The sequence below is a fragment of the Thunnus thynnus genome, chromosome 5, assembly GCF_963924715.1.
Source record: "Thunnus thynnus chromosome 5, fThuThy2.1, whole genome shotgun sequence".
Lineage (NCBI taxonomy): Eukaryota > Metazoa > Chordata > Actinopteri > Scombriformes > Scombridae > Thunnus > Thunnus thynnus.
Genome location: NC_089521.1, coordinates 2933080 through 3064581, shown reverse-complemented (window position 1 = coordinate 3064581; position 131502 = coordinate 2933080). Strand labels below are relative to the sequence as shown.

The 131502-nt window shown below is 39.8% G+C and overlaps 9 protein-coding genes across 9 annotated transcripts; 3 read left to right on the top strand and 6 right to left on the bottom strand.

The window, feature by feature from the left end:
- The first annotated feature begins 16101 nt into the window (after positions 1–16101).
- On the top strand, positions 16102–19670 carry il17c (interleukin 17c). The gene is made up of 3 exons (XM_067591090.1): positions 16102–16888; positions 16975–17207; positions 18735–19670. Exons 1-3 carry the CDS (start codon positions 16871–16873, stop codon positions 18991–18993), a joined length of 510 nt encoding a protein of 169 aa, XP_067447191.1. The 5' UTR covers positions 16102–16870; the 3' UTR covers positions 18994–19670.
- Positions 19671–22984: 3314 nt separating this feature from the next.
- On the bottom strand, positions 22985–31887 carry utp4 (UTP4 small subunit processome component). The gene is made up of 17 exons (XM_067588724.1): positions 31793–31887; positions 31446–31609; positions 30411–30599; positions 30186–30270; positions 29814–29903; positions 29437–29648; positions 29171–29342; positions 26686–26777; positions 26417–26513; positions 26246–26310; positions 25589–25711; positions 25274–25430; positions 24667–24773; positions 24446–24541; positions 24071–24256; positions 23811–23921; positions 22985–23282 (listed from the first exon to the last, which is right to left on the bottom strand). Exons 2-17 carry the CDS (start codon positions 31602–31604, stop codon positions 23166–23168), a joined length of 2058 nt encoding a protein of 685 aa, XP_067444825.1. The 5' UTR covers positions 31605–31609; positions 31793–31887; the 3' UTR covers positions 22985–23165.
- Positions 31888–31950: 63 nt separating this feature from the next.
- On the top strand, positions 31951–34713 carry chtf8 (CTF8, chromosome transmission fidelity factor 8 homolog (S. cerevisiae)). The gene is made up of 3 exons (XM_067588725.1): positions 31951–32129; positions 32848–32971; positions 34036–34713. Exons 1-3 carry the CDS (start codon positions 32110–32112, stop codon positions 34303–34305), a joined length of 414 nt encoding a protein of 137 aa, XP_067444826.1. The 5' UTR covers positions 31951–32109; the 3' UTR covers positions 34306–34713.
- Positions 34714–40263: 5550 nt separating this feature from the next.
- has3 (hyaluronan synthase 3) lies at positions 40264–58506 on the bottom strand. The gene is made up of 5 exons (XM_067588722.1): positions 57680–58506; positions 48323–48416; positions 47629–48179; positions 44686–44787; positions 40264–44487 (listed from the first exon to the last, which is right to left on the bottom strand). The coding sequence occupies exons 2-5, from the start codon at positions 48414–48416 to the stop codon at positions 43558–43560; spliced, it is 1677 nt and encodes a 558-aa protein (XP_067444823.1). The 5' UTR covers positions 57680–58506; the 3' UTR covers positions 40264–43557.
- Positions 58507–63575: 5069 nt separating this feature from the next.
- tango6 (transport and golgi organization 6 homolog (Drosophila)) lies at positions 63576–90401 on the bottom strand. The gene is made up of 18 exons (XM_067588721.1): positions 90223–90401; positions 88720–89378; positions 88331–88453; positions 87486–87648; positions 87220–87326; positions 86232–86394; positions 85751–85818; positions 84505–84617; positions 83918–84094; positions 83581–83707; positions 82031–82234; positions 79275–79418; positions 77190–77729; positions 75433–75490; positions 75108–75266; positions 70297–70448; positions 69114–69227; positions 63576–63979 (listed from the first exon to the last, which is right to left on the bottom strand). The coding sequence occupies exons 1-18, from the start codon at positions 90272–90274 to the stop codon at positions 63803–63805; spliced, it is 3300 nt and encodes a 1099-aa protein (XP_067444822.1). The 5' UTR covers positions 90275–90401; the 3' UTR covers positions 63576–63802.
- A 2781-nt stretch (positions 90402–93182) lies between these two features.
- LOC137182484 (uncharacterized) lies at positions 93183–94438 on the bottom strand. Its single transcript, XM_067588719.1, has 5 exons — positions 94401–94438; positions 94245–94316; positions 94103–94161; positions 93351–93994; positions 93183–93270 (listed from the first exon to the last, which is right to left on the bottom strand). The coding sequence occupies exons 2-4, from the start codon at positions 94247–94249 to the stop codon at positions 93363–93365; spliced, it is 696 nt and encodes a 231-aa protein (XP_067444820.1). The 5' UTR covers positions 94250–94316; positions 94401–94438; the 3' UTR covers positions 93183–93270; positions 93351–93362.
- A 4105-nt stretch (positions 94439–98543) lies between these two features.
- LOC137182486 (uncharacterized) lies at positions 98544–99830 on the bottom strand. The gene is made up of 5 exons (XM_067588720.1): positions 99730–99830; positions 99574–99645; positions 99432–99490; positions 98686–99323; positions 98544–98604 (listed from the first exon to the last, which is right to left on the bottom strand). The coding sequence occupies exons 2-4, from the start codon at positions 99576–99578 to the stop codon at positions 98698–98700; spliced, it is 690 nt and encodes a 229-aa protein (XP_067444821.1). The 5' UTR covers positions 99579–99645; positions 99730–99830; the 3' UTR covers positions 98544–98604; positions 98686–98697.
- Positions 99831–104254: 4424 nt separating this feature from the next.
- Positions 104255–105463, bottom strand: LOC137182483 (uncharacterized). The gene is made up of 5 exons (XM_067588718.1): positions 105411–105463; positions 105261–105317; positions 105130–105188; positions 104409–105052; positions 104255–104315 (listed from the first exon to the last, which is right to left on the bottom strand). Exons 2-4 carry the CDS (start codon positions 105263–105265, stop codon positions 104421–104423), a joined length of 696 nt encoding a protein of 231 aa, XP_067444819.1. The 5' UTR covers positions 105266–105317; positions 105411–105463; the 3' UTR covers positions 104255–104315; positions 104409–104420.
- Positions 105464–106558: 1095 nt separating this feature from the next.
- cry2 (cryptochrome circadian regulator 2) lies at positions 106559–128229 on the top strand. Its single transcript, XM_067588717.1, has 13 exons — positions 106559–106870; positions 112067–112175; positions 115025–115167; positions 117126–117310; positions 117767–117855; positions 118853–118993; positions 119099–119224; positions 120771–120956; positions 121097–121248; positions 121384–121586; positions 121898–121978; positions 122111–122691; positions 124620–128229. Exons 1-12 carry the CDS (start codon positions 106713–106715, stop codon positions 122683–122685), a joined length of 2148 nt encoding a protein of 715 aa, XP_067444818.1. The 5' UTR covers positions 106559–106712; the 3' UTR covers positions 122686–122691; positions 124620–128229.
- The last annotated feature ends 3273 nt before the right edge of the window (positions 128230–131502 follow it).

Here is a 131502-nt window from a genome sequence, read left to right as displayed (position 1 = left end):
ACATCAAGCCAATTCGTTTTTGGCGCCTTCACCATAGCAACGGTCGCTGAGGATCATGGGTAGGCTAATGTAGCCGTATCCGCTATCGTACAAAACTGACAAAAATACTTGATTTCTAAACCAAAATTGAACGATCTTTTGAATTTGGTTTTCTGGATTTTCGTTGGGAAACTAAAAAGGAATAGATCACGTGATTTCGTTTTTCTTTTTTGTTTTAAAATGAAAAAAGGAAAAACCCCTGTGACTTCCGTATTTGGTTTCAAACGCAAAAACGAATTGGCTTGATGTCCGCAGACCTGCTGGATATTTTATCCAAAAAGGAATAACGATAAAACGAATCGGCAAAAACCAAAAACGGGCCGGGTTTGATTGGTTTTTCGTTAGTTGATTCTGACACCAATCAACTAATCAACTTTGTTTTGAAACAAATAACAGATTCGCCGTTTTTTGGTTTTTAAATTACAAATGAGTTACGAATTATCTGATGATATCTGCACCTCAACGCTAACTCTAGCCGGGCTGGAATAAACTTGAAGTGTGCGGGTGCACGGAGCACATAAGCAGCCCAGAATAGTCGATTGTCGAAAAGATTATACTATGTCGCAAAAAGAAGAAAACTAGAGCGGGTTTCTTCTCAGCAGCAGAACAAACCTGCTGATGAAACTGCATGAAGAATATAAAGGAGCTTTCACCAAAAAGGGCAAAACGGCTGCAATTAACAAGGTGGAGGAGATGACTTGGAACAAAACTGATGACAGATCAGCAGTGATAACGTAAAGATTAGAGGAGCAAACTTATTACCAGAAGGATGATGGTTCAATCCACGCATCCGGCTGGATGAGTGAAAGTGAAGAGCAGCACTTGTTTCCGCTCATGGTTTTATCTTTTATTAATAAATGAGCATTCAGATCAGTGACTGTGGTTATATTATCACTTGGCTAGATAATATCACATGTATGTTTAAAATTATGGTGTAAGCAACTTAAGAGAACTTCCCGACATTATCATACTCTTTGACACATTTTCTCTTTCACAGGATGTCCATTGACAAGCATCACTGAAAGTTAAAAAATTAACTGGAAACTGGAGAAGGATATAAGTACAGTGGAAGCCACTTATAATGATCACATCTGTCCGGGTCAAATATCACTATATGCAGATGATTATCATAACCTTTTCTTTTTCTTTATCTGTCATGCAGAACACCATCTAATTAACATTTGTATATTTATTAGCCTACATGAATATAAAGTTACAGAATTTTACTGACTGTTTCAAAATGCAGTACAGTACAGTTTTGTCATAAGCTTCGAGGAGACTATGTTTGTCATTGAGAGAAAATGACTATCTATATTCTTTGACATGCAACTGAGTTTAGCTGGACAGTCAGCCTGCCATGGAGCAGGCTAGTTCTGCTGACTAAGTTACCATGGCTACTGAGTTGGGACTCATATAAGCCGCAGTGATGGAACAGAACTCTCACTTAAATTAGCGAGGCTTATCGAAATAAACCAGGCTATCCCGTTAGCCAGCTTGATGGACCACCCCCCTGGTGTAAAAATAGTAACCAAGAGTACATCACTCTGGTGTTTATATGGTGGAGGGCGGCATGCTCGTAACCCCTCCATGCCATCAAGTTAACATTTTAGGCCCATCCAAAAAATTCTGAAGACAGAAATGGTAAAAAACAACTTAATGCTCTAACTCCACAATTCAGTACTACATAGTTCACAGTCTTTTCACATGTTTTTTAGCAATTATTTTCTAACATGCATAATGTGTTTAAAAAGAAATCTGTGATTTTCCTTTACATGGATTTTAAGATAACGGGTTAGAAACCTTTGTAACCAAAAGGATAAGTGTCACGTACCTTAATAAACATTGTAGAAATTGAAAGCAATTACAACACTAGCAACTGCTTCACTTTTTGGGGGATTGTTATACACCAGTGCTCAAAAGCATGAAATCATAGAAACATAGAAATGTTCATGTTTGAGATAGAAATTGATACTTTCATTAACCATAGTAGCATTAAACTGATCAGAATTAAGTCAATACAATGACAAACTCAATATTCTATTTTATATAATTGTTCTATTAATCAAACTTGACATTCATTAATGATAAATGGTCAATTTGTTGCAACTACTGTTTTGTAGACTTTTGGCATTCTGCCTGTGAGTTATTGAAGATGGTTATTAGGGGAAATGTCAACCTAATTTCACCTCAAGCTAAGAAAAAAAAACACAGCTAAGCTTTAGTCTGTCATCTGGCATTGAGGAACAAATAAATATTTAAATGAGGTATTTTCTGGATCCATGAGGTTTTTTGCGTTATGGAATTCCTTTCAGAGTTCCCTGTCACTGTGTGACCTTTATCTGAACCAGGAATTTGCCTGGTTTTCCATAATTTTGATATGATAAACATGATGATAAACATTGTTGTAAAAGCCAGTACACTATTCCGAGTGTACAGATATTCTAATCTGTATGAACATTTATTGCATTTAAATATAAGAAGAGTGAACCATTCTGAGTTTTGAGACACAGTGTCTGGAAACATACCCCACCCACATATTGACACAAATGTGTATCAAATGTTGCTAAATGTTTTGCAGAATACAATAACAGGAGTTTCCAACTAAAGTCACTGTTTTTCTTATGACCAGTTCAACTTGTTTTCTCTCAACTTATCCTTAAAAGGCCTGAAACATGTAAGATGATCCAGTTATTCACAAAAAGAAAAAACAATGAGAGGTAAAATGAAAAGTTAAAATGAAAGGTAAATTGAACATAATTTTGCTGCTTTTCTTTCCTGTTAATAATCTCTTAACCCTGCGAGGATCCCGACCACAGAACAAATATTTGTTTTAGATGCATACTGTATCTTCTTTCTTTATTTCAAACACAAACTAAATTACTGTAAAGCATTTAAGTGGCATGTAAACAGGTAATAAATGTGTAATCTCATGGAATTCACAAATTTAAGGATAAAGTCAAGAATGAACTTCAACTCTAAGTTAACAAATTCTTTATAACACACCGTATGATCACTATAAGCTCATGACTTCATTTGGATTTGGAAGAAGGTGTTATGAGCTTATTGCTGGTACAGTAGCCTGGAAGTGCAAAACAAAACAGCCAAAAATATTACTTTGAGATAGGCAGTGACTGAAGTGTGGTATCACAACACTGTAGAACAGAATCAAAATAATTTATCTACTGAGAAAACAGTATGTGTGTTTGTTTGTGTGTGTCACATTTTACTATAAGTAATTGATTCTACAAGTCTCTGAACTCTTCTGGAGGGATGAACACCATTCTTCAAAAAGATATTCCCTCATTTGGTGTTTTGATGATAGTGGTGGAGAACACTGTCTAACACGTCAGTCCAAAATCTCCCGTAGGTGTTCAACTGGGTTGAGATCTGGTGACTGTGAAGGCCATAGGATATGATTCACATCAATTTCATAATCATCAAACCGTTCAGTGACCCCTCATGCCCTGTGAATTAGGACATTGTCATCCTGGAGGAGACCACTCCCATTAAGATAGAAACATTTCATCATAGTATAAAGGTGATGACTCAGAACAACTTTGGGTTTGGGTCCACGACAGGTGGACCCAAACCATGCCAGCAAAATGCCCCCCACAGCATAACAGAGCCACCGGAACCCCTCACTGGAACCCGGAATATATATATATATATACAGTGCTGCTTGAAAGTTTGTGAACCCTTTAGAATTTTCTGTATTTCTGCATAAATATGACCTAAAACATGATCAGATATTTAGACAAGTCCTAAAACTAGATAAAGGGAACCCAATTAAACAAATGAGACAAAAGAAAAATCTTTGTTTTTCTTTTTTTTCCCATTTCTTTACTGAGGAAAATGATCCAATCTTACATATTTGTGAGAGGCAAAAGTATGTGAACCCTTGCTTTCAGTAACTGGTGTGACCCCCTTTTGCAGCAATAACTTCAAACAAACATTTACAGTTACAGTTACAGTTGCTTTAACCATTCTTTGGTAGAATGACTTGTGTGTTTAGGGTTGTTGTCCTACTGCATGACACACTTTCTGTTGAGCTTCAGTTCACAGACAGATACCTTGACATTTTCCTGTAGAATGTGCTGGTACAACTCAGAACTCATAGCTCCATCAATGATTGCAAGCTGTCCTGGTTCAGAGGCAGCAAAGCAGCCCAAACCATGATACTACCACCACCATGTTTCACAGATGGGTTAAGGTTCTTATGCTGGAATGCAGTGTTAACTCATTGCCAAACATAACGCTTCTCATTCAAGCTGAAAAGTTCAATTTTGGTCTCATCCATCCACAGAACATTGTTCTAATCACCTTCTGACTTATCAACGTGGTCTTGAGAGAACCATAGATGGCATCAATGTTCCTTTTGGAGAGTAGTGGGTTTCTCCTTGCAACTAATGCAGCAGTAAGTACAAAGAACAACGGGACAAATCTGTGTTGGTTCTGTGGTGTTGGCAGTTCAATTCTGACTTCCAGTCAATTATATCAATTATCGCTTCCAGTGTGTTTGGGCCTTACGTTGTGGACATGTTTTGTGTAATGTACATAGGCTACATTTTGCACTTCCAAGCTTCCATAATAACCCAATCATAACTCATAAACATACCTGCTATCAGCATTTATTGCAGACATTCCATGCTTTAGGTGGTAAAACTGTCCCACACTAGCTGCCTGTCTGTCAGTAGGTTTTGAGGCCAACCAATGTCACATAAGCCAGTGCTATCATTCCAACATGTACCACAAAAATGAAGTTAAAGCCTAAAATATGCTTACACTGAGGCTGAAACGGCTTCTGTGACTCACACACCGTTCAGTTCTTACCTGCACCACAGACATATAGTATGTGGTTTTAAAGCCCACACTTGATACTTGATGACTTGTACTTGAACTTCAGAACTGAAATTTGTCGTCTAAACTTAGCTGCTTCTATCTCAGGTTGTGAAGACTGAAGAGTATCCTAGATAGCACTTCCTCTTTTCCTCACAGTACATGAAAGTACCAACTTCTCTCTCTCAAAAAATACTGTGATGTGTCACACAAGACATTAGAGGGAAAAAAGTAATCTTAAGGTTGTTTATCAGATTTATTGTTCTTTCAAAAATGTTTATTACTGCTTGCTTCCCAATGTCATCTGCACCCAGGCTTCCCCCCTCCACCTGAAATTGGACTTTCTGTGTGCAAGATGGCAGGAAGTGTATGCACACTTTACAGTGTCACCACAAACAATTTTGTACTTATGTCATTTCTCTTGTAATGTGAGTTCATAGTAGCTTTATACTTTGTCAAACTGACAAAATCATAAGATGTACAGCTGAATTTGTGCTGAAAAAAAGGATACCAAAATGAGCCTGGAAGAAACTAGTTAGAAGTCACTTCAAAACAAAACGTGTTTTCTTTACTCTGCACAAGTGTGTCTTTACAATATACTCTGAAAGACATGAGGAGTGCAGCGATGAAGAGATTTACCAAACCAAACAAAATAGAAACCTTTAGCCCAGACAGATAGATTGAGAGAGAAACATAATAGTAAATTTGGAAAGAGCTTTATCCATAAAAATGGATAAAAATAGATAATTTAGTAATTAGAATTAAACTATGTGGAAATTAAATAATAGGCCCGATTTCACACTTCAAAAATTGGGAGTTTGTGAAAATACTAATAAATAATAGAACTGAACTTGTTGTATTCCACCTATACAGCAGTTAATGTGGCTCCATCTAAACCAGGCATTGCATGCCAGTCAGCCTCACAGTCATACCAGTCATCCATCAAAACACCAAACCAAACAAATTACACAGAAAACTGAGCTGCAACTCACCCCTCAGAAAACTTCCACTGGCATCCAAAAATAAAAGATCTCAACTACACACAGAGTGAGTGAGCATGATGAACAGCTGATGAATGTATCGGTGTAACCACTGTTACCTAAATATTAAAACAGACATATATAAATATAAAACCATTCAAGATTTATAAAAAAATCAGTGATGGAAGAAGTATTCAGATCCTTTACGTAAGTAAAAGTAGAAATACCACAATATAAAAGTACTCCATTACAACTGAAAGTTCTGCATTTAAAATCCAATTTAAGTAAAAGTACAGAGGTATTATCAGCTAAATTTAAAAATCAAAAGTAAAAATACCTGTTTTTTAAAAAAACTCCACTGCAGTAACTGATATATTAAATATGTTTAATAAAGTACATTATTAATACTGATGAATTGATGTGTAAGTAACATTTTACTGGTTAGTTTGAACTACTTTATATACACTTAACTAGTTAAGTCCTGTGGTTCCCAACCTAGGGGTCGGGCCCCTCCAAAGGGACCGAAAATAAATCTGAGGGGTCGTGAGATGATCAATGAGAGAGGAAAGAAGAAATTCTGCTGTAAATTTGGATTCATTTTTCAGACTTTTCTCATATCCTACTTGTTTGGGAAATATTGGAGAATTTTACTCTTTGGGTTAGAACAGTTTATAAAATGAAACCATATGAGACATTTAGAGGGGAAATGTCTCTTTGGTGAAACTGCTAACCACTCCTAAACATCTGAAACATGACAGAGACACAACTACACACTGATTTTATAGAAGAGCTCATAAGACAAAAAGGTTCGGAACTAATGGTTTAATCTTTTACAGTGCAGTGTAATTTATAAACTCATCAAGTGTTATTTTATGTAAATTTTTAATCTGAAAAGTAACTAAAGCTGTCAAATTAATGTAGTGGAGTTGAAAGTACATATTTCCCTCTGAAATGTAGTGAAGTAGAAGTATAAAGTAGAACAAAATGGAAATACTCAAGTAAAGTACAAGTACCTTAAAATTGTACTGAAGTACAGTACTTATGTTATGGATGAAAAAGTATGTTATGGATATAACACATGAAGACAGCGTACATAAGATATATAGTATAATGATTTTCTTTAATGTTCACTGCCCATAATTCCTATATTAGCAGTTTGTATTACATCATTACATCATTATATTGTTCCTTCATCTTTCTTCACTCTTTCTTTTATATGCAAGATAGATAGAATCTATTTATTAATTAGCACTGCTGGACACACAGTGAGGGGATTGACCAGTGGAAAGTTAACTGTGAATGCCCCTAACACACTCATATTGATAAGAGGACATTCCCCTCTCTTGATAGGTGGACTGTTGAATTGACAAAATGTCCCACTGCATACACTGCGGAACTGTGGGGCCTTCTTTCTCTTTCATGGGTCCATCACTCAGTCCTCACCTGACCAAAAGATGTGTCATCAATTAAGATAGCCTCATACTCTAACAAGCAGCGAGAGGAAGAGGCCAATTGATCATGCAAGAGGAGAGTCCACCATATTGGGATCCTTGTTAAACCTCATTACTTTGGACTTTAAATATTGTTCTTATGTTCTTATGTTTAACAGTTAGAGTGTAGGTTCCATTTACAGTGGTGGAAAGTAACTAAGTACATTTACTCAAGTACTGTACTTATGTATAATTTTGAGGTACTTGTACTTTACTTGAGTATTTCCATTTGATGCTACTTTATACTTCCACTCCACTACATTTCAGAGGGAAATATTGTACTTTCTACTCCACTACATTTATTTGACAGCTTTTGTTACTTTTCAGATGAAGATTTGACACAATGGATAATATAAAAAGCTTTTAAAATACAACACATTGTTAAAGATGAATCCAGTGGTTTCCAACCTTTTTGGCTTTTGACGTCTTACAAAAAGCAGTGTGTAGTCAGGGTCACATTTCAGATGTCTATGAGTTGTTAATAGCTCCATCAAATAATGATTTTTCCCTCTAAACTTCTCACATGGTTTCATTTCAATAAATGTTCAAATGATCCAATATTTCACCAAAAATCAAAGATTAGAGGAAAAAGTCCAAAAACTGAAAAAAAAACTGTGTATCAGAACGTTTTTTCTTCTTTCCTCTCCCATTAATCATCTCACGACACCTCAGATTTATCTGGTGACCCTTTGGAGGGGCCCGACCCCTAGGTTGGAAACCACAGGACTAAACTTAACTGTTGAGTGTAAGTTAAGTGTTGAAACTAGCTCCACCTCCAGCAGCTACAACAGTAACATGCTGCTCTAACACTGATGCTTCAGTATTATAATCTAATGATATATGATATATAATGATAATATGTAATAATATATATAATAATATATCAGTCAGAAGGACCAAACTGCTACTTTTACTGCAATACTGTAATTACATCAAGCTCATAATACTTGTGTACTTTTACTGTTGTAGGATTTTTATGCAGGACTTTTACTTTTAGTGGAGTATTTTTACATTGCTGTATTTGTACTTTTAGTAAAGGATCTGAATACTTGTTCCACCACTTGGTCTAATTGCTCAATGTGGATTAAAGCTGCACTAATCAATATTTTTATATTAACAATAGAAAATATACAAGTAATATTGAAGGGGATTCACAGTAGTGACATGTCCACAGTAAATTATCACCAAACTGCAATTCTCCTCAGCTCAACAGAGCATTTTAGGGTCTTTTAACTAGCTGTTTTGGTCAAAGCTAAAAAAAAATAGATCTAAAAGGACACTGAATATTAGATGATTTGTAAGGTGCACAGAAACATGACCTCAAACTGTTAGTGTTAATATTACTCTTTGTCTGCTGGATATGTAAATCAGAAACTGTTTGCTAACATGTCCACCTTATCAACCCCAAGTGTCACTTGTTATTTGGCTATGTACATAATTGTGTCAAATTTTATCATAAAGCAGTGGGAGACACTGGAAATTCTAGCTTCTATAGCAAATATTTCTGACAACAGAGATCCCAGTCAAGAGTGGTATTTGGGTTTGACATTATTTTCTGACTTTCTTTCAACAATTTTAGTGGTGGACTAGGGTTACCCATATTCGCTAAAATATGGTTTCCTCCAAAGCCAAGGAGGAAAAAGGAGGTTTGAGAATGTCCTCCAGCATCGGTCGTTGTAGCAAATGCACAAAAGCAATATTTATATATGTTCAAATGGCAAAGCCCTCCAATGGCAGTAGGAATTATCACTATTGTCTACTGGGAGCAAATAAGGAAGTAGTGTGACGTTGTTATAAAGCAACAAAGCATGCAGGAAGGTCTGGGTGGTTGAATGAGTCAACAAAATGCCTCACATTGACAGGGACATGGCTTTTCGTTTCCTGTTTTCTGTTGACGTCAACCTTGGTTAATCGTTCACCAACCAAATTATTTTAAACATAATAATGAAGGTCCCCTAACCATAATGAAGTAGTTTTAACTCAAAACACAATGTTCTCCTAATCTTAAAAATCCTCTGTAGACACATTTGAAGACATAAAAATACTCTTATTTGAATAATAACATTTTAATACCTTGCTAGAAAATTCTTAAAATTACATCTCCTACTGCTTCATTAAAAAATACAGAATCTCTGAATATGTAATCATTATTCATTTTAAAAGTTGAACTGCTGGACACAAGATGGCTCCTACTTCACTGTCAAGTCCATTCTCAGTGTGTGTACACTGGAAGCTTCAAGACTGGCTCCAAACTAGCTGTGATGTCACAAATCATACTTGCCTTAAACTCAGATTTAAGGTGAGCACAGAGAAACTTCCCTCCTTCAGCAGATGAATGTAGAAACAAACTGCACAGTGAAAAGAACAACATCACAATGAAGGAACAAAGTGGAGGCCAGTTACACACAAATTATTTTGTTGTTTACGGTTGAGGAAAAGTTAAAAGATAAAATGGAAAATGTATTCGATGTTAAAATACTACTGAGTGGTTATATTCTACTTTTCTGAAGCCCAGAGAACAAAGGCCACAAAGGTCTGCTATCTGCCTGCTAGTCCCATTGAGTGATTTATACCTATCCAATTCCAATCCAATCAATTATCCAATCTTACATATTTGTGAGAGGCAAAAGTATGTGAACCCTTGCTTTCAGTAACTGGTGTGACCCCCTTTTGCAGCAATAACTTCAGCCAAACGTTTCCAATTACTGTTTATCAGCTTGGAGGAATTTTAGCCCATTCCTCCTTACAGAACAGTCTCAACTCAGGGATGTTGGTGGGCTTCTTTGCATGAACTACATGCTTCAGGTCCTTCCACAGCATTTCTTTAGGATTAAGGTCAGGACTTTGACTTTGCCGTTCCAAAACATCTTTCTTCTGCTCTAACCATTCTTTGGTGGAGCAAATTGTGTGTTTAGGGTTGTTGTCCTACTGCATGATCTTCTTTCTGTTGAGCTTCAGTTCACAGACAGATACCTTGACATTTTCCTGTAGAATGTGCTGGTACAACTCAGAACTCATAGCTCCATCAATGATTGCAAGCTGTCCTGGTTCAGAGGCAGCAAAGCAGCCCAAACCATGATACTACCACCACCATGTTTCACAGATGGGTTAAGGTTTTTATGCTGGAATGCAGCGTTTGCTCATTGCCAAACATAACGTTTCTCATTCAAGCTGAAAAGTTCAATTTGGTCTCATCCATCCACAGAACATTTTTCTTATCACCTTCTGGCTTATCCACGTGGTCTTGAGCAAACCGTGGACGGCAGCAATGTTCTTTTTGGAGAGAACAGGCTTTTTTCCAACTCAGCCATGTACACCATTGATGTTCAATGTTCTCCTGATGATGGACTCATGAACATTGACTGTAGCCACTGCATGAGAGGCATTTAGTTTCCTAGACATTACCCTGAGGTCCCTCTTGGCCTCCCGGAGTATTACGCGCCTTCTCTTGGTGTGATTTTTGTTGTTCGACCACTCCTGGGGAGAGTAACAATGGTGTTGGATGTCTTCCTTTTGTACATGATCTGCCTGACAGTCGACTGGCAAACTATTTAGAAATGGTTTTGTAACCCTTTCCAGCCTGGTGAGCATCAACAACTGTCCTTCTAAGGTCCTCAGAAATATCCTTTATTCGAGCCATGACACACCTCCACAAACCTGTGTTGTGAAGCTCAGACTTTGATGGCATAAACCCAGATTTCTCCTCTTTAAATAATGCAGGGCCTCCCAGACTCACACTTGATTGTCATCCCATTGACTGAAACACCTGACTCTAATTTCCCCTTCAAATAAATTAATAATCCTAGAGATTCACATACTTTTTGCCACACACAAATATGTAACATCGGATCATTTTCCTCAATGAATAAACTATAATAAACAAGTGTAAGGTTTTTGTCTCATTTGTTTAACTGATGTTGCTTTATCTAGTTTTAGGACTTGGAAATCTGATCATGTTTTAGGTCATATTTATGCAGAAATTATAAAGGGTTCACAAACTTTCAACTGAGAATACAGCTTAGAATGAGAATGGGGTGTAAGCACGGACTGTACAAAGATGGACGTATCAAGGTGTGACGTCACCTGTTGGTTTCATTGGAACCAGTTTAAAGCCCAGGGTTTCAGCTTACAGTCGGCGCCATCTTTTCCGTTTGGAGCCAGGACCTACCATATAAGGAGTGCGGGGTGTTGCCTTTCACACTCTGGAAACACGCTCCACTACCCCGGACCCAAGCTAATGCTAGCTTACTGGGAACACCAAATGTGCACACTGGGGCTAACATCAGCTACTTTAGCTAAACTGTGCTAACAGGCAGAGCAGCGGGTGAGACAACTGTCAATAAATGCCCGGACAGACATCAAAGCTACTATAAGTCTTCAAAACTTATTAACACAGCAATAATTTTCAAAATTACCACCCAGAAAAACTTATTAGAGGGCCTGAATTTAGAGTTTGAGACAGTAATGACTCATTGAAAATATGTATCAACTTAGTATTTCTATAGAGAAGTTGAGGCTTTTTGAATGGAAGTCTATTGGAGCATTTGGCTTCAATTTCAAGCTGTGGTTGTTACCGCTTGGGTTTAACAATTCACAATAACAATTAACAATTCCACATCTAAAGATATATGTCCACTGTCATCATTCAATGTCAATAAAGGAAGTAGTGTGCTCTTTATGTAGGAAGGTTACGAACTTAACTATGGCTGAAGTGGTGGGTCGGTATGCAGCACATCTGACAGTCAGGCAGGATAGACTAGGCATCCTATCATAGACCTGCAATTAATGTTTACTTTTTACTGCAACCATGATTTTTCCATAACTTTAACCGTACAGTAGTTTCATGCACAGGTATTGTAGAAAGAAAGGATTTGAAAAACACTGGAGGTAAAGTAAGAAAAAAAAAACAAAAAGGCTGAATGTACTCTGGACTTTGTGTTTGTGAATTCATCCAGCATTGATGTTTCTGTCTGGTTGACATGGTTGGTTGTAAAAGTGAGATGTCGTATGCAGATGGCTTGGGGAAAGAAAGGGAAACTGGAATCTACAAGTTTCAAGCTGGCCTGCACTCCCTCTTCGCTGTCTGTGGTCAGGGTCAGGGTTAGGGAATTTCTTGCATTTATTGCTGATGCCCTGTTGGCAGCTAAAAGAAAAGGATGTTTTGTTGAGGAGTTGCATTTAGTCCTACAGCAACTAAATAATTACTTCAAAAATGGACTGGAACTGCAAGGAAAATGCAGTGTACACATAGCAGTGAGAAAAATTTTGGAACTGTACATGCTTCAAAATGAACTGTGAGAGGCAGCAATGTGCTGTAAAGCATTCAGACTACCACTGATCCAAAACAAGAAGACATTTGTAAGGTCAGTTATGTTTCAATTTTCCTATTTAACATTTTGAATTATTTGCTTCTTTTTGTTAAAGCTGCATTCATTGTTTTAGGGCCACTTGGGGGCATTGAACAAGCTGTAAACACAAGACAAAACGAAGACAAAACATAATATCACCAGTTGTTGTGGCAAACACACACAGTGTTAAGCATTCATTGGTAGTCATGTTATGCCCACCTGATGAGTGGAGGTCCAATATTCACTCTCTTAGCTCTTAGCTCAGGCTTGGTCTCCATCAACTCCTGAGAAAAATATCTGGCTCTTTAGCTGCTAAATACTCCACTGTGTTCACCAGGTAGCTGCTAACTTTGTTTGTCTGCTGCAGAGTAGGGATTTCTGGCACAACTTCACCTACTTCCAAGGTGTGCGGAGAAGTAGGTGCTGGGCAGGTAGTGTACAGTGTGTTTATTAGAGCGTTTTTGCTTCAAACAGCCGCCTGCTGCTGCGGGAAATAGGTGTCATAAGAGCTGTAAGACTGAACCAAAACAATGTAGCTGGGCCTTAAAACCAAAAAAGTCAGCTGAGAGACATCAATAAAGCTCCATAGAGCTGAGTGGAATTAACATTACACATCATCATTTTTTTTCCATTGTTAATACAAAAATGAATTTAAGAGTATGGTCTAGACCTGCTCTATGTGAGAAGTGCCCTGAGATGACGTTTGTTGTGATTTGGTGCTATATAAATAAAGATTGATTGATTGATTGATTGATTGAAAAATATCGATCAGTGCAGCTTTTTAAAGAAATATATTTTCATTGGCTATTTAGAACATACAGAACAGCCCCATAACAATAGAAAAAAGAAAACAATGAAGAAAATGAAAAACATATGCAGGCATACTATAACAAACAGGCAGATGCACAAATGAAAAGCACAAAGCTTATCTTATTATGATGGGCGAGAGACAGAAATAGATACTAGATAATAAAGAAATGTGACTTATTCCATTTGGAGTTACAATCAGGAAGGTGGGGAGTTAGAGCTTAGCTCCAATATAATCCATAAATTGCTTCCAAATTCGCTCAAATTTATCAGAAGAGCCAAATACTTTGAATCCCAGTTTGAGATGCTGTATTACCTCCCTCAGCCACTGAGTCCAGCTCAGTGGATGAGGATTCTTCCAGAGGAGAGGGATCAATATCTGTTCTAATAAGGTGACAAATTTTTTTTTTTTTTAGTTTAGCTCCAGAAAGATTACTATAATTCTCTCCTACAGTGCCAAAAACGGCTATTATAGGATCTGGCTGAATAACCATTTTGAAAATATCTGACAGTGTTTTGAAGATTGAGCTCTAATAAGTGGACAGATTAGGACATTGCCAGAATGAATGTTCTAGAGAGACAGGTGAGAGTCTACATCTGGAAACATTTTAGAGAGTTGGACTTTTGAAGCCAATGCAGCACCCTGAATTGAATGAGGCCATGCCAGGCACAGATTGAGGCTGTATGCACCCCTTCCAGGGCTTTTCTCCACTGCTCTGCTGTCAAAGTCACCCCCAAATCCCCTTCCCATGCAGATTTTAGAATCTCCAGTGATGGGTTTTATAAATTAGATAAGTAATTATATATAAAAAGATATTTTACCCCTTTTTGAAGGCTGGAAGGAAAGCAGAGATTCCATAGGTATTCATCAGCCAAATCAGGAAAGAAAGGTGTATTAGCTTTAATATAGCCTAATTACGGACTTGAAGGAATCTGAAAGTGGGATTGTGGTAAATTAAATTCATTTTGCAGTCGTTCAAAGGTTGGAAATATTTTATCTATGAAGAGGGCCTTCGTGTTACACATGCCAATCCGTTTCCGAATACCAAAAGAGATGATCAGTGCAGCTTAAATTACAATTTGCAGGCACCTTGAAGTGCTGTGCTGAAGGGGACTGATAGAGATTGTTATCAGTTTTCCTCGTGTTTCACATATTTTAGATATGTCTAATGATAAAAAGATGTACTTGGCCCTTGTGGCTGTTACAAAAAAAGCACTTAACTTGGTTGTATATTAGCCAAATAAACTATTCCAAATGCAGTTGTATTTGTTTAATGTTATGTAAGGTGAATCTAAGCAACCAGATAGTGAGAGAGTGTGTGTGCGTTTTGTAATGTTGGAATTGTTGTCACATACTGTGGGTGACAATTAATAGAGCAGGAACAACCACTGAGACCGTAGAGCCATATTATTACACAACAGCAGAATTTATACAATGACCACAATGAAGTCTTTCTTAAGCTTCGTGCCATTCAGCTTCACCACAAAAGTATGTTAGTGATACTGTATTTGTCACCCTATTTCCTTAAGAGGAGGCTTGGCAGTGTTACTTTGCCAAACTAAACTCTGCTGGAAATTCTCCTGGCAGAAAGACAAAGGAAGTAAAAATCAAAACAAATCCAGCTGTTCTGGGATCACTGGGATCTACAACCTTGTATTCAAATATGTTGAATTACCTCATCGGAAATTAGCAAGGAGCGGGATTTACCAATAATAAAACTCTAATTTATCTCAAGTTTACACAACTCTCTGAAAACTAACATGAGCAGAGTTTTTCTGTATATGTTTATGTTTTTTATACATGTCTATTCATTTATCTATTTGTTTTAAAAAAAAAAAAAAAAGACACGTGTACCACGAGAAAGGAAGAAGCATACTATATGTAAAAAATGCTTTTACGTTCGTTTTTACAATTGAACCCTATAGACACGGAGAGCAGTGCGTTCTTTGTTTTTTACTCAGCTGTGTTTTCTTCCTCTTTTTTGTTTATGTTTTGTGTTTTTATGTCGCACTCAACAACTCATGTCCTCTTAAATTAAAGGTGTATTGCATTTCATTATGTGTACTTCTACGTGTTCTGAAATAAAATAGATGAGCAAATAAAGTCGAAACTGTTTTACCTCTGAGTGTTTTGAAATAAACAATTAAGGTTGAATCATTTTTATTAATTGCTGAGTGATGTGAAAGAGAATAAATGAATAAATAAAGTTTAAACTGTTTTAATTCAGAGTGCTTAAGTAAATAAATAAATCTGTGTTCCTAAACAAACAAATGAAGTTTAATTGTTTTTATGTTATTTACTTTAACTTCAGAGTGATAAAATGACAAATAAATACATTTTCAATAGTTATTATATGTTGTGTGTTATATATGTTGCTGTGCTGAAATAAGTTAAATAAATAAATAAAATACAAATAGTTTCTGTTTTTCATTCGTTTTTTTAATGTTCTGAAATAAACAAACAAAAAAATAACTTTCAATTGTATTTTTTATTTTTGAATAAATAAATAAAATATCTAAATGTTCCAAGACACATAAATGAACAATGCTTTAATTATCTTTGCAAGTGTCCTTAAGTAAATAAATAAATAAACAACAAAAATGTTTCTTTCACAAAAAAATGAATGAATATAATGACTGACATTAATTCCCCGGAGACTTAACCTAACCTTAACCTTAAACTAAGTCTGAACCCTACACACACACACACACACACACACATACACACACACACACACACACACACACACACACACATACACACACACACACACATACACACTTGAGCGCACACAGGCTGATGGCGTTGACAGCACTAAGGAAAAATGCTGTCGACCACAGAGCACAGTATGTAAACTGAGACAGATGCTGAAGAGAGATATTAGGAAAGCCCACAGATCGATCTATGCAGCCTGTTGTGTTTATGTGAGGAAGCTGACATGTCTATAAATATCCTGTCCCTGAGTGAGAACACCATTGTGAATAGATTTTATGACTTAATGTATTTATTATGTCATTTGTATGACACACCTTTTTATTGTGTGTGTGTGTGTGTGTGTGTGTGTGTGTGTGTGTGTGTGTGTGTGTGTGCGTGCGTGCGTGCGTGGGTGCGCGCGTGCATGTGTGTGTGTGTGTGTGTGTGTGTTGAGAATTCCTGGCCTGAGCTCTATCTGATGCATGCCTATGACAACACATGTGTGGCACACCCACTACTACAGCCCACTTTCACTTAGGAAGAGGAACTAAACAGTATTTCTATTTCCCCGTTTTTTCCCAGGTACATAAATAGTAGAGACGCAAGCATGAAGGCAGCAAAAAAGCAAAGCAGCCCCGCGTGTTAACAGTCAAGACAAGACAAGAGGAGTCAGACATGATGGACATGAAACAGGTGAGTGACACACAGACAGGCACAGGCTGCTCTGCCTCCTCCATCCCTTCACCGGGCTCAACTCTTGTTTCTCTCTCCCTCCACAGATTCTCTTCTTCGCGCTTCTTCTCGTGCCCGTGTATACGTGCAAGAGCAGGTGCTATAACGAGACCGAGCTGGACGATGCAGCAGGGAGGAAGCTGAGTAAGCACTACCCGCAGCCCCCGTTGCCTTTACGCCGGGCCACACCTGGCTCATCTCCGTCCTGCCCGGTAGAGCTCTACCGTCAGCAGGCGCAGGAGCTCATCAGCGACAGGTCCCTGTCACCATGGAGACACGTGTAAGTCCTCATTGTCTCGTTGTTTTTCTTTAAATTTAAAACGTTTTAGACACTACATACATAGGTGACTTAATTGGATCACGTGTAACACCTGACTGAGTTGATTTTAAAGGACTGCTGTCATGAAAACCCACTGTCTTGGTTTAAGGTGTGCCAGTATATTTTTTTGAGCTATAATCCATCTTTCAAATGGTTTCCCATTAAAAAAAATATGACCCTATTCAAAACTGTAAAAATCACCAAACTTGGAGATATATGGTTTTCCCATTGGCTGATCCGATGTAAATAGTGACTGGGATGCTACTGAGATATTCCGCAGTTCAGATGATCTTCCAGTCAGACTTTAATTCTCTGAGCTCACAGATTAAAATTCTTACTGTGTGTTATCAGAAGTCCTGGAAAGTTGAGAGAGAGAAACAAATCTCAGAGAGATGAGGAGTGTTTTTGAGACCTTCAAAAAAGAACTTCGTCAACAAGAAAATCCCACCTTCACTTCAAGACAAAGCTTAAAAGTTTGTCTTAAGCTTATATTTTTTAAGTTTTCAAAGCCACCAAAGCACGTCTTGTTATATTGAATGTATATGATGGAATGATGCAGCCATTAAAACTCAGGCATCCTCTGTCCTGCATCATTACACGTCAGTGAAATGATTGCACAGCTGTTCAGGTGATATTAATATTTGCAATCCAGTTATATCTCGTGCAACGTTTGCGTTCACGCCTCCTTCTTCATATTATTTATTAGTTGTGATTAGTTCCGCTGGCTTTAGTCGTTGGAGGCCGATGACGAGCTCGTACGCGCCACGCCTGTCTGCAGGGAAGGGAGAGTCCCCTCCACCTTTACGACCGCTGCTTTGCTGGCACACATCCCCCGGGAATGACATGATTGCGTCACATCTGTTCACTCTGTAATCTGTTGCACTTTATTATCTGCTCGTTAATGGTGATCTGAGAGCTTTTTTCCTGTTTACTTGCAGTCTTCCAAACCTTTCTGAAGAGCCAGTGATGCTCCAAAGTCCTCTTATCTCTTTCATAGGATTTTGAATCAAGGACTTTTACTTGTAATGGAGTATTTTCTTGTACTTAAGTAAATGATCTAAGTTGTTCTTCTATGACTGCAGGAGAGGGCCACAAAATTATGACAAAATCCATAATGCATGATCCTCCACTTGAACCTGGAACTTTTGGGCCCTTGAAGGTTTGGGGTCCTGGAGCATTTGCCTCCTGTGTCTGGAGGGTAATTAAGTTCCAATCTGATGAGAAGTGTCCTGCAAATGATGCCCTACTTCACTTGCTACACTGAGAAAGTTGCCAAGTGTCTGAAAATGTGTTATTTATTTTTGAGCATTCAAAGTGCCGATGGGAAAATCCTGTATCTCCAAAAACACATTCGATTTCTTATTGATGTAGGAATAAAAAGGTTTTTGACAAAGAAATCAGTTGCATTTTCAGGAAAGTGTGGTTTTATTGGATGTCATGTATCTCAGTCAGATCAGCTGCTCACTCTGACATCTTATTCCTTTCCAGACTTAAAACCAACACGGCTCGCTACCCTTCCACCTATGTCGAGGCCGAGTGCCTGTGCCCAGGATGCATCGTGTTCAAGGACAATGCCCCAGTGGAGAGCCAGAACTTCAACTCAGTCCCCATAGTGCAGAGCAGGGTGTTTCTCGAGAAGGTGCGCTGTGAGAACAAGGAAAATACAAATACAACATACCGCCTGAAGCCCATCAGAGTAGATGTAGCAGTGGGCTGTACCTGCGTCAGAGCCAGAACCTCCTCCTAGAGGGGACCCATCCAGACCAGCTGTTACAGTAGCATGCTATAGTTGATGTTGTGTTTGTTTTAAAATGCAATTAATTCTCTGGAATGTCTAACTCGGGTGTGTCATGTCCTACAGTGTGATCAAAGGAAACACTGGTCTAGCATGCTTCCTGATAGGCGTCTGACCTGTTTTATATATCTGCACTCTACAGCTGACACCCCCGGGGTAATTTATGAGGCTTCAAAAGTCAAAGTCACATCAGCCTGTTTTTTTAGGCCTATTTATTATCATAATGATGACATCATAATTGATACATCTACAATGTGTGTTTTGTAGGTCTTTATAGGCCCTGTTTGCTCTTTATTATGACTTGTTTACAGCTCTGTATAGTGCAGGTAATGTAAACTGGGTATTTTACCATGTATTTGTTTTCATATTGATGGCCTTGTCATCGGAGAAAATAGCTATTGTATAGTTTTATAAAATAATAATTTAACTTCTAATAATATTTGAATAATCTATTTATTTGGTTTATTTTGCATGTGAAATGTTTGAGCTTTTGAAGACTATAGAACACTCATGAATGGATGAGGAAAACCTGTGTCTGTGATGAAATTTGTATTCATTTGTATCGGATCTCTTGTTGGTTTTGTCCCAGTGGGACTTGATAAGTCTAAGACTTAAAAGGTCAGCTTCTTTGAAGCAAAATAAATTAAAAAAAGATGGTTTTTAAAGGAAAACAAATTCTCAGTGTCTTTCTATATTCAAGGCTTTTCTTTACCAACTGGACAAAGTGAGCAGCTGCCCTTATGACCCCATAATCCCAGGGCAAGTCCCAGGTTCACTGACGTCAGTGGGTTTGTCATTTTATTACATAACATATGTTTAGCTGGTTAGGGAAGCATTTCAGTCTTTCTGAGGAGTGGTCAGGAAATAGGAGTTCATGTATTTTATTCAGAATTTGTTGGATCCAGGTTGCAGTGCAAGAAAATTGTCTCTAAGCAAGAAAAATAATGTGTTAATCGTGTCAATAGTGGTGAGAGAAACTGAGAAGTAAACACTCAGTTTCTCAGGTAATACAATAGCTCACTAAGAATAAGAATAGAGTCCTGTTAGCAAGCCTGCTCATAAGGATAAGACCTGCCTGCTCTCTGTAAATAGAGTAAAAACCGTATTTGGAATAAAAAATAGTAAATAAATAAGAGTAAAATCTATAATAGAAACATAGTTTCAAAACTGTAATACAAAAGTATAAAACACATAATGTTGACACATACATTAATGCTTTGTTAAGTGTGTCTGAATACTGATTTATTGCCATAACAGGGAGAATATGTGACCTATTAAGCAAGCAATTAACAGAACACTTGAACTTGGACACTCTAATAGGATTTACTTATCCATCAAAATGGTGAAAAGGTAATCATGCTTCCTATGCAATGAACAACTAGCCAATAGAGTGTAAAGGAATATGTTGCTATTCATTTGGACCTGTAAACCGAGAGACCTTTTGTATAGATAAAAGGACATGTTCACAATTTTTTAAGTGTGTCTTAAAACAACAATCAGGTGTCCATACAAACATACGAACGCTGTAATCATTCCTCCCGTTCATACTGGCTTTTAAAAGATCCCCTTCAAATGTGCTTTCAATGTAAGTGATGGAGGCTAAAATCAGCATTCAGATACAGCTACAGAATGGAATATACATACTAAAAATAATCAGTGTTGCTCAGGGCTTGTGGATAAGTGATCCATGGTGTTTGTTGACGTAGTCCATTGTATTGAACAAACCCTTTACTAACAGCATTACATCAACACGGTACAGTGCTATGAATCATCTGTTCCATTTCTTCACCATCTGATGAAAATTTGTGAAATAATTTCAACCACCAAAGTACATTATCAAAAAAGGCAGGTTCTGCCTTCCTAGCTGTTGTAGCCCCTCTTTTACAGGGGCTACAACAGCTAATAAATTATTTTAGTTTTTATAGCTGAGGCCTTTTTCCCATGACGATATTTCAACATGTCGAACGAATGAATGATGGCTGAATTCCATGTAGCTATTACGGCTTACTGAACCATTTTAATAAAATAGAGCCATCATTAATGTCATTAGTAGCACCTGTGATTCATCTACTACAAAGCTTACGGCTGGGTATTGTTCCAGGAGTATTGTTGTGGATCTCTGGGCCTTTGAGCAAATGTTGAAACTGCCACATGTAGCAGGGTAAAGGTTGAGGGGTCAGAAGGGTTCCAACAGAAACCCTTCTGGGGACCCCTACCTGTTTTATCTGCTCATGGGCTTGTATAGATGGGTGACGATTCAAAGGAACAACCAACATAAAGCTTGTGTGGTCAAACCGCCAATGAGGAATGTTGATGGTGATGATCCATAATTCTTAGTGAGGTGTTGCTCCACTACTAGCCTCCTGAACAGCTTCAATGCTCCTTGTCATACATTCTCCAATGTACAGAACTCTAACAGAATCCTTCCCAACGCTCCAAAGTCTCCCGTAGGTGATCAGTTGGGTTGAGATCTGGTGACTTTGGAGGCCACAACATTCAGTATGATTCACAACATGTTCATACTCATCAAACCCATTCAGTGAGCTCATGTAACCTCTATGGAAATATGTGCATTTGTCATGTTTAGTTCTACACTCATTTATTCAAGTTGTTCCTTTAATTTGTCAGTCATATTACTGCATATGACTGACATACAGTTAGGAGAACTCAAATGTTATTTATTTCTTGTAAATGGATTTTTTTGATCTATATCAAATAACATGATCTTAGTTTGCATAGTTACTATTTCGTTCAAAACAGGCCCTTATTTATAGTTCTGTTTCCAAACATTTGAATGGAGTGTAATAGTTTCCTTAAAATATATAAATATTTTTGGCTTCAAACTATTTTCAGTGTAGTCTTTGAAAGGTGTGCTGCTTTACATATCAGTCAATGGAAGAAGTTTTTGAAAGCAGCAGGAAGGTGAAATCAGAGTGTTTCTCCAAACCACTGAACCTGGATGCTCTTATTTTCACTGTCAAAAAAAAAGACAAATACAGCATTTAGTTTTAGATTCTATAAAATTCTAACTTAAATTCCACATTACACCACCACCTGCTGACTACATGAAAGCTAGTTAGTAGTATATTAGGTATCACAGCACTCCCTGCTGTCAGAACAGCAGCTGTACCACAGATGACAGGAAGCAGCAGCAGTTGAGTCAGACACAGACGACTTCTGCTGGACAACAGAGTGGGATCAAAAGAGTTCAGATGATTTTCAGTTTGTGAATCGATGATTGGAAATAATTTCAAAGATTGCACTTGGATAGAATTTATTTGGGACAAAAAGCATTTGTGCAAACAGTGTGCAGATGTTGCTGTGAAGGTTCTAGGGCCTGTACAAAAAAAATGAGTGGAGGGTGTGGTGCCTGAAAAGGGGGAGGGTATTATCAGTTTCTTTTCTCCCTTCCTGGTTCATAAAGGTGCACTTTACCATTTGTCATCTACAGTACAGTACATAAGATATGATTGTTATCTCTACTAACAGCTTATAATCTTTAATCTACATCACAGAAAGTTAAATCTGTCATATATAAACATAGTCCATAATATAATGCACCATCACGTGTTGCCATGTTGTTCTACTAATCAGTGAAGTGAAACTAATTGACTGTTTATTGTTTGGAATGTTGTAAATTTGATGTTTAATGTTTTGTTCAGTTCATGGTGATCTGAACACACACACACACACACACACACACACACACACACACACACACACACACACACACACACACACACACACACACAGACTTTATCATCTGTTCTTCCACAGTTTGCTGAACTGACACAAAGACATCCACAGCCTTGTCTAGAGGAGCTGGCAGACAGTTTATGAAATTCTGTCCTATTTTCTGGCCTGAGAGCAGATTACAGGGCAACAATTAAAAATATTAATTCTAAAATCAACAAAAGCAGCACACTTCTCAGTCAAATAGGAATGACTGTAAATAGTTCTATTTATTAATGTAACAAAACATTCTTTACAAAGTGGTGACATATTAACATTTGTTGAAAATGATTTTGGATGTAGAAGCTCCGACTAGTTCAAACTCCTCTCTTGTGATCTGACATGAACATCTGGGCTGAGACACTTTCAGGAAAAACCTGGTTTTAATTCCTTTATGTGGCAAACTTCTTCTGTCGGACAGCAGCAGGCAGCTGAGACATAATTTCCAGCAGGGGGCGCTCCACCACAACCAGAGAATGGTCCTCCAGTAAACTCACACACATGAGGTGCTGTGGGACAAAATATCAGGTTAACGACATAAAACATCAGCAGGACTTCAGAAGAAAAAAATAAATACATATCTAAGCAGAGATTTAACAGTCTATACTGGTGTGATAGTGAAAATTTAATATAGTGTACCTTTACATAGCCAAAAAACCCATGCACATTCCTACAATTATTCATGACAAATGTTCAAATACTATTAACAATTCTTGTACTTTTTCTGTCCAGCTGTATGAAAACAGTGAGAAGCATTCCATCCTCAAAATGCTATACATTTATGTTTTATGACAGTGGTTCCCAATATTACTTTTATCTTACAATTAATTATCTCTTAATTAACAATTTCAACTATTTATACATTACTTTCCACATACCCCCTGGCAACTGCATGAGTACCCCTGGTTGGGAATCACAGTTTTAGGACACCTAAGCCAATGATATTCCTCTAATACAACATTTAAACCAGAAAATTGACAATGAAGCAGTGCAGCAGATAAAGTGGAGCTCCACAGTGCTCAATATGATGATGGTACCTGGAAGTTCTTGCATATCTTGAAGGCGTGGTTGTGTTTGATCCTCTCTGGCTCAGGAAGACTCCTCAGTGTCATCTGATTGTAGAGCAGAGTCTTTGCTTCAGGGAGGGGCTGCATGTGGAACAAGACACAAAAATGTAACTACACTATGATTTAACCCTCATAAACATCCCTATTTTTAAAACTAAATGCATATGACAGCAATAAAGCAAACATTTCAGTCATTCAGGACAGGCAGACAGTTATCAGTTTAAACATACCAGACTCTGGTCAAGGATGCAGAACATGAACATGTCGTGCAAAATGATGTGAGCTGGGTTTTTAGGATTGAAGGTGACATGGGTGACGGGTGTGTCCCTCTCCACCCATAGAGGGTGCAGTCCTTGTTTCTGCAGCTTTCGACTCCACTCTGTGTACTCCTTCTGCACCAGGGAGAACTCAAAGATCTGCAGCACGCGCACAGAGGACAGAAAACACAAACTGTAAGAACAATATCTCATTATCATCTTTGAGAAAGTTTAACTGTGCTTTCTTTCATTTATAAACACAACTAGGTGTGGAGAACACAAACTGAAACACCAACAGAGCAGGTGACTGGCAGTTTATTATAAGACAACGCCTGTGGCAGTGTTTACCTGCTGGTCAGCGTGCACCATGACGAGGTTGCTGGTTGTTGGGTGGATGGCTATGGCAGTGGGACAGGAGCTGTACACTGGAACTGTACAGTGAAGCTATACACATAGAGACATACAGAGACACTTAATCTCACAGTTTAAGCGGCATTTAGGACAGAACACATGCAACGTTATCATCAACATATCATATGTATAGAAAACAAAAGTCAGTCTCAGTTCACCTTTAGCTTGTGAAGGTTGTAGACGTGGATCTCACAGTCGGTGTTGGCTGTAGCCAGCCACTTACCATCCTCACTGGCAAACAGCAGGTGGACTGGCTGTCTGGAGCCTGGACATCACACACAAACACACACCATACTGGTTATGCACTATAAACATATTTGTGCTGTGGTGCTTAAATCATTTCATTGGCTTCCACTGCAATACAGAGTCAACTTCTTATAGTTGTTCCAAGCCCTGGATGGTTTGGCTCCCCTGTACATGTCTGAACTTCTCACAGACTACAATGTGACAGACCCCAGAGGTCATCAAGTGATGGTATGATCCAGATCTGGTGAGGATGCTGTTAGTTACTTTGGTCCAGTAGTCTAGAACAAACTGCCTGATGACCTGAAATCTGTCACAACTGTGTTCACCATCAAAAACTGTCCAGCAGTGTCAGGTTTATTACTCATTACTGCATGTGCATGTCAGACTCTCTACATTTCACTTCGATGGGGGTGGATGTAAGTTGCTTACTTGGGTGCGTGGTTGCCTTACATAGGATTGTGCTTCTCTCAATATTCCAGAAAGCTCTATTAACAGGCAGGACCCTGAACCCAGACTCACCTGACTTTGGTTTGAGGGTGTGGAGGTATTTGCACTCTGACTGGCTGAGGGCAACAACAATGACTGAAGAATGGCTGGAGGAAGCAAAAAGTTTGGAGGAGTCAGAGGAGAAGCAGAGCCGGTGGGCTGAGTGAAGGATCTTGGGTAGTTTGGACACCTGGAGGGAGGAGGAGGAGGAAGGACATTACAAACATTCTATTATTCCACATACCAAACATTTACTGAATTTATTTTACATTTAGCTCATACTCCAAAACAGACTTAAAACAGTGAGTGAGCTGCTGAGTGTTGTGTTGTCAGTGTCGAGGGGCCCACCTTTGTGATGCTGATGTTGTTGTTGTTGAACTGTAACCTGTAGAGACGGACGCTGGAGACGGTAGCGTAAGCCAACCAGCCTCCACATGGAGACAAAGCACTGCAGCAGATGTGATCTTCTCCCTGCAGACGTCACCACACAAGCACTTTCTTTAAATGTCCTCAAAACTCAACAAACAAAGCAGTGAGGTCACCTGACAGATTATATAGACCTCCTGGAGAAATGGATGTCTGCAAATAATAAATATCTATCTAACCTGATCAGAGAAGCTAGTCACTCCTTTTTTAGATGTATTTTGAGGCACTATATGCCTTATTTACACAGCTGACAGAGATGACCACGTGCAACAAGCTAGTTGATAACTTTATTTGCCGTTTGGTGCTGGGCAGGTAGCGTGTAGTGATAAGCTCTGACATCAAACAAAAATGAAGATTTATCTGTGGCAAAATGAGCAATTCCCACTTAGAGAAGCACATAAATAACCAAGCGATATGGATTTCTAATATGGCTGTCATGGTCATACATTACACACATACACTCTACACCTTTTCACTGAAAATAACCTTTTTACCCATCTGAGAGTTCAGCTCCAACTGAGCCATACAGATGTCAGTTTCTCTCTCATGTAAAACAAAGATACAAACATCAGTACACACCTTCCTCTTCAGCTGGATCAGTTTCTCTGGTTTCCTCTTTACAGGTAGACTGTCACCAGGCTTTCCTGATAACAAACACAATTACACTGTATCAACACTTTCATTAGACGCATTTTCTGTCATCACCATCACTTTTACTGTACATTATTGCGTGTGTGTGTGTTTTTTTACCGTGCCCTTCACTCTCCCCTAGTCTCCACAGCTCTAAATGATCAGGGAACTGGAAGAGCAGCAGTCCTGCTTTCTTTGCACAACAAACCAGACTCCTCTACATAGAGAGACAGACAGGCAGGCAGTCAGACGTAAGCATCGACACCAATGATATACAGTGGCTGCCAATTTGCATATTGGCCACTACATAAAAATATGATTTTCCAAAAAAGTCTTCTTCAACTCGTGATGAGCTGTGAGAGGTTTCATTGTGTTGATTGTGTACTCACATGTGGGAACGCTATTTTGCGTAGGGCTGACTCCTGAGTGTTCTTCTCTACCTTGTCCAGCAGTGGTCGCACTACCAGCTGGGTGTCCATACCTGCCAGGATTAAAATGCCAAAACATCAGCCTCTTTCATATGACAAGTTCACATTTTAGATACAGTAGGGTCCAAAAGTCTGAGACCACATTGAAAATCTCTAATATTTTCACTCAAACCTGGAAATAATCAGAAAGTTTGAGGAATCAGAAACATTTAAAAAAAGACAAGAAGTTATGACATGGAAAATGAAGAGGAAATATTTAAGATTCTGTACTATTTCTTGGTCAGCAATCAAATTTCAGCAAATTTGTGCCATTTGTAGAAAAGGTCAGATTTCTTGAGTTGTATTTCTTCCTGCATTCAGATGACACTCAGGTGCATTTGATCGATCAGAGGCTCATTCAAGTGACTCAACTTGCAGCCAGTGTTCACCTGTTATAAATATGGCTGTACCTCACCTTTCCAGCAGATCATTGCTTACTAAGTAGCATTGTGTTAGTGGAAACATGGCATCAGGATTAAGTGAAAGTGTCAGAAGTCAAATTGTTATTCTAAGCAAAGAGGGGCTTTCTCAGCGTCAAATCATGGCTAGACTAAAGGTTTCTGAGGGGGGCAGAGCATGAGACTCTAACACACTTTGCAGAAACTGGATCAGTTGTATCCTAAGCACGATCATTCTGTGACATCACAAAAACCTCTTTGAAACATTGTCAAATCATGTTGTGATAACAGGGGTCATCAGGTTTTAATTCATGGAGTCCATGCCAGCTCAAGTGCATGCTGTCATTACAGCAAAAGAGGACATACCAAATACTGAGATATTATGAAATTCATCTACACTTTTCAAAGATTCTACTATTCACTCAAATTATTAAACCTGGGTGCGCCCTGGTAGCCTACTGGTTAAGACACACGCCATATAACTGCACGTCTGCGGTTCAAATCCTGCTGCAGACCTTTGTTGCATGTCACCCCCCATCACTCTCTCCCTTCAATTCCTGGCATCACTCCATTGTCCTTATAATAAAGACATAAAATCTCCCCCAAAAAATATTTAAAAATAAAATTGTTAAACCTACAGTGTGGAACTTTTACATAGAAATAAACGTCCGTTACATTTAAGTCCTTGCCAAACAACTTCACACAATACTGATCAAGCCTCCCTGCCAGATAAATCTCTCTGTATTTCACAGTATACAGAGTTTTTAATCTGGTGTCAGGTTTGACATTCCCACACTGGCTGGATGAATGCATACTGCACATGTGCACACTAGAGACTTCTGCTGGCTAAGTGGGCTAACTACTGGTTAGCCGTCTGCTAACTTGAATGGGGATAAAATAATTTTATCTTCTGGCTCTTTTAGACTTTCCGAATGTTATCAGACTGAATGGATCAAATCTTGACTAGTGTTCTCAGACTTTTGGACCCAACTGTATGTTTGATGCAATAGGAGATTTTTTACATTGCACAATATCTCTACAGGTGGTGAAAAATGAGCTGTGAGAATCCCAAACCAGCAGCACAGACGTCCCCCTCACACAAGTAATGTTAGCATAAAACTAAAAAGTAATGTTAGCATAAAAACTAAAAAGTAATGTTAGCATAAAACTAAAAAGTAATGTTAGCATAAAAACTAAAAAGTAATGTTAGCATAAAAACTAAAAAGTAATGTTAGCATAAAACTAAAAAGTAATGTTAGCATAAAAACTAAAAAGTAATGTTAGCATAAAACTAAAAAGTAATGTTAGCATAAAACTAAAAAGTAATGTTAGCATAAAAACTAAAAAGTAATGTTAGCATAAAAACTAAAAAGTAATGTTAGCATAAAACTAAAAAGTAATGTTAGCATAAAACTAAAAAGTAATGTTAGCATAAAAACTAAAAAGTAATGTTAGCATAAAACTAAAAAGTAATGTTAGCATAAAACTAAAAAGTAATGTTAGCATAAAAACTAAAAAGTAATGTTAGCATAAAAACTAAAAAGTAATGTTAGCATAAAACTAAAAAGTAATGTTAGCATAAAAACTAAAAAGTAATGTTAGCATAAAACTAAAAAGTAATGTTAGCATAAATACTACAAAGTAATGATAGTATAAAAAATAAAAAAGCAACATTGGCATAAAAAACAAAATAGCAACATCAGCATGACATTTCAGCTGTTTGCACAGGTTAAGAGCACATTAAGACCCATTCTGATTATTATATTCATAACATTAGCATGTATGAAAATCTTGCTGTTTCACACTGGACTGCGGTGAATAACAGGCAAAGCTTCTCTCAAAAGACAGCATTTTAGTCTAAAGCAAAATAAAAATGAGGAATGAGGTCATAAGTATGACTTTATTACCAAACAAGCGTTTCTTCCAGCAGTTTCAGTGAATGTGTAACCTCACCCCTACACAACATATACCTATATGATTCCGACCACAGCAGCAGATTAAACACTGACCTCCAGAAACCACAGCGGTCTCGGTGTGGGCGAGCGCCCTCACATCATGTGAGTGATTTTTAAAGGTCCTGGTTCGGACCCATTCCTTGTCCTGCTGGCCCACAATGGAGGAGATGAACTGGAATTGGACCACAGTACCCTCTGATGTCCCAGCTACCAGACTGCTCCCGTCCTGTTAACCATTTGAAATATTTATCATGGGAGTGTAAACCTGGCTTCAGTCTAGAGGGTGTGTAATGTGTCCTCATCATTGGTTACACATGTACCTGTGAAACAGCCAAAGCCAGCACGTCCCATTTGGTGACCAGGTGAGTTCGGACCAGCGTTCCTGTGAGTCCATCCCACATCTGGACCTTTCCTGCAGAATCACCGCTGACAATGGTGTGGTCAGACAGGAAGACAACGCTCCACACCACCACCTCTCTGCTCTTAGACGCTCCGATGCCCCTCTCCACCAGCAGTCTGTGTGTGGCGTGACCTGAACTCAGCACAGACAAAGAGGCACTGAGGAGTCACAATCATATCAATGGAGAAAAAACAGACACCAGACTCATCTTCTCATGTTACATTTGAAGATTTTAACTGATGGTGGGCTCTGTGTTTATTGTGAAAATCACTTCTGTGTCGAGTTGTATCTGCTTACCTGTCTCAGCATCAAAGATTCTGATCATGTCCATCATGCCAGCAGCTATCAATGTGCCAGAGGGATGCCAGGACAGAGATATGATACGACCTAGAAGATCACATGAAAGGAAATCAAAGACTGCGTGTCACTGAGTCACAGACAGGGACCATAATTACCTTGGATCACATTCTTCCTCGGACAACACTAGTGGTCTCTACTGGCCACCATACAGCCTGATTTTTCATGAACAAATTTAGTTTCTTGTTCAAAAATGTCACATAAGCTCAAATAAACAACATGTTACAGGACATATAAATGACAGGTATGTATTTATGAATAGACCTGTCATTTGAAAAGTAACAATACCTCCGTATCAGCTTGTTCTCTTACCTTTCTGCCTGTCGAGGTTCCTTTGAAACTGAATCCTCTCTTCCAGTATTTCAAACATCTTCACCGTCCCATCCTCACAACCAGCCTGACACACAAAACATTTATTTATCAAACAACCAAAGCAGAAGGCTATATGTATATCAATTCTACCCCAGGAACATACACCTGGGTGGAAAAACTTTCAGCATGAGGTGTAAACATAATATCCACAAGGTGTTGACTGACCGCTAGCAGTGTCCCCTGGCTGTTGCTACTGATAGTCCAGATTGGTCCTCCATAGGCCTCCACACTGTACTTGGGCCTCAGGTTCTCCAGGTCATACTCTGTGATCTCTCCGTTCAAACCAGCACTGAAGAGCCGTTGACCCACCCAGCACAGAGCCTCAACAGCCCTGCCGTCCTGTCCTGGTATCAGCTGTGCATCAGAGTCAAAACAAGTCTGGAAGTTATCACCACACATCTAACCTCCCATTATAAGTATCTGACATGTAGCCTATAAAATCCAGTCCTTGTGCCAAGACAATGTTATGCCACATTACACTGGGAGAAAAAATAAAAAAAACAAGCACTTTAGAGTTGCCATGCTTATCTGTCGAAGCATGTGCACAATGACCACTCTCTGCAGCATATTCATAACCCAACAAGAAGCCACTATCTTATTAAATTAGGAGTGTTTGCTATTACATTAAGTATTATATAGTATCCATCAAAAAAGTTTGAAGACACTTTCTTATTTAAGGGAATGGGAAGTTGTGGCCAAACTTTTGACTAGTGCTATATAATACTATGTAAATATAATATAGTCAACTTATTACTAAGGCTTTCTTCTTATACTACAATTCATTGTTATAGTTAATAATAGAAAATTAATTGCCAACTGTGTAGATAATCAATTTGATAATCATCTATCTATACCAAACATCTGAAACTTTCTCTAATTCCAGCTTCTCAAGTGTGAGACTTTGCTGTTTTTCCTCCTCTTTCATTATAATAAATTGTATTTCTTTGGGTTTTGGACTGTCATCAAAACAACAACGTTAATGACATCATCTTGGACTTCAGGACATTTTGATGGATATTTCACATCATTCTGACGTTTTATTGACTCATCATTTGAAAAGAATCGTTAGTTGCAGCCCTGCTAGTTCCAACAAAATACAACACAAAAACATTAACATCATGGTGTGCTGTTCAATTATTTATACAGCGTATTGAGTTCACCAGAGGACTAGAATATCTAAACTTCCTCTGGGGTTCTTACCTTTTCTTGGAAGTAGTTGTCAGCGAAGTTGAAGATCTCCAGAGCTCCGTCAGCCCGGGCCAGAGCCAGCCGCTCACTGCGGCTGCTGAGCGCCATGGCCCGGATAGCACTGGGCATGTAGTCGAAGAACCGAACCCGGTGCACCTTGAACTCGCCCATTTTTACTAAGAAGTGAAAACACAAGCAGGCAGGTTATCTACAATGGGCAGACACGTGAATGTGCTGTCTGTTAGCACACAAAACACCTAACACATTACATTCCTGAATGTCTAACAGAAAACAGGCTATAGGTTTAACAATTCATTTAAGCTATGAAGTATGTACTGTCACTAAATAATGACATTTACCTGTTGTTTTACTTCACACTCTCAACTTTCTTTGCTAATAACTCCACACGCTGGAAAACATCGGGAGCCACGTTGAGGACCTTTGAACCGGTAATGATTGAAAAAAACGGAAATACGTCATCACACTGACAGCACGCTCAGCTGGCGGGAAATATTATCCAAATATGCGCAGTGACCGAACGGCGTCTGTTCTTTTTATAAAAGATAACTCTGCGTGTTGTTGTGAATATTTTTAATGTAAAGTCTTCCATAATTTATCTGCCTTTTTCTTTGGTTAATGTCACTGTAACGGCGTGTCCTCGCTATCTGATTGGACAATGGTTCAAATAGTCATAAGGTAAGAACGGTGAACTAACGTTAACAGTAACGTTAGTTTACCTACTAGCTAGTATTTGTCGGTGTTACACCGTACTTGGTGAGTCATCAGACTCTGTGACCTGCAGTATTGGAAGATACATACTTAAAATACTAAGATCGAAAAAAATCCTGCATTTAAAAGTAAAAATAGAAGTATTACCAGCTAAATTTACTTAAAGTACTAAAGAAAAAGAACGAATTTTCTTTAAGTTGTAATGAAGTTACTTTTACTTGTAATGAAGTATTGTTACGTTATGGTATTCATACTTTTAATGAAAGATCTGAGTACTACTGAGAACAGTAACTTACAGTGAATATGTTATTTGGCTAGATAACACTAATTAAGTGTAAATCACAGGGACAAAACGCTGTGATTTGATGTTAGTGGAATGAATGGGGTAATCAGATGTACATTTTATTTACAAGAGGGAAAGTGAATACACGCTGAATTGAAAAGTAGTTCCTGGAGATTATAAAAAGTTGAGTTATATTCTACACACTATATATATTTACTAATATTGGCAGTATACATTTTAGAAGGAAATTTTTGAGTGTAGTTTGGTGTTATATAAGGGAGTAAGGACGGGTGCTCCCCCCACTCCAACAGTTTTGGCATTCTGATATTATAAAAACATGGATTGTTATAATGAAGTCTATCCAGGTATCTTTAGCTGACATGTGTGTGTGTGCTCCTGTAGAGGCAGTGTGGACGGTAGCAGTCCTCCAGAGTGGCTGCTGGTGGAGCTGCAGGGAGAGATGGTGTCCAGACACAACTCTGGTCTGGCAGGAAATGTGATGGGAGACCTGCTGTACACAACAGAGGTAAGCAACAGACTGAAAAGCACACAGGTACCAAACTTAAACTAAACTAAGTTCTTTGATAGAACCCGGGCTGGTCATTGCATGCACAGAAATAATGTACATGCAACAAAAAAAAAACAGTGTGGTGTCTCTCATCAGGATCAGGACATGACATTACAATAGTAAAGAATTAGCTGTAGTACTTGAGCTGTTTTGATGTGCACTAACATAATTATGTCATTTTGGACTGCTTGTTTTGTATTTGCTAAAACCAAAGGACCACAAAAAACAATTAATCAAATAGTTCATTAACTTTCTGTTGACCCACTTGTCAACAGAAAGTTGACAACCATTTCAGCTCCAGTATTTATCTGTCTATATCTAGTATTTATCTGTCTATATAGTGTTTTCTATAAATGGGCATACAATATATTGTCCCTGTTCTGTTACGGTGGCCCTGAGGTGCAAAAACACAACAACATTTCACAATTCACAATGAATGTGAAATGTTGTGTTTTCCAAAATGTCATTTTGTTTTCTGAAATATGTTGAAATGAAATGTTGTTGTTTACTTTTCCTGAAATGTCATGTTTTGCACCTCAGGGCCACCATAGATGGCGGATATTTATTTTTTAAAAACACTAGATCTTGTGTGAAGCTCTGCTGCAATGACATGGGTGGGTTGAAAACAGTGTGTAAGAACCTCTGAGCACACCTCTGATCACAGAGTGTAAGCAATGTTATTTGCCTGTGAATGCTACCACTTTTACTGTGTTTGTTGATGTAATATTGCTTTTAATGTGGCTGCACTTATTATACTGAGTAGTGGAGTACAGGTACTGTATCTGAGTGCATTTCCTCACATGTAGATCATTAGAATAGCTTTATATTCTCAAATAGAGTTGTCTAGTACTGATTACTCATCATTCAGTGAGTGTTCAACACTCACTGTGCAGTGTTTAAAATTCCAAGACCCTCCTGGCCATTCTGTGGATCAGGAGACATGTCTAATACCTTAAGGCCAATCCTTTTCTGTTATTCTCATCTCACTTTAATCAGCCGCTCTTCCCTCCTCCCTCCACCAGGGGGTGCCGGTGTTGATCGTAGGGCATCACATTCTGTATGGGAAGCAAGTCAAACTGGAGAAACCCTTTGCTGTCCTCACCAAGCATTCCAGCCATTCACGAGACACCATGGGCAGCCATGACAACAGTGATGCCTCCCAGGTATCCATGGAAATGGACCAGCAAGGATCCACTTCCACCTCTTACTCTGTGTCTGCCCTCATCAAGCGGAAGCTGATCTTTAAGACACGCCCCAAACCCATCATCACTAATGTACCGAAGAAGGTGTAGCTTCATGTCCGCACTGTGCCAGCGGTCATGTGTAATGGAGACAAACAGGATGGAGGGTATGCTGATCCATCTGACACATACTGGACTTTTTATGAAACACAGAGTTACTGAATAAGTCATTGCCTTCCACATCTGATAGGATGCAGTTTGATTTGTTGTTCAGTTGATCAATATTACTCCTCATATTGATTGAAACTGCAAGTTGGGAGACCTTTAACCTGAACTGATTCTATTGAGACACTTAAATGAGGCTCCTTGCAGGTATTATTTTCCTGAGAAACGGAGAAAAGTTTGAAGGCTGTTTCAAAGGCTTGTCTGCACTGACAAGAATAACGTTCTGGATGGATGGCTGAATAATTGTGAATCTTTTCTGTGAAAATAAATAAATAAATAAAGTTTTTGACATCAGCAGCTTCAATCTTTTAAGTATCCATACCAGTGACACACAGGCAACTTCCACTAGATGGCCACATTTACATTTAGGTAAATAGATAGAAACTGTATTGATCTCTAGGGAAATTTAGGCATCCAGTAACTTAAACAGCACATCCAAAACATGAATACACAGAAGAATAAAAACAGCTGGGAAGTGATTGTCTAGTCACTAGAATTACTACAGAGAGCTGTCACTATGATAGACTATCTGCCAATGGAGATGCAAGGTGAGTAACAGTGCAAGATTAACAACTATTGTAAATAATACAAAATACAAATTAGAGATAAATATATAGAATACAAATACAAGCTGTGCATAGGGCTCACATAGCCAGACAGTCCAGCAGCCTTATGACAATGCAGGTTAGCATGGGTAGCAATGGAGAGGCAGCATCACACCTGATAATCAATCAGTTAATTTCAATTTCACCCTGCCATCGCTGGGAGTAGTTGAATAGCTGTGTGGCCTGGGAGACAACAGAGTTCCTTAGTTTGTCTGTTGAGCAGGACTGAGACAGCAGTCTGCCACTGAACATAATCCTCTGCCCAGTGAATGTGCTGTGCAGAGGGTGGAGGGCGTTGTCCATGACGGAAAACCTTCTCTCTGCTGCTGACATAAGGGAATCCAGCTTCGTGCCAACTACAGAGGCAGCCCTCCTCACCAGTCTGTCCAGCCACACAGCATCCCTCCTCTTAATGCTGCCTCCCCAGCACATCACAGCATAGAAGAAAATGCTGGCAACAACCAACTCGTAAAACATCAGCAGGAGTTTCCTACAGATGTTGAAGGACTCCTCAGGGAATAGAGCCGGCTCTGCCCCTTCCTGTAAAGAGTGTCAGTGTTCGCTGACCAGTCCAGTCTATCTTCCAGCTGCAGCCTCAGGTACTTGTAGGTGCTGACCACCTCCACATCTACCCCCTCAATGGAGACTGGTTGGAGATGGGGCCTGGTCCTCCGGAAGTCCACCACCATCTCTTTGGTCTTGGAGGTGTTCAGCTGCAGATAGTTCGACCTGCACCAAGTCACAAAGTCCTCCACCAGGCTCCTGTACTCCACCCTCCTGTCCACCACTAATACACCCCACAATCGCAGTATCATCTGAGAACTTCTGCATGTGGTAGAGCTGTGCTTGAAAGCACAGTCCCCTGTGGTGCATCAGTGCTACTGACCAAAGTCTCAGAGGAGCAGTCCCTCAATCTGACATACTGTGGTCTCCTTGTGAGAAAGTCCATGATCCAGGTCACCAGGTGCGAGTCCACCCTCATCTTTGTTGTCTCTCAGCAGGAGAGACTGGATGGTGTTGAAGGCGCTGGAAAAATCAAAGAATGTGATCCTCACAGCACCACTCCCCTTGTACCCTTGAAAGTAAGCCTGGTATAGCAGATGGTATCTTCCATACCCACCTTGATGGAGCAATTGCTGTTTCAAGGCCTTCATTATATGTGACCTCAGGGCAACTGTCCTGAAGTCATTCAGTACATTGAGTTGTGTCTCCTTTAGAACTGAGATGAGACACAGTGTCTTGCATAGTACAGAGACACTCCCTGGTTGCAGGATCAGGTTGAAAACATGCTGAAGGAGCTCCCCCAGTTTGAGAGCACAGGCCTTAATCATTCTTGGGCACACCCCATCCGGGCCAGAGGCCTTGCTGGAATGGAGTCTCCTCAGCTCTCCTGTGACCTGTGTGGGGGTGGGTGGGGCTTACATTGTCCGTGATGGCAACCTGGGGGAGGGGTACATTTACTGTGCTTGGATGATAGACTGTATATAAAGAGGCTTGGATCTGACATTTCCACTGCATGGCACTTCATGAGAGAAAGTGTGTTCATCCCAAACACTGTAAATCCACTTTAATCTAATAACTTTGGGCATTGCTTTCAGGTAATTATTTAATGATTAGAGAGACATTTGATTTCAGTCTAGTCATTCTGAATAAGTCAGTTTCCCATGTTTTGCGGAAAGCATTTGTCATACTGTAATTTAATTCATGTCAGTTCTGAAGCATATTTTATATTCATATTACATATGGTGCAAGGACAGTTGAGTACAACAGTGGAATATGAATGGGACATTGTCTTTATTTAGATAGAAGCAGTATATATGGTTTCAATGACTGATTTGGGAAAATACAGTTTAAATTAAAACAAAGATTTTTTTTATATAAGAAAAGACAAAAACCATTGAATGCACTGTGACAGTTGGAGGTAGCCAAACAATATGTTGTGTGTGTTATCATCAGTTTTATCTTAGAGAAATATCTGTAATATACACACACTAGCCACTTTATTAGGCACACCTGTGCAATCTAATGCAATCCAGTACAACAGTTCTGCCATAAATTCTACTTTTACGAAGCTTACACTTTCAGTTTTTGTTGAAATTGTCAGAAAGGTGATAATTCTACTATGTTTATTATTGAGGTCCTAGTGGGTGGTGGTGTACTGGGGTGCATTATATTGAATGGTGTTCCTAACATTTTGTCCACTCCATAAACATACATTGTTGTAGCAGCTCTGAAGGACTGTACATCTCCATGAAGTCCTCTCTGTCTCTTTGGTCACTAATTTCTTCTCTGGTGTCTCTGTGGCTGTTGTGTGAATTTCTCTCCTTAACAAGATCGCAGCAGAGATCATATAATGTGCTGTAAGTAGTTTTCCTGTTGAAGAGTTACAGTGAGCTGTTTAGAATCACATGGAAAGAGCCTGATTCATTTGGAATCAATCCAGTTTTTAATTGAGTGGTTGTTCAGTCACCTGTTGATGTTGTGCGATTTGTGAATGAGTGTGCAGGAGGTCTGGCTGGTTGCTTGTGACAGTGTCTTCATTGTTCATTTTTAAGCTGAGCTGTATATTGAGTAATAAGCTTAAAGTAACCAGAATTAGGACTTTTTAAATACTAAAAGTAACTAGAATAACAACAGTGTTAACATGTCTGCTTTGTAGGCTATTTTTTTAATGTGGGCTCATACAGGTAAGAGTGTATAAGTCATGTATTTGATACATGCATTAATACTTTTTGATGTGAAGCTTCACTTTTAGATCTGTGGATATTTTTAGTGTTCAGTCTTTCTTGTATTCAGCACTGATCTGTACCTGTATCAGATTATCAGCTTTGTGGTACTTAATATATTTTTGTATACTAAGAAAATACATAGGAAACACATGTAAATCATGTGATATGTTGTTTGTTTTTGATGAGAACATAAAACTTTCATCACAATAGAACAATGCTATAAATTTGAAGTTCACTTTGTTTAACTTTGTTGGTAAAATGACACACGTGAACCACTCCACGGCTAAAATGATGCTTCTCTGTTTAGAAACAATATGTATATGCTAAATGTCTTTAAAGAAATAGCCTTGTTACATGTGAATGTAGGTTGCTACAATTCAACAGGTTATGCTATAAATTATGTTGGTTAATGGTGTTTTAAAATCTTGTTCTATGTGCCCCCTTTTAACTCTGAGTTCCTGCCCCTCTAAAGGTCTCTGCATGGCCCTGCATTTGAACATAAGAACATAACATAACTTGAACATAAGAAAGTAGCCAATTTGTGTAAAATAACATGATGCCATGGTTTGGTTTTCCTCCTGTCCTCCCCAGTTTTTTGAGTCACCAGCCGCCACTGACAACAACATAGTTTCAAGTGCTTTTTTACCCTGACACTAATACATGTAGGGGCATAAAAACGTAGAATTTTAAACTGAATATTTGCTGCCTGCAGATTCAATCCAAATCGTCAGGATTGGCCTTTAAAAACACACATGCTAACTGCAGCACTGCACACACACACAATCATATCAATAACCAGACAATCTACAATCATGTGTTTTGTGTGGACTGTACTTGAGCAGTGCTTTTAGGTAAATGTTATTAATACTTATGTTCACAATGACATACCTGATGTTTAGCAGGTATAATGTTTACCATGTTGTTCACCATCTTAGTCTAGCATGTCAGCATGCTAGCATTTGCTAATTAGCACTAAACACAGAAACCAAAGTATTAACAAGTTATAATTTTGACCTGGTGAAGACACTAGATGGAAAGTGAAGGGGTGACAATCTGTACCAAATGTCATCGCAATCCATCCAATAGTTGTTGTGACATTTCACTCAATATAACATGTCAACCTCATGGTGATGTTTGAATTGAAAAGTCAGGTGATCACTAAAGTCATTAGGATTCATACTCTTGGAACCATGAACCTGAATGCTGAATGTGTTTGTGTTAGATCGAAACGTTGCTCAATTAAATTTGCTAGGAGCTACTACTACAGTGTGGGGATCTCTTTTTTCAGATTTTTACAACCATGAATGTGTGCCAGTGAAGTATATGTTGAGGTATTTCACTGTATAAGGGAAAACCTTGACCTGCTGGTGGCACTTGATGACAAGTCAGGGAATCACCAAAGTCAGTAGGATTCCTCCTCTGGCAACTGTGAACATTTGTATAAATTTTCATAGTGATCAATCCAATGTTTGAGATATTTCATTTTGGAGCACAGTTGTGGACTGACCAACGTTACCATCACTAGAACAAGGAATGAGTAGAAAGAACAGCTGAGAGATCAGTTTGGTGTGCATAAACATTTAAAATATTTGACTCAATCTTCTAGCAAACAGCATGTTGACATGTTGCCAGAATACTTCCAGCGTGTAAATGTGTGTGTATGTGTTTGTTTGATGAAGGCAGTTCCCATGTTGAGGTGTAACCCCAGAAGTAAAAAGCCACCCTGTTAGTGCGAAGTGACTGAAGGGACCGATTCATTCAGCTGCTGTAAAGTTTCTGTTCGTTTTCATAAGCATTCAGATACCTCCCCCAAACACTCTCACACACATGAAGTACATTAAATGTACACACTTCCTGGCCACACTGGCAACATGTTTTGAAAGTCATTTTAGTTTGTGAGTGACTTCTCACATAACTTCATAAATGAAACAGCTCTTTGTCTGTACTCACTCTCCATATTGGTTTGGAATGAAATAAAGTGAAATAATATAGTTTTTCATTCAGAGGTCTTGTAAAGAAGTCCTCATTCAGATCAAATAAAACCATGTTCATAGATGTGGCCAGTGATGCAGTGCCTGTCAGCAAAAAAGAGCCCACCTAGCGGCCCCTAGAGGTGCAATGTTCACAGTTATATGATAGAGAATTTAAATAAAATGTATGTCTGCCATCTATAAAGCCATGTTGATAGCATAGCTAAAAAGAAAAGAGCATCATATGTCTGCTGTATGACTGTCATTTTTTATTTGAAATTTGAACTACCGTTTAAATTCAAAATTTCTAGTTTCAGCACAACAGGACGTGTCTTGTAATCCAGAGAAGGGTATCAAAAATTGACTGCTTGACTGACCCATGGCATGCTCTGTTGCCCTATCAGTAAACTAGGCTATCGTTCTCTTCGCTAATACAAAATGGTGGAAACTAGTGACACCACACCATCTCAGAATGGTTTAGTGTCATGCTTACTAAAATGAGCACCATTGATAGACAAATCATGGCTAAAGGTAAGGCTGTTTGCTGTTTTTTTTTTTTTTTAAATGCACCTGTCTTAGATGATTGTTAACTTGGCAGCAGAGGCACAGTAAATAAACCCCTTACAACATAGCATAGAGGTAGGCCAAGTAGGTTGTGTACAAATGAATTTGAACAAATCACATGTTAGTTCAAATTAGTTCAAACTTTTTTGAAAAAGTGACAAGAAATAGACAAAACAACATCCAATTTCTGAGATCTGTGCACCACCTGACATAAGGGGGATTGTACGAGGAGAAGGCTGACCACTTAGCATTTATCATGCTTAAGCATTTTAGTCCTTTAATGAAAACACTGATGCTCTGGCCCAATTAATTCCTGAAAATGTATTTCCCCCTTTTTAAGTGAACATACAGTACTGTGAATATTCAGGATATTGACAAAGATAGCATGAGGAAAAAGTCAATGCAGTCATTGATATATATGGGATCAGGCTGTATTTGGTATGAATGGAAGGATTGTGTCAAAAACAGAAAGCATGTTTAATGACTTAGGAAAATTCCAGTGTCCTGTGATGCCCAGAGATGCAAATCTATCAGCAGATGAAGAAACAAATCCTCTTGCATTGTGGGTTGACCATCAAAAAGGCTGAACAAGCCTGTAAACATAATTTTCTTTTAATGTATGTGTCCTTTTTCAACTTTCAAGTTTCAACTTACACAGACCGCACAGAAAAACAATATGAACACAGAGGAAATTTCCACTGCTTAAAGAAAAAAGCGGATGTCAGTGAAGACACATATGCTGATACTACTCACCCTTGACAGACAGACCTGATGTTTAAGTTTTGAAACATACCTTTTAGAAATTGAGCTGTCTGATCTGAAATGAGTTGGAATTTGCATGGAAAACATAGAACAAAAAGACAGAGTAAAAGCAAAACTCTCAAGTCTCTCACTTTAGAAGAAATCTCTTTGGTCTTCAGTCTTTACACTGTAGATGATGGAAAGAATGAACATGATCTACATTTAGCATAAAAAGGACACAAATGTCCAAAGTTAAGAGAATAGTGTCCTGTAGTAAAACTTTACTATTACACAAACATGATTTGGCACCTTTACAATATATAAAAGTAACCATATAAAACTTCTTTAAACCACTGAATGAAACTACGACCCACTGGTGATTGTAAACTGAGAATTGGACCAGAATGTACAGTAATAAGTTAATCATTTGACACTGCTCAACAGCACCAAAAGTACAACTGCATGTCACATATTCAGAAATGTTGAGATTGTCTGTTCTGGTAAATCATAGCTGCTTCACAAAATACAGCTGGAGCAGATGATTGTACTGTTCATGGCTGATGAGAGTTGATAAGGACTGGTCTTAGAGCTGAAAGATAACCACTTAAGCTGTCTCAGTCTGTGCCCTGAACACATTCACACCATTACAACCAATTTCAATTTGTGTGACAGGAGAACGTATCATATTCTCTGCATTTCTTGTTCGTTGGTAACTTTCGGCGGCAGTCTCTGTCATTATATAGACACTTTTAAAGGACAGGTTCAGATTTTTCAAATCTATCTTGATACAGTACTCACACGCCCATATGTACAGTATGTCAAAAGAGTTTTGGGTTGCTCATCATTCCTCCTTCTGCTAATTCAACCCTTTTCCCGTCAGCAGCAGCAACAAGCTGTACTGTTGAAAGACTCTTTTAAACTGTCAGTCGGATAAAAACTGGTATCAGGGTACCAACGATGACATACAGACTGAACTCTTTGTCCCTGCTCTCCTTTGAAAGAGAACTGACTGAATCATTGGACTGTAATGAAATAATTTCAGTGTTCAACACCGAACCCCATTGTCTCCTGTTGTAATCATCAAAAGTAAGCTGATTTACTATTTCGGACTGTTGTAGCCTATTGCCCATTGCAATATTATTGTTTATTGGGTATAGTTTTTGTTGGGTGTACAATTGGATCTTATGCTGATATTGCTGCTTCTGCTGTGTGTGTGTGTGTGTGTGTGTGTGTGTGTGTGTGTGTGTGTGTGTGTGTGTGTGTGTGTGTGTGTCTGTGTCTGTGTGTGTGTGTGTGTGTGTGTGTGTGTGTGTGTGTGTGTGTGTGTCTGTGTGCGTGTGTGCGTGTAGGCATGTGTGTGGTTTATGTGGCTGCCATGCCAGTCATTTTTAATGTTACTGAGCATGTTGGTGCTGGTGTACCTCTATCCATATGCTTATATTAATGATGCTGTTGCATCTGCCAGCTGTGTGTGTGTGTGTGTGTGTGTGTGTGTCCGCGTCCGCCATGCCAGGCTATGCAATGCTGTTAATGTTCGTCTTTTTTGACTGTTTTTGCAGTCCATGTTTATTGTTCACAAGCGGTCAATGTACCAACTGTACAGACATTAGCTGTAGCTGGCTAGGAATCCATGCACAAACAGTGTGTGTGTAGGATGTATGTGTGTGTTTGTGTGTCAGCTCTGACTAATCTCAGAACTCACAAAGATCTTTTTGTTATTTCACTTTCTCTCTTCTTTATACTTTAATAAAATAGAATCATAAGGCGCCAGGATTTAGCACACTTCTATACTCAAGTTAAAAATGTTTCAATTTGCTCAGACGTGTCTTCGCCTTGATTTGTGCAGCAAAGAGCAAATTTCCATCTGTTTACGCCCAGTTGCATCTTTCCACTGACTTTTTATGCAAATGCACCACTTCTAAGATTCCCTTCGCTTAGCTGTGCTTTGACTAATCTGAGAAAATTGCCCTGCTTTTTTATTTATTTTTATTTATTTTCACTCCCGTCACATTTCATCCCATCTCATCTATATTAAAATGAAGGACACAAAAAATGTACCAACTATTAAATGAGAACTTTGTCTCCTTAGTCTCATTGTGTACCTTATCTTGCTTTACATTCTTTAAAAGCACCTTCCTGCACCCTTTTATCACAGTTTTACAGCTAACCTGCACCCATAAACTACCTAATGTTCTTCTGAGCATGTCACTATTACATGTATATGAAGACTTTACAACCTGGATCAGTTCCATTTGGTTTGGTTTTTCAATGTGAAGCACCGTTGAGCATGATATAAATGGGAGAGCTGTATGGATCCACATATCTTCAAGTCTTCCCCCAACTGGATCAGATTGCTGCTGCTCAGATTTCAGATTCACACCTTTTTTAGCACCGGTGATAGAGATGTGACCGGGTTCCTGGTGCACAGCTCATCACTCTAGCAGTTCACAGGGTCACTAGAGACCTTGCTAGAGTCACACTGCAATGAAACCTGGGGCGAATGCCCTACCAGTCCTTCTGGTAGCAGGTTTATGCCTCAGCATATGGCAGGTGATACTGCTCTTCCCTCTTGTTACACCGTTTGGCTACAATTGCCAGGTAGAGCACCAGCAGAATGAGCCAGTAGCAGGCATAGAGTATCGTCCCTGCTATCAATAATGCTTTCTCTGTCTCACTAAATGGCTCCTGTGTTTCACAATAGATTGTATATGCCACACCTCCAAGCAGCACCATAGTCCACACTGTGACAGGCACAGCACCAATCAAGTTGACCACGATCTTCCTGCGTCCTGAAGTGCCCCATCCAGCCTTGTTGATGGTGAGCAAGGCGAATATTTTGGCAGGGAGCAAACTGGACATGTAGAGCAGAGAGTAGAGTGACATGAAGATCATGACCAGGCTGCCACGCAGGAAACAGGCGTAAGTAGCCTTCACCATCCCAACCAGCTGCACCGTCAACAAGAAGAGCAGGATGTTCCACAACCTTCCACGGTAGAAGAGATGGATGACTGTGGCAACCAAGAAGAAGGGGAAGAAGCCAGTGACCACGGACTCATAGGTCATCCAGAGGCTGTGCTTATGGAACCACAGGGCGTTGTAGAGCCACTCACGGAAGTAAGACTTGCTCCATCGAGTCTGCTGGTTGAGCCAACGCAGGTACTGGGTGGGCGTCTCAGTCTGGCACTGCGAACGCGCTGTGTATTTCGTCTTGTAGCCGAAGCTGAGCACCCTGTTGGTCAGGTGGCGGTCATCGCCAAAGCTGCACTTGGAGCCTAGGAAGGTCTGGTGGTACCAGGGTTCCAGGAAGCGCTGGAGCAAGGAGTTCCTGTACATCCCCAGAGGGCCACTGATACACTGGACACATCCAAAGTAAGACTGGCAGGCGCGCTCAATATTGAATGCCATCCAGTAGCGCACACTGCTGAGGAAAGAAATCCACGAGTCATACTTGTTGAGGATCTGGAGGACAGAAAGTGTGGAGAAATGATTCAGAAAGTCAAGAAAGGAATAAAAGGGTTCATTGAACTTTACAGGCATGTTGCAGTCAGCTTTTTGATCACTTTTGGTGGCCCAAGAGTTGACTAGTTGACTCTCAGACAAAATATTATAGTCTTGGTCCTTCCTTAAGTTGTTACAACTGAAAAGTAAAGTTTTTACCTGTACATCTCCACCAACCCCTCCAACCATTGGATCTTCCTCAAGGATCTTCAGCATTTCAATGGTACATGCTGGGTCTAGAACTGTGTCTGAGTCACACACCTAAAATATGACATGACAAATACACAGGTGCAATAATGATGAGGTTCACACACAAGCCCCCATACTCATATGTATAACTGCTGGTCAAACTCAGCTGCAGGTGTTGTACAACACTCAGTAGTATTAATGCTAAAGTCCATGAGAGAAATGAGAGACTGCTGACAGAGATCCCAGCTGGTTCATTGTAATCGCACAGCTCTGGGTTAGCTGTGGATGTGATCTTTGACCCAGAGTAAGGGCAACAGAGGGCATGCATTAGCTGGCTATGAAAGGAGAGTTTTTTGTCCAATGTGGGTCCATTGGGTTTGGAAGACAAATAAGCAACCTCTTTATACTATAAACAGTCCGATATAGATTTATAATTGACATGACTGACTATTATGTGTTCTGTGGGCACCCATAGATACCCATTTACCTTGTGGTACCTTATAAGCACAAGTATATCCAAATTAAGTGTTACTGGTATTTCTACTACTAAAAAAGTTGGACTTTCCGAAGACAGTATTAGCATTCACAAGCAAGGTTCAGTTTCCTGTTTAAAATCTATTTCATGCGGAGGAATGTGGACATCTGTATGCGCCAGCACAGAAGCAGTGCAGATATCAAATCAGTAATACAGCTGATTTAAATGATACTTGCTTAGAGCGTGCAGATGAATATAAATAAGCATCCACTGATGGCTTTGTGAAATTTTGGCTACTGCCTCACAGCACCCCTATCATCACACTTTTAATGGTGTTTTTGTTTTTTTTATTTTTGTGTGAGGCCTGCTGCCAAAATGATCTGTTAACTTCATAGAAGCTGCCATGTTCTATGAGAGAGAGTGGCGGCACTGGAGATGGGCTCCTGAATACATCTCAAACTTGGACCTAAAAAGTGTGACATTTTGCAAAATAATCTTCAAATAATCTTCAGAAAAGACTCTGAAGAAGACGTAACAGTTTTAATCAGCAAGAACAGAAGAGAAAATATCATCTTTGGATATTTTTTAAATCAAAACAACTACCTTGCTGTCAACTGGTAACTTCTACCTGCCACTGTTACCAACATTCTGAAGGAGAATCTCCACTGAGGAAGCTCACAGAAGAGTTATTTAATGAAGACAAGAGAAATTAAGGGGTCCTTGTTGATGGTATTCTTTCTCTCTCTCTCCATGAACTGGTGTGATTGCAGCGCCACCAACATTTGTGGCGGCCTCTCCTAGTTTCGACTTTGTAGTGTCTTAGTCCATGTCTACGTCTACATTTGTGTCATTGTGTGGAGTGCAAGGGAAATATGTCTATGATCGTCAGTTTCTTTTGGACATTCGTAACAGACTTTTGCTATGAGAAATGGCTAGGAGCTAAATTGGCCGAGCACGCATGGTCTGCTACGCTCAGCGGACACAAAGGAGACCATGGCCTTGCCTGGAGCTGCGCCAGAGAGGAAACATCAAAAGCAGTACAACAGGACGTGGAAGCGGGGCAAGCGCAGAGAAGTGCAAGCTAGGCTAACTGTTAACCCATACAAACCAGCAGTTCCAACAATCACGTTGTCTAATGTTCTCTGATGTTCTCTGGACAGCAAAATGGATTATATAACTCCTTCATCAGTGCTGGTCACTCGTTGACATGCAAGAGCTGTCTACATCGAACTGAGAGATACTTTTCTCTCTAAATGCACTTTAATGCACTGTGCTGCTAACTTCTCGTTCTTCTTATGTTTTTCTCTTGGGAATTATATGTTTTTATCATTTTTCTAAAGGGAATTTTTAGATATACAGAATATCTTTATCCTTTCTGTTGTTGTTGCACTGCTAGGCTGGGAGGAACAGCATTTTGTTCTTTTGTGTATGCAAATACACAAGAAAATGACAATAAATTAAATAAGTAAGTCAAAGTGAAAAGGACATGATGCTTCTCCAGAAGCAGCTACAAACAACACAGTACCAAAAGTTATACCTCAGTGACAAGAAAACAAGCTTTTATCCAAGCAGTATAACATCACAGAACAATAAATGGACAATGTTAAGACAAGACATGATAGGTTTGTTGGTTCAACTGTATGTCTTCACAGTGGGTCACATTTTAAAAGTGAGTGTGGGTATTTCTTCATCCTTTAAGTGCCAATTTCTTTTTTGCCCTGCATTGCAGATTCTGTTGCTTTTATGGAGGAAGATAGGAGCCACATGAAAAATAAATGTAATAGTGCATATTTGTAGCATACAATTTCTAACTTAAGTCTTTGTTTCTGTTTTAATATTAAGAATTCAAGAAAAAAAAATTGAAAAAAATTCTCAAGAAGCAGAAGAAGTCATTTCAGCAAGTGTCTCATAACCTCATGTTAACGCTCAACATACAATTCCCTCTAGCGGTCGTGGTAATTATGGGAGCAAATGGATGGAATCAGGTGGAGTTATTATAGAGAGACAAAGTCCTCATAGTGAGGAGGTTGGGGTGGATGGGTGAGTCAAAAGAACATTGGACTTTAATCATGGATCTATTAACAATGCTGGCTACAGCGCCACTACTCAGCTTTGCTGCCACTCAGTGGCCATTCTTGGTACTGCAAAAAAGGCATTTTCCCAATAGACCACTATTATAAAATAGATGATTGTAAAACTGTTGACCTGACACAAGGTCAATCAGTACTCTTTGTGTTGTGAATTTCTGAATGTTTTTTATTTGCCTAGAAAAGCTGTTTTTATGTGCATGATATCATCCCAATGTTAAATCTATGGGCTGAGCAAGAACACAGGATTTCATTTCATTTTGGCTTTCATTCAAGTAAATGAGTCCAGTATCCAGTTCTTACTTTCAATATAGAGGTGCATGTAAATAATTAACTGTGCAAGGCCCTTACCTGCACATAATCCACACTGTCCCCTAGTGCTTTAAAGGCAGTGTACATCACCTCCCTCTTCCCTCCCCACTCCTGCATGATGCAGGAGTAGCGGCAGCCTCTGACCAGCCGAGTCACTCGTGCTGCCTCCTCCATGTGCACTGTGCTCCTCCCTCCGACTCCGACACCTCCTTCTCCGCTTCCATCACTGTGGTAGTTTCCCTTCCACACCATACTTCCAGCCTGGTCAGCCCCACCCATCACCTCCTGGAAAATGTCCATCATGTAGCGGTCTTCAGGCCGGTTCCCGTCCACCACCAGCACCACCTTCAGGCCAGGGAAGGAGATTCGGCGAATGCTACGCAGGCACTTCCTCAAGTAGTCTGGGTCCTCCTGGTAGGCGGCTATGCAGAGGGCCACAGAGCGACGGAGATGCTGTGGCCGGGAGGGGCTCCTCATCCGCCGATGCTCCAAGAAGGCAAAAAGGCTCTGGAGGAAAAGGTGGAGGGAGAGGAAGGCACCATAGAGGCCGAAGGAGAGGTGGTGCTGCTCAGTGTGGATGAACTGATAACCTTTACATGAACACAAGAATACAGAGAGAGCAAGTAAAAAACATGACTTTCAATAGTTTTGATCCTCAAGTATTTTGCTCTGTGTATGATATCGTTTTTGTCATGCAACATAGAGAATAAATGAATATAATTAACAAGTTTACCTGTGACATAGGCCAGCAGGATGGTGAAGAGGACCACCGCAGCAAAAAGGGTGGTGACCACGATGTTCAGCGCATTCCTGCAGCGAGAGGGCATCTGGAGGTGGAGGAGGATGTGAGGCAGCGAGGATCCCAACAGATGTCAAGGTGAGAATCAAAAAGTAAGAGGAGACAGGATCAGAGAGAAGTTGAGGGGTTTGTGAAGATAGGAATAGAGCGAGGGAGGGGAAAGAGTTTTATAGAGGGTGAGCAGAGGGAGAAGACAAGGTAGGGAGGAGAGGAGAAAATTATAGTTGCAAGGGGATACACTATGTACAAATGAACACAAATATTCACAGCAATGTCACTGAGTAAGACACATGTATCGCATATAATTTGCTTCTTACATGCATACATGGACACACACACACGTGAGGAATCTGAGCATGCTGTACAGTACATGAAAGGGGCAGTATCAACACATGTCTGCTTATACATGTCAGGTGAGACAGGGAGCAGGGCCTCTGGACAGAGAGAGCTTGTAACTCCTCATTAGTTGACCCAAGTGCCATTTCCTGTTTTTTCTTTAAAACCTTTCATCGGTCACCATCAGCTGAACACACACCCGCAGCAGTAACTGACATCATGGTGCAGGAAACATGGAAGGTGTAAGTCAAAGGAAAATACTAGCCTACTGTAGTAGTGGGCTGCTACAACAGCTATCATTATTGCTGCTGCTGCTGCTGCTGCTGCTGCTAATACTTCTACCACCAATAGTACCAGTACTACTGTTGCTGCTATTACTAGTACTGCTACTTTCACTGGTACAATTGCTACTGTTTCTACTACTGCTGCAACTACAACTGCTAGTAGTAGTAATGGTACTAGTAATACCATTTTTATTAGCACTGTTGCTACCACCACTACTACTGCTGCAACTACAGCTTATACTAGTACTATTGCGGCTATTAGTACCACTAATACAACTAATACTAATACTAGTAGTACAACTAGTGCTATTGCTGCTTTTACTACTACTCCTAGTAAAGGTACCACTAGTGTTTCTAGCAATATTGCTGTTACCAATAGGCTACAACCTCTTCCGCTATTTTACCAATACCACAACTGTTACTATGACTACTATTCACACATGCATGCTATTGCTACTAGTACTTTTGCTACAAGTGCTACTGCTTTTACAGTACCAGTACTATTGCTGCCACCACTACTACCATTGCTGCTGCTATTAGCACAAGTACTACTGCCACAATAATAATAGTACTCAGGTTGCTGCTACCACTACTACTACTGTTGTCATATAGCCCAGTGGTTCTCAAACTTTTTCACATCAAGAAACCCCATACTGACACAAACTAGACCATGGACCCCCATTTGATAAGATTTTGTCCCAGGGTCCTCCATCTGATAAGATTTTTGCTTTTAGATGTTTTATTACAGAAAGTATATGAAACCCATGACCAAAATAGTCACACATTCTCTCATTGTGTGTGATAGATGGAATTATAGTGAAAATAAATGATTTCCCTTTTTGCTGGGGACCCCCTGGAACTCCCTCCAGGACCACTGGGGGTCCCTTGACCCCACTTTGAGAACCACTGATATAGCCTACTGCTACTCTAACTAGTGGTGACACAGACTATAACTAAAAATAAAACTATTACTACAGCTATCACTACTATTGATGCTACTCCTACTATTGCTACTACTCACATGGATATAATGGCTACAACTCACATTATTGCTGCACTCGCTACCGCTGACACTGGTGCTGCTACTACAGTAGGTGTAGTGCTGATATCTTGTCAAAGAGCTTGGCCCAGATTAAACATGCATTCAATCACTCTAAGTGAAAGAACTTACAGTTCAATACCTCCTGCCCTCCTGTTCTCCCCTCCTTCATCTTCCTCCCCCCTTTCTCTCCCCTCAGCACCCCTCCCATCAGTCCTTCTGGCGCTCCCTTCTTCCCTCTCTGCGGGTTAATAGCTCTAATTAAAAGGCCAGCCGGGGTTTGGCCAATGCTTGGGACCAGTCGAAATGGAGGAACAATTCTGTCCTTTCATTCATGAAATTACCTCCTGGCCCCCCTCCCAGCCCACACCCCACCTGGCCAGGCCCATGCAGGAGAGACAGAGAGACTGATATTTATATCATTACATTCAGCTCTGTGGGACACTCATGCACAGAAAGATTTAACAGGCTTGCTGAGTGGACGTACAGATTTACATGCTGGCAATGAATCACACTAACTCCACAGATGTACACTCTACTCAGGAGACACTGTCTATTGGATATTCAGGCACTGACAGAGAGGGGAATTTTGTAGATAGAGGTTTTGGAACACACACAATACATTTTCCCTCTCAGGCATTGTTTTGGTGTGTCATCACTGTCATTTAGAGGTTCTTTTGAATAATCTCAAAACCGCAACTTTCCATCGACAGTTTTCCTTATTTCTCTCCCTGTTCTCTTCTCTTTCTATTTTGTATTTCTTTTGCACTGACTTACTCAGAATAAGAGCATCAGTCAAAATGATGACAAATCCAACACATAAAGTATGTAAAACCTAATATGTTCAAGAGGTTTAGTGCAATCTTAAAGAATGGGTTTATCCAAATTACAGTTTTAACAAGCTAAATGATCTGGTTTATTAATCCAGTTTTTTGCGATATCTGTCTCTGAGAGCTCTGCTTAAACCCTAATACAATGGAGGTGAATGGAATTTCATTTGTGGTGCTAAAAGCATTGAAAATTGTATTAAGGATTTAACAGCAATATCTCTTTCCACAAACAGTGTCCCGGTTTTTCTGGATAGTCTACACAACACACTGTCTACAGCTATCATTTGGACTATTTGTTTGGTAGAAAGTAGTTCCAATAAAAATGAAAATCTTAAAACCAAAACTATCTACATGGATAGATACCACTGGAGGTAATAAATAATTAAGAAAGTGCTTTTTTTGTAATTTAGGAGAACTCATTCTTTAACCATTATTGAATGCCACAGATGACAGTAGATGAGTGACAAATTATATGACCCTTCCCTCTAAGGGGACAAGTGGACCCAAACCATGTCAGCAAAATGCCCCCCACAGCATAACAGAGCCACCAGATCCCCTCACTGTAGGGGTCAAACATTCAGACCTGGGCCAGTTTTTCCTTTAATTTTGTCAGCTGTCTGTATATTGCACTGTATGTTCATTAGGCATATAAATTCCTCTTTGCTCTGTTTGTCACAGAGCAAAGAGTTTCTCCTCAATATGCGATCCATAGCGGATTAAACCAGCAGACAGAGGCAGCATGGCCCCGGGGCCACAGGCCAGATAACAAGCAGACAGTAACAAGTGCTGTTTGATTAGAGGGCCACAGTCACCAGAGGGGTTTTGTCAGGCCGGGAGCTGGGATTAGTGAAGGGACTGGGGGGGACAGGTGCAATTAGCCCCCAGGTTACATCTGCCTGCCTATCCTGACTCCAGCCCAGCTGTTTTCTGGAATGAAAGTTGGATACTCAAATTTTACCAGTGACCACCATGCACAACAATGACATTAAACATGAAAAGGAAGGACTTTCTTCTGAGCAGCAGAATCAATCATAATTCAATAAGAGGTAGAAAATTCCAACTATAGGCACAAGTCAGCCTGCTCCAAGGTTTGTGAGTAACAGCAGTGACACCAGTATCTAGAGGCAAGTTTCTACCTGAACACAAATTCACAGAAACCAAATCCCATGAAATAACGCATCATCAAAATTGTGAAACATAAAAGATTAAGAATTACATCATCACCTTCGTCATCCCACACACAAAAAATCTTCAGTAGTAATTCCTTTCCTTCTAGAAAAGAAAGTCACTTTTTTGTAGTAAATGTTAAAAAGACATATCTGACAGTCGTGTGGTTCTTACAGCGTGTAAAACCTGAAGTTGTGGCTTTATATTTTACCCACATATCCAGAAGGATTTTTCTACACAAGCCCGTCTACATGTGGTCCAGGTCTATGTCCATATCTTGATGAGGATCCGTGTTTGTTAGAAAAATTGTCCAGGAACACTGGGTCATCATTTTACAAATAATCCAGGATACAGAGAATTCCAAACTTCCAAATAAACCACAAATCAAAGAAAGAAAAAGAAGAAAGTGTTTCCTCCCAAATGATTCCAGCGCTGATCAGTATCTCCAGGAACGAACCACATTAACTCAAGTCAGAAGTAATATTCCCAGGTTTCTCTCAGGAGTGGCAGTGCCAGATGGGAAGGAGTTCCTGCATCCAGGTGATGAGACTGAATGGGCTGGGAGTTCAGGTGAGGAGGTGGGGAGGTGTTACTGAATGATGATGCTTTTGGCCCTGGGATAGGGGACTTTTACACAGCTTGTGGAGGAAGAGGGGGAGCAAGAAATGTGTTTGGAAAGAGAGTATTGGGTGGAAATTGAAAACAAGGGAGGGAAGTCAGAAAACTGAAACTGTTAACATACTCTCTATACTGTGTTATGTGTTACCTCTCATTTACAATAATGCAAATGTTCAATAAAGTATCAAACAGGGCAAAGTGGAGTTCAACATTTGAGTTCAGTTGCTCTGAGGAGAAAAATTCACTGGTTAAATTAAACCTCAGTGGGCGAGCTAAAGAACCACTGATTTGAAGACACAAGTTAGGGAAGAACTAATATGATCAGAATTTGAAGCCAGTCACCAAGGGTGGAATTCCTCTACACTCTGGGTTTGGAACAAAATGTTTTTTGGGGGTAAATCTGTCTAAGAGCACACTGCTGAATGAACAATCAGTTACTGAACCTTTATTCATGACGTCAGCAGTGTCTGTTTCCATCAAAAACATGTTTTTCTTCTTGTTCCCTCAGTTGGATGTTGTTCTCTTCTCTGTACAGAATGATGCATGCGCAGAGTTTGTTTTCACATTCATCAGCTGAAGGAGAATTGAATATTAAATACATTTTCCATTTCATCTTTTAACTCTTCCTTGACCGTAAACAACAAAATCATTTGTGTGTAACTGGCCTCCAGTTTGTTCCTTCATTGTGATGTTGTTCTCTTCACTGTGCAGTTTGTTTCTACATTCGTCTGCTGAAGGAGGAAAGTTTCTCTGTGCTCACTTTAAATCTCAGTTTAACACGTGAATCTCCAAGAATGATTTGTGACATCACAACTAGTTTGGAGCCAATCTCGGTCCATTATTCAACATAACACAAGTGTGATTTGAAAACTTTAAGCCTCCAGTACATATACACTGAGAATGGACTAGATGGTGAAGTAGGAGACATCTTGTGTCCAGCAGGAAAACTTTTGAATTGATCAATATTTGCATTATCATAGATTCTGACTTTTTTAATGAGGTAGAAGGAGTAGATGAAATATCAAGAATTTCAAGGTAATTGAACTTTTTTTTATGGAAAAATTATATTAGACACAAATTATTATTCCAAGCTGAGTTTTTTATGTCACAAAACATTCAACGACTCTTGCTCCCTTAATACAACCTGAAAGGATTCAATAAAGAATGGTTTATAATGATTTTACATGGACCCTTTAGCTGACACATTAAATTCTCCAAAACAGTGGTATTAAAATAACTTAAATCTCTCAAATAGCAATTTTCGCCTTAAATTGTATGACAGTACAACATTTGCTTGAACAATACTTGTCTGCACAATAGAAGTTAAAAACTTCTCTGTTTTTTTTTTTACTGTGATATAACTGTAGTGTTTGGTTTAATATAAAATAATGTGTGTGTGAGTGTACTTTTTACTTATACAGGTGTGAAAAACTAGCTTTTCATTCAGAAACATTTGTTATCCCTCCCTACAAGTAAACCCTGTAGGAGGGCAGTGCTGGAGATCAGACAGCAGGGAGGGAAGGAGAGGCATGGTTAGTGGAGCAGAGAAGCATTCAGGAAGTGGGGTTGGTGAATACAGTATAGTGTCTGAGGTGCCCAGGAGAACACACTGAAGAGAGGACAGGCTCGACATGTTCATTGTCGGTGCATGAACAAACTTGAATATGTTATCGGCCGTCAGATCCTCACAGCCCCACACTTCCTGCTAATGTGAGTCATGATATCATCAATAAGATGAGTCAAGATCAGCTGAGCAGGGCTTCAACACAAACACATTCATAAAACACACTCAAGAGACCCGTATAACCCGTTTTGATATGAAGAGATATGATAAACAGCACAGTTGTTCTGACCCAGTGATGAGGAATACAAAGACTTCAAGATTTCAGTGTTTTCTGCCACTAGAGGGCTCTCTCAGTGCCTCCACTCAGATTTCTCCAGTGAATGTAGCACAAAATCCTCTTTTACAGACCTCACTACATAATGAAGGAAGTGATGTAGCTGGGGAAAACCTAATAAAGTACTCACAGCTGAGGAGATGTGTGTGTGTGTGTGTGTGTGTGTGTGTGTAAGAGGGATGGAAGTTGTCACAGGATGACCATTCATGCAAAAAAGTAATGCCTCAATTGTATTTCAGGCCATGTCATTTCACACTACCTGCTATTAACATAGACTAAATGCAGCGTCTGGCCCTCCATTCATATGTTGTGGGGAATAGCTGAGGTTAACAATATTTTAATATGTGATATAGAGTTTAATGTTTTTCAGACCTGATCTTGATATGCATCATGAGTCCTTCTCATTGCAATAATATAATTTGGCCTGCCTACATTTTGATCCAGAACTAATGAAACAGATTTGCTGTAGATATCCATGATTCCCAGAGGAGCAGTCCTGATGATTTTATTTACCCTAGCACAAGTATTCTGTATTCACACTCTCAGAACAAAATCTTAGGACAGGTTCACAATTTTTCAAGTCTGTGTTAAAACAATAGTCTTGAGCCCAAAGGAACACTGAAACATGTTTTTCTTGCTGTAATCATTTCTCCTGTTCATACTGACCATTAGAAGATGCACTTACAATGTAAGTGATGGGGGACAAAATCCACAGTCCTCCTCCTGTGTTAGAATGTATTTAAAAGTTTATCTGAAGCTAATATGAAGCTTCAGCGTCCAAATGAGTCAAATCAAGTAGATATCTTTCAATGTTACAGTCTTTTGAATGCCAAAGTTCCTCTTTTTGTTACTATACTTCCACCACAGCTCAACAGGGAAACACTGTCTGAGGAAACACAAAGAGGGAATTTGATGCTAAAAAGACTGTAAATGTGTCAGATATCCACTTGATATGACTAACTCAGACTGATGAAGCCTCATATAAGTTTCACATCAACTTTTAAAAGCTTTTTGCTCAAAATGACTGTGTGGGCACACTGTGGATTTTGTCCTCCATCACTTACATTGAAAACACATTTGAAGGGGATCTTTTAATAGCCAGTATGAACAGGACGAATGATTACAGCGAGGAAAACCTCTTTCATTTTTCATATGGACACCTGACTGTTGTTTTAAGACAGACTTCAAAAATTGTGAACCCGTCCTTTAACTTAACACACAGTGCAGACAGGTTTTTAAAGCAACAGTATGTAACTTTTGCTGAGCAGTGGCCCCTGTGGCCTCAAGTGGCAAGTGCAGGGTAATGGCACACTCCATCGTTCTTCATTTCCTAACATTTTCATGGGTTAATTGCTTTCAAGCTGCATTAAATTAGCAGAGGGCAGAACTCCAAAACAAGTTAAAAATTGCAAATGTTTGATGTTTATTATAACCTTGTAAAGTAGCTAAAAATGGTTAATGAATTGGCAAACTATTGCTTGTTGACACATCTAGAGGATATGGGGCAACATTAGCATTCATTCAGAGTTGTATTTGTGTCCACCAGATGAATGTAAGTCCAATATTCACTCTCCTTTTAGATCTATTCCAGTCTCCACCAACTCCTAAGAAAAATAAGTGGCTGTTTAAATGCTCCACTACGTTCACTTGCTAGTTGTTCACTTTGTCTGCTGTTTAGTGCTTAGCATATAATTCTGTGTGAATTAGTCACTACATGCAACCCCTTTCACATTACACGTAGTCATTTGACCCACTGTACATTTAAAAATATTGATTAATGCAGCTTTAAAGACATCATCAGACTGAGAATGAAAAAAAAACAGTTGTGTAACCACTGAAATATTTATCTGTGAAATGTACAGTAGAACAAGTAGAAAAAAGTCATAAAGTCGACAAACTGACCAAATAAAGTCAGTTACACATCAATATCTATCTAAAGTTTGATAGCATTAGCTAACATTAGCCACTATAAGATAGTGGTCATACCAGACCTATTAGGCCTGTAGTAGCAAAACCCTTAAAAGAATTGAGTGTATAAAGGGTATGTTTATTACTTATGAATTCACCTTTTCATTTGTAAGGGAAAGATTGTATTATTTCTTACTTCTAAGCTTAAACAATCTGTTTTAATCTTGTTTTTAGTTCTGTTTTTTTCTCGTGCTACCCATCACTGGAAGTTATCATTTATCCATCTTTCTGACTGGATCAAAGTATGTTTTGTGGTTAGCAGGTCTACTTCACCTTAGGTCTCACTGTATACAAGTAGTCTGTCAAATAACAGGCTTTGTATAAAAGGCACCAGACCAGACAGGTTGAGTATGGCAGTGATGCCATGGAAAATCAAACAGTCAAGCGTTTTCTTTGGAGAAGCCAGCAGCCTTCAAACAGCCACTCTGAGGCGTTCCTGTCAACTGTTTCCTAACGGTCACTGTCTGCCTCCACGGGGGAAAAAGCAGCACGTGTAGTACATGCCAGGAGGCAACACACACACACACACACACACACACACACACACACACACACACACACACACACACACACACACACACATACATACACACATGTGATAATGTACAGGGAACATAGACTATTCTTTTGTCATTACTGAGCATTTTTACAACTTTTCCCAGCAGTTCTGGACCTTCTTTCCTCCTGTTGAAGTGCTCAGTCAACTAATTCACTCATACACACACTCACAGTGTCAGGCAGAAAAAAATATTTTCTCTACCTCACATTGCAAACACACTCACCACACAGGCCTGAACACACTCAACTCTTTGTCCTGCATTTTCTAAGTAAGCTTTAATGTTGCTTACTCCATTTTTTCTAAAACTCTCATTTCAGTTTCTGCTCCCCTTGAACACATTTGCTCTCACTTGTGAATACTTTTATTCATTCTCTTTTCTCAAACCTTCACAACTGTATACCAAACATGAGGCATTACTCTAATTTAAAGCTAATTCCTAGCTTTAATCTTAATCCTAAACCCCAGTTGAAATGCAAAAGTGAAGACCAACAAAAGAGGGATTTATCTTATCTTTCCGTCTTAGTGGGGGTCAATTTACATCATAAGGACACAATGTAGTCTATTAGTGTCGAACATATAACAATATCCTTACCTTCCTGATCCAGTGGACCCTCCGTTTTCGTCTCCCCCTCAAGAATCCCCCCAGATCTATGTCCTCCTGGTCCGTCCGTCCAGCTGGGACGTCCAGCCCTCTCCTCTCCTCAGCACAGCACTCTCCTTGTTCTGTCCCCCTCCTTCCACCAGCTCACACTACATCTTTATTCCAGCTTGGTCGCTTAATTCAGGAGATCCCACATCCAAAAATACAGCAGGCAGCTTAAACCACCACCCTCCACTACTTCTGTGAGCCAGCCTCCCCGCTGCCTGCTCCTCCTCCTCCTCCTCCTCCTCCCTCTATCTCCCAGGACTGTCCCAGGGCATGAAGCCCCCTCCCAGCTCAGATGTGATCAGAGGTGCTCAGCTGGTAACTGATGCTGTTGTCTTACATCTGTAGATTACAGGTTGGGGGTGGCATCTGTTCTGGTCTCTGTCTCTGGTGATTTCCATCCCGGCACTGGACCTTCATCTCCTTTCCGCCACGCACGAGCTACCTGGGGCCAAAGTGATGGTGATGGTCATGATGAAGGTTGAAGGCCAGAGTGAGGAGCTTGATCTTGGCCCCGTCCTCAAGTCTGATTCCTCGTTTGCGCCCTCTCCAGGTTTCCTCCACCCCTCTCTGTCTGCTGCCGTTCTGTGCTGCAGTATCAGCCCATCTCTGCGTCCTCTGTTTGCAGCAGAGCTTAAATCCTCCTTTCCCTCTCTCCTCCTCTGTCACACTGTCCCGCCTGGCTGGCTGGCTGGCAGACCGACACTGCTGAGCTTCTCCTCCCTAGTTCCTCTCTCTGGCTTCTTTAACCCCCCTCCTCTTGCTCTCCTTGCCTCTCTCCCCTGCCTCCCTCCCTGGACACCCCAGCTATAGCTCCCTATCTCTCTGCAATGCAGCCAGCAGCCTCCAACAAGCGTGGGGACTGTTTGACCGGAGCCCCCTCTCCTCTCCACCTCTCCGCCTGACTCAAAGCATCCTTTATGGGCTTATTTATCTACCCTCCCTCCCTCTCCCTCTCCTCTCCTGCTCTGAGGCTGAGCTGCAGACATCCTGTAGGTTCCACGGCCACGGCCGAGCTGGCAGCCTGTCATAAACTGCAGCACGCCTCAGAGAATCGATAGATGGCTGCCAAAGCCCCTCTAACACATTTCATTACAGTCAGGTAATACATACAATGCAATTCCACTCAACCACCCTGCATTCATACTCTCTCTCACACTCCTCTCTTCATTTTCATCTCTGGCTCGCTGACTGTGACACATGGTAAGCTATAGTAATTACTGTAATAGACCTCTCATGGCTTCAGCAGCCAGAGACCGGCACTTTAGCACTCTCTCCCTCCCTCTCAGTGGGAAAACAGAGTAAAACCAACTGTAGATAGCTGTATGTGAGACAGACTACCACAGTGAACTGAACAAAAAGGGTTCAAACACTCAGAGCCACTCACTGCCAAATGAGGTTGAAAAATGAAGGGAATTGGTACCTTAAAGGAATAATTCAATATTACAGTTTCATAAAGTTGGGGGTCTTGCCAGACAGATTAAAAAAAGGAATGTTCAAATTAAAGCATTAGAGGAGGAGATATCTTGACATTAAGTCCATAGAATGGGACAGATCCAAAAATGCTGGATTCTACATTCCCCATACTGAAAACTTATAGCTAATAAGCTAATAGCTAATTTTGTTTGACCCTACCTGACAATAAATGCCAAACTCTTTCAAAAGTTTGTAGTCTCCAACCCTACATTTACTGATGACACAATAAGAGTAATTCTCTCAGCTTCATGTGTAAAATTGGTGGAGCAATAATGGTATGCCGAAGTTTTCTTAAGACCCTTTGGTTTCAGATTGGTTTGATGTTATTAACTTAAATATAAGGGTTGGTTCAACCAAACCACCTTGAATATTGCTCTGTTGTTTGGTCCATAGCCAATTAGAAGGTTATACAAAGGCCTCTTTTTGCTAAAAACAGTGCAGCTAGATTAGCTTTGCAATGTCCATGTCACATTAGCTTGAGCCAAATGCATTCCAAACTAGCCTTGTTAGCCATAAAGACCAAACTTCATCTTAGTATCCTGTTGTTGATCAGGCAAACCAGTTTCTTTGGTGAACTCTAATTATTTTTGGCTTCAAGTCCATCCTGCGAGCTTTCTTTCAGCTATCTACTGTCTATAGCCTAATAAAGGTTTAAAAATGCCCCCAAAATACTTTAAAGGACCAGTGTGTAGGATTTAGTGGTGTCCAGTGGTGAGGTTTCAGATTGCAACTAACTGAATAACCCCTCGCCCTCTCCCTCCCCTTCCAAGCATGTAGGAGAACCTACGCTGTCCATGAAATTCGTGAAAAACGCAAAAGGCTCTCTCTAGAGCCAGTGTTTGGTTTGTCCATTCTGGGCTACTGTAGAAACATGGTGGTGCAACATTGCGGCCTCCTTGATAGGGGACCCTTCCCTATGTAGATATAAAGGGCTCATTCTAAGGTAACAAAATGACAATGATTCTTATTTTCAGGTGATTTTACACTAATTAAAACATACTTATACTTAAAGACTGCTCTGCTAGATTCCACTAAAGTCTACACACAGGACCTTTAAAAACACACACTGGTCAGAATCTCCTGCATATAAGACAAGTGAGGTATCTCTTCCCAAATTTTTGGAATGTTCTATACAGAGCCTACAGAGAACCCGTCTCTTATCCTTTTCTGGTTATGTGCAAATTTAGCCTCAACATGATTTGTGTTTTGTTTTTTGCAGTTTTTTAAATTCACTATGTTATCATGTTATTTTTTCCTTTTATAACTGTTAATGTCAAGATTTATGGACCCCAGAAGACCAGCAACTTTATCAGCAGAAGCTAATGGATATCCAATGAAAAATAAAAAGGAACATTTTTTGAATGGTTTGAGCATTTCAGATAAAATTAAATTGCTGCGTTCTGTTGGTGTGAAGGCAGATATCTGAAATGGATATCTCAAATTTTGTGCAAATAAAACCAAAGCTTTTAGCATAGTTACTTACTACTAGAGGTAAGTGTGAAAATATGTTTATCTGTTTAAACAGACCCTTAAAGTTAGATTTCCCTTTTGATTTTTATAGTTATAGAATCAATTTTGAGATTAAAAAAAGAAGATACTGAGGATGTGAAGTGGGACAAAATAGCATTTGGATCCCAAGATTGAAACAGTCGCTGTGTTTGTCTGTTCCCGTTTCCAACAACCTTGACTCAAGTGGCTTGTAAAATCTCAACATTAACAAATCCCTTGATCTGATTAAAAAAAAACAACAGCAAAAAAAACCAACCCAGTTTGGATCAGAATCAAGTTTTGTACCTTGAAGTTAAACTACATTTCTGTCATTAACTCTTCATGCTGCCTCTCATGTTGAGTAGTGGTCTATTGTGTGGTTTAGCATGCTAGCAGGAGACCCCAACTGTTCCAAAGTCGGAATGACCTTGATCAAAATGCTGAGTGGATTAAAATCTCTGATCCAATTTAACATTGGCATTTCATTTATCATTTTTTCTTAAACTCTTTATTAATGGCAGAAAACAAGGTTGATGGTAAAAACAATATGGCTTAGAGAACAATTTCATATCCTATTAAAAGACAATGGCAGCTAATTCAAACAGACCTTTGTCTTGCCCAGAGGCACAACCAGCCTCTTGACCTTGACTGTAATGAGTATTCTGCAGGCAGAATGAGGCTCCTACTGTGAAGTGTGAGTTGCTGAAAGGCAAAAATGCTTTGCTAAGGACTTCATCCAGTGTCTCTTGGGATTTGAATGTGGACCTATTTCGCTGCCTCCTTTTGACTTTCTGTACAAAAATTAATTGTATAAATAAAACATCTGAGGCAGACATAACACATCTATACTGTGCATCTAAAGTGAGCTCCGTTGTTAGTGTTTGATATTTTGGCTCTGAAGGGTTCATGTGGAAAAGCTGACTTCTTTATCAAGGATAATCCAAACCAGGTCAAACACTTCCAGTGCCTGGAGATACAGTAACAGATGATGGGACTAGTGACAAAACACCTTTCAGTTGATATTTGTCACTTAAAGCTTAATTAACAGATTTTTGGGGAAGTTTGGGAAATCAACAAGAAGATAAAACACATCTGACATATGACCTTAAAGTTACGGTGAACATCTTGGCAAACAGTTACTGATTTACACATCCAGCAGATACAGAGCAACATTAGAAGTTTTTAGAGATGTGAGGATGCTAATGAGCATTAAACCAACATCAGAGAGTGAATGTTTAAAGCTTCTGGTTTTAGTGTCTTTCGATTCAAAGAGTTGCAACTGCACAGCTAAAATGTGTTTGTAAGACTGATTTAGTTTTCCATTTATAGCATGTGCCAGGACCTTGACCAAAATAACTCTACAATGCCTCATTCTTAAAAAATGAATCTCAAATTGAAAACTCTGAACAACAACTATACTGTGAGCATCCACTGAGAGTAACAGGATAGAGCTCACATTCATGCAGTCAAATGAATTCATGTGAAATCCCCCAACTTCACTCCAGCTTAGGCCTTTGTGAATGAGATTTCACTTACCTGAGAGCCTAAAATGGGCTTCACTCTTGATTAGAAGGTTTCTATTGGCTACAGGAAAGACACTTTTTGCCAATTCCCCCATATTAGACATTAAGCATTGTCTACAAAGGCTGTTCGCTTTAATTTCATGGAAATTCACTCTGTGTGACATAAGTGATGGATTAGTCATTAGCAAACTTTTTTTTCCCTTTTACTTGGCTTATTGTTAAAAATGTCCCTTCAGGCTATTGGTGGTGGCACAAACAGAAAAATGCATAACCTCCTGAGTAAACACAGGTGTGATTTAAGAGCCATAGTTTGGTGATGGTGTTGTGAAGAGGCCTAAATCTGCCACCATGATGAAAGAGCCTGTGCCTCTAAAGTGCCTGCCACAGTGATACCTTGACTCCGCATCAGGGGAAATATCCATGGACTGCAAACAAGGCTGAAGCCGTCATGTTTGCCTGCTGTATGTTCACACACAGAGGGAGAGACGAAGAAGGTCATGCCTCATACACTGTTAGCCTATTGCTCAATTGATGAGAGGGGTGATGAAGGACAAAAGAAGGAATGTCTCATTCCTCTCTGTCAGCCTTGAGCTTTACTCTGTTCAAACCCTGGTGGACCCTACATGTTTATTAAGAGTAGTCCAGCCATTCTACACTTAAGGTTTGTATGAATATATCCCAAACAAGAAATTATTGCATATACTGCTTGATACCATATTTTCACTGACATTAAGATGTAACCATAATGCTGCAGAAGTCTGACTTAATGTAGAAAAACCAAAACCTTGTTATGTTCTTGAAACATTGCATTAAGACGAGAAGCAAAGCCAAGTAATTATCATCATTAACGTGTACTTCTTGAAGGGATGTATATTTTTACACACTCTGGCATTTGAGGAAATAATTTAAAAATTGTATGTCAGTGAATTGTGTGTTTAGTTAAAGGGGCACTCAAGTGATTCAGTATTGCACTTCCAAAAAGTTAGGGGCTCACTAGAGTCACATAAAAAAAGGTCAAATGCGAAGCAGCAAAGGCATCTTGAGTTTTGGTTCCTCATATCAAGCTCTGAAAATGCTGGATCCTACGTTTCCCATAATGCAGAGCCACAGAAATAAGTTCATTTTGACATGTAAAATCAGTGGAGTGCCCCTTTAATCTTGCCAAAATAAGAGTTTTCTTTTGAATTATCAGCGACTGTTATTTAATTATGAGTCCAAAGTGTTTGGCTGATATGTGATGAATAATAAGCTGTCAGAACTAGTTTGTACATCTTGAGTATAATAGTGGCAGCAGTTTCAAAACAGTGTAATGCCTACATATTGGACAAATTCTATAATAATATTTCAGGAGAATATGTGTTTATTGAAACTTTATTTTAGCAGTGGACTGTCAGTTGTACAATAGAACATGATGGTGTAGGGTCTTCAAAAAAAGACTTTGATGGCTTTTGGTCTGTTGTTCTGAGGACAACACAGAGTCCACTTCACATGGAGGCAGAACCAGTACTGCCCATTAGTACATAAAAATAAAGTCCAAATCATGTAGGGGTTATGAAGACCGCACAGAAATAAAATTTGAGTTCTATGGCAGGACAACAATCTTCTTCTCCAGCTTTTGTTTGGGAAAGATGAACCTCCTCATGACGTCATCAAGCTCCTCCAGAGCCAGCTGAGCATGGAGCACTGTGACTTCATCCGGGTCCGAGCGAACCACCCACTTTAGTGCTCGGTACAGATCCAACAAAACATCACTGAGAACCTGGAGAAGTCACAAGGGAGACACAGAGGTTACACTGCTGAAATGACACTTTAGACTGGTCTGTAGACTGGGGTGGATGTTGACAATGGATAGTCTGGGTAATAATTTGAAGCCAAATATGAAGAAGAGACATGAAAAAATGACCTCTCACAGACATTCTAAAGTATATCCCATAACTCCTGCCTAACTTAAAGATAGATCTAGTGACAGTTAGTCAGTGCTATTCTCAAAATCCCACCTCTAAACACAAATGTTTATTAGACTTTTAAAAAAAAACAATGGAATCCCCATCTCCCCTTCTTCTCAGCCACCTCAACACTAGTGTTAATTTTGTCAGCTATTTTTTTTTTTTTTTTTTTTTAATTTAGTCTGTTTCTTCCTGTGTCAAATGTCCAAGTTAGTTTTTATCATATTTGGTCAACCTCATCCTGTTTTTTTAAGTCAAGTTTTAGTTGACTAAAAGTCTGGGCATTAGTCTTTTTTAGCCATCAGATTATATTGACCATTTTAGTCAATCTAGTCAAGCCAAAACCAAGAATTATTTGTCAATTTATTGAAGTCAAATTTATTTCACATAAGATTGTATCTTATCATTATCTGATGAAAAATACAGGTTGAATGATTAAGAATGCAGCATTGCATAAAGTATCTGGTCTGATGGATGGATCCAGACATGTAACGTTCTGATTTGCATATTTCTTTTGAACAAACACGATTCAACAACTGGGGCCCAATACTTTAAAACAATGAGAGCTGTACAGACAATAAAACGTTTTGAAACCAATTTTTTGGATGCCCAAAGTACATGACAAACTTTCTGTACTGAACAATGGAAATAAAAGTAGTTAGCCTAATAAAATTGAAAAGGATACTGTGCACACACCAAATGCAATCTGCTTGCATTAAAAAAATAAAACAAATAGATCTGAGGTCAGTGTTAACAAGAAAAGAAAAAAAAATTGTGCCCCATAATAATGACATAAGGTTAACAAAATTGCTGTCTAGCAAGCTAGTTCACATGGCATCAATATTAAAGGTTAAACAAAGCAAGGTTTGCTAGAATAACAACAACCATGATAAGGAAAGGTAACGTTATACACTGCTATTTTAATCATAGCTGTCTACACAGGCTGTGTAATGGCTCACATTTTACTCACACTATATACACGTAAACGTGACCTGAAGTCTTTTTCTCTACATTTTATGTGCAACTACAGCCCTTCCAGACATGAGTGACTGAGACTAAACTCAACACTGCACCTGAACTCCTCCAGTGTAGACACACAGACGGAGCAGTCGCTGCTGCTGCTCTGCTAACGTGCTGCTCAGGCTACGCCTCCCATAAGTCATATTTTGTCTCCTCGTTTTTGTCAACGAAAATAAAAAGAGATTTTCTAAGTTTTTTTTTTAAACTACATTTTAGTCTTGTTTTTTTTCGTCAACAATATTGCATATTGATATAATCACAGTTAGTGTTTAATGACGTTGGTGCTAGCTCGTGATTGTCTCGTCTTAGTCACGGAAAAAAAAGGTAGTTGAGGAACATATGTTGTCATAGTTTTCGTTAAAGAAATTCACAACGCTCAACATCTCCTGCAGTGGCCCTGGTAGCTCAATGCCCTGCAACTTACGCTGTGTCTACACAAAAAGCGTAGCGTGAGCAGCACGTTTAGCAGAGCAGCAGCAGTGAGTGCTCTGTCTGTGTGTCTACACAGGAGGCATTCAGGTACAGTGTTGAGCTTAGGTCAATACACAATGACTGTAGTTATGTGCGAGGAAAATAGACGTGAAGCCAAGAAATATGCTTTGGGTTGCAGTTATGCACATATAGCATGCGTGACACACGAGCAGGTACGCAGGCTATACAGACAGCTGTATTGATTAACTTTATTTAGTAACAGCGTACGTGTGTGTCATGGACAACTGAAAAACATGGTTGAGACACTTTCAGTGTAGACACAATGTTAGAAAACATATGCACATGCGTTTCCATAATTGTAGTATGTTTCTGTATTTGGTTGTTTCCTATATTTGCGGTGTTTCTATATTTCCAGTGCATTTCAGTATTTAGATTTGTTTTCCATTTGCAGTGTGTTCTGCATTTGCAGTGTTTTTCTGTAATTGCAGTGTTTTTCTGTAATTGCAGTGTTTTTCTGTATTTTGTTGTGTTTTATAAACTTGCAGTGTGTTTTCTATATCTGCAGTGCGTTTCTGCATGTGGTTGTGTTTTCTGCATTTGGTTATGTTTTCTCACTTTGTAACATTTTTTCTAAATGCTTTGCATGTGTTGTCAAATTGATGACTATGTTTTCCCTCATTTGTTTCAGTGTATTTGCATGTATTTTTTAAAGTTGGAGTGCGCTGAGCTATCAGGGTCACCGTATCCTCCACCACCCACAGCCCTTCACCCGGCCTGCTCTTCTCCACTTTGGCCTAACCTTTGTGCTGTCGTCTGCCAGGGTCTGTCTCCCTGTCTGTTCTCATGTCACTCTGTGTATTATTAGCCCTGTACAGCTGGTAAGGTCCAGCTGTTCGCATAATGACAGGACCTGGCCTGGGAATAGCAGCTGGACAGCTGACTGGAGTCGTGGCAGAGGCTCAAGAGCTGTATCACACCTGAGCCAGCGGCCATCAGCTCTCATGTGGGTGTGTTTCCACTGGGCTACCACATGAGGAAGAATACATTTATTTACTGTTTTTGATGCTGCTGGTAGGTTTTAATCAGACTGGGTCTAAAGATGAGAGACTGTTTTCACCAAATTTTGTTCCAGGATGACCTAAATGTGAATTTAGCAGCTTGCATGCGATGCAATTGAAAGGATAAGGTTGATGTTTATTTTCATCCATAAATCCCATAAAAAGACAAAAAAACTATACATTTATTCTGTTAAATAGTATGTAACCAAAGCCTGTGTTGGTCCCATGGTGAGACTTGTAACTGGTGAGATCTTTTTAACTGGGTCTTAAGCTAAGACTGCAAGAAGACTGAAACGTGTCAGAGTGAAAGCAGACTGAGCTGCTTTAAGTGACGGCCCAACCAAGCATCTATTTTGCATTTTGAATGTCACCAGGGAACTTGGAAAAAATGTCTTGTTTTTAGTTTGATGACTCAATTAGATTACAAAAGAATTCGATTATAAAAGTGCACTGCAGAAGTCTTTCAACCCACTGAGTGGTGGTTGCAAGGATTTCACCTGATAATACAATTTGATGCATCAATGTTTTGTTCTTTCTAATTTTACATATTTATTTAACTGATAATTTACTTTTTGACACGTCTTCCATTTGTTGAGTGCATTTGCTTTGAGTGCCTTATAGTGTTGTGAATAGATATACCAGCAGGGTTAGTGTTGTACCCTTATTCCCAACTGGAAGTACTCCTGCAGTTGTCAAGGGGTGACTACAACAAAATTCAATTAACAAAACTGAAAAATAGAAACTGGGATTTTATTAAAATAATATTTATAATAAGTTAAAACTGACTGTTAAAACTGAGGAATGTGAAACAGTGATAAAGACAGAGAACTGGTGTGACTCTAAAACATGGTGTTTGGAGTGAGTGTCCTTCCTGTGCTCTGTGAGAAGCTAACATTCAGTCTATAATCCCAGTGAAGACCACAGGGAAACTGAGACTAGATTACAGGATCTGTCATGCTTTGTAAGAACAGTCTCTCACTCTCAAAAACACACCCTGAACCACATTATTCAACCAGCCCAAGAAGAACAAGACAATATGGATTCACTTTGCATAAACAATTACCCGGTTTGTGGGTAATTTCTGTGGGTAGTTTCTAAATTATATTGGACTGTCTTAAACTATTCCATCTGACAGGAGACATTCTTAAACGATGGTTCACATGGTAACACTGAAGAGTCCTCACTCATGACTCTGAACTTTTGGCCCCTGTGTAGATGTTGACACAATGGCAGTGAATACACATACACATATCCACACACCTGCTCCGACCTTAAATTGGTCTCAATCACCCGAAGTACACAGTAGATTCAAGAGGTTATGGAAGATCACAGTTAAAGTAAAGTTTATAAAAGCTGATGGCTCTTCAGAACAAGTTTGAGAAGTTTTTACGTAGAAGCAAATATTGAACATATATTTTATTTCATCAGAAAGCCAAAAACAAAGAAATACACTTGTTTCTTCACTGACAAAAATCATAATAAAAACTGAAGAGCATTTTACTAATATTCATACGAGAGAAGTAAAGAAAAGGATGAAATCACTCTACAGTTTTCAAAGGTTTTATCCCCAATATTTACTTTTCAGCATACAACCTTCCATTCCTGGAGTCTTTGCAGCTACCTGAAAGCATCATTTATCCCTCTGTGTTCTGATGGAATATTACCAGTGACAAAACACTTATTTCCTGTTGTTGAACAGGAAATAAGTGGTGGTGCTATGTAAAGTCAGCAGGGAGAACAAACACAATACTTACTGGGTGATTAATTCAGTTTTACCTGAAGGTCAAAGGGAAACTTACTGACACTATGGGCTTCATGTAAGAACATTTTTGTATTTTATCTGTGAGGTTTGCTGGTATGAGTGTTCAAAGTCAGATTCAACAAACTCTCTTAACTGCACAAATTCGTCATAAATCACTTACGTCAGCCTGATGAATGTCACCTGTTCATGAGGAAGTGAGTGTTCCTGAGGTTTCAGCATCAATGTAATTGACGCCACTAAAATTGCCTTATACTGCAATGCGACCCTAAACACCTCACAGTAAATTGTCAGCAATGATGATGATATGATTTGGTTAATTTCGGTATCATTTAAACTCTATATCATGCTTTTTGTGATTTTATGTTATTTATATACTGTTATGATGTTGGTTATCTATGTTAAACATTGTCAGAGTTCCAAGACTTGAGGTTAACATATGTAGAAATGCTCCCTGCAAGTCAAAAGTCAGGGCTTCAACCTGCTTTGAATGCTTCGTCTGCAGACAGATTTTTCTACCACAGAAAAACATGTTCAGAGAATACACCATATGTGTGCTTGGGTGTAAAAATGGACTGTGTGCTTTGATGTAAAATAGTGCACAAGAGTGTATGAGTGTCCTGCATACTAGGTTGTGTGTGTGTGTGTGTGTGTGTGTGTGTGTGTGTGTGTATGTACCTGGGTGGTTTTGTCGCTGAGGCCTCGGAGCAGCAGGGCAATAACGTGGACGGCAGCTCTCCTCACCTCTGCCTCCTTCTCTGTCTTTATCAGAGCAGTCAGACAGGAGCTCAGCTGCACAACACACACACACACACATGGGTACTTCAATACCACAGTCGTTTACAGTGTTGATAACATCTGGGACTGTGCTGTGTTTTACATGACACATGGCTGTCACAAAGACTCTGAGTCAGCTACAGGCTTACACTGCTGAGGTCAGTCCCAAAACTTAACACGATCGATTGACGTATTGGTCAGACATTTAAACTGTCAGGGGCCCTTCATCTCTTTTTACACACACACACACACACACACACACACACACACACACACACACACACACACACACACACACACACACACACACACAAACAGAGTCAGGGTAAAAAAGTAAAAGTGGACAGGTTCATGAATAAGCATCCCTGTTCATTAAGCTGACAGTGCTGCTTATTCATGCCAGCAGGCTATGGCACCCCCCCCCCTCAAAAAAAAAAAAAAAAAAAAAAAAACACATACATGGCAGCATCTTTATTTAAGCCTCTGACCACTGCGGCAACCTGGGACCTACACATGTAAATGTGGATTGAGTTTCTGTCCACTCAGACTCTGATCAAAGTGAGCAGGCGTGTATTCATGTTTGAGCAGCTCTCTCACACACACACACACACACACACACACAAGGTCTCTGTACATTAGATTTGTCTCACAGTGTAATTTTTATTCTGTATTCTTTGCTATATTTGATCAGAAAGTACTAATGCATGATGAGGTAGTCAATAAAAGATGAGGTGGTGAAGAATGCCCTCTGCAAAATCTGTTATTTTCTTATTAGAGTACACTATACAGTGCATTATTACATTTACACCAAAGCCACTTATCAAAGGAAACAAAATGGACAAATTGAATATTTTTGTCAATTTTTAAAACTATTTTTCTGATGTCTTTGTCTTTGGTTTTAGTAAGTAACCAGTGTAATGCATCTGCATATAGCAGATCTATAACAGAGATTAAGGCGTTTACTAGAACTACATTTGAGTTGTCATGATGTATGATTTTGATGGATAACTGTCTTTTACTGTTGCAAAGACCCAGATCCTCCAGGAGGATCATAGAGGGTTCATGTCAGTGAGCTCACTCTCACCTCTTGTGCCAGCGGCCCCAGTGCGTAGTCCAGTCTCTGACAGAGCTCCCCCAGGTTGGACAGACTGCTGGCCCGGACGCTTTGGTCCAGGTCTCTTGTTCCTTGCAGGAAGACGGCCAGCAGGGGACGACCGAGGTGGGGTGCCAGCTCCCCTGGAGGAGGAGAGGAGAGGAAGATGAGGTTAATTCTCAGGGTGTGTGTCTAAGATGCATTCACAGTGCTAACATATAGAGTAAATTATCTATCAGATACAATTAGGGTGACCAGATGAGAATGGGTGAAATTCGGGACAGGGGAGTTGGGGATGGGTGTGGTCACATGCTCACAGTGGGCGTGGCCTCAAGTACATTACATTCAGTGTTGACGAACAGTAAAACATGTGAAAGTGAAAATACAACGCTAGAATTTATGATTTTTGTTCATGAAGTCAACTGTCTGTTATTAGGAAAAAGAAACACAATGACTGTGTTGTATGTAACAGTGTGTAAATCATTATCTGTCACATAAAATTCATTTTATTTTATTCATTTCATCAGGATGGTTTAATTCCCCTCCGTAAATGTTTTAATTCAACAACGTCATAGCTATGCATCACCACTATGCATAGTCAATTCGCAGCACTACTGTACATGGCTAAGAAAAACTACAACAGCCATAATTCATGTAGGCTATGGACATATCAGTGCTCATCTGTGGGCAACACCAAAAGAATGTTTCACAACGATCAGTATTTAATGTTTTATTAAGCTGTAACTAATCAAATCTCAGGTTTAGTCTCATTTTGCTGTTTTAAAAAGATGCATGTGTTGTCAGGCCTGAAGTCTGTAACGCCAAACAACATCCACTACTAGAACTATGAAGAATCTTTAGGTTAAATCCAAAAATAAATATAACCAGAAACATACAAAAGCTTATTCTCTTTCTTGCTGTTAGAGGAGAAGACTGATACCACTCTCATGCCTGTATGATAAAGGTAGTTGCCAGGCAACAAGCAGAGACTTCATGAGTTTACTGCTTCCACCCTGGACATAGTTCAGCACATAAATTCACATAAAAGCCCAGCTTTTACTTTTTACACTTCCGTTTTTGTATGGATTTAACAAACAAGATATGATGTGATCATTAATAAGCTTTAGAGGTACTGGTAAGCAGACTTTGTTACCTTTAGATGGGAGTCAGGCTACATGTCTTTATGCTAAGTTAGGCTAACTGACTGCTGGCTTCTATTTACAGACATGACTGTGTCTTTTTCCATTCATCTGACTCTCAGCAAGAAAGCAAATGAGCGTATTTCCCAACTATTCCTTAAAATAACTTTCTTATCAGAGTCACTGATGCAAACCGCATGACATGTTGACATTAAAATACAAGCTAGTCAATATCTGACTTACTTCAATTTGATGCAGAGCATTCTGAGTAAAATGTGTCCAGCTGGTGATTTTAAAATTAACTTCAACTCACCTCCACCTGAATATGACTGAATGGGCTATTTGATGATTTTTGTCCTGACATTATCCTGATATCAATCATTTTCATACAGGCTGAATCAGGAAGAGCCCAACACATCTCATTATGTTATCCATGCCATTACTATATAATGGCATGATCAATTGACTTTCATTAAGTATGTGGCATTTCATAAAAGTGTAATCATTTATTCTAATGTTAGTGGAGACCGTCTTTATGTCAGGTTAAGCACTCTGCCTTTAATATAATATACTATAGGAAGCCCTGCATGTAAGAGTCTTTATGAGAAGTAGCCTTTATACTGCAGCTCTAACTTGGAAACTGGTTAACATGAGAGAACAAAAAATGTGGACTGGGATCATATTCATCTTTGGTAACTGCAAAATAGAAATTAGCCTCAACCTACAGATCCATAAGGAAAAACACATTAAATCAGTTGTGCCGCTGACATACTTGCTCTTTACCAACTTGTACGCTGCAACGTCACATACTTTGTGTATACCTGGAGGACTGAAACGTATATCCAGTAGAGGGCAGATCAGGGTCTACTCATCCTTCCACTTTTGCACAATGTAAACAGAAACCATGGTGGCACTCGAGGAGGTTACTATATTATTAATGTTGCGATCACAGGACAAAAAGTGCAAGCAGCGCCGTCATAGCAATCTGACGCCAGCTATTCTGACATGCATATTTATGACTGTGGAGCGGCATGGAGACATCATATAAATGCAGGCAGCAGCGGATGATCTCTTTGAGTTTCTCTCCAAAACTTTCTGCCTGTCTGATACTGCCCCCACCAGTCATGAGCTAAATTGCATCTCGCAGACGCATAGCGTTAATTTCTGAGGATGTGCACGACCAGCGCTCCCAAAGAAAGCAAGACACGTGTACAACACGTAGCTAAAGTTGCAGATCAGCTCAGTAACGTGCCAAAATACTAAGACAAAAAAAAAACAAAAGAGACAAGGTGATTACTGTAGAAGTGAGGTGAGTGATAAGTTAGTATAAAGAGAAATGAAGGCCAAAGTTGTTGTTTACAGTGTAGTCATGCTCGGTTTAACAAGCTGCGTTTGTGGTTGACTGTTACATCGGCAGGCATACAAAGAACAGAGCTGACTACAGCTGCTCCTGCCAAGCAGCAGGGGAGAGACGCCAACAGCCTCCATGGAGAGGAGACAACCAGCTGACTGGCTAGTAGTAGTAAGACCTGCTTGACCCGTGTCTGTCTGTGTGTGTGTATGTGTGTGTGTGTGTGTAGGTTACAGCTGGTTATATTGGCCTGATCCAGAAACAGTACTTGTCCTACATTACGCTTTCAGACTGCCAAGCACTCTCTCAGAATCACAAGATTCAAACCAACAACACACACACAGAGCGTCTCAATAGACTGTCACGGCTCTAATAGATCTAATGAAAGAGAATCGCTGTGTCTGAGTGAGTGTGAGTCAGCAGGTTTATCAGCCTGCGTTGATTAACATACACACACACAAATACACCTGAGTAAACAGATGCAACACTCCCTCAGCTGCTACTAAATTTGCTGAACTGTATTTAGTTTATTCAGTACGTCCCATCCCTACATATAAATAAACTCTACATCTTTGAGAAATAATTTGCTGTAACGTTCTTCATCAGAGCTCATGGTGCTCTGCAAGTGCTTCTCTGCAAGTGCAATAAGCCAGCAACCAGGAGAAAACCAAAGCTGAGCCAAACATTCATGTATTCAACATTTACTCAACCAGGCCAGTCAATTAAGAAAACCTTCTTATTTACAAATGACAGCCTGGCAAAAGGCAAATCTTGGCCACTCCGGGGGTTCAAGACAAACACAGAGGCTCTCTGGATGTCTGTGCAGCAAACTGAAGCTCTATCCAATCTCTCTGCAAAGATATAAACCCCCCGATTGTCCCAGGGAAGTGGTACGATGGCAATCTGGCAGATAAAAGCAGTGAAGAAAAAAAAAAAAAAAACAGAACAGAACAGGGTTTTCTATCAGGGAAAGGTTCTGATACACAGGGTCCCTTCTGAACACAGATCTGCAAGCAAAACAAGACTGCACTGTGGTTTTTGTGGTGTGGTGATTACATGCCGATAGCTGTCCGCAACATGCACATACAGCAACATGCATGTAAACAAACATGGACACATACATTAAAAGGCATATTATCATTCCTTCAATGTTTAAAGTCAAATTACTATGTTCTTTTGAGCACATAAAAGCTTTTTAAACATTTTTTATTCTCTCTGTCAACCCTCCAAATAGACTCATAGGTCTGCCTCAGCTACAGATTCATCAAACAAGATTTCATTTATCTCACAAACATCACTAAACATGTTGCGTGTTTAAAGGTAGGCACGGGGTGTACGGTCACTCACTGTATATTCTTAAAGCTGTATTAATTGTTTTTTTGGCCACTTGGGGGCAGCACAACAAGCTGAAAACACAATAATGACATAAAAATGTGTTGGCAAACAGTTGCCTATTTACACATCCAGAAATAGAGCAAAATTAACATTCATTTGAAGTTGGGTTTGTGTCCACCTGATTAATGTAATCCCAATATTCACTCTTGTTTTAGCTCTGTTTTGGTCTCCACCAACTCTCGCAGCTAAATGCTCCACTTTGTTCACCAGCTAGACACTAACTTTGTCTGTCTGCTGTCTGGGATGGAGCAGATAGTATACAGTGGATTTATCAGAGCTTTTTTGCTGAAAATAGCAGCCTGCTCTAGCTGGAAACCAGATTGATGAGAGAGATGAAAGTGAACAAAACAGTCAATTTGTGAGCTTTAAAACCAAAACAATGAGCTGACAGATGCTAAAAAGCTCTTGAAAGCTGAGGGGAACTGCAGACTTGGTGATAATTCTCTGTGGATTTGTCACTATCAGCAACACCTTTCACATTAGATGTAGTTATTTAATCTATTGTTCACAAAAAAATATTGACCAGTGCAGCTTTAACTCAATACAGACCGTACAGAGTTGCAATGTGGGAGTAGTTACTGGGTTACAATGTGACTGTCGGTGGGTGCTAATCTGTGATTTTTGGTTGGAGTTACATGCTGTAATTATTTGAAAAACAGTTTATCTATTCAGCCAGAACATTGGTGCAGCATCTCCTGCTATAGCGCAGGTTGCCAGATACTGTCAGTGAGCATGGGTTTTGGTTTTGGTTTCTATACAGACACAATGGTACCAAACTTAAGAAAATCACTGTGCTGCACAGTCACTGTTGTTCACCAAGAAACAGTGCCAGCACAAAACTATGAGTCTATACCTTCTTAGCAGTCAGGAAATAGGTATCAAGTGAAATGCAGTCATACAAACATGAACGTGCTCACCCATAGCCCTGCTCGCCCTCATCAGGACTTCACCCATTTTAAGGCGGGTCTCCAGGGAGTGGTCCTTGTTGGATGTAGGGAGTGAGGGACCATGTTGGAAGTCTTTTAGGAGCCTCTCAAGGATCCTCTCAGGGTAGGAATCAGCCAGTGCAGCCAGTCCTACAAACAGTACACACTCAGTCCATCTACCTTCAAGAGATACTGACAACTGTTCCAGCTAGGCTGTTAATATTACCAGTGAATAAAAACAGACCATATCTGTAGATGGATAATCACAAAAATCAATGTTAGCATCACATTTGGCCAAGCTGCTCCATCATATTACCTTGAATCGCTGACAGGTAGATGAATGAGTCTTCATGCTCCAGGTTTTCTAAGAAGAGCTGGAGGAGACATACAATCTGCTTGATTAATCACCACATACACTGGTGTATATTTATATATGAGCCTCAGTTGTACCTTACTGGGAATATTCTGCCATTTCTGAGAGAAAAACTTCAAACATTTCACCAGCATGAGTTTCCCTGCTGATATTACCAAAGAGGATCAATACTGGCACAACACTGAATACATTAAAACTGTAAGACAAACTATCAAAGGGAATAATCCAAACATTACCCCCAGGTACTGTAAGGGGTCCTTGGGTTGTACCATACGAGAGAACCCACCCAAAATATGACACAAAAGAAAGAAAAATCAATATCTACTGCTGTGCCAGTATGGGGGTGGATGGTTATCTAAGGTGCACACAGTGGGGGGCTTCTCATTACAGAGAATATTAAATGAGCTGTTATCCTTTCTTGCCCATCCCACCTTAACAAGTCCCTAGAGACAGCCATTGTCCCCTCTGACTCACCGGGGAAGAGGTTCAACTGCCTCATTTATTATTTGCTCAGGAGACACAGACAATACCTCCACCTACAGTTACAGCTTCCTCACGCACACATACATGCTGCTGCTGTTTTGTCCGAGCAGTCAGTCTGGAAGCATCTCCACACAGCACCTCGAATGGCTGCTTGGACCCGGTCCGACTTTTTCCCATAACTCAATGTAAATACTGCGTTTTTGCAAGATGACCTTGGACCCAATTAAATATTTAAAGTCCAACTGAAATCCAATTTAGTCATCTCTAATAGTTTTTAATAGTCTTATTATCAAAAGGAAGAAAAAAGGTCTTTGGGGAAATATCAGAAAAGCTCCTTTTTGTCTCAGCTGGCTGGAGGGGCGTGTCAGTTTTACTGGTACACCATAATGGAACTTTCTTTAATACCTACAGAGTATTAGGTTTTTCAAAAAAATGATTACCAACCATCAATTGAATTAATAATGAAAAATGTGCACTCCTAATTAATGTTTGCGTATTTACTAAGCAACAGTCTTGTTATGTGAAGATGTCTGTATACCACTGATGGCTATATTCATCAATAAAAAAGACACCCTAATGATGGCTGAAAATGTTTCTCTATTAATGTAATGAATGACCCACCTTGTTCTGAAATCTGATTTTTGACACACAACTCAGCATTTTCTTCTGAACTCATTGCATGTTGTTATACCATAAAAATAGCTCTGGTGCAGAATTCTGAAACAAAGACTACAGCCTACATTTGCATTGAATGCACACACAAACACACCTGACCAGAGCTCTACTGGTCCAGTCCTCTCCAGGATCTGGTGCACAGAAGAGAAAACAGGATGCCCATAGAAGGAGCATCTATCAGGGCCATAGAGGCTGTTGATACCCACTGGTAATGAGGAGGTATTGAATAGGACCAAACCTTGTACCACTGAGCACATACACAATAGTGTTATAATTTTAATACTTGTTTAGCTGACATGTTTATTCAGATTTTTGACTTACTAGGAGCTGAAATGGGGAAAAATATCAAGAACAGTATCAGGGTATCACATCTGGGTAAGCTACCTCATTATATTTCTGTTTTCTTTACCATACCTTTACCTTTTTTTTTTTACCAACCAAGTTTTCAAGTGCACAGAAAAAGAATAATATCAGAGCATCTTTACTGACTAAATGCTTAAACAAGGGCAAAAAAAGTTGAAGTAAGTGACCAAGCAACTTACGATGAGGACCTTCTCCTGGGCCTGGACAGCCTCTGGGTCTCCGTTTTGCACCATCCGGGTCAGGGCCCTCAGGGCAAACGCTCTAGTTGGCACGTCTGGGTCACATGCCTCTAGCAGCCAATCAGAAAAGGTCTTGGTAGGAGGGGAAGTGTCACTGCTGCCAGAGCTCCTTCCTTCACCTTTTGGTCTTGTTCCTGCTGCAGACCCTCCAGAGGACACTGGGTGTCTGGTGTGAGTGCTGCTGGGAGTGTTAGTGTCCAGGGGAGGAGAGTGAGGACTAGTCTGTGAGGCGTTTCCTTCAGTTTGTGTCTTTTTCTTTTTCTTTAAAGGCACACTGTTGTTCTTTGGTTTTGTCTCAGAGTCTTTGGAGCTTGGAGCAGTGGCGGCAGTGAGGTTTTCAGGCCGGTAGGCACCGTGGGTGGCAATAACAGCTCTGAGGTTTGAGGCCAGTTCCTGGACAACCACCTCAGGGTGCTTCTGAGATAATGTCTCCAGTGGTGACAGCAGCCTCGACATAGAAGAGTAGTCCTCTGCAGTGAGCTGAAAATTTCAAAAAAGGAAGAGAGGTTTTATTAGGAGAGAACAAGGCTTCCCTCAGAGGATTCTAACATTTTTATTAAATATAACACTCATCTTCTAAGATTATTGGTTTCTATGTTGGATTATATCATCTCTTTGTATCTGCAGTCTGACAGATCTCCTGACCCTTTTCTTTTCTTTTTTTTAATGTTTCTTCGTTTTTTAAATAGGTCTTTCTCTTTAAAGGACGTGTCCACAATTTTTCAAGTTTGTCTTAAAACAATCCAAATACCCAAATGGACACTGAAATAGGTTTTTCATGCCATAATCATTCCTCCTGCTCATACTGACCATTAGAGGATCTCTTCATAATGCACTTAAAATGTAAGTGATGGGAGACAAAATCCACAGTCCTCCTTCTGTGCAAAACTGTATTTAAAAGTTTATCTGAAGCTAATATGAAGCTTCAGCATCCAAATTAGTCAAATCAAGTAGATATCTTTCAACGTTACAATCTTTTTAGTGCCAAAGTCCCTCTTTTTGTTACTATACTTCCACCACAGCTCAACAGGGAAACACTGTCTGAGGAAACACAAAGAGAGAATTTGATGCTAAAAAGACTGTAAATGTGTCAGATATCCACTTGATATGACTAACTCAGACTGATGAAGCCTCATATAAGCTTCACATCAACTTTTAAATACATTTTTGTCCTAAATGACTGTGTGGACACACTGTGGATTTTGGCCTCCATTGAAAGCACATTTGAAGGATCTTTTAACAGCCAGTATGAACAGGAGGAATGATTACAGTGAGGAAAACCTCTTTCTCTGTTCATATGGACACCTGACTGCTGACCATAGATGTCTTTGTGTGTTAAAATATGAAGAGTGCAGACCTTATAAGGGAAGCAGCTGAGTTGTCATTTACAGAGTAACTTAAGAGTACTCAACCCAATCTAGCATTACCCTCTTAAAACACTGTTGGACCCATGATTGACAGTAAAAAAAAAAACAAAAAAACAATGCAACTTGACCGCTGACAGTTTGCTCAGAGATTCGGGTGTGTTATAATAGTAGCGGCTAATGTAGCCTGGAGCTGCTAGAGATGAGATGACAACATCCACAAATCCACAACACCTGTAAACACACTTTTATGTGTAAAATCAATGGAGATCCCCTTTAACAGCAGACAGAGCAGCAGGCTTTACTGCCCTCTGTGGTTGAAAGTTTCAAGTCTGTGGAATCAAATGAGGCAAGAAATGTGTCCTGTTGCACCTCTAACCACACCCAACAGTGATGTACTGACACACCCTGTGCACTTTTATCACCACTGCAACAAAGTGACATGTTTAAACACTGGAGGTCAGAAAAGACACGACCGTCAGCTGCACTGGAGCTCTTTAACCGCAACAGACAATTAACTGACCTCTAGCCATGCTGCAGTGATGTATGATATCACTGTATGTATTAAATGTATTACATCAAATAAAAATGAGCCGACAGTTTCACGAAGAAGATCCACTACATGTATAAAGTAGTAGATGTAGTTTTCAGCAGTGACTACCTGAGGTCCAGAGAGCAGAGTAGCCACCAGGCCCATCCCCATACTCAGCGTCTGGCTCTCTACTGGGTTTCCAAGACTGGGACCAGAGGCCTGATCCAGACCTACATAGGCCCTCTGAAGCAGGGACACCATGAAGTCCACCACCTGGAGGAAAACAGAAACATGGATACAAATAATTCACAGAAAGAGAAACAAAGGGTCCAAATATAGAAGTTAAACCTCTCGGAGGGAGATTGTAAATGGACTATAATTAATAAATATTATGCTAGAGCTAAATGTAATAGTAGTTAAGTCTGACACTTGTTCAAACCTTTTCCCAGAAAACATTAAACCCTTATAAAGACATCCAAAGGTAAAACAGCTAAAAATAAGAGCTTATCCATGAAGTAAGGCCAGTTTTATCAGAGACGTTTCTTAATCTGTGAGGGAATGTTTGTGGGCCCTACAATTACAGCCAGCCAGCCAGCCAGCGTGCATGTTCACTTTCCTCCTTTCTCACCCTTTTCTCATCAACTGCACAGAGCAACTATTCTATTTTTGTGCGGCAGTATGACTCAATGTGGCCTGCTTCCATTAAAACAACTCCCACAGGATAACAACTGATTTTAAAAATATGCTGAAGAAAGAGCGACGCGATCCCAGGAGGACGAGCTAACACCTAACAGAGGGTGAGACGCTGGTGTCACATTCCTTCTGACAGCAGTTTTAACATAAAAGGGCAACAAAGTGCAGTTTACAACATCGGTTTCATTTCGTTTAATCCTTGAGCAAAACAACCACACAACATGAATTTAGGACACAGAGACAGTCACAACCAGGCCAGAATCCTCTGTAATGTTTGGGCTTCGTGCCTCCTGTGTGGGCTTGTGCACCGTCTACAGCCAGTAGAACAGATTGCCATGGGTTCTTCTGGCAGTCATTTGCTTCTCACTTGATTCTCATTTGTCTTTTTAGTGTTAATGGGCTGGAAATAAGGCTGTTCTTTACTACTGATTCTGTTACAAACGGGTCACAGCAGCCAACGTGTCCAGTAAAGGTCACTTTAGTCTCGACATTCCACAAGCGCAGTAATTACTTTAAATTTACTTTTTTACTTTAAAGTTCAACTGGAGTGTTTTTGCAGTCAAAACGCTTTTAAATTGACATTAGTATTGGTTTGTATGATTGAAAGAAGTTTTTGGAGATACATCAGGAATGCTCCTCTCAGTGGGCAGGCGAGTGTATGTGCTTGATTGACAGCTTCGTCTTGCACAGGTGACTGTATCTAACAATGCCAAGGACAGACAAACATTTAGCATCTAAACTGACTGATGCTGACATTTGTAGGTAAGCTAGTTAGCTATCTGGTGGATGTTTGTTTCACTTGTTCAACAAGCTGAAGTGTGCTTGTAGAAAAGAAGGAGATATTAACATCAAGACTGCTGTGGCCTGCAGCTCAGTTCAGTCTGTAGCTCTTGTGTTGTGACTCAGTATCACCGTCAGCCAATGATAGCACACCGACAGTTACTGATGATTGAAATGATTTGATTGGTTATATGTAGCTATCTATGCTGATTACAGTTTAGGCACAAACAGAGAGTGTTGTAGTGAAACCACACAATATGAAGCATTCATTTTTCCCTTTTGCATACTGCTTTTTCTCACAAAAAGAGCAAAAGGACATGTGATTTACAGAGCAGATCTGTATGCGGTACCAGAAACAAGAACACTATAATGATAGGTGAATTTCAAATATCAAAATTAACTGTGGCATCATGGCTGAACTACCCACAGGGTCCTGAAAGCAGCTGAAAGGCCCCCAAATAGATATTGCACGCAATTTTATCTCTCGAATTTCAATCAACCATCCATCTGTCCGTTCTCTTTATCTCCCTAACCCTCTTCACAGTCGCCCAGCAACCACTGGGCAGGAGGCAGAGGACAGTGTCAATTTGTGCCCATATATGTAAAAACATTTTATAAAAGGACACAAGGCTCTGACAAAAAAATGAAGGGTCACAAAACCAAGCTTTTCCTAAGATTCCAAAGGATGCCACAGTGTCTGGTCTAATGATATTGTATTTAAGGCCTCTAACAGCTACTGTCTCTAGTTGCTAATGATCACTGGAAGGGTCTATGTGAGCACAGTTATTTCTGTTATTGAGAGACACACCTTAAACTCTGCTAATGTGACAGTCTCTACTGTATTCATTAAACCAAAACATAGTTAAATATGCAGGTTCCAGCTACAGTAAAACTAATTAAAACCTCCTTGTCTCAGTGTCTAGAGGCCCAAGAGCATTTCATGATGAACACAGAGGTGGTGGATACTGATGGCAGTGGAGGTGTAGAGTGGGGGTTGAATACAAGCCCCTGCAGGGTAAATGAGGTGTGGCATATATCCAGTTCTGTATGTATTCTTTTTACCTGTGACTGTAAGAGTAGGTTGGTGTATTTACCCAGAGGGGAGAAGCTAAAGAGCAGCACCCGGCAGCAGGTATTTGTTGACAACAATTGCATTGTATTTATCATGTTTTATATTCAAGACTGTGTTCTGTCTTTTGCCCAGCTGCCAAAAAAAAAAAATCCTCTTATGGACAATAAGTTCAAGTTGAAATGAATGAACATTAAAAGCTGTAGCCTGCTGATGCAAACACTCAAATCTGAATGGAGACCGGCTGTGACTGGTTAGAGTTGTGAAAACAAACGACAACTTTGGTTTTGCACTACAGTGGCTGAGGAACCTGGCTTTTGCATTTCTGCTCCTTCTATCTCACCTGCGTGTTTTTTCTCAGCAGCACAGTATGTTCCACACACTCCACCATCACAGCCAGCACCTGAAGCAAAGCCAGCTTCTGGCCTCGCCTCGCAGCACGACCCAGCAGCTGCTGCTCCACCTCCAGGAGCGTCATGGCTGACACGTCTAACTCCTGCTTCTCTTCCTCCTCCTCTTCCTCTGTTGCTGCCCAGCTGGTCAGCTCCTGTGGGAGGAGTAAAGAAATAACAGAACGTTGACAAAGCTTACTTTTTCTCACTGTTCTTTACTCCTCAGTGTTAATTTCATCGATGAAAACTATGACAAAAAAAATCTTTGACAGTCTTTTTTTCCACAACGAAATCAAAACTAAAACAAATAAAAAATGAACCTTTGAAAATGAGAATGATTTTGAAACGTTTTACATTTTTGGTCAATGAAAAAAAAAACTAAATGATAATGTGAAAGACGGACAAAAGGAGTCATTTCTGTTTTTTAATGTCAAAGCCTCTTTCACACATAGTTTGAGGTAAATTACTGAGATAACCTTTCAGGCACCACTAGTGATTTTCACTATTCACACATGCAGCTACATTCAGGAACATTTCCGTCCTGCGCTTTTTCACACATGCCATGACAATGGTGGAATAGATGGGGCACGAGACAGTCCAGCAGATGGACGGATGTAACGCAACACTTATAGATGCCTACCGCCATAAAACTCAACAGAAGAAGAAGATAGAGTAAGACCAGACTTATGTGTACGCAGCAGAAGATGTCTCTTATTATTTTCAGGAACATTGCACATGACCTCATGTAGGAAATGTTCCTGAACATTTCAGGGATAGACTGCATGTGTGAACGGGGCTTTAAAGTCTTAATGACATATGTAGAATTACACACTGTAGCTCCTGATTAGTAAAACAGTCTCCTCCAGCAGCCAATAATACCTCTTGTTGAGAAGCTGATTTAGCTGTTTGACCTGTTGCTCTACTGTTAATAAGAAGTATCTTGTATTCAGTAACTCTCTGTTTCTGTCAATAATGTTATCCGATGTTAGTGCTTCAAGGAAACAAGACGCAGCAAGAAAACAGCTAGACAAACTAGGAAAACATGCAGGCAGCACAGACACATTTATAAAAAGCTAAGCTAATGTAACATCATCAAGTGCTGTGGATGTGGATGTAACATTAACGTTACTTTCAGTTGGTTATCTTTCCTGTTGCCTTCAGAAGGAATGAGTCAGTTTCAGGATTAATGTCAGCGGTAAACAATCAAAATCTTCCTCTAGATGTTCAAACACAGAGATTACTGAGGAGAGTCAGTCTGTTGGATTATTACAGAGCACAGTCACGTGGACATTGTGTGTGTCAACAAGTAAACACTGCCTTCTACACCAACCAACACTTGTAACCATGGAAACTGTACACAACAAGATGGTGACAGGTGTAGCCTCAAAATGCTTAGAAGGCTAAAAGCTAAAAGACTGAGAGTAAAAAACTACAAACAACAAAAATCAAATGAGTTAAGTTTTTCTGTCAAAAGACTAAAACTAAATCAAAATCTGCTTACCTGCAGCAGATCCAGGAAGAAATCTCCAGGCAGGTCGCTGTCTTTGAGTTCAGCCAGCAGCTGCATCAGACACTCCAGCCTCCACTGCTCCCCTGACAGCTTCTCATACAGAGCATCATCTTCATCACTGGGAGACAACAACAGAACAGTGAGGGAGGACACTGAGAAATGAAGAAAGGACAGTGATCATTGCTGAAAACAAAAAGAACAGATGACGGATGAGATAAATGATGGGTGGCTCTTTTACTGTTGCTGATTGGCCCAATTCAATACATTGTTTGCTCTTTCACAGAGATCACTTGTAAGTTTCTGTCCCAAGCAGCTGAGTGTCAGTCACCTGCAGCTGTCTCTACAGCTGAGCCTTGCTCCTCCATCACTGCCCGGGGTGAAGTGGAAGTCTGCCGCCAACATGTTCTTCTGCTCCTGCAGGCCTGAGAGGTGCCTTAGTGCTGGCAGGGCTGCAGATGTCTCACTGTGGTGCAGATACCACTGCAAGATCTCCTGACAGGAGGCGCTGTGGACCACAGAGCACATACACATGCAGCTCATTTTCTGTGTCTTAATGTATAACTTATCACTGTCAAGGATTTATCTTTGAACCATGTGTACTTTACATGTCTGCTGACTATTTTCCACAGTGCCAGTTTCAGTTTTCAGGACGCTATGAAAATCAATTTACCTTGTGAGATCACAAGATCATGTGAGAATCTATCTGGTCAGGTTTCAAGTTACGCGCTTGTGTCCGAACCACCGGTGGTCCGGACCAATCAGTATCAGCAATGATACAACACAAATGACTGCCTTAAAAGCTAGAGTATCCATGCAGACAGTTATTTAGTTGCGGGCATTTTAACATTTTTTTTTCAATGAGTGGACCAGTACGTGTACATGAAAATCTCTGCTAATAACAAAGGAAAAGATTACCGCAGGTGGGAGACGTTCTGCTTGGTGAAACAGAAGAGTGTGAAGATCACAGGAAGGACTTCCTCTAGAGCTTTGAGTAGAGGAGCTGATGGACTGTTCCCCACCACCCAGATCTGACAGCAACAAGAGACACAGACACCAACAACACTGAGTGAGAGGCAAAAACAACTATTTACATCTACATCAATCCATTTTTTTTTACTATTATTCATAAGAATTCTGACTTTGTTTGTTCTTACAAACATCTATCTTGTTTGCAAATACAATAACTCAATATTATCATTCACAGCCTTTTAACACAATCATATCATCCAGGATTTTTTTTTTCATAATTCTCTGAATACAATATGCAAACAGTTTTCTCATTCTTTATGCAGAGCAGTGAACATAAATGAGATTCTTAAATCTGTTTGCAAATGCCACTAAATGTTACTATTCAGATCATTTCTTAGGATTCTCATAATAAATAGTGCATGTGCTATTCTCCATGAAACTGAGGCATCCTGGGTACATGATTTTATATGCTGATGGTTTCAAATTACCAACCATATTTTATTGTGGAAATTACATTTGAAAAAGTAGGGTTATGTTATATTCAAGGACCAGAACATTTCATGTTCACAACATCAGAGCAACCACTACCACACCACCGGCTACTACAGAGAGTGATGCATTATGGGTTGTTTGTATCCTTAATGTTTCCAGGCTAGCAAGTGTATCCAAGTCTATTAATAGTGAGTCTGTTGTAACCTGCAGGAGTGTCTGAACGCGTGAAAACGACGTCTTTACTGCAGAAACACACTGAGGACTAAATTTATCTGTCAAGCAGCCAAAAATTACTGCTGCCTGTCACAGATGATGAAGAGATTTTCCGTGCTGATAGACAAGCTAAACAAATGTGGGATTTATGTTCTGCTTTAAATGTGATATTCCGCTTTTATGAAAGAAAAGACTTTGAGGATGAGGACAATCTTCTCCTTGGATTAATAGTATCTGTGGGAAACTTTTTTCTCACAGGATGAGTGTGAAAATGTGGTGTATCTTTAAAAAGTCTTTCCAAAACAGCTGCTGGGAAAGGGGAGGTTGTCTTATATTAGGACCGATACAGTACTACTCAAAACACAAACGTTCTCAGTGTCTTGTCTGACATACAGTAAGACATTATTAAGGCCTTTTCCAGGGAATTTGCGATGATTACCATTGAACATCAGTGTGGAATACAATGGAGACCTTTGGGTTGCCTCACCTTGTACACGTCCTCCACACAGCGTGTCAGCTCCCACTCCTCCACAGCAACTAGGGAATGAGCGTCATCTGGAAAACACACACATGTAGAGCAGCGTTCAGCTGTGTTGGGATCTGACTCCTCTTCTGTTTGCTGGTTTTGGGATAGAGTGATGATAGCTAGCAGAACAAACAGGGCAATAGCTACCATCTGTTCTCCTGATGGAGGAAATTCATTGTCCCTATAAACACAGGCTGCACATCTCTGGACTCACTGTTTAATACACTGTGTTTACTAGATGCATGATGAAGTGATGCAAGGTGTAACTGAGCTGGGAAGGACTTACTGTGAGTAAACATAACAAATGGAAATATATGCTTATATTGTATTATAAGAAAGAAAAATAATGCCAACATAGACTTCTTAAAAGCTGCATTAAGCCGTTTTTTTTTAATTTAACATCAAACACATGACAGTGTGCTAAGTTGGCCGTGTTACTGACTGGAAGCAGTGGTGCAGCGGTGGAGAGGTGCGAGCAGAGGAGCGAGCAGGTACTGCTGGGCAAAGCTGGGCTTCTCCTGCACCACAGAGAGCACCGCCCTGGTGGCCACACGCTGAAACTGTTGGGCTGTCAGCTTGTCTTTGAAGTGCAGAAGGTCGAGGATCTGTGCAAACAGACCAAAGCCATAATAATAAGACTCAAACTATAAGAACTGGAATTATCTTTTAAATGCACAATGTGTAATCTTCTGCTGCTAGGGGTCTTCAATCAAAACAAAAATAAAAGACAGAGTTTGATGACATTGTGAATTAGCGTGGGATCATGGGAGTTGTTGTCTTCATTGTTAAACATCCACTATTGCTATCATTGCAGTCAAACACTGAATAAAGCAGTTTGACGTTAAAAATCAGTGTTTATCCCACGCTGTTTAGTGGACACAGGACGTCCGGAGAGGCTGTGAGCCAACATGCTGCTAACGTTTGCTCAGCTTGTTTCACTGATAACTTAAGATCCAGACATCTGATGACTAAATTCCTTCATCTGGTTAAAAGATGTAGTTAAAAACAACCAAGATCTAAAAAGTGTATCGTAAAAATGTGGCTTAAAACTGGATAAAAAGTCAATTTATAACACATGCACAAAGGGAGTATGACGCCATTCACAGGCGACCAAATGAAACATGCCGTTTCTTTGATTAAAATGACAGATTTCTCTGGATTTGAACATTGTTGGAGACATTTGGAATCATCTAAATACACAACTCAACAAAATATACAACACAGGTCTAGTCATTTTAATGAATAAAAGTTATATATTTTTTTAACTGAAACAACACACACTGTGAGCGTTGTTTGATCCACCCAAACTACACTAGACGACTGAATGAAACGGACCTTGTGTTTGATGAAGACCTTTTTTCTGTTTGCACTGCAGTTTAGTGTTTTCCAGTGTGTGTGTGTGTGCGTGTGTGTTTATGTGTTGATCCGACCTGAGGACAGACTTGTCTGTAGTAGCTGTCTGCTGAGGCAGACTGTTGCGGGCAGGCCACCAGGATCCTGGCCACACCGTCACATTTCCTCCAGTCTGACTCGCCCCCTAGAGGACAAAAACACCACTTCAGTTAGATTTGGATGAATCAAATGAAAGTTCAATTCTGTGAAATGATTCAAAATGTAAAATACAAGACATTAAACAAGTGATATGATACAGGCAAACACAGTGTGATAGAGTTAAATTGTATTTGTTCACGCTCACCTGTACCTCCCTCCAGGATGGCTCTGACTACAGCTTGGACCCCCTTGGGCTGCATCAGACGCTCAGACAGCAGCTGACCGCACAGACGCCTCAGCCAGGCTGGAGCTGATCCCAGAGCTGCCCTGCTGCTGCTGGAGCCACTGGAGCTTCCAACTGGCCTGGACTGGAATGAGGGACAGTAAAGGTCACACAGTATTATGGTTTTGGCAAAGTTATTCAGACATTCAGAAAACTATTGCACTATTCAATTGAGAGTTTCCGTGCTTAAGGCTGCACTTATCAGTAGGTTTATAGTATATTAACAATGGATAAAAAGGACTACATTATGTTAGAGGGGGTCACTCGCAGTGACAAACCCACAGAGTTATGAAACATGTACACCATATTAACTTAAGGTTATAATAGGCCGTGTTTATATTATTTCAGCAATAACATGTTGCATTTATAGCTTGTTCTGCTGCACCCGAGTGCCTGAAAAATAATCCATATATGCAGCTTTAATTTCAGATTTCCTTAAATTTCACTTGACAGCCAGGTGGAACTAACTAACAAATGTCTCTTTTCAAAGGATCAATTGTTGTAAATTGGACAATTGAAAGCATAAAAAGGTGAATTAATGGGCGTCAGATGGAAAAAGTAAATATGCTTTTTCCTATTTTGCAGTTGTCATTCAGGTGAGTTCAGTTTAAACTGAGATGATCCCTGAACCCATAAAATAAACATGTAACCAAGAGGCAGCAACAACACAATATAATCCTTTCAAATATTGCTGAAATAAAAAGCCGACTATTACCACCTCTTATTCCAGCTGTCTCTGCCATAATCCCTCCCAAACACATACATACCTGTTTGGGTCCACCTTGTAGGATGAGCAGCTCCTTGATAACGATTGGCTGGTAGACTTTTCCCAGAAGGCTTTTGAGAGCTTCCCTGCAAGTTCTACGTTCTTCAGCACTGAGCTCCTCCATCTGAAAAGTTTGCATGAAGAAAAAAACAAAGTCTTTCAAATGTCTACCTGCATCGTAAGCATGCCAGGATTTTTGACAAAAATAATACCATTAGGTAACTACAGGGACTTATGTGAAGTCTTTTACTGGATTTAAATCTAATTGTAACTAATTGTTTTTCACAGGAAAGCAGATTTCAAATGTCACCAACTAGCTTGTAATAACTGATGTAGCCCATAAATTACCTGTCCAACAGGCAAGACCAAACCAATATGTAGATGTGTTACCTTCTCCTCCTCAGTGCTGCATCCATCTGCCCGGTGTGGCTGGTAGCCAAGCTGGCACAGCGCTGCCATCACATCCCCAAGGTGCCGCGTGAACACTAGTGTGGCGAGAGATGATAGTTCTGCCAACTCCAACAAGACATTCACGGTGGTCAGAAGGCGCCGTCCCACTGCCGACACCGCCCCTCCACGGACCAGTTGTTCCACCATCCCACCAAACGCTGACCTGCGACCCAGTGGCACGCCGACTCCAGGTGCCAGGTAAGGACTGAGCCCAAGAGAGACCACAAACTGAAGAGCTGCTCCGAGAGTCTTCTGCTGGGTGACGCTGAGGACGTCAGGAGGTAAAGGTGGAGCCATCTCAGGGGTACGTGGTTTAGGAGCAGAGGGAGCGGGGGTCTGATTGAAAAGCTCAAGTTCAGCAGAAAGGTGTCGAGCTAACGTGAGCAGCAGTAGGAGACACTCTTGGACAAAGCTCCACGTAGTGTCCTTTGTGTCGTTAGAGAACCAGTGCGCCTCAGCCATCGCCTCCTCCCTCAGCCTCCTCACCTCCTTAAAGCCCCCATCACTCTGGAGCTGCTCCAGGAGTGAAGCTCTGTTGGCCCGCAGAGCTTCCAGGAGCGCCTCCTGCTGAGAGGACTGAACATCATGTGCAGACACCTCTACACACAATAACACACACATATAGCATTGTGGGTTACATACAAAAAATTCAATGTTTTCTCACAACAGTACTGTTGAGTACATGACTTTACAAGTTGCATCACACTGCAAAACTATTATCAAGCAAGCACCATCAGGCATACAGACAAATGAATAGATTGCTAATGCTGGAATAAAGAACTGTATGAACTGAAATGAATGTGTTTACGGCTCTGCAGCATGTAAGCTCATAGCTTCGAGTAGCTTCTCAACACTGACCAAGTCTCTGACTTCGCATCTCTGTCTGAAGTGGTACATACTGAGAAATACATATATTACAACTGGAAATTGACATGGTCAACCTACTAACCTGAACTTAACTTCCCTACCGTTAATATTTGGTTGTTAGCCGAATGTCACTCTATGCTTCTTCGTAATAAGTTACAACGTAATTTATGCTGCAATACGTCACATATAGCGTTATAAATACCCACGAAGCACTGAATTTAAAATAAATGACTTGTATAATTTATTCACGCTCCCTGTCATGTTAAATTGCAGTGCACTGTAATAAAAGCAAAACGTGTAAATATGAGTTTTTCGCAACTTGACGTGACGCTTTTACCATTAGCGCTTCTTTGAGTACCTTGAAAAGCGCTCTTTAAATAAAATGCACTACTATTATTATTATTAATAACAATAATAATAAAATATGTTAGGTTATAGCTAACTTAAACAAAATGCTGCACATTGACACCCATAATATCTTATAGTGTTATTTATTCATTATTATTTATGAACTGGTACATTTGCTGTTACTTTTGTTACTTTTGTTATCCTCAGTCTGTCAAACTACTCACTTACCGCCAAGAGGTTTCGTTAGGATATTCAAAGCGGAAAGGATAGCTGAAGTCATGTCGCCATTACATAGAAAACCAACTTTATATTCCTGCACCAGCTTGGAAATGCTTTACAGCATTTGTTTCTACTGTGCATTAGCCCGATCTAGCCATGCTGCTAAAAACATCATAAAATGGCGCTGAAATTATACGTCATGACGCATCGTCCTGAGATTGACTGACGTTGCATTCACAGCACTGTTGGAAATGTCGTAATTACCAAATTACCAGAGGCAAGCGCACTTTGAGAACACACACACACACACACGCACACACACACACACACACACACACACACACACACACACTGAAAAAGCAATAAAGAAGTAGCATAATAATGATGAGAACCTGCTATCACTTTCAAAATGATTGACTTTTCTTATACTAATGAGACATTTCTCATTTTATTTTGATCACATGCAGCAGAACATGTCAGGGACAGAGCCAGAAAGTCAGAATTGGGGAGTTGAAGAAATAAAAGCAGAGTAAAATCAGAGGATGATCATGTTAAAGGACACACTGAAAGAGGTTTTCCTTGCTGTCATCATTCCTCCTGTTCATACTGGCTATTAATCAGAATCAGAATCCGAGTGGATCACTGGATCAGCAGGTTTTATTTGGCAATAAAACCTACTTTATTGCCAAGTAAGTTTACACATTCAAGGAATTTGCCTTGGTGTGATACATAACAGTCAAAAAGGTAAGAAAAAACACACGTACCTATACAAAGTAAGGGAAAAATACCACTACCATGAAAGATAGGTTGATATAAAATATATAAATAACAATTTACAATTAAAATATGAACTATCATAAATATAGAAAAAATATATTCTCAGTGAAAAGATCTATGGAATTGTATAAGATGGAGCACCATGGGGGATGGAGCCTTCTGCTTTGCTGCACCACACTTGTGGAACACCCTGTTGGTGTACAGGGAGAAGAGAGGTGGAGAAAGGACATGACCTTGATTGGAACCGGTGCTGATGGTCAGGGAGTCGGAGACATTCTTCCACTGTTTCACATGCTGCTTCCTGTCAGACAGGAAGTCTGTGATCCACCTGCAGGTGGAGTCAGGTACATTCAGTTGGGAGAGCTGATCCTGCAGGTGGAGTCACTACAACCTCAATAATAAACATAAAGTAGAATTATCACCTTTCTGACAATGTCAGCAAACACCTCTCTTTTTAAACATCCCTCCATCGTATCACACTGGCCCAATAAACTAAAGACTACTTGCTAAATGCTTAACACTGATCAGGCCTACACACCGTCTGATTAAGTGTGTGAAATTATTTTTTCAGAAAGAGGCCAAAAACTGAATTTGTGACTTTCTTTGCTTTCTTTGTTTTAGTGGATTATTTACACCCTGATGTTTGGGGAGTTTAAATATAATAACTTTTACTTATTTATATCTAACTTGTCATTTCAAATGTTATTATTCTGCTATTCTTGACATTTCTTGTATCCTAAACAAGTCATAGTGTACACTTGAGCAGATTTGATGCCATTTAAACATTTTAACAACACAGTTGCACACAACAGTGTAACAATGTACAATATTTAATAAACCTTATACATTTCAGTGTAATAAATAATCTCAACTGGAATGACACACACAAATTCTCAGGTTTGCAGAGTCTGACTTGAGTTTACATCTCTGGTTTCTGTTGGTCTGTCATCAGCTTAGCTGCAGAATTTAGAAACATGAGCAATGCCCTCAGAAACTGCAGCTGTGGTTTAGTGTAAATTCTGTTTCTTTGTCTTGCAAAAAAAAAAAACTGCCTTGAGGTTACTGTATGTGAGGGTTAACATATCCCTACTGCATACAAATAGGCTGCATCATTTGTAGTTATTCAGTCATTTTGCATCTGTCTGACATTTTTCCCGGTGAATCAGAATTTAGCTGCTGCTGTTGTTGGTTCAAAAACTGCAGCTGAACTTCAGTATTTAGTTCACACTGGAGATGAAGAGGCTGACTCCTTCACACAGACATAAATACTGCAGGACGCTGAACAAAAAGGAAATCACAGACAACCTGAAAGCAGATTTTCAAGTTTTACTGGAATATACTGTAGGCTACATCAGTGTAGGCCTACTGTACAGCTGTAATATTCAATTTAATAGCACAAAATCACAAAAGTCATCTCAGGGCACCTTTCACAGAGCAGGTCTAGATTGTACTCTTTGAAGGGAAAAAAAAAAAAAAAAAAAAAAGTTGATTTAGGTGTTATTTGAAAAATTAAAAGACTGACAGAGCAAGTGTAAAGAAATGTTATGACATCTGTTTTTAACTGAATTGAGCTCTGATTCTTAAGTGATGTTAAGCCACATTAGGGGCTCCTGGGTCAGAGCCTCTGCACAGTAAGCCTTCCAGGTTTCTTTCACCATGAATGATGGCAGTTTCCCTTTTAAGGTTCAAAAAAAAAAAAAAAAAAAAAAAAAAAAAAAAAAACGCAATCACACATCAGTTCTTTTGTAAGTCTGAAGAATATTGATGACCAAACTTGTTTCATAGTGACTGCTGCATGAGCTGAAGCTTTAGGAACAGCTGATGTCTCATTTCTGTCTAGTGGAAGTTACTTGGTACAAAAAGAGGCCAATTTATACTGGTCAGTAAACTAAGCGACTGAACTGTCAAACTAGTAAACTGAAGTATAGTGCTGACCAAAAAGTTTGATATGTAGACCTGCAAGCAAGTACAACTTCAGACAATTTTTGTGCACCATGTATGAAATAGAGCCACTGGCAGGAAGTGAAGCTATTTAGACCAGTGACCTCAGCATCAATGAGGCCTAGTTTGTATGCACAATACCACTAAAATGTAAAGAGTCAAACAGAATTTTGTTATGTTTCCTCAGAGGTATACTGCTACATTCTACATAACCGCTGACATTAGAAAAATAAATTAAGTCATTTGAAGCATTTTAAGGAAGGCTGTTATGACAGCTACAATTTATTGGCATTTTGTCATGAACAGTTGAGTCACAGTATTGAGTCATCTGGATCAGACCTGCAAAAAGCAGAGACATTAATCAGGCAACTATCAGTTGATGAATAGCAGATATTGAGATTGGGCCAATTGTGTCTTACCAGAAAGATCTTTCAGAAGCCACCTTTGGTTGGTGCTTTAGCAGGACTTCTCTGGTTTGAAGTTTTGCTGTTGGGTCCTGAGACTGGGGGAACAGCAGGCTCTCCTGGGGTGTAGCGGGTTTGAGTATACACCTCTCTTCCGTGCTGGTAGCTTGAACGGGAGCTGAAGGAGTAAACTGGCTCCAGATCAGACACGTCACTGAAGACCGGCTCTGGGTTTTCGTCACCGGCAGCATAGCTGGTAGAGGCGTCCCCCACATAACCAATACCTGAGCTAGCATAGTCATAGCCATAATAGTTGCCACCTGGAGCACCGCTGTCATACCCACTGGACTGAGAAGCTGGATAAGCAGCCCCATAGTTACTGACCTCAGGGCTGTTAAAGTGCTCATCCCTGAAACTAGCATAGCCACTGTAGTAGTTATTACCCCCAGCCATGTTGTGGCTGCCGTAACCGCCAGGGCCTGCACTGGAGAGGCCATCTTGAGGAGCAGGAAGCTTCGAGGATTTGCCAGAGCTTGGGTTGGGTAGACTTGGTAGAGAAGAGCTGCTGCCCAGGTCAGAACTCACCCCTCCTCCACTGAACCAATACCCATTAGATGGCTGCCACCTGAACCCTGCATCAGCAGCACCTGAACCATATTCTGGGGAGAAACAGGATTCTGTTTTAGCAGCAACTAACATTCATCACATGCTGCTGAGATTAGAGTAAAGAGCTTTTCAATGTCTGATTTCAGTGGTTCCTGTCTTACTTTTCCCCACAGGGACACAAGAGATGCTTCCAATCAGCAGGCATGAAATCCACAACACCCTGAGAAACAACAAAGAAAGAAACATTTGATTTTGAACCTTAAGATTTTTGGTAACCCTTTAAGAACTTAGTTAATTACTTACCTCATCCTGATGTAGTTAGGTGGATAAATTCAGGTTAGACTTAAAGCTAATTCGTGACTTCTCCCAAAGAGACTGTACATTCAAAAAGAAAAAAGATTCTGGTTAGTATCAACAATTAGAGACAATATTATAACCCAAACCAAACCCATTTCATACCTGTTAACAAACCAGAAAACCTTCCCAACAGGAGTTCTTCTGTGGTGTCTTCATGAACTATGAGCTGCTTTTAAACCATTCTCAATGCTGTGGGGATTGATTGCTCATTAATAACAGCTGGTGGTAAAGGACACCTGGAGTGTGGGTTAATTAACCTGCTCGTCAAGGAACAAACAATCAACTTTAGTGGACATCCCGAAGGAAAAGTGTCTGGACAATATTGGTCTCTGCTCTGTTCCTCTTCTTCCTCTCCCAATTCTGGAATTTGTTTGCTTTTCTTTTTTAATGAAGAAAAAGGACAAACGTTACCAATACTATATTTTTCTTATTGTCATCAAATTCTGTGAAAAGATCCAAATGAACAATGAACTGATCTACTGATAGGCATTGTGTATTAAAGCCGGATATATCTTATTCATGCGTGCCATAGACCTTCATTGTTGTCCAAAAACTATTAAAAACACATTGTTGAAACTGAATGTTGTACTGGGTGACATGTTCCTTAATTACCATGAACAAACACACTGTAGTTAATTTTATCTCAATTCCACACACACCGTCCTGCGACGCAACCTGTCAGAAAGACAAGGGCCAAACAGGCTTCACACTGGGAAGATCAGGTGTATGTAGTGGTTAGTCAAAAGAGCCCTGACATTCCAGTCTATGAGCTCAAACTGGAGAGAGGAGGCAAGAACAGACTAGTGCATAGAAACCTTTTGCTTCCATGTGACAGCCTGCCAGTGGATAAACCTGAGACAAAAGATCACACCAGAGGAAAAAAAGACCCCCAATATAAAAGAGAATGAATTCGGCAACAGCTAGCAGACCAGGATATGGATAGTGATGGAGAGGATGGAGGTGAACTTGTGTGGAGGTTTCCACACCATCACAAACATGGCAGGAGAGTTACTGTTCCTATTCCTGAGGTGGAGACCTGTGGGCCTGAAGTTGAGGGAATGGAGGAGCCTCAGTCATGATATGGTGAGGCAGCCTTAGCTGACACTGGGGAAGAAGAGGAACCTGAACTCCAGGTAACACAGGATGATCATGAGCCTCTTCAGCAATAGTAGGAACAAGCATCTGATGAAGAGGATCAAGATAAAGACTCTGAATCAGAGCAGGAGTCATCACCTCAGCTGCTGAATGTCTACCCTCAGAGAGAGAGGTGGCAGCCCAGGATGCTGACATATGATGTAATGGGACAACCTACACAGAGACATTGACAGACTGAATGACTACAATGGCAAAAAAAAAACAACAAAAAAAAAAACACCGACTGTGTTACAGTTAAACACAAATAACTTTTACTTTGGTCTTTGAATGCATTTAATTTAGAAGTTGTAAGATGGAAGTTTCTACTGGACAGAGTAGATGTCTTTGGTTATTAAAACCATTTAATTATTCGGGAATGCACCAACTATATGTCAACTGTTGTGAAAATGAAGACTTTTTTTAAGTGGGGGAGTGTGTGGTGCCATGGATGTGGTACAGCTTATTATTGTGTTCCAAACTGATATAACTATGTCTATGACACCATCTTAATGTATTTGTTTGTTTATTTGAATAATGGTTGGTTATTTGAACAAGTATTTCGTGACTACATGGAAGATGACCTGCTTTTCACAGGGAATACCAGTTTTAGCCAGCAGAGGGCAGTAGTCATACAGGGAAGCATTAGAACAGTGCTTGCAGGTGAGAAATCCTACATGTCGCAAAGTATTGACAATAACTTTTTGATAACTTGTAATATTCATAAATGTGGTGTTGAACATGTTTTGTGTGAATAAGAAGTGGAAGACCATGTGATTGTTTGTTTACTAGCATAGCATGCTCAACACAAAGCTCTACTGGCTAGTCTCATATGTTAGCCGTCTGATTGGCTTTGTTTCTTTGAGCTTTTACAGTTTTATTTCAGTTGTGGTTAAGTTACACAGGACATTTTTATTTCTTATTTTACTTATTATTTCATGATGTACATTGGGATAGTGGAACTGATTACAGTGGGAATTATTTCTTGATTTATTGTAATGTATGTAAGCCATGCTTACATAGAAGAAAGCTGCGCTAGTGAATGAAAGCATTAGAACTGTGCTGCGGGCATCTATAACATCATTTTATTAGTTGCTCACAGTTGATTTAAATATGTGGCACCTGAATCCTGTCATCATTAAATGTGTGCAACATATGGAAATGAGATCTGCATCTATGTAAGCAGATAATGGAATGGTATTTCATCAAAATAATGTAAAAAGAGTGGGCATCGTCATGAAATCTAACAATTTAAAATTTACATCTCTTACTTTAGTTTCAGATTTTTTTCAAAGCAAAAAAAGCAGTTTAATTGCAGTTGGACTTTAAGAAACCAGGTTACTCAGAGAAACCAAGTTATGCAGGTTATCGGGGAAAGCTTTTACATGCACTGTACTAACCTGGTTACTGTAAATCTACTTATACATGCAGGAGGTCAATAATCAGATTTCCCCATCTACCCCCCAATCTTATTTTGGAACTGAATTAAACTGAAATCAACTTGTTTAGACTTTTAGTCAGACTGTCTTTGGAATTATTTTAAATACGAGGATGCACTGCTTCATGTTATGATCCTCCAACTACTCTACTGTACTTTCTCTGTCAGCAGACTTTTGTCATGCACATTCATACTTGTAAAAAGCCACTTAGAAACCCAGTTGCCTGTATATATATAGCCAAGAAAGCAATGTTCTCCAGGAGACAGCTACCCAAATTATGTTACCTAGGTTTCTAGTTTACATGACATTATAGAAATCAGCTTACTGCTTAACCAAATCCATCCATCCACCATTTACATTGTGATCCAGGGCACAGTGGCAACAAGCAAAGCAAACCAACCTAGACATCCTCACTAGTCATATCATCTGTCTTCCCTTGGAGGATCAATGGCTTTCCTTGACTAGATGGGATATGTAGTCTCACTAACTTGTTCTGGGTTTAGCCCAAGCGAGTAGCTCCCAGTTTGAAAAGTGAAGCCACTGCAGAAGTGCCTTAAACCTGCATTCTTTCTAATGGCCAGCTGGGGGCAACTCCACTGGTTGCAAAAAGAAGTCTGATTGTATGAAAGTCTATGAGAAAATGATCCTACTTCTCACTTTATTACCTCAGTAAACACATCCTAATGAGTTTATGGTCTCAATAGCTAGTTGCAAGTCTTCTTAGCATGATGTTCATTTTGTAAATTATGGTCCCATTTAGAATAAAATAGACAATAAAGCAAAGTATGCTTTAGGCTATGGCTACCTTGTGATTGACAAGTCACTATGACAATGAAAATGTTGATTATGTAACATAACCATGGCATAACCACAGATTCAGAGTACAGGTATAGCTGCTGCTATTTCACTGACTGTTTTCAGCTCATGAAAGTTAACATTTGTCACCTTTAAAAAAAAAAAAAAAAACTTGCTCAGCTCTTGGTTGTACCAAAACCCTCTAAAAGGAGTTGGATGTTAGTCTTTCCCAGTAAGTACATTTTGTTTTAATGGTTTTAAGCCTGTTTTTCACCAGCAAAAAGATTAGCATAGTTAACCATAGACTAAATGCACCATGCTAACCAGTACCAATCAAGCTAGGGCCACGTCCACCCTCTCATCCAAATATGGTCACTTCTGGTGCCAATAATCAAAGACAGCAATGATCAAATTGCCAAACGCAAGGCTTCAAAATAGTCCACAAACAATGGGTGAAAGTGACTTCACGCTATGGCTTGGCCCCATTATTGTACTTGTGAAAACATTAAAATCCAGTATTTCAGACTGACAATGTCCAGCCAAGAAGGGCAAGTCTTTGTGACAAACTGCGGTGGTAAAGAATGTTTGTCTTAGGCTTGTGAATGGCACTCTGACCAGAGCACAGCTTAGCTACAGTAGTCAGTCCCAGTGATGCTGTGGTTGCATGTGTGACCTGTACTGTATACCATGTTTAGTTGAGGCAACTTGGCATTTGAAATGAACACCCCTAAAACAGACTAAGACATGGGAGGATAACCCAAAGGCAAGTTTTGTGAAGTAAGCTAGTTGCTGGTTGAGTTTGAGACAGTTCCTGCTGGCAACTTGAACCTTTCCAATATCAGAAGTTGTCTGTTTAAACCTAATGCAAGAGGCCTTCAAAGACTTGTTATGAAGTTTAGTTTATTGGCATTAGATGTACAATTCAGGAGCAGCATGGAGACCTGCAAGGCAAGAAAACTTAGTAAATAAGCCAATAGTGGATTGCAAATGCTTAGTATATACACACACAAGTTGTACCTTACCACAAAAGGCTTTCAGAAGCCACCTTTGGTTGGTGCTTTAGCAGGACTTCTCTGGTTTGAAGTTTTGCTGTTGGGTCCTGAGACTGGGGGAACAGCAGGCTCTCCTGGGGTGTAGCGGGTTTGAGTATACACTGCTCTTCCATGCTGGTAGCTTGAGCGGGAGCTGAAGGAGTAAACTGGCTCCAGATCAGACACGTCACTGAAGACCGGCTCTGGGTTTTCGTCACCGGCAGCATAGCTGGTAGAGGCGTCCCCCACATAACCAATACCTGAGCTAGCATAGTCATAATAGTTGCCACCTGGTGCACCGCTGTCATACCCACTGGACTGAGAAGCTGGATAAGCAGCCCCATAGTTACTGACCTCAGGGCTGTTAAAGTGCTCATCCCTGAAACTAGCATAGCCACTGTAGTAGTTATTACCCCCAGCCATGTTGTGGCTGCCGTAACCGCCAGGGCCTGCACTGGAGAGGCCATCTTGAGGAGCAGGAAGCTCAGAGGATTTGCCAGAGCTTGGGTTGGGTAGACTTGGTAGAGAAGAGCTGCTGCCCAGGTCAGAACTCACCCCTCCTCCACTGAACCAATACCCATTAGATGGCTGCCACCTGAACCCTGCATCAGCAGCACCTGAACCATATTCTGGGGAGAAACAGGATTCTGTTTTAGCAGCAACTAACATTCATCACATGCTGCTGAGATTAGAGTAAAGAGCTTTTCAATGTCTGATTTCAGTGGTTCCTGTCTTACTTTTCCTCACAGGGACACAAGAGATGCTTCCAATCAGCAGGCATGAAATCCACAACACCCTGAGAAACAACAAAGAAAGAAACATTTGATTTTGAACCTTAAGATTTTTGGTAACCCTTTAAGAACTTAGTTAATTACTTACCTCATCCTGATGTAGTTAGGTGGATAAATTCAGGTTAGACTTAAAGCTAATTTGTGACTTCTCCCAAAGAGACTGTACATTCAAAAAGAAAAAAAGATTCTGTTAGTATCAACAATAAGGGGCAATATTATAACCCAAACCAAACTCATTTCATACCTGCTAACAAACCAGAAAACCTTCCCAACAGGAGTTCTTCTGTGGTGTCTTCATGAACTATGAGCTGCTTTTAAACCATTCTCAATGCTGTGGGGATTGATTGCTCATTACTAACAGCTGGTGGTAAAGGACACCTGGAGCGTGGGTTAATCTGTGTCAGCTGCTCATCAGGTAGACGCTCTACATATAGTAGATTAGACTACTTCTTTATTTTTAATAAAGATAAAACAACTATTAAGAAATGCACTATTGGAACAATGACTATATCAGATCACGTCATGGTCATTCTAACAGTGAAGTTGAGCTCAAAGACAGGAAAATACTTATGGAGGATGAATAATTCCCTCTCACAAGATGCTGGTTTAAAAGAGATGATTAAAAAAATGCTAAATGAATATCTGAAATTAAATGATGCAGAAGAAATTAACAATATAATTTTGCGGGAAGGGGCGAAAGCTGTCTTAAGGGGAGAAATAATAAGATATTCATCAGTAAAGAAAAGACAACGGGAACAAATTAAGACTGAACTTGAACTTCAAATAAAAGTATTGGAAGACAAATAGAAAAAATCACATGACTTGAAATTAAACAAATAACTAAAGAAGAAATGTGCTGAAGTAGATAGAATGTTAACAGAAGAAGTGGAGAAATTACTAATACTTACAAAACAAAAACATTATGATGGAGGTCCAAAATCCATGAAAATTTTAGCCTACAGGCTTAAGAAGCAAACAAGTAAATCTCATGTTACTAAGTTAAAGGATGACACATCAAAAATTCTAACAAGTAAAAGCAATATTGCATAAGCTTTTGCAAAATACTATGAGGAACTATATAGGGATGAAGCCAACAACAGAAAAGAATGGAATTATACCTTAAGAACCTTAAGTTAAAACAAGTTTCATTATCGCAAAATGTGAATCAGAAGACGAAATATCACAACAAATTAGGAAATTAAAAAAAAAGAAGGCCCCAGGAGATGATGGGTACACTAATGAATTTTATAGGCAGTTATTTTATAAAGATGGAAAGGATACAACAGATATATCTTCTTATAGACATTTACATTTACATTTACATTTTTCATTTAGCAGATGCTTTTATCCAAAGCGACGTACATCTGAGACTGATACAACACAAGCAGGGATCTAGTCAGGAGACAACAACACGAGTAAGTGCCATAAAGCTTAAGTTTGGGACCGATAGGACATAGATGCCAACAGGCAGTGCACCAAGGCAATGCATAGAGTGCATAGATTGCATAGAAGCAAGTTTGTTGTTTTTTTGTCTTTTTGTTTTTTCTCTACCTACAGTCTATCAAGTGCAGAGATGTCCATGAAAGAGCTAGGTCTTTAGTCTTTTCTTAAAGAACAGGAACATTTGAAACAATGGCATAAATGGATTAAATATGTGGGACGCAATTAAAAAATATTGATGGTTTCAGCCCTAAAGAGTTAGAAGAGTTAATGTCCCCCCCCCCCCCCCCCCCTCCTTTTTTTTCTCTTCTCTTTTCTTTGTGTATGTATGTATTATTGACTTATTTAGTTTATTTAATTCCCCCTCTTTTTTTCTTTATTATTAATATTTCACATTAAAAACATATAAATGTTGTAGGAATGATGTAGGTATGAACAATATCATATGTATAACTCTTGTACTCCTGCAATAAAGTATTAAAAAGAAACAAAAAAAACCCTGCTCGTCAAGGAACCTGCTGCCAGAAATACTCACTGAAGCTGTGGTTCCCAACCTTTTCTGTCAGACATTCCCCCACAGCACCTTTCAGATGAACTCACCTCTTCGGATATTATTACAATTATTTTCATACAATTCAACTGACATTGATTAGGTAAAATTTGCTGCTACCACTTGGTGTGGCAGAAGCTGGACATTTCAATCATTTATTCATTACTTTGAGTTTACTATCTTAACTGGTTAACCATTATTTTGCTTACTATTTCAACCTTCTATCCATTACTATTAGCCGACTATTTAAACAGTTTATTCATTATTTTAAGCTTTAATTTTCATTTTGCTTGCTAACTCATTTTTACGCACTTTCAATTGCAAACCTGCTGTTTAGATGCTTATCATTTATTTTATTTTTTATAATTTCTATTTTTTTCTAATTAGTTGAGTTCCTCCACAATCTTTCTACCTACCCCTGGCAACTGCAGAAGTACCCCTGGTTTTTGTGACCATTTTAAAAGATACACCTACTCAGTAAGAACCAAAGTCATGCAGTCTTAAGAGGCAGATTACCTTTTACAACATAATATTATAATAAATATAGAATACCATGAAACCTATGCAATATAAATGTCAAAGATCCCACATTAGCCTCAAACTCACCCAGATTTATTCCAGATATATAATGAACAGCTGTTTATTCTGTGGTTAGAGAGATGACGGGACAAATACAATGTGGTAGGCTATTATTTAGATAATGTACACTGACTGACTGCTGAAAGCAAAAACTGTGAAAGAACATTGATAAGCCTGAAAGTTTAGTCTGACACAGAATGGTTGAAATGGTTGTGTTTAGGTATAAAATGATTGACAGACCTCTGTCAGCCACATGCTTCTAGTCTCTGTCGTATTTGTCCATCGAAATACTCAGATGATGACCTTAAATTATGGTCTCTTATATGACTTAATGCGTAGTTTTCCAGTTTGATATTTATCACATATGTGAGCAGTCAGAGGTAACCCTCTCTGCTGATATGGTTCATTAGTTTGTCAAAATTTAAAATGCAAGAGATGAAATGTGTACTGCCATTCCTTGTTAAATGCTCATGAAAGTAACATCACTTTTCTACAGTCTTTAAACTGTTGGATTAGTCACAATGGGGCATGTACAAGTTGATGATTATCAATAATGACAGATATATATTCAATAGTGTTCTTAAAAATCCCTGTTGACTGAAAGGGTCAATACTTATCCTGAACTCAACTACAGCAATCTGTTTCTGTATGTGTGTAATGATAAACAAAGTATTTTTTATTGAAATAACAAAATTTTATTGTAACTTCAACTCAATCTCAGGGCTGAAACTCTCCAACACAGAATTGTCTCATGGATCAGCAGTGGTGAAAACATAACATCCATACAGGCCCTGCATAAAACATGTCGTTCTGAGGCTGTATTCTTCACTCAGTCAGAGTGTGGCCAACCACATTGTGTAATGATTCTCCAACTACTCTGCTGTGGTTTCTGTCTGCAGACATTTGTCATGCATATATGTAATTATAAAAAGTCACTTAGAAACCCTGTTAACTGTATATATATGGCTAAAAAAGCAATGTTCTCTGGGAGACATCAGTTAACTGCTAAACCAAATCCATCCATCCACCATCTACATTGTTATCCAGGGCACAGTGGCAACAAGCAAAGCAAACTAACCTAGACGTCCTCACTAGCCATATTATCTGTCTTCCCTTGGAGGATCAATGGCTTTCCTGGACTAGATGGGATATGTAGTCTCTCTAACTTGTTCTGGATTTAGCCAAAGCAGGTAGCTCCCTGTTTGTCGGAATAAATATATATACACAATTTTATTTGCAAGAGACCAAACATAAATATGTTACCATTTGATGTACTGTACCAGAGTTGGCTTACTGCTAATTTTCATCTGCAGTCCCTTCAGCCAGTCAGTTAAAATATACAACTGCACAATAACAAAACAGTATGAAGCAAAAAACACGACACATAATACAAACTTACACGCAGTGGCACATCACGAACACTCACAATGTCAACTAGAAATGACAAATATACGCTTGACAAATTAAAAGCAAGATTTGTGTTCATGAGAAAATGTAAGAGTCAGTGGTTACAGAGTTGAATAGCTTTTAGCAGCCTTTTTATTTGGTTTTAAAACTACAGTTCTTCATATCAGGTAGGACATTCCACTGAGTGGTGGCTTTCACACAGAATGCTGGTGGAAGAATGGTTTGTCAGTATCAGATCTAGTTTAGAGAATTTTGTAATCTTTGAGCCTTTTACGAAGTGGAATTTCTAACTTATCCCTCCCAATTTACAATTAAGACTCAATTTGTGTTTGCACCCTCTCAGGATTTCTGCAAGATAATAGAATGTCATTTGCTAAAGGGGACCTTTATACACGTTCAATTGATTTCACAGCATTTTCCACCCTACGCCAACCAATCTTATGACCTTGGGTTGTTGTGATGCAAGTGTGTGCAAGCTGCAGTAGGAATGTGAATGTATGCCTTTACCAGAGCACAGCATAGTCAATGTCATAAAAGGCTAACAGCTTAGCTACAGTAGTCAGTCCCAGTGATGCTGTGGTTGCATGCGTGACCTGTACTGTATACCATGTTTAGTTGAGGCAACTTGGCATTTGAAATGAACACCCCTAAAACAGACTAAGACATGGGAGGATAACCCAAAGGCAAGTTTTCTGAAGTAGGCTAGTTGCGTTTGAGACAGTTCCTGCTGGCAACTTGAACCTTTCCAATATCAGAAGTTGTCTGTTTAAACCTAATGCAAGAGGCCTTCAGAGACTTGTTATGAAATTTAGTTTATTGGCATTAGATGTACAATTCAGGAGCAGCATGGAGACCTGCAAGGCAAGAAAACTTAGTAAATAAGCCAATAGTGGATTGCAAATGCTTAGTATACACACACACACACACACACACAAGTTGTACCTTACCACAAAAGGCTTTCAGAAGCCACCTTTGGTTGGTGCTTTAGCAGGACTTCTCTGGTTTGAAGTTTTGCTGTTGGGTCCTGAGACTGGGGGAACAGCAGGCTCTCCTGGGGTGTAGCGGGTTTGAGTATACACTGCTCTTCCATGCTGGTAGCTTGAGCGGGAGCTGAAGGAGTAAACTGGCTCCAGATCAGACACGTCACTGAAGACCGGCTCTGGGTTTTCGTCACCGGCAGCATAGCTGGTAGAGGCGTCCCCCACATAACCAATACCTGAGCTAGCATAGTCATAATAGTTGCCACCTGGAGCACCGCTGTCATACCCACTGGACTGAGAAGCTGGATAAGCAGCCCCATAGTTACTGACCTCAGGGCTGTTAAAGTGCTCATCCCTGAAACTAGCATAGCCACTGTAGTAGTTATTACCCCCAGCCATGTTGTGGCTGCCGTAACCGCCAGGGCCTGCACTGGAGAGGCCATCTTGAGGAGCAGGAAGCTTCGAGGATTTGCCAGAGCTTGGGTTGGGTAGACTTGGTAGAGAAGAGCTGCTGCCCAGGTCAGAACTCACCCCTCCTCGCCAATGCCCAGAGTAATGAGAGAAAGGAATGAGGCCTGAGGGTGCCGGAGCAGCATTGTCTGATCTGTAGGCTGGAAGAGTCAATGTTAATGTAGTAGTTTGATTTCATATAATTGCAATAGAACATTTTGAGCAGGTCATTTCTTACCTTTTCGTACAGGAGTACAGGTCATGCTTCCAATCAGCAGACACAAAATCCATAACATCCTGCGAACACATTTTCACTTAAGCCAAATGTTTGATTATTCTAATTTTTAAGTAGACATGTCAATTACTTACATCATTTTGGTTCAGTGGATGTCTTCAGGATAGTCTGCTCTATAACTTCTCAAGAGACTGCAGAAGCAATGCACAAAGACCAGTCCACTGAACAATTAAGTACTGTAAACATGAAGATGAGATTGCAGCCCAAACAGAAACACTTCATACCTGCTACTGGAACAGCAGGTGTCTTCCACAGGAGCCTCTCTGCAATGTCTTCATGAGGCTCAAGAGCTTCTTTTAAAGGGTTCTCAAAGCCATGTTAATTGATTGGTAAGTAGCAACAGCTGATTGCAAGAGAACCTGAGGTGCGTTCAAAGTGAAAAAAGTGAATGGGTTTTTTTTGTTTTTGTTTTTTTTTCTGGTTGAGCAATGTTTCCCCCTAGTGGGGTGATTTTTTTTTCCAGCAGTCACTGAGATAGGTCTGTTCCCATTTGATAGATGTGCTGTGGATGTTATTAATGTTATCAAAATCATTGACCATGTTTGTGGAGGAAAGAACAGCAGCCAAAGATGGGTATTGTGACTTCTTTCTCTAACAAGAAGTGTAAGGTTTTTATAAACTAAGTCAACTATTGCAATAGGTAGAATAATTCCAAAGGCTGGGTTTGGGTTGGCAATTCCTTGCAATCATAATGATGATTTAAAATACTGGATTTGATCTGTTTTGACGAGAGCAGCTGAGGAATGTAAAGGCCAAAGGGCTCATCTCAAGGAGCAGGATTAGTTAGTGAGCATGTAATACAATTTGAAGTTGTTAAACTGCATTGAGTAATTAGATTTCTTAATTTTGGAGACTGGGATCCTCTATCGTAGATTTTTTTTTAACATAACCTACATTAGATTGTTTTTTGTAAACCATGCATCCTCAACCTACAGATAAAAACTGCATCATTGAGTGTAGACAAAAACCAAGCCTGTGATGCATATTTTGTCAAATTTTCCTTGGTGGTTCAAGAATTCAACTTAATTAAATCTAACTAATTAAATCATCCAGCAGCTTTAAGGTCATCTTAAATATGAATCTAAATCAGCATTCTACTTTGGATAAATATGCACCATGTGAAAACGGAAATGATGGCATACATAGATATGTGATCATTTCATAAGATAAGAGTCTTGCTCGAGTCTTCTGTTAGAGGCAGTACGCCACTGCTCCCAAACAGGAACGTGACACAGCTCTTCATCGCAGCTCTCTGCAAGTGCCAATCAACCAATCAAAGCTTGTCCGTTTTGTAATTCATGTTGACGTATTACCGTCTGCCCAATCAGCGAAAAGATACAGGGACAGTAACGTGTAACCACTGAGTATTGTCCACGCCCCCTCCAGTGTTGGTTGTCGTTTGACAGCCACCAAAGTTTCCTGAGAGTCTCCTGAACTGTGACTATCCTAGCCTTTGAATCTTTATTTTAGGCTTCATTTCGACCGATCCCTCTGGATTTACCCTAATGATGGAATAAGAAGTAATCATGGTGGTGAATTCAGTGCACTGGTTTCGCAAAGGTCTGCGTTTGCATGATAATCCGGCGTTGCAGGAGGCCCTGAATGGAGCGGACACAGTGCGCTGTGTTTATATCCTGGACCCGTGGTTCGCTGGCGCAGCTAACGTGGGAATCAACCGATGGAGGTTTGTTGTTAAGCTCTATTTTTAACAAGTTCCTTCAGCGTCTGTTGAACATAACGTATTATGTGAAGACAATTTATGAGGTCGCCATTTGTATGATTCATTGCCTGGTAATTGTGCAGCGTTTGGAGTTTAGGCTTGGGCCTCCACTCCACGTCAGTTAGCTAATGCTAGCTGAGAGTGGAGAAACTGCTATGCAGAGCTACATAGAAGAAACGAACAATTTAATGTGGTCCTTGTTTATTGACAAGATATCCACACCTTGAAGAAGACGATATCTGTATCGAGTCAGTGCTGTCCACTTTAATGTTCGGCGTACAACCGAAGTGCTCAGTAACTTAAATGTTGTAAAGCAGGTCCACAGTGTTTATTGACGTAGAAAGGAGGTCATGGGAATAACAAGCAAAGAAGTGCTCCAGAGAGGTTTTAATGTGTGTATGAAACACTCTACTTTGCATAATAATTTGTGTCTGATATGTTTTTTCCACAAAAAAGTTAAATTATATTATTAAAATCTTTAATATTACATCTTCTTCTCCCTCATTAAAGGGGCCATATTAAGAAAAACTCACTTTTTTAGTGCTCGTGCGTATATATTTTGGTCTCTGATGTGCCTACGCACCAGCTGTGAAATAAGACACCCCAGTCAGTTTCGTGTGGGCTGGCTTGCTCTGTACTCTTGTGATTCAACAAGCCATTCAGATTTGATGCCCCCTCTTACATCACTTGGGGCTTCATTGAAATTGTACCGTATCCCATCCATACCTCTAACTGAGTCTCCGCCCACTAAATTTCTTGAGGTTTGTCATGTTTTTCTTGCAAGCACTGTCTTGGACTGGGCTAAACTAAGCTAAGCTAACAGGGAAAAATTCACATGTATCGTAGGGCTGGACTGGGTAACAGAGCCGCTGCTTCCTGACAGACGGCTGCTGAGCGCCAGCCAGCTCTGGAGGAAAGAGCTAGGGAGCAGAGCCGGAGAGTCCTGTGTAGAGGACAGTCTGTTTCTTTTCTTTAATTCCACTAAATGAAATGTTTTAATTCTTCCCAAGGGAGTAAGTCATTGTTTTTCCAGAGGTGATCTGACCCCTTTTCAGAAGTTACAAGCTCTTAAACCACTAGACTAGACTAGACCAGTGATCTAGACCAGTGATTCTCAACTGGTGGGTAGCGACCCAAAAGTGGGTCCCGGACCCGTTCTGGGTGGGTCACGGACAGCTGGTCAAAAATAAATAAATAATATTTAATGCACATCTGATGTTGGACTTGTCTTTTATTTTGGAAAAAAAAATATTTTGACAGGCATGCGTCAGAGACGTGCAGCAGTCTCACGCCGTAGCTATGGTAACCATTATTTGATTGACATTCACCTTAAGTGTGTGTTGATGTTTGGAGGCAAGATGGCGAAGCTCAAATATGACCCGGATTATTTAAAGTGTGGATTTTCATACATTGAGGATAAAAAGGGACAGAAACCCCAGTGTGTGATATGTAGTGAAGTGCTTGCAACTGAGAGTATGAAACCATCTATCAATCTAACTATCTCTGAAATGCACTTTGGACATGTAAATATATGTATTTATGTTAAAAAAAGATGACACGTGTGTTTTAGAAGGATATTTTTGAAAAATAAACTTGCTTGGTTCGAATTTTATAAAAGTGGGTCACGACTTAATGACCATGGGAAAATGTGGGTCCCAGGGTGAGACCAGTTGAGAACCCCTGATCTAGACCCCTTTTCACCTCTCCTCCCAAGTGGGGCTACGACAGCATGATGCTGACCACACCAACACTCTCTCACAATTCTTTAAAAGACGGATGGCTGACAGGAAAATACAATTCACAGGAAGATGTGAAAGACAATAAAATAACAATTTGGTTATTTTAACAAGTCAAGAAGAAGATACATTAATTGAATCTCTCCTCCTCCCTTCTCTCTCTCACATACACACAAACACACATGCACACAGATGCAGCACATGACCAAGGACCTTTGCTGATCCAAAGATCAGAGGGCACAGAGGACTGAATGATGACATTGAGTAGATTTGTCTATCCTGTCTGAAATAATCAACATTGCATGTTAGAAATATCATGTGTTACTGCTTGCTTGTCGTCTTGTGGACAGACCTGACAAAGCATGAATTCATGAAGTAAATCTAAGTTTATTTTGGGTTCATTCAGGCTGAGCTTCAGTAACATCACTGTGCTGGTTGGGTTGTCTGCCGGTGCTCGCTGCCTGTTATTTAATTAATAAACACAAATGACCCCATAGTCAAACTCATGCGAGTAATGCGAGGCGTTTGGTGTGTATGTTTTCTCCAGCAGCCGTGTTTCTTCGGGGTTCACGCTCAACAGTTGCCATGGTAGCCTGCACACCCCGTGGAAGAGGGGGATGAGGTGGGCGGGACCGGCACTGTTTAGACAGGATGAGAAGGCTGCTGTGGTCCTTGATCCTTGTGGTATTTAGACCAAAGCATGTCAGATACATTTTATTAAGAAGGAAACTGTGTTAACTTGTGGAAAAGGGGTATAATATGCCCCCTTTTTGAATATTCCAGAATCTATTTCATTTCGGAGGTTTAACTGCTGGACACAAGATGTCTCCTACTTCACTGGAAAGTCCATTCTCAGTGTTTGTGCACTGGAGGCTTCAAGTTTCCACATCACACTTGTAGAAGTTGGATATTGGACCAGGATCGACTTCAAACTAGTTGTGATGTCACAAATCCTGCTCATAGGCCCACCGCTTAAAATCAGACTTTCAATCAACACAGAGAAACTTTCCATTTTCAGCAGATAATGTGAAAAAAGCCTTCTAGTGTCAAACTCTGCACATACATCATTCTGTACTGTGAAGCTCAAACATCAAACTGTAGGAACAAGAAGAAAAAATGGTTCCTGATTAGTGGGTCATAAGCAGCCTGAGCAGGGGGCTAGGATTCAGAAAAAAATATGTTTTGCAGTGTTTATCTTTGCCACTGTGCAACAAAATGAAGCTACATAGTGAACAGACAGTGAATGCTTTTTTTTTTCTGTTAAAAATGTAATCAGGATTCCCATCTGTGTCAACCTTGTTCTCAGTAAGCCTAGTTTAACAGTTAAATGAGAGAAGCAACCAGCAAGAGGATTAGGAACATGCTCAGCTAATTAAGTTCAATACAGTTTTGTAATTTACAACCCACTCTGTGTAAATTATATTTCTAAACAAGCAAGTAAATGACATATTCTAAAACTTCAGCTGATGTCAATATGTTAACTAACCTGATGTTTGAAGTAAGTATTTAGATAAAGGATAAACAGTCTCTCTTATTCTCGGTGGGCAAAAAACAAAAAAACCAGGAGAATTACAGGAGAACCTTCTTGTGTTTATTGAACTAAGTGAACACAGTTTTTGTCTGAGCCGCTGATCCTTGTCCAGTGTAGCTACAACTTCCTGTGGAACCATGACGCTCCTGAACAGGAGCTCTACTGTTCACCATACAGATGCTGTTAGCTGTATGAGCAGGGATAACCTGAGTTAGTCAACTTTCAACAACTGACAGTCAATGGTCAAAAATGTCGATCACTGTTTCTCAAAGCCCAAGGTGACGTCATCAAATGTCTTGTTCTGTCCTGACCAACAGTCCACAACCCAAAGATATTGAATTTACTGTCATAGACGATGAAAGAAACCAGAAAACATTCACATTTGAGAAACTCAGAGAATTTGGATATTCTTTTCTTAAAAATGGACTCCACACCATGAATCAATTCGTGTTTCATTTCGTGACTTGACAGGTGAAAAGAGGTCAGTGTGATCCGGTACTGTGGATCACCAAAACATTTAGTCAGGCATTATTTTTTTATTGATTAATCTGACTGTGGTTTTTTAAATGAATTGTTTGGTCTATACCCGTAACAATTTGCTTCAAATATGTTGTTTTGTACGACCGAAAGTCTAAAACCTCAAAATATTCAGTTAACTATCATGTAAAACAGGGAAAAGCAACAAAGTGTCAGATTTGAGAACAATATGAGGCACCATCAGTTTCTTTTCTGTGTGTTATATTCTAGTTGTGGTTGTTAATGTCAGTGTGTTTTGTGTTGAGGGAACGAGGGAGTATTTGAACTGTTTTTACAGATGTTTGACTGGAAACAGGAAAAACAACACAAAAGTTCAGAGATGTTTTAAAAATTACAACTGGTTCTGTCGATTTCATTGTCGGTTAAAACAACATGTTGTAGTACTTTACCTTCATTTTGCCACAATCTGATTATTCTGACTAAATTTCTCTTCTGTCTAAAAGTGAAAAACTGTCTGTAGTGGTTGGCTGGAATGCATCCGGGGAAAAAAACATCAAGGCTGAAAAATATTGAGATTTTCATTGATTGATATTGGTTTATTTAACATCTGCTTTTCTGGCACAGCGTGTAGTAGTGTGGAAAAAAGAGTCGTAGGAGGACGCAGTAACACATCAGGGACTTCTACCTGGAACCTCCACTTGAAGGAATTTCTGACCATTCTTAAAGCATAGAGACGCTTCATGCATGTAATATTATGCCTCATTACCATCATGAGTGCTTTTATTTCTCCTCTAATCTCAACCACATGATCACTATCTCCGTCAACAATTCCTGGTAGAAAGCTCTGTTTTCTCATGTGTCTGCACAGAGTAACAGTTTGTTAATGCAAACAAACATCTCCATGCTGCTTCACTGCCAAACTTTTACCAGCCTATCATAGTGAAGCAGCTACAGCTACAAATTAGTTTGATTATTGAGGAAGCTGTCAGTCTAATTATTTAGTCTACAACTTCAACCTCATTAGGGTAATTGTTGAAAAATCACAGGTTCTCAGAGGTTCTTCACATATTTTGCTAGTCACTGATGTTGGGAACTGCTGTGTCTTCGGTGTGTAAAAGTAAATCTTTCATTTAGATGCTTTTTGTCAGATTTCAGACATCAGTTTTAAATGTTGCAGGGAGGAATGAATAAAGAAACAGCCAGGGCAAGCTGATTAGAAGTACACAAGGTACTACAGTGTGGGTGAACCATCAAACTTCAACACTTCACCAAGACATGCAAACCTTCTACTGTGCTGGTCCTGCTGTATTCACTCTGCTCATGCTTAGTAATGGCATAGTGGTCAGTACTTCATCCCCAAAGCAACTGAATTCTGTTCCTCTCTTCCTAATAACATCTTGCTTTATGTGTGTGCAGGTTTCTGCTGGAGGCTCTGGAGGACTTGGACAGCAGTTTGAAGAAGCTCAACTCCAGATTGTTTGTAGTCAGAGGACAGCCCACTGATGTTTTCCCAAGACTTTTTAAGGTCTGTACTCTAGCCTGCTACCCGTCTTCACTGACTTTTTGGAAACAAAGCCTTCAGTCTGTTTTTCAAACATTATTTCTGCTGACTATTGAGAATAGCAGCTGTGTGTGAAATAGACTCCTTCCTGGTGCTAGCAGGGGTTTGAATGCTTTTATTTCAGGTGTTAAGCAAGTCTGGAATGTCAACTATATCTAGAGAATCGGTTGGCGTTGGTTATTATTTTCATGTTATCTTAAAATTCCCCACATGAGCTTCACACGCTCTCCCTGGTGCAGGCCACAGAAATCAAAACTGACATTCAGTCTACACATTAAAAGCCAAAACTGACCAAAGTCTGGTGTTTGAGCAATTATTAAAGGCTAGACTAGGTTGGATACAAAGAGCCTAATTACTCTTTAAAATCTCTGTAGACATCTTTTAATGATTTTATAACATCCCTGGTATGCAAATACATGATTGTACTTTTTCCTGTATTGTGTGCCAGAGTCAGGCAGAAGGTCAGTGTATTGTTGAGGCATTGCCAGACTCCAGCTCAGTCAGCAGATCAGGCTCAACTGTTATTATACTCTTTATTGTAAGTGCCAGTAAGCAAGCGCCAAACTACAGTTTTAATTCTACTGCTGGAATGTTCATTTTAATCATTACTGCCGCTATGATTTCTGGGCTCTCTGTCAATATTGTTGCTGTAACACAAATAATCTGAACTACTGTAGCTCACATCTACAGAAACCAATGTTGCTGTGTAGAAATGGAAAGAAAACAGCAGCATAAAAAGTTGCAGAAAGCTAAAATAAGCTGAGAGCAGAGAAATAAAGCAGAATACTAAAGACAATTAATAAAGAATCATTTAGAATTTACAATAGCCTCGAATTTGACCAGAGATTCCTCAATTTAATGTCTCTCTGCAGACTCTTGTAGTGGCTGGAGCATGTGAGACAGACAGCAGATATGTGTCTTGTGATCTGAGATAATGATTTAGACTCATGTGGAGTTTACAGATATTAGATGGAAGATGTGATGTCCGAATGTTCTGAACACACCCTGTTATGTGTTGTGTTTTGTTACACAAGGACTGTTTCAGCAGAGTGAGAACGCCTGCAGCCGAGTTGTAAACGCTAACACGTTTGTGGTGATTTTTTTGTCTCAGAGCACACGCTTATCTAACGAGCTGTCATGTCACTGCACGGCAGGTGACATCAGATAAATACACACTTTGCAGACCCGCCGCAGTTTGCACGTTCACACCACCCTGAACTATGTTAGAGCAGCTGCAGACGGTGTTAACATTTATGAGGAGGTTCCCGGTGGGGATTTAGTTCCAGGCAGGGAGGAGCAGTTCTGCTGCTCACCGTCTCCAATACAACAGCCCTTACATAACACGCTGCTGCTTCTCCATTATGTGCTCTGGAGACCCGAGAGTCTGCAGGTTTTCCACTCCAACCACACAACAGGAGCAACCGCAAGTCACTCCACCAATGAACAGCAGAGACTGAAATGTGCTACTGTGAGGTTTGGTTTGAATGAAGTCACTTCTCACAAGCTTGTTTAAAAAAAGAAAGTCAGCTTGCAACATCCAGTTGATCTTGTGTTTACCGTCTGGTTTAGTTTAGTTTGCAGCTCTTTGTGGCCCTTTCATGCCAAATAAATGAGTTTAGAAGATGATGAAGATAATGTAATAACTGCCCTCCTTTCCTTCATTACCAGCTCTTTGAAGCCTAGTTAGCAACTCGCATTAGAGGAGGAAAAAATGCTCTAATTTCTGGGCTAAGAGAGATTTCTGTGAGACCTTTTTCCCTGAATCCAATATAAAGAGTTAGACAGAGGAAGAAAAAACCAAGACATATTTACGTTAGACATTAGGGCTGCCCCTGAAATGTTGATGATTCAAAGCCAAGTTGAATCTGTTTTTTTTTTGTCAGTCAAATCATTGCACTTGTTTTTTTAGCTGCATCATTGTACACAGAGCAGAATAACTTTTACAAACTGTGTCTTATCTCCAAATTACCAAACAATAAAACTCACTGTAATGGAAATAAAGGGCAGCACAACGCAGAGCAGAACAACCCTTTTCTGTTCTCTGTTTTGACGCCCTCAGCTCCAGTGCTGAATGTCAACAAAGTCAACAAAACTACTTTTCAATCAGACGCTGGTACAACCTCCTCCACTGAGCCTTTGACTGGCAGAGCCTTGGATTGCTTTTTTTTTTTTTTTTTTTTTTTTTAGTGAACTAATACCAGGACACACACTTTTTATTTCTCTGTGTGAAAATCGGGATCATTTCCCATCACAAATGATGAACAACAGCCTTAAAACACAAGTCTTACAGGTAAAATATGTAGGCTGTTACAGGAGGTGCTGTGTCACTAAATATATGACAGAAATATCACCAAACCAATTTTCTGATCAAGTCCTGTCCGTCAGGGTGCTTCCACATGTAACTGTTCTCTGGTGTGAAAGCTGTCAATCATCTCTGTATCAACTACTCAGGTAATTGACTAATCATCACAGCTCTAGATACAACACAATTGTGATGATTACATGAACAAGACTGGAACTAAAAAGCAACAATTGCTCACTTCTGTCCTTGGTTCAGACCAAATGAACCAAACTACATGACCTCAAAGTGACCTTTCTGTCCACTACTTCTGCGTCCAAAAACTGCAGCTTGATTGGACATATGGAACGAACCGTGACCTGATTCTGTTACTTTGTAAAACACTGAAGGTTGATTACTGAGCACCGTGTTGAATTCAAACACTTGAATGATCCATGATGAAGATTTTATATGCCCGGCGCAATCTGCACTCGCCTTGTTTACTCACTAACGCAGTCTTTCTGTCCCTCTGCAGGAGTGGAAAGTGACCAGGCTGTCGTTTGAATATGACCCAGAGCCTTATGGGAAGGAGAGGGATGGAGCCATTATCAAGATGGCCCAAGAGTTTGGAGTGGAGACTGTTGTCAGAAACTCACACACTCTCTACAACCTGGATAGGTTTGTAGCACGTGCACACACACACACACACACACACACACACTGTCTGTGCTTCAGGTTGACCTTTCTGTTACAGTATGTTTAATGCAGAGCTCTGTTGGTCAGAGTTGAACTATGTTGTGTTGACAAATTGTGTAGTTAGGTGCAGCATTTTGCTAAATTCAACATGTAGCAATTTACATGCGCCTTAATGTAAAATGTTGAGGCTAATGAAGTTTTAAATATTCCATATTTTCATGTTTTACATGATGCTGCAGCTTGTAAATTATCAACACAGTATTGATGGACTAAATGCAGCGGTCTTTGATGGCAAACACACTCCCATCATCAGCAGTGTAGTTTGGGTTGTCATGTCAAGATGAACAGACACCCAGAGGATGCTGGCCAGAATCTCAACTACCAGTATTAAAATCCATCCTGGTGCATCTCATGCATCAGAGCCCTCCGGTGGTCATCTAATGCTACTGCAGGTCACACCCCTGTCCATGTGCTGAGACCAGGTGGCAGAAGGGGTGAGAGTGGAGACGGGAGCAACGGACTTTCCCCATATACAAGCCTGCCTGTGCCTGGCCGTCTGCATGGAGAGCATTCAGCTCAGCACAGTATTACAGCACCGCATTACATAATCTATTAGAGTATGACTGGTCCGTGTGTTTTAAGAATACTGTATGTGTGCATGAGGCAGGGGGAGCTTAGCTTTGTGTGTGTACACTCGGCTGTTGGGTTTATATCGGTGGTTGTGAACATGTGCTCAGCTTACTGCGCTCATTCATAGTAGTCACAACGAACTGACCAATAGGAGGCCATCTCTGCTGCAAATCCACCAACCAAGGATTCAGAGCGTCCTCACAGATATAGACAGGTTGTATAAGATAGAAACTATAAATACAAAGCTTCACTGTCAGCTCTGCTGGCAAACAGCTTGAAAATAAGTCATTTAAGTTGAAATACAAACGCTAAGTGATGAGTTTTGGTAAATAATAGGTTCCTGTCACTCTTGCATGCAATTTTAGCAGGTTAAAGGCAGTTCAGTGCAGTTGATGGATTTAGGTTGCCCATCTCAGTCTGAAGAAATTTGCTGTGAATATTCATGGTTGTCAGAGGAGAAACGCAAATGATCTGCAAACCCTTGGCTGTCTGTCTACCACCACCATCAGATCAAAATATCCCAACATTGTCAGTATTATTGTTCATACACTTGCAGTGGAATCACATTGTGAAAATGTGATCGTATCAACTATAAAATTCTTTCGTCCAAATTAATGACTTCAAGCAAACTATTATGACAAACTAACAATAGAATCAAACAAAATAAAATTTGATTCTTTTTATGTGATTTTGCATAAATGTTCAATATAGGCTTCTTAAAATATCATGATACTGATTGTAACTATATTACCTGGGTAACCTCTAAATATGGTATCTATAACAAGGCATTGTGAAAAGTAATTCAATTCAATTCAAAAAGTCAACTTTGCTGTGGATATTTCTGCAGACTCCATATCTATGCTCTAAGCGATGGTTGAAGTTCCTGTAATTGTTTTTAAATGATCTTTTTACCCATGGATTTGTCATAATGAATGAAGTTTTATTTTAAACACAGAGTGGTGGATAATTAATCGTGAACCATTGTATATTTTTTTGTTAGGGTCTTTCTTTCAGATTGATTATGTGGTGAAACAGTAGTCATGTTAAAAGTAGACTATCTTTGTAAATATCTGTAGAAAAATGATAATGCCAACCATCGTATATGCAGCCAATTCACTGCGTAGTTTCAGTGGTTTGAGGCATTGGAGCATTATTCACCAACATTTAGTCGTATATTATTACAGTTTATTTTTGAAATTTCTCTCATGAGATTTAAGATCTTTGAACAGAACTTTGTCACTGATTAAACTTGTTACATAATTTCTGCTGTATATTTGTTTCACCTTGTATCTTTTCTGTATTGCTTCCAGGATAATAGAGATGAACAACAACAGTCCTCCGCTGACCTTTAAGCGCTTTCAGACCATTGTGAGCAGACTGGAGTTGCCCAGGAGACCCCTGCCTCCCATCACCCAGCAGCAGATGGACAAATGTCACACCAAAATAGCTGACAACCATGACCAGCTATACAGTATACCTTCACTGGAAGAACTAGGTACACACAACTGTATTATTACATTTTTAGAATTCAGTATATGGCATCTTTAGGACTACACCATGAGGGTTACACTTATCTGTTGTCTGGGTATACAGAGGGAGAAGAGAGAGAGGGCATGTGATTAGCCTTATTGATTACTGCTATGTTTGATTCAGGAAAAAAAAAATCAAGCTACTGTGTGAAACTGAATAACATCTTAAATGGAGATGGCATCATGCCAGACTTCATTCAGAAATCTGTCGATTAAAATGTCCTTGCTTATTTGTTAGGGTTAGCACATAACTCCAAAGGTCCCGAGTCATACTTTACTCGTGATACGGTTGCTAATAGTCACATTCATACACCACATGGCTAAATGGAGTTTAGCTTGATATCCCTTTAATGCAGTGGAGAGCAGTAAGCACTTAGGGATGGTTTGTATTTGATCTTGTCTCTGTGTTAATATGTGTACAGGTTTCAGGACAGAGGGTTTACTGCCAGCTGTGTGGAAAGGAGGAGAGTCAGAGGCCTTGGACAGACTCAATAAACATCTGGACAGAAAGGTAAGAAAGGTTTTTTTGCCAGTCAAACCCAACATATCCTGGAGATTTATTCAGATTAAAATCTGTCAGGAAAGGGAAGTACGATATGAACCCCTGGAAGGCTTTTAATGTGAAACATCTGGGCAGAAAGTGTTGAGTTTCATTGACCGTATATACCGATCAGAAAACGGCAAAGAGGAAGTGATTGAAAACAAAAACAGAAGAGAGAAACTTAGGGCAACAGAGTCATGAATTTGACTCAGTCATGTTGTATCAAATGACAGTGAGAGGCGTTGCTTGTAGTGATGAACCTACAGAGAATTATCAGTGAATCTGCAGCTGTCTGGCTACAACTTTACTGTTTTGGATCAATCTCAGTGCTCTCAAATTGTTGTTTTTGGCTGCAGCAGGCAGCTGTTTTCAAGGAAAAAGCTCTAAAAAGCCACTGTACACTACCTGCTCAGCACCAAACGGCAAACAGACACAGTTAGCTGTAGACTAGCTGGTGAACATAGTGGAGCATTTAGCAGCTAAAGAACCAGATATTTCCCTTAGGAGTTGGTAGAGAGCAAAAACAGAGCTAAAAGAGAGTGAAGTCCTTCGCTTAAAATCACAAGGAAGCGAAGACTAAAAGTTAGCATGAGAAAAGGCATGCTTAGTGTGAGATCTGTGTTAGTTGCGTGAGTCTCCCACTCAATGCGAGAGAGTTGGCAGCCCTGCAGATGTGAGGCAGCGGAGCTATCAAACGAGCAGAACAACGTCAACTCTACAACCTTATCTGACACAGTGCAGTCTCAAGACATATAGTGCTGCTGTACGACAACACATTGGAAAATATAAAGACTAAGACTAAGACACGCTCTGACCACTGACAGATGGATATCGCTGCATATATGTGCATATGACAGTCAGTAAATTGTATCTTTGACATGGAACTATCAAATATTTGGAATTTTTTGCTAGAAAATTGACTTGAATGAATGAATGATTAATCGATGATTTGTGTCTGTCTGTGTAGGTGTGGGTGGCTAACTTCGAGCACCCTCGGGTCAACACGTGCTCTCTTTATGCCAGTCCTACCGGCCTCAGCCCATACCTGCGTTTCGGCTGTCTGTCCTGTAGAGTTCTCTACTACAACCTCAGAGAGCTCTACATGAAGGTACTGTGGACATCTGTAACTCAACCTCAGATCATTATGAAAACTATCATATTTGCAATAACTTTTTAATCACAATTCCTCTCTCTCTCTCGTGTTCTCCGTCAGCTCCGTAAGCGTTGCAGTCCACCTCTGTCCCTGTTCGGCCAGCTGTTATGGAGGGAGTTCTTCTACACCGCCGCCACCAACAACCCGAACTTTGACCGTATGGAGGGAAACCCCATCTGTGTCCAGGTGGGTCTATGCAGCACTCTGTTCATAAAGGAGAGTTCAGACTCAGGAAGGAAACTTGTAAACAATCAGTATTTTCAGACATGAGGTTATCAACACAAATGATATAATGGTGTTAGACATTTGGTATAAAGTGCAACAGCTTGTCATGCTCTGGTGCAACTGTTAAAAATCTAAGAATCTGAATTATTCACATTTATGATTATGTAGTTTTACCACAATAATATTAATACTATGCTGGTATTTAAAAAAAAAAAAGAAAGCATTGATGTCAAAACAGTACAAACTTGCTTATCACAAGCTCCATCGTTAATAGAAAATAATTAGAATTTATTTTTCTGGTCTGCATATACAAATTCTTTTTTTATACATACATAAACACACAAAAAGGGACAGATAGTTAAATAGAGCAGCTCAAACAGCAAAAACAAACCAATCAGAACAAGACATAAACAAAACAATCAAAACAAATTCCATGAGTGCAAATGAAGTTGCTCTATTAGATCTAAACCCATATTACTGTTCACACAGTACATTATGTTTTGCGATACGTATGTATGTTTTGTGATATATGTGTAGGCTTGCAGTCATTGCTAGAGCGCACCACATACTATGCATTTTCCTCTGCAAACATCATGAGCAACAGTGATGATCTAGACATAGCAACACTTGATTAATTCCAAAAACAGAATACCACAATTAACATAACTCAAAAGCAAAAATCAGGAGTGGAGCAGTGCTCCAATGAAATAGTTTAATCATGCACAGACGTGTCATGCAGATGCCCCTCAGTGTTCAAATGGCAACATTGTTACTACCTAGCACAGGTGAGCTGTATAACATAATGAAGTGCAACAATGTAACCAATAAGATGTTTTCCATCCCAAACGATACTCATTCAAAGAAGGAACTCGCAAAAACAAGGATAGGACAATGAGAAGTCTTTATCATTAAAGTGCTCCTTAATCCGACTAGTTTTATCATAATGTGTCATTCAGCTAGATAAGCATCCAGGATTTGCTAGCAGTAGACCTGACTGAATCCAAACTTACACCTCTGGGTACGGTCTGGTTCAAACTAGATAAGAGCTCTTTGAAAAGTCTCTTCCTCTTATGTTTTTGGCCTTTTGAATCCACAACACAAAAGCAGCTGTTCACATTTGGTTTGATAAGGCAGGAGGGGAGAGCTTTCTCCTTTTGGCTGCTTGCATCACAGCTAGACAGTTTTACTCACTCCCATGTCTGCCCATGTGAACCTGTTTCTAACAAAGTCCTCACTCATTCTCATGGCTCTGAGTGAGATGTTGTCTTCAGCCCGACAAACACTGTTGAAACGTCTCTGCAGGAGCCATTTAATTGGAGTGCTGCTCTGCTCCTGAGTTTTTGATATCACATAATTACCATCACCCTAAACACTAAGCATGTAACCACTGATTGTTTTCAGAGCAGAATATACAGTTAAAGAGAGACTTAAAAAAAAAAAGTTTTCTCCTTCTGAAAGCAAGAAGAGAGAAGTTCACATCTCTCATGTCTCATGCGTTCATCTCCAGATTCCATGGGATCAGAACCCCGAGGCACTGGCCAAGTGGGCTGAGGGTCGGACTGGTTTCCCCTGGATCGACGCCATCATGACCCAGCTGAGACATGAGGGCTGGATCCACCACCTGGCCCGACACGCTGTGGCCTGTTTCCTCACCAGGGGAGACCTGTGGATCAGCTGGGAGAGCGGCATGAGGGTAGGACAGAGTCTCAAACACAAAGCTGGTGTCTGATGGGCGCAGGACACTAGTTTGCTTTTGCAATATGATTAGTGTGAGACAAATGATAGTATACATCAGGCAGTAAGCGTGGTGTGTATGTGTGTGTGTTCCTGCAGGTGTTTGAGGAGCTGCTGCTGGATGCTGATTGGAGTGTAAATGCTGGCAGCTGGATGTGGCTGTCCTGCAGTGCCTTCTTCCAACAGTTCTTCCACTGCTACTGTCCTGTCGGCTTTGGAAGGAGAACTGACCCGTCAGGAGACTATATCAGGTAGACCATACACTGGTTCTCCTACAGTATCTCCTACCCTACCACCAACCATTATCTCCCATATTTAATCTCTGTTGGCAGTAAACAAGATTAAAATTGTTGCAAACTTCTTCTTTTTTTTCAAATTTCCTGTAGGCATTACATCCCTATCTTAAAAGACTACCCAAACCGCTACATTTATGAGCCCTGGAATGCCCCAGAGTCAGTCCAGAAGGCAGCCAACTGTGTGGTGGGAGTGGATTACCCCAAACCAATGATCAACCATGCTGAGGGCAGCAGGCTCAACATCGAGAGGATGAAACAAGTTTACCAGCAACTCTCCCATTACAGAGGACTTAGTAAGTCAACTAACAAGACTAACCTGCAGGGTACTGCAGTACAGTTTGTGTTTCACTTATGGGTCAGTGAACTATGCATGAACTTGTGTGTTTATTGTTTATTCTGAAATACTTATTTTGTCCTGGCTTACATGTCTATATGTACAGTTGAAGTTATTAATGACTGTCATCATCCCTAATGTCTACTGTGCCACTTTTCTGTAGATACACACAGTGTTTGGTGGTCTGAAAATTATTTTACAATGCACTTATATATATATATGTGTGCGTGTGTGTGTGTGTGTGTGTGTGTGTGTGTGTGTGTGTGTCAGGTCTACTAGCATCAGTACCAACGATCCAGGAGGAGGCAGAGCCACCAATGACTGATGAGTCCCAGACAAGCAGTGGTCCTGGTAGGAGCAAATACACAAAAGATTCCCATTGTCTCATTAAGGATGAATTAAATTTCATGATATGATTATTACTTGGGTTCATGTGACAAACTGTACACAATATATGTTTATAATTTTCTCATCTTTTCCTAGACTCTCCTCCCAGAGGTGCTGCAGATGGTGAAGACACTGGCTGCTCTATAGCTCCTGATTCCTCCACAATCTGTGCATCCTCCAACACTGCCCCACATCCAGATCTGGAGGAGGCAGCAACCAGTCACCCATCCCAAACAGCCTGCACCTCCTCAGGCTCACATGGACAGCACCCTGCAGCCATAACCTCTACATCTGCAGGCCACCCACCAGCCACAGCAGCTCCTCCCTCCCCAGCCTCGACACAGGCCCAGAGCCCTCTGTCAAGGTCCAAACCCTCCTCCCCTTCCTCCTCATGTCCCGCCTTGTCCCCATCCACAAGTCCAGCCACAACCCTCACTCAGACCTCCTGTCTAGGGCCGAGGAGGAAAAGCCTCACCCGCAAGGTGCGACGCAGTCAGAGGCAGCGAGGACGGCAGAGCTGCACTCCAGCACCCAGGGAGGGAGAGAGGAGAGCCGAAGATGAAGAGAGGGAGGAAGCAGGAGGGGAGGAGAGAATGGAGGAGGATGTTGAGCAAGAGGAGGAGAGAATGGAGGAGGAGACTTGTGGAGAGTTGGCAGGACATCAGCAGTGATAAGAGGTATATTATACAGTAGCTTCATGAACAGCAAACATCTAGAAAAGCATGTAGAAAGAGGCATGGTTGTTACACATGGCAACATTGCCTGCAAATATAAGGCAAGGCAAGTGTATTTGTATAGCACATTTCAACAACAAGGCAATTCAAAGTGCTTTACATAGAGCATAAAAGGCATCAAGACAGAATATAAAAGCAACACAAGTAAAAAGACATTTAAATGCAATTGAAAAGAGTTAAATTTGGGAATAAAAAGAAGCTAAAAAAAGAATAAGACATAAAACAGGAGAATAAAAGTTACAGTGCAGTGTAAATATTAACCCTCAAATTTGGTTTAATAAAAGGCAGCTGCAAACAGAAATGTCTTCATTTAAAAAAACTGAGAGTTGCAGCAGACCTGCAGTTTTCTGGGAGTTTTTTCCAGACATGTGGAGCATAAAAACTGAACTCTGCCTCCATGTTTAGTTTTGACTCTGGAGAGAGAAAGCAGACCTGTCCCAGATGACATGAGAGGTCTAGATGGTTCATAATGTAGCAGCAGATCAGGAATGCGTTTTGGCCCTAAACCATTCAGTGCTTTATGAACCAACAGTTGTATTTTAAAATCAATTCTTTGACAGACAGGAAGCCAGTGTAAAGATCTGAGAACTGGAGTTATATGATCCACTTGGTCTTAGTGAGGACTTGAGCAGCAGCGTTCTGAATCACCTGCAGCTGTCTGATCGATTTTTTTTTTTTAGGGAGACACTGTTACGGTAGTCAATTCTACTATAGTAGTCAAGTCTACTAAATATTATAGCCTCAGCTGCAGTGCTTTTGGAACAGAATGGTGTTAAAGGAATAGTTCAGCATTTTGGGAAATATCCTTATTTTCTTTCTTTTTGAGAGCGAGATGAGAAGATACCAGTCTCATGTCTGTGTTAAGTACAGAATTGGAATCAGGACGTAGTTATCTTAGCTCAGCATAAGCACTGGAGGCAGGGGTAAATGGCTAATCTGGCTCTCTTTGAAGTGAAAAATATGCCTGCAAGCAAACAAAGCTCACTAACACATAATATCTTGTTTGGTTAACCTGCATATAAAAAGAATTGCGCTGTACAAAGGAAAATTTGCAATTTCCAAAAATGGAGGAGGCTATCATATTAGTTCTGCCACACCATCTCAGTTTTTATGAACCTGCTCTGCTGGAGTATAACCTCCTCCTCAAAAGACATGAGGCAGGGTTTGGAGTCAGCTGTTAGGAGACAATGGTACAAATATGTCTCTTGAATGATGTGTGTTAATGTGTTATTGTCTGAATAGGAACTGAGCTAGCTTGCTTGCTAACTTTTCTTCTAAAAACAGTTAAAAAAGCTAGCTAGCTGGCATTTTTCTTAATAACTAAAATGGTTCAAAAAGCTAGCTTGTTAATTTTTGTTATTTGGAAAAGTTAAAAAAACTAGCTTACTAACTTTTTGTCTTTTTCATAATTGAAACTGCTCAAAAGCCCAGATTGTTCACTCCGTTGTCTTTTTAATTGAAACAGGTCAAAAAGTTAGCTAGCTTATTAAACATTTTTAAAAACTGAACCAGTTAAAAAAGCTTCCTTGCTAACTGTTTGCCAGTCATCTTAGCTACAGTTGCTGGCTAATACTAGCATGTTTCCACATAGCTCACCAGCTATATTGTCTTAACATCATTATTGGCCCAGCCAGCTGCCACTGTGTCACCAAGCTTCTAGCACCATCTATTTCACACGGATATGAAAAGGAATTTTTGCATTTTCTGATGTGAACAGACAATAAGTCACCTCACCAGCAAATAAAAGGCTGTAGTTCCTAAAGTATCACAATAAAGCAAGTTCACATACTCTATCAGACACATGAGAACACAGACTTCCAGTACTTTTTCAGTAGCTAAAACCCTGTTTTCTGCTCTGGTTTGTCTTTCAGGACTTTGAGGGAACGGTTTTCAAACATCCATCCCGGACTACTGGACTCATAAAGATATACAAGGAACAATGTTCTGGATATGTGGACAACATAAATATATATAGAAGCATGCATACAACACATGTGGAAGCAGTACAGAAGCCTTTTACTCAAATTTACTCCAGTCAGAAAAAATGGGAAATACTGTCTAGACAGGCATTTAAATAAGAGTAACTCAATGCAAATAAATTAGCCATTTTGACAACAGAACCAGTCCAGAATGACTGTAAATGATTCAAAATCATCTTTATTTGAGGAAGTGGAGGTCATAATTCTTGAAAAGATTTAATATGAGTAATATTCTCTTGTACAATGCCACTCCTGAGGCACACACACACACTAGGGGTGCAACGGATTACAGAACTCACGGTTCGGATCGTATCACGGTTTTGAGACATGGATCGGATCATTTTTCAGATCATCAAAAAAAAAAAAAAAGAAGAGAGACAAATACAACTTTGTTTTCCATTTATTCTGTATAACACTTAAAGAAAGGAACTTTTGTCCATGGTCTTAAATGAAAACAACATTCAAGATGTCCAATGTTTAAATAAAATCTTAAAATATATAAAATATTCAATACTCAGTTGTTAAATTAAAGTGCAATATGAGGCCTGATACCTTCCTCTTTTAAACATGGTAGTGAATGAAACAACAGTCTGTGTCCACATCATCAAAACTTGATGATAACTTAGAAACATAAACACACATCTTGTCCTGCAGCTTAGTTTGTTGAACGAGCCACCAAACAAACATTCACCGGTGAAAAGTGCACCGCTAACGTCAGTTAGCAGCTAGATAGCTAATTGGCTGCAGCTGCAGCCCCTTAAACAGCATGTAAACATACCTGCAGATGTCACTTTGGACCCGTTAGATGCTGGTTTAGTTGTTGTTCTTCAGAATCCCTGTTAGCGACACGCTGTCTGTCCATGACTTGTAGCTACAGAGATTCACATGTGCACCGAACTGTGGGGGTTCCGCTACACTACTAACACACACACACACACACACAGCTAATAAGGAGCAACATAATGCACTGCAGCTCTTACACACCATATCCACGTTGAATCTATACAACATAGTGTGGCTGTCAGCAGTAGCACATCTCTGCTTGTCCTCCTGCTTCTACAAATTTCACCTCCATAGAAACAAGGTACTACAGGAGCCTTAATGTCACCTGCCAAAACACACTGTCCTGTCTCTACACCAGACTCTCGCTGTCATCTGTTGCTCTTTGTTCTAGGGAAGAAAACTCCTCAGAAAGTCATTTGATAAAGCAGTGTATTTTGACATTTTGCAGTAACGATTTTGTATACCTGTGGTTTATGACTTTGAATATGTTGTGGGTGACAACAGAGTCCCAGAGTGATGGACTAAACCAGGTCAGTCTAGACCATGATCAGGCCAAAAACGGACTATTGCCTTGATTTTGAGGCAGGCAGGAGCACTGCTAGAGCTTCAGACAGATTTACTTACCTTCAGTGAACTGTATTAAAATTCACTTTATGTTGTAGCTCCCTTCAATGTACAGCTTTAGGAGGCACTCATTTATATTCAGATGGGAGAATGCTCTTGTTGATGTCTGACCTCGAGGAAATAGAGGATATTTTTGTTCATGTGACCCTGATGATTTTGTTAGACGTTCCCTTGATTTAACCATGTTACAACACAAAGAAACACTAGAGAACACAGTCGAAACTGTACATGTTAATATGTAAATGCCCAATATGAATGTTTTTGGAAATTATCTGATATTTTTGCAAGCAGCAATGGTGATAATTAGTGAAACATTTTTATAGTCCAATGCCCTAAATCACAAAACCCCTGTCTGTTTGAGGATCACACATCTACAAAGGTCTACTAAATTGCTAATTGAAACAATGTAAATGAAGAAGCCAAGGCAAGAGCCTTTATCTGAACATTTTCATATACATGTTTGTATCTGAACATATATATGAGGCAAATGAATTTAGATACTGTAGATGTGACACAGGGGGATAATGAAGAAGAGTCCACCAGACTGAAATTTTTGCATTTGCCATATTTTTTCTGTGGCAATTGAAAATGCTGCTTTTGTGGAATGAATGTAGAGAAAAAACTGGCGTGTTGTTCTCCCCATATATTTATCAGAGTTGTATATAAAATATGTAAAACCATAACTTGTCTGTTTTACTAATGGTCTGATTAAGGGGGGTCTCACAAAGGCTCGTTTCTGCCTGGATGTTTCTTACCAAAAGCATCCACTAGAGGGCAGTAGATACAGCAAAAAAACTGTTAAATTGATAAGCTTGTGGTAAATATTCTACTTTCATAAATGCTTAATCTGCTGATTATTTTTTCAATTCATCGACAAATGATTTTTTCTGTAAGATGTCAGAAAATAGTGAAATATGCACATTACTATTTCTCAGAGTCAAAGGTGATCACTTCAATGTCCAAACAACAAGTCAAAAAAACAAAGATATTCAGTTTACTATTATATAAAAAGAGAAAAGCTGGAATCAGTAACTTTTTGGGGGGCATTAGTGCTTGAAAAATGACCTTAACAATTATTTAGTTATCAAAACAGTTGCAGATTAATTTTCTGTTGATGAACCTATTGAGTCATTGACTAATTGTTTCAGCATGACCAGTCCAGTTTACCTTCTGAATCCCCAAAAGTCATTTCAGAAGTTCTACAGATTAACTTTCCGATGCCATTTAATGATTCATGTTGAGTAAATTGAGATAAAATTGTTTTAATTCAACAATATTTATTTTCTAATAACATTAAATTAAATAGAAACATTGGCTGGCAATGGATTATAGTGACTTTATACTTTTGGAACACAAGAAATTGCTCAGTGGAATTCCCATCAAGTTTCAAAACATGGAATCAAACCAACTCAGTTAGATTGATTCTGGAGTAGACCCAGGTTTTACTTTGAAAGTTTTCAAATAATCGAATTAAGATCAGAGTGTTTTTCAAAGTGACAATCAGTGAGGCAATTTCATCCTCACAACTTTGTTTTCACCTCAACCTTTGACTCACTTCAAACCAAAAACAGATGCCAAGAAAAGACAGAAATATGATTTTATACGTGCATATGTCTTCTTTTTTTTTAACTCAACCTTTAGTAACAGTTCTGCCTGGCTTTGTGAAACCCCCTTAGTGTTGCGTGGATGGGTCGGAGTTTCCCAGGAGAGGGATCATAGATTGTTAAGAGACAAACCTCACAGCCCGGGCAACTTTCATACTGTTAGTGTTCAAGACAAGCGGGAACTCTGAAGTTTGCATCCTCAAAGGTAAAAGAACCTCATGAAACCTGAAATGACTTGCTGACTGAGCTTGCGTTTGACCCCCCGGTTCAGCCTCTCCTCAGATCAGAAAAGATCACAATTCCCACTAATCCTGAACACAACACAAGCCCACATTAGACGCTTGTATTTTGCTGTACATTCCAACTAACAACAGTATGATGCTCTGCAGGGCTGGAGGTCTGTCTGAGAACTGTGGGCTACATGGCTATTTATTTGTTTTGTATTGTACAAAAAGAGTTTATTTTCATTAAAATTGCTGATGGAATTGTGATTGACAGAAGTTCATGGTGTGCTTTGTGTTTGTGCTACATTACCAGATCCCTAACTTTTAGAGATTCAATTAATGAGATGTGGGAAGTGCTGTATGTTCCTTGTGTATTTAGGATGCCCATCACCCCCCCCCCCCCAATTTTATTTGCATGAGCGCAGGCTGATGCAAGTGTCATCAGCCAATGGGCAGTACCCCAATGTCCTAAGTCACACAGGTGAGGTACACGTCTTGTGTGAAGGCTCTCAAAGCTATGGCATCTGTTCCTGGTAAGTGGGTTTCTCTCTCTTTTTTTATTTTTGTTTCGTGTTGGCTTCTGTCAGGTGTAAAAATAAAAATAATGGTTTTAATGGCCTCTGCTATAGAACTTAAAGGATAGCTTCGCAATTTTTCAAGTGTGTCCTAAAACAACAGTCAGGTGTCCATATGAACAGTGAAAGAGGTTTTCCTCGCTGTAATCATTCATCCTGTTCACACTGGCTATTAAAAGATCCCCTTCAAATGTGATTTCAATGTAAGTGACGGAGGCCAAAATCCATAATGTGTCCACACAGTCATTTTGTGTCTTTTAACATCTTTTAACAGTCTTCTTTGTTATCAGTAACAATATGACCAAATGTCTCCTCAGCATAAAGCTACATAAAGGTTAGCCAATAGTCAACAGTAAAACAACAGTACAGAAGCTTCAAGCTTAAGGAATGCAAGATGTGACAATATTATATAAATAAAGAGACAGCAAAATAAATAAGTGATACATATATTATCTATCTATTGTTGTTGTTGTTGTTGTGCTTGTCTGTGCCCCCCTCCTTCTTTCTTTCTCTCTCAACCCAACCGATCAAAGCAGATGGCCGCCCACCAAGAGCCGGGTTCTGCTTGAGGTTTCTTCCCGTTAAGGGGGAGTTTTTCCTTACCGCTGTCGCCAAGTGCTTGCTCATGGGGGAATTGTTGGGTCTCTCTCTCTGCAAATTAAAGAGTACTGTCTAGACCTGCTCTATGTGAAAAGTGCCCTGAGATGACTTTTTGTTGTGATTTGGCCCTATATAAATGAAATTGAATTGAATATATTAGGAATAAATATATATCAAATGACATGTTGCATAAATTAATTTCATGACCAGACCATGGAATAATTATCTAAATATAAAGTTTTAAAATAAAATATTTGAAATACTGAGTACTTGAAATTACTTTGAATACTTAGTAGCAGCAGTAATAATGATTTCATTTGAACCATTTCATTCATTCTGGTGGTTGCTCTCTCATTCAGTCAGATCATAGACTGTATATAAAGACATCACAGTTGGAAACCATTCAAAATCACTGAAAAACAGAGATTAACAACAACAGATGACCAAATATTGATCACTGACTACAGTGATATAAATAAGAGTCGCTGGGCAAATCACTAAAAATGTAAATAAGTAAAGGTATCATCATGTAAAACTATTCTAATATGAAGGTAAATAATAATAACAATAATAATAATATTCCGTTTTGTTAGATTTTGTCTTTGATAATAACCTGCCTGTAAAGCATCAAATTCAAATACAGTATTACATATTCTTGATATTGTTCCCTCCTTCCTGTGCTCCATTTTTTCATATATTCATCCATCCATCCGTCCATCCAATGTTCAGGTGTCCATCAGGACTTTGTGGCTGCATCCTTCCCTGATGATTTGTAAAGGATATCAGGACTCTGCAGACTGATGTGCTCTAGTGTTACTCGATACATTACCGTCAGAACAGGACAGTGTTGAGACGGAAGGGGGTGGTGTGTGTGTGTGTGTGTTTGGTAATAGCCATTTTTATGGACAGATGGGAATCCAAAAATAGACCTCGAATTAAATTTCACTGTGCACCAACCTGAACTTGACACATACTGATCCTCAACATTAATATCTTCATAACAAATACATGTTGTATGTATTTTCTCTGTTTGTTCAGGTTAGGTTTTGATGGTTACTGTGTATTAGCCTGAACATCCCCCTATCATCAAGCTCCAGCAGTCCTAATGCACCAGAGTGGGGGGTGGTCTTCATACCACAGACCTGCTGATGCTGACTAGACTTTGGATGGACGGATATATAAGAGGGAAATGGATGAAAGAAGATAAGGATAAAAAGGAATATATGAAAGATAGGAAATAAAGAGATAGTAAGGGATAGAGGAGAATACTTTGGTGAGTGTAGTGGTCTGTGAGTTTTAATGATACAACATTTCCCTGTATTCAAATAAAAGTGAAGAATTTAACAATGTGAAGCTGTTTTAAAGGTAATTCACTTATTTGGAGTAGAAAACAAGGGCTATCGATCAATTATCACTCAAACTGTCTGTTGTAAACATCCATCACAGTTTACAGACCAACTTTGAGGTTCACCTTTGACGTATTGTAGTTCAGTTTTCCTGAGCAATGAGCGATTATTAGAGACAGACATTTCTGGTGTGTAACCAAGGACCAAGTTGTAATAACAACCAAAATGATCCTTTAATCCTGATGGAACAGTCCATAATTTTAAATCACTATAGCACAATTTTTGCATGTCAGTATCTACCGCTTAATGACAATATTCGCTGAAATGATAAAGTGACAAATATTACCTTATCCTGTGGCCCTGTCTCATGGAAGGGTCCTGTTATTTCAGTTCATATTATGCTTAAATGATACACATTTCTAAATAGATTTTGTTTAATTAAATTATCACAAACTTAATTGAGGGCACAGATAGTGTTCCTGCAAAAAAGGTAGTGGTTATTTGGGGCAACAGGCAAAATGTAATGAAACTGCCATGAACACTGTTGTGTTCACTATGATGGACACTTGAAAGTAAGGCTACATACACAATGCACAAAGATTGGGAGGAAATGGGGTGCCCATAATTTTTTCTCTCAGGTCCCCTAATGAGTCAATTTGTCCAAACAGCATTAACCTCTGTTTTTGTGTTTTAAAGGTAAATGCCACGTTTAGTATTTAGATTTAATATTTTAAAAATGCACTAATTACACACATACAATAAACGCTAGAGTAACAATACATTTGTTGTAATAAGTTCAGTAACTAAACTTCCTCAGTTATATTACTGTATTTTGACTTTGCAGGGCTGTTTGTGGACAGTCATGTATAAAGAACCTCTAAAGGAATGTGATTATTGATGTGAGTCCCAGTGATAAAATTAAAAAAAGAAACTATAAGAACAAAACTAACACAGACAACAGTAAGGGGAATGAAGAGAGAGAGAGAGAGAAATGTGCAGTGTTGTTGTGTTGAGAGGAG

What these genes read in the sequence shown, in the direction of transcription:
- il17c (XM_067591090.1), top strand. An exon ending in CTGTCACCATGGAGACACGT is followed by an intron (nt 17,208 to 18,734) that starts GTAAGTCCTCAT and finishes ATTCCTTTCCAG; the next exon opens with ACTTAAAACCAACACGGCTC.
- utp4 (XM_067588724.1), bottom strand. Translation starts at nt 31,604, where the DNA reads ATGGGCGAGTTCAAGGTGCACCGGGTTCGGTTCTTCGACTACATGCCC. An exon ending in GCAAAATAGCGTTCCCACAT is followed by an intron (nt 26,514 to 26,685) that starts GTGAGTACACAA and finishes CTCTCTATGTAG; the next exon opens with AGGAGTCTGGTTTGTTGTGC. An exon ending in TGGTGCACGCTGACCAGCAG is followed by an intron (nt 24,257 to 24,445) that starts GTAAACACTGCC and finishes CGCGTGCTGCAG; the next exon opens with ATCTTTGAGTTCTCCCTGGT.
- chtf8 (XM_067588725.1), top strand. Translation starts at nt 32,110, where the DNA reads ATGGTTCAAATAGTCATAAG. An exon ending in ATGGTTCAAATAGTCATAAG is followed by an intron (nt 32,130 to 32,847) that starts GTAAGAACGGTG and finishes GTGCTCCTGTAG; the next exon opens with AGGCAGTGTGGACGGTAGCA. An exon ending in ACCTGCTGTACACAACAGAG is followed by an intron (nt 32,972 to 34,035) that starts GTAAGCAACAGA and finishes TCCCTCCACCAG; the next exon opens with GGGGTGCCGGTGTTGATCGT.
- has3 (XM_067588722.1), bottom strand. Translation starts at nt 48,416, where the DNA reads ATGCCCTCTCGCTGCAGGAATGCGCTGAACATCGTGGTCACCACCCTT. An exon ending in ACAGTGTGGATTATGTGCAG is followed by an intron (nt 44,788 to 47,628) that starts GTAAGGGCCTTG and finishes GTCATATTTTAG; the next exon opens with GTGTGTGACTCAGACACAGT. An exon ending in GGGTTGGTGGAGATGTACAG is followed by an intron (nt 44,488 to 44,685) that starts GTAAAAACTTTA and finishes TCTGTCCTCCAG; the next exon opens with ATCCTCAACAAGTATGACTC.
- tango6 (XM_067588721.1), bottom strand. Translation starts at nt 90,274, where the DNA reads ATGACTTCAGCTATCCTTTCCGCTTTGAATATCCTAACGAAACCTCTT. An exon ending in GTGTGGAGGACGTGTACAAG is followed by an intron (nt 84,618 to 85,750) that starts GTGAGGCAACCC and finishes TGTTGCTGTCAG; the next exon opens with ATCTGGGTGGTGGGGAACAG. An exon ending in TCAGCGACAAAACCACCCAG is followed by an intron (nt 63,980 to 69,113) that starts GTACATACACAC and finishes TGACTTCTCCAG; the next exon opens with GTTCTCAGTGATGTTTTGTT.
- LOC137182484 (XM_067588719.1), bottom strand. An exon ending in TTGTGTCCCTGTGGGGAAAA is followed by an intron (nt 93,995 to 94,102) that starts GTAAGACAGGAA and finishes GTTTCTCCCCAG; the next exon opens with AATATGGTTCAGGTGCTGCT.
- LOC137182486 (XM_067588720.1), bottom strand. An exon ending in TTGTGTCCCTGTGAGGAAAA is followed by an intron (nt 99,324 to 99,431) that starts GTAAGACAGGAA and finishes GTTTCTCCCCAG; the next exon opens with AATATGGTTCAGGTGCTGCT.
- LOC137182483 (XM_067588718.1), bottom strand. An exon ending in CTGTACTCCTGTACGAAAAG is followed by an intron (nt 105,053 to 105,129) that starts GTAAGAAATGAC and finishes TGACTCTTCCAG; the next exon opens with CCTACAGATCAGACAATGCT.
- cry2 (XM_067588717.1), top strand. Translation starts at nt 106,713, where the DNA reads ATGGTGGTGAATTCAGTGCACTGGTTTCGCAAAGGTCTGCGTTTGCAT. An exon ending in ATAAACATCTGGACAGAAAG is followed by an intron (nt 117,856 to 118,852) that starts GTAAGAAAGGTT and finishes CTGTCTGTGTAG; the next exon opens with GTGTGGGTGGCTAACTTCGA. An exon ending in CTCCCATTACAGAGGACTTA is followed by an intron (nt 121,587 to 121,897) that starts GTAAGTCAACTA and finishes TGTGTGTGTCAG; the next exon opens with GTCTACTAGCATCAGTACCA.